Here is a 144,179-nt window from a genome sequence, read left to right as displayed (position 1 = left end):
CAGTGCTTCAAGTGCTGCATAAGGATCCAGACAACTTTGATCAGAATATTGATAGAAGCAAAGATAAATTCATACTTAATGAGCTTGGGCGCCCTGTGGCTGGCAGGAAATTCTGACGAATATTTGCACAGTTGTCAAATGCCAGGTGATCAAATTTCATGTGCTTAAGCATTTTATGAGTGCTATAATGTAAATACCTTGTGATTAAATGTTATAGTGGGATCAATGTTATTCACAATTTACATTCACAATTATGACTGAGGCATGTAAAATCAAAATTGAAGGTATTACCAAACTAGCAGATAAAGTTAACACTAAGAAAGAGTGCAAAACAATACAAATAGATGTTAGAAAACTTGTAGGCAGTTTAGTTGAATGGCAAATTGGAAAAAATGTGATTTCATGCACTTGAAAGACCACTTACATCTTAGAAACATAGTTAGGACTCCTCAGAGTTTGATCCAGAGACTTCAGTATCATTAAACTTACTGCTTGGATGTCTGGTGTCTTTAGTGAAAATTTCATGTCACCCAAACCCAGGCCCACATGTGTTCACTCAAATTGGGCCTTTACCAGTGCAAATGCCTTGCAGAATAGGTGTGGCGTATGTGAATCCATGGAGAGGTGCTTACACCAATTGGGGCTCAAGGCCAAAAAGACCTCAGAATAGTCCCTATATGTACTTACAAAGTAGGCAATGGAATAGGATAGAGGAGCAAAGGTATCCAGGCATAAAAATATGCAAATTATTAAAGGCATTGGCGGTCAGATAAGCAAATAAAAATGCTAACAAAGTGCTTAACTTTATTTCTAAAGGTATTGAATTCAAAAGTAGTAAAAGTTATGCTAATCTTGCATAATTTCTGATATGTTGCACTTGAAAAACTGCATAGTTCTAGTTTCCATAAAGGATACAAAAGTATTAGAGAAGCTATGATATAGAAAATGGAGGTAACTGGAAAAAGATTAAACAGGTTGAAATATTTTTCTTTCGAAAACAGAGGTGATCTAACAGGAGTTTAATACCATGAATGAGTTGGTCCTTATTGATATAGAATGAATGGCTTAGTAATTAATGGCACCTGGAAAGGTGCATTTATTCAGCAATGGGCTAATAAACATTTTGATCAGGGTTCAGAGTTCTGCAGTACATGTTACAGAATAGATCTTATGGGCTCATTCTTTTGCGTCCCATAAGGGTCAGGCTCATGGTCATGTGACCAAGTGGGTGTGTATGATATTGAGGTTCATTACAAGAATCAGGATCCCAAGGGATGAGCATCAAGAGAGGTAAATATTTCCCTTAATGAGTGAAGCAGGGTGGGACACATATTTGAGTTTAAGTTGATTGTAATGCAAAGGAAGTCAATATACTTAAAAAAAACCTGCCTAAAGTGAACAAAGCGGTTATTAGAGCAGTTATGGCAACATTTTTCAATGAAAGCAGGATAATTTTTAGAGAAAAATAGAAATCAGAGGGTAATTAAATATAAATTATGTGTATAAAATCAATTTCCATCACTTACAGCAAGACAGTCACCAGCCTTGAATGATGATCATCTAATCATCCAGTCTGTCATGGAATAGCCTCACCACAAAGCACCTTACTGAACCTACATGATGCAGCATCCCAATGCCAGACTCCATGCTAAGATAGGTCCTCTTTAAGTATTGATAAAACAGCTCTCACGAATGCCACATGTTGATCATGCAGGCAAAATCTTGAAACAGATATCCAGATGTGCATTGTACGCCTTTGGACTTCACTGCATGTGTCCAGGCTACTCTATGTATTAGTGAAGAAGATCCTGAAGAAAAAAAAATAGCATTCTGCCAAATGCATATTATTTTCCTTGTTCTTTTATTGAAGTTGCATCTTATAGCATATGTACATAATGCAATATCTGATACAATTACTAGGCCAATGCTTTTACATAGGATATTTGAAAACCAAAATCCATAAGCAGAAAAAAAACTAATAATTTCAACAGGGAAATAGGAATCATTTCTTTACAAAGAGAGGAGTGGTTAAAATGTTTATTTCACCTTAGCAAATAGGTGAGACAAATAGCTCAGGTAATATCAAAAGACAAGCACTAAAAAGAAAAAGATAATAGAAAGATATTCTGAAAAGTTGACTTGCAATAAATAGAATGGGAGGAAACTTGTCTGGGGCATAAATACCAGCACTGATCAGGGCTTAACAGATTGCTTTCTTTGTTGTACATTTTGTTATTTCAGCATGTGTAAGGCAATCTTGGTCTCTATGATGAAGATTATATTCCTTGCATAGTTCTTCGGCTTCAAATTCCTTCTTTTCCTTCATGGTCAACTTCTTTCAGCAGTATGAAGAATTCTAAAATATTTCATTTTATGTAGAGAGCCCAACATAAATGTTTTCAGTGACAATTTTGTTCTAGATTATAAGGGTGCCAAAATGATAGCCTTCTACTCAAAAGAAAAATGAACTAAGTAATGTTAATCATACAGAAGCTTCCAAATAAAATAAATATTCAAATAGATAGATGAAAATCAATTTACAATAGGGACACTTAATTGAGAAAGGCATGATTAAAGAGGGTTTTTTGAGCAAACAGTGGAGCAGTGGAGTGTATTAATAATGGAAATCTATCTGTGGACTTTGAAACGATGTTTACTAAGCAATCATAAAGGAGGCTTCTGATAAAATGAAGGCATATGCTATTCAAAAGGAAATGGCAATGTAGATAATTGCTGATTGAAAGAGTGGTTAATGGATGGTGTTGCAATTGGAAGGATGAAAATAGTTACATTATGTAGGGCAGACTATAATTATGAAATTAAGAAATGTTCACTTTTGTTGGAATTAATAATGGCACAGAATTTCCCCGATAATTTTTTTGGCATAGAGAATGTAATGGGCTATCACTCATGGCATAACTTTCTGGAAGCACTAATAGTTTGCACTTTATATGCATTTATTGAACTGGAATTTGTCAGATAATCTATTGTCTCAAAAGTACATGGTAGAGTTTTTAATTATTGTGCAGTCATCAGGATGTCATAAAAGAAAAACTATGGAAACAAAGTCAAAATAATGGACATAAATATTAAAAATAAATTAGTATGGAGAAATAGCAGGCTAACAAAAATTACTGAGCACCTCTGTAAAAAGTTGTGCAGGTATGACAGGCCCAGTATTTTTTTGACACCACCTTTTATCCTCAAAGCAACTTAAGCAAATATAACTTAAAGCAGGATTCTGGATTCTACAAATTCAGTTCTTCCACTGCTAATCAGGCTACACACAATTAGAGATCTGACCCATAATTTTCTTAGTCTGCATTTAAATTCTCATCCTTGTTTCCAAATTCCCAATGGGCTTGCTTCTCCCCATCTCCATAGTTTCCTACAGCCCTGCAATTTTAAGGTATTGAGCATTGTAAGACACCTTCCTGAACTGCTGCAGTCCTGCTGTTTAAGTTAGTCCCTGGTTGCTGTTGGATAAGGAGTTCCAGAACATGGACTCAGTGATGAGGAAAGAAAAGTATTTTCAAAGTCAGAATGATATGTGATTTGGATAGGAACAAGAATGTGCCTCCTGCTCTGTCCTTATGGTGACAGAGTTTGTTGCAGTAGCCTAGATGAGTAACTGGTGTGCACTTCGTAGATTGCACACAGTGTCGTAACATTGTGACAGTGGTGGAAAGAATAAATATTTGTGGCGGATGATATGGGGCTAAGTGAGTGGGCTGCTTTGTCCTGGATGGTGTTGGAGTTGCAGTCACCCAGGCAGGTGCAAAATATCCAATTGTACTTCTGATGTGGGGTATCAGGTGAGTTACTTGTCGCAGAATACTCAGCTTCTGACTCTTCTTGTAGCCACATTATTTTTATGTTTCTAATCCAGTTTAGTTCCTTTTCATGGAAAAGGTAGATGGTTGACTTTTATTGGAGATAGCCATTCTTGGAACTATCAGCTCATGTCTGAATGTTGTCTGGGCCTTGCTCACATGGAATTGAACATTGTGCAATCATCACTGAAATCCCCACTTCTGACACCATGTTGGAAAGGTCATCAATGCAACTACTGAACATGCTCAAGCCTAGGACACTGCCCTGAAAAATTCCTGCAGTGATGTCCTGCAGCTAGGATGATTGACCTCCAACAATTACAGCAAATTTACTTGCTGTCTATTGACTTCAGTTTTACCAAGGTTCTCTGACTTAATTGGTCCATATTTGGACAAGGGCTGTATTGAGATCTGGAGCTGAGTGGTTCAGGAAAAATCCAACCTGAATGTCAGTGAGGAAATTAGTGGTGATTAAAAATGAATTGACAGGATTATCAATAACACATTACATTGCTGATGACTGACAGCAAACTGATTGGCTGGTATCAGATAAATGTTATTTGTTCAGATTTTTGTTGACATACCAGAATACTCCATAAACATTTCAGTATGTATTTGTTTTATTACAGTATTAAATTATCAGTTATTTACAAGATTTTTTTCTAGACAACACAACATCCAATTTTTTCAATAATTTAAATAAAGTATTTGACACTCCACTTTCATTATTCCAATAGAATAAAGTATTTTTAGACTGCATCAAGTTTGGCTTGAATAACCAGTAAGTACATAAGATAACATAAACAATGTTGCTAACTTGGTACATTCCGTTTCAAGGGCATTTTTCTGGTAAAATCTTTTCTTTTGTACTCTTAGTAATTATGTTGGAACCTGCCGAAATACTCTGCTGAAATGACTCATTGATAAGATGCACATTCCAAATTATTTCAATGCATCAGAGGCAGTTGCAGCTTGATTTCTAAGAAAGTTCTACTGCAACTTGGCAGCAGCTTTATTAAGTATAGTATATCACTCGTTAAGAGTAGAAAATCTTTGACAAAGACAGTTACAAGGAGGAAGACAATTTACAGAGACATACAGTATACATTTTAATCCCTCCACAGGCATAATGATACGTGAAAATTTATATTTAGAAGGGTATAATAGCTAAACCTGTATTTTCCAAGAGTGCTGTTTTCTGAAATAATTTGTCACCAACAATGTTTTTCTATTTAAGTGAATTTGTGAAAGGCTGCCTCTGGAAATTGACCTCAAAAGTTCTAGTTAAAGATCCAGCACTGAAGTGCACAACTAATTACAAATAAAAGGAAATGAACATTTATAACTTCATTTTTTCCTAGATGTTGCCCAAGGAAGAATCCATTCATGTACATGTACAATGCTTAACATGCACTGAATTGCAAAGAAATGTATTTTTTTTTAACTAACTTTGTTTTCCAAAATAACCAGCAATTTCTTGATTTCATCATAAAACACAAGAACTAAAGCACCACCAGTCCCACGCAGGATATTTGAAAAGGCTCCTCTGAAGAAAGCACCAAATCCCTCATTTTTAAAAATCTTATAGAAGCAATCCAGTGTTCCAGTGTACTGTCTATCTGATTCACCGCTCTGTAGATTAAAAGTTCAAATTCTCAGTATGTCATTAGGTGCCACAATGCTAACTTACCTAATTACTGTGTTAAATTTATTATGAGCACATGTTTCACTGAAATTGTTACTGGTCATGTTGAGAAATATTTAAATGTGAAGGTGTTACTTTCTGATATATAATTGCTACTTTGGAATGGGAATACATTAACTTTTGCAAAAATCTAGGCTCCAAATTCCTACCAATTTGCTTCCCCCCCCCCCCCCCCCCGATGCCATTTTGATTTCTAAATTCAAAATAAATGTTTTAATAGATTTTAGAGATCATACATCATAGTAACATGTTCTTCCACTAAATTATTTTTTGTATTAGTAATAATACAGTGGAGGAAGAATTCTTGAAGTGTATGTGGGATGGCTTTCTGCAACGTACTTTAAATAATGGAGCTAAAGCTAATTCACATGTATCACAGTAACCACTTAATAAATTCCAAGACTTTATTTGCTTTTGTCCCAGCTGTGAACGTTGCTCAAAAAGCCCTTGAGCCATTCAGGAACACCACATTTTTCACCGTACAACAGTATTATTTTCTTCCTGTTTAAGTAACAGTCCCCCTGGATTTTTCTGTCCTTATGTAAAACACTTTGTATTTCCCCAAATTGAATTTAGTTGCCACCTATCAAGTGTATTCAAAACCTTTGATTAGCTTTGGAACTTAGTAAGGGAAAAGTGGAGCACTTTGGGATTTTTAGTTCCACTCACTTACAAAAACATTAAACAAACAGTTCCAAAAGACCCCTGTAGGGCACCATCAGTAAGATTTACCTAGACTAATGGCAATCCCAGTCTTGTTTACATACCATATTTGCGAAACAAATACATCATAATGCACGTTATAACCAAAGGGAATACTAAAAAGACAAGGCTTTGTTTCTTAATGTATGGAACATCTGCAATAAATCAAATTCAAATGTAAATAGATATGATATAATTGGGATTACAGAGTCATGGCTGAAGGGGCACAAAGGATAAGAACTAAACATCCAAGGGTGTTCAATACTTAGGAAGAGCAGACCAAAAGGAAAATAAGATGGTGAAGCTGGTTAAAGATGAGATTAACACAATGGTGAGTAAGGCTATTATCTCACATGATGTGGAATCTGTATGAATAGAGCCAAGAGGTACATAGGAGGAGAAAACATAAGTGGGAGTTGTATAGAGACCCCCAAAATAGTAGTGGTGATGATGGAAATGGAAATTAGAGGCATGTCCAATAAGGGTACAACAGTAATCATGGATGACTTTAACTTACATATAGATTGGGCTAGCCATATTAGTAACAATACTGTTGAGGAAGAATTCTTGGGGAGTGTACATTGATTGGTTTTCTGGTTCAACACATGAAGGAACCAACTTGTTTTCCTACACTATGTATGAGGAAAGATTAAACAACAGTATTACTATGAGAGGCCCATTGTGGAGGAGCAATCATAAAATGACAGAATTCTTCATTAAGACAGAGAGTAAGTTGATTCTGAGACTAGTGTCCTGAATCTAATGATTGGAAGGCAAGTTTTCTGAGTGGAGGTTGAGGAAGAACTATTCCTGCTTCTCCTGGTCCAGAAAGAGAAAATAAATATTTACCTGGTGGATCTGATCATTTTTGCCTCCCATTAAATACAAAGTTGCCTTAGAAATGCTGTTAAAATCCAAGTCATGGAGCCTTATTCGAATATTCTAATTCCTGAACCACTTCAAGAGCAATTCCACCAGACTTCAGAGAAGTCTATTTTAAAAGACCTTAATGCCCCTTTCCTCCCATGTTTTATTGCAGGTGATTTTATCTGAAAATTTTGCACTAATATGGTATAAATCTGAAACATGTACCCAAGCTGCCTTGAACTCAGCCATTTCCAGTTTTAACAGAAGCAAAATGAGCATGTGGAGATAGGCTGGGCAAATGGCAGGCAGTCACTGAAACCTATTGTTCATGGATTTTTAACCAGAGTGAACCTGAGCCACAGGAAATCCAACGGGTACAAGGAGGAAAGAGGAATAGGATCCATGATTGTGAACTATGTTTCCTCCAGGCCTTGTAGGCTGCACTATCAAATTATCTTGCACAATATCAATGATTGACCCTCCAAAGCCTTCTCATGTAGAAAATTTCAAAGACTAACCATCCTTTGAGTAAAGAAATTTCTTCTCATTTAAGTCCTAAAAGGCTTACCCCTTATTGTTAAACTGTCACTCCTATTTCTAGGCTCTTTAGCGAGGAGAAGCATTCTTTGTGCATCTAAGTGGTCGAGCATTCCAAGAATGTTGCATGTTCTGGTAAATATTAGAACATCGAAGAGTATAGCACAGAACAGGCCCTTCAGTCCACAATGTTGTGCCAACATAGCTATTCCCTCCTACCTACAGAATGCTCATATCCTTCTATTTTCCTCTCATTCATGTGTCCATCCAAGCCCCTCTTAAAAGCCCCCAATGAATTTGCCTCCACCATCCTATCAGGCAAAGCATTTCAGGCATCAATCATTCTCACAGTAAAAAACGTACCCCTCACGTCTGTTCGGAACCTATCCCCTCTCACCTTAAATGCATGCCCTCTGGTATTGGATCGCTCAATAATGGGAAAAGATATTGCTTGTCCACCCTATCTATGCCCCTCAATTTTGTACACCTCCAACAGATCACCCCCCCCCCCACCCCAGCTTCTGCCGCTCCAGAAAAAAAAGCCCAAGTTTGTCTAGCCTCTCCTGATAGCACGTGCCCTCTAATCTAGGCAGCATCCTAGTAAACTTCTTCTGCACCCTCTCTAAAGCCTCAACATCCTTCCTATAGTGAGGTGACCAGAATTGCACGCAATACTCTAAATGTGGCCTAACCAGAGCTCTATAGAGATGCATCATAACTTCTTGACTCCTAAACTCAACACCCCGATTAATAAATGCAAGCATTCGATAAGCCTTCTTAACCACTTGGTCTACCTGTGTAGCCACTTTCAATGAGTCATGGACTTGCACCCCAAGGTCTCTCTGCTCTTCAACACTATTAAGGGTATTACCCTTAAGAGTGAACTGCCTCTTGGTCCTACTAAGGTGCAACACCTCACATTTATCCGGGTTAAGCTCCATCTGTCATTTCTCTGCCCACATCTGCAGCCGATCTATATCACGCTGTATCCGTGTATCTGTCGCCAGTCTTCTACACTATTCACAACTCCACCGATCTTGGTATTGTCTGCAAACTTACGAACCCACCCATCAACATTCTCATCCAGGTCATTCATGTACATCACAAACAGAGGTCCCAGCACAGATCCCTGCGGAACACCACTACTCACAGGCCTCCAGCCTGAATAAGTCCCTTTAACCATGACCCTTTGTCTGCTACAGGCAAGCCAGTCCTGGATCCACACAGCCAATTCTCCACTGACCCCATGCATCCGAACTTTCTTGATTAACCAATTATGTAGGACCTTGTCTACAATATTGATTGTAGATTGCATTCTATATTGTGTGCATAAAAATTTCACAATAAAATAATTTAAAATTTAAGTGGAAATTTTCATTTTGATTTGAAGTTAGATGGATGATAGTTCTTGTTGATAAGCTGGAATTTTGATTCAAGCGGTGGAAGGTTAGATCACTATGGGAGAGGAGCAAATCAAAAAATCTGAAATTCCATCTGGGAATTTTCAAATGTATTCTTTGTTTTATCATTGATTTCATCACAAACCATAACTTCTAGCTTTTCCTATTCCTCACTAAAATCTTTGTACCAGTCTGCTACTGCTGGTGTACCTTGCAGGTAACACTCACTACACTTCAACTTCACTTACCCATTCTGCTTGCAGGATAAATCAATGGTTCTTGAAACAAGCAAATTAGGGGCAGAATACTGATTAAGGAGGAACAAAGGAGGAAGTGAAACATACAAAAAACCATGTCACTGAAGCAAAATGCACCTGTAACAGAATGTGAAGTAATTACTCTGAGGATCTCCCACACGGATAGCTCAGTCTGTGAGAGTGCAAAGAAGGATGATAAAGAATAGCACAATCTGAAAACAAACAGGGCTATTTATGAATAAAACACAAAATGCATTTTTGAAATGACAAAGGGTTAAGGGCTTGGAAAATGATAATTATTGTGAAAGATCAAAGAAAAAGGAATGGCCAGAGAGAGGGAGAGACAGACCAGAAGAAAGAGAAGCTTCAGCCAACAGGTCACAGAAGGAAAAGAGACAACACAACAACTTGGAGGATGAACCTCTGAGGAACATGTAGTGACTTTAATCTTTGTTAGATATTACTTCTTTGTATTAAAAGTAAATTCCTTAACTAATATATTATACCTATAACACATATATCCATAGTGGTTTGTTGCACAGGTCACTTTAGTTAGATTAAATTCAAAATTTTTAAAGAAATAAAACCTACAATTGGCAGAAAATGGCAAACCTTACAAGGTGACATAGTGAAGTGAGAGCACACTGCATGCCTTTACACTTAAGAAAGTGTTCAAACTGATATAAAATAAACTGTGGTCCATTAGTAGACACTAAATATTCTACTATGCCATAGGTACTGAATACAAGTTGGAGATTTTACGTGGTTTTCTGTGTTGTTGTGCAGCTTCCCACTAAAAAGAAACCTTTCCTGTCTTTCTGACAATAATCAATGAGCACTTGCTGCAATGGTTTGGTTGGCTATTTTCAGGATTTAACTGGTGTTGTGGGGATACAGGCATCCATTGCTGACAGAATGCAGGTGGCTCCTAATTCTTACCAGAGGGTGAAAAGTTACTGGGGTAGGCAAGAATGCAGAGTTGAGGTTACAGTTAGATTAGCCATGATAGAGCAGGGCTGAGGGGCTGAGTAGCCTACTCCTAATTCTAATTAATTTGTTTATATGAAAGGTATGGATTTAATTTTTAGATGCCATCTTAAATTGTTCTGTTTTACTTCAAGGAGGCTCCTTGGTTCTTTTACAGAAATGATTAGCCCCGTAATTCACAGCAAATTACTCAGTAAGGACAAGAGAACTCACAAATATGTAAAGAAAAGCTCCCCTTTCAGAATTCCAATGAGGTTTAATTGGAATTCTGTGAAACTAGGCTGAGAAAACTCCTAAAGAACTACTCCAGTCTGGAGGAGATATCTAAAATACCAAAGAAATCCTGCCTCTATGTACAGAGCTATACACTGGAACAATCTGACATGCCTATCCCTTCCAATTAAATCTTGTTGTAATTCTGATAAAGCAGCTTTCTTTACAGACTTATGTTGTCATTTTTGTCGTATTTTCTGAGGAATATACTCTGAACTGCAGGCAGCTAATCAAATGCCAGTGAATATTGCCTCTGCACTGGGCGGAGTTCTTGTTCACAACCAGTATGTATTTTACATCAAGCCATGCTGGTGCTCCTTTTAAGATTCACAACAATTTTGATTTGCTGTCACATTTACTTGTGTGTAATGCATTGCTTCCATTGAAAATTTAGTGACATCATACTTGGAACATGAGTGTTTCTGATCACTGTACCTGCATCTATGTGCATTCACAACAGATAGCCATGGTAACTTTGAAGCTTGATCCATTTTAACCACAATAATGAAATTAAATATTGGCTTTTTCTGGCATTGTATTGTTGGAAGCTATTAAGGAAAGTAACTAAACTGCTGTTACTCTCCCTGTATATTCTGTTGCAACAGGGATAGAAAAAAATGATTAATTGCCTTTAGGCTATAATGGATGCTGCAGGAAGATATTCAAAGATACAGATTTCTCTCCAGTGAAATTAAGTCTTTGCCATTTCCTCATACTGTGATGTTTGGAAGCCAAATACCATCATTTAATATTCAACAATCAACGCAAATGGGTTTCTGTTGGTCTTTTGCATAACCCAGAACAATTGCTCTGGAGAATCCAAGAATACACTTCAAAATCCATTACTGACCTGCATCATCAAACGTCTTCTCACGGTATCAAAAGGATAAGACAATATCCCAGAAAATGAGGTAACAGCTTGAGCAATTAAAAATGACAGAAAGACAGGAGTATTCTTTTGGTCTGGTAACACGCCCTGTGGAAAAAAGAAAAAACATTTTAACAAGAAATAATTGAAATATGAATTAATCTTGTTTTTCACTGAAAGGGCATACGCGTAGAGCAGCCTGTTAAACAATTTACTGTTTTTTTTATTCCATTGAAAATTGAGTGAATATTTTAACAGGCTATTTCTCTGAAAATTTACCCTATACATTTACGATTGCTGATGTTTTGATGCAACTGATCATCAAATGCCAGGCTTGTTCAAGGTTTCTCTGATAATGACTGAAGATTAAAGAGAAGACAACCAAAATTAAGGAAGTCCTCATCTAAATAATGATCAAAAATCCAGTCATCTTTGAAACTGGGCTAATACTCTGATAACTTCTGTATTACACTTTCCAATAAAAAGTATAAACGATTGGGCACATCCTAATAGGTCTTGGACGAGCATGCCTGCTTCTGTCTGTAGGGCCTGATTTCCTGTGTGATGTAGTCAACAATGTTAAGTAGTACTTAAGTAATCCTATATGGCAGTGTCAGTGTCAAATATGCAAATGATGCCACACAACATGTTATTTGTTAATGTGCATATTATGCATACATAAGCACACAATCCAGAGATCCATTTTGTGTTATGTGCATTATAAGGGTCTAAATCATGTTTAGGGATTGATATCAGCCTGCACCTAGAAAACATTCACCACTTGACAGAATTGCTAGGCAGTCTTTCAATTGATCAATGTAATTTTCCTTTTGTTTAGATTGTTGAACAATCTAAACAAAAAGAAAGTCACGTGATAAAAATTTATGGCTGAGATAAATTGAAACATGTTCATTGGGCATTTCAAGAACTAACCGAGATATCTTGGGATCCAGGAACCTAGATTAATCTGAAACACGTCAAAAATATCTGTATAAAGCAAACATCACAATTTACTTGGATATCAATACTTGAATGGTGAATAGGTCAAACCCAAAAAGCAAAGACTTTTTAAACGTATTCAGAATAGAAATATTTTTAAAGTCACCTTGATTGTATCATAGCATCCGAAGTAGGAAGCTCGATATACAATGATGCCATTCACTGAAACAGCAAATCCTTGATAAAGACCCCGAGGCCCATCTCGCTTTGCAACTTTCATGATGCAGTCAGCAAGACCTGTAAATTGCCTCTCCTGAGGACCTACAGTGTAAAGGAACACTCCAGTTACAATAAACAAAACAGTTTTGGTACAGAATGCAAAATTAAATGGATTCCAAACTGAATCCCAAATGGGTAATTGTTTAATGAAAATGCCAAACCAACAAATCCTCTGCATATATACAACATAAATAATAATGCAGTAAAACTCCATTAACGTAGCGCAGAGGCGGTGCCAGACTAGCAAATTTTTCAGGCCACTGCATGTTGTTTTATACTCCAACAAACTTTAAATTCACCTCTACCTCCCCATTCCCAATTATTTGAGCAAAGCATCAGGAAATGTTCTTGCTGCAGCACAGACAGCACTTGCTGCTTCCCCTTACAGATTAATGTTATGCAAACTAGCCCTTGTGTTAAATCTGTTATATCACCCTCTACTTGCAACAAATTATTCACTTTTATTGTCATACTTTTTTTTCAAACTTTTGAACAGGATCTTTGCTTTTTCTTGAATAGTCATCAGGCTAATGAGTATTTGGCGTTGATTTTGATCTTCAAGCCAAACAAGCAACAGTTTTTCCCATCGCAATTATCAAATCACTTCATTGCTTTGCAATGATGGTAGCCTGCATTGTGACCAATCTTTTAATATGCTCAAGAATTTGTGTTTTGTCCTTTATGGTACTGCTGAATGGCTGAATCCCAACTCTGCCAATTTTTGATGGCATTGGGATAGTTTTCCCTTTCTTAGATGCACTACCATCACATTAATCTTTTTTGCTTTTGGTAGCCATGGTAATGACAAAATACTGTAAGAATTATACAGTCAGTACAGTTGTAAAGAATCATAAACACTGCTATCCAATATGGCACTCTAATGACGACTGGTGTTTGTGTGGGAGGCTTGAGTTGTGTTGACATCAAAAGTGTTATTTGCCCAGTGTGCACAGGAAATTAGTTCTGCCATTCATAGGAAAGAATGCAATGTATGTACATTGAACTTTTGATTTTATGGGAGCTCATATGTACGGGTTTCCATAAACTGTGTGTTCATAACCTGCGGATAGCCTGGCTGGTATTCTCAATCATTTCTCGACCTCATGCAGATTGAATTGACTTGGTAGAAGATTAGTTTCTGTAGACGTGGGAGCCTTAAAAAGGTATGATCCACTTAGGCCTTCTGGTTGTTTGCAAATGCTTTAACCTTGTCTTTTACATGACTGCTATGCACCAGTCATTGAAGATGATGATATTTCTGGAGTGTCCTCCTCTTAACTGTTAATTATTCACCAACTTTTACAAATGAATGTACTAGACCTCACCCACTGGTGGATTACTTTGCTCTATCATTTCCCTTTGGGTGCAGAAATTTCTTCTCACCTATCATGCATGGCTCACCCCTTAAGACCTCTGGTTCTAGACAGCCCACCTTGAGCTTTTCATTTATCCTGTCAAATTCCCTAAGTATTTTTAAGTATGCATCACAGCTTGGTATGGCAACTGCTCTGCCTGGGACCACAAGAAACTGCAGAGAGTTGTGGCCACAGCTCAGCACATCACGGAAACCACCCTCCCCTTCATGGACTCTGTTTACACTTCTCGCTGCCTTGGAAGAACAACTGGCATAATCAAAGACCCCACCCACTCCAGACATTCTCTTCTCCCCTCTCTCATCAGGCAGAAGATACAAAAGCCTGAAAGCACGTACCACCAGGCTCAAGACAGCTTCTATCCCGCTGTTATAAGACTACTGAACAGTTCCCTAGTACGCTAAAATGGACTCTTGACTTCACAATCTACCTCATTACGACCTTGCACCTTATTGTCTACCTGTACTGCACTTTCTCTGTAGCTGTGGCACTTTGCTCTGCATTCTGTATTGTTTTAACTTGTAATACCTCAATGCACTGTGCATTGAATTTATCTGTATGGACAGTATGCAAGACAAGTTTTCCACTGTAGCTCTGTACAAATGACAATAATAAACCAATTCCAATTTTGCCTGTTTCAATGAGATAACCTCTCATTCTTCTGAACACAAAAGAGTATAGACCCAATCTAGTTAATCCCTCTATATATGACAAACCCACTATCCCAGGGATCAAGCTGGTATACATCTGCTGCACACCTTCTATGTAGGGAGATACAACATCCCAGATACAGACTTATCAAGGCCCTATGTAATTGGAACAATGTCCTTACTCGTACTCCAATCTTCTTTACAATAAAAAAAACTCTTGTTTTCTTGATTTGCTTGCTGTTTCTGCATCTTAACTTTCAGTGATTCATGTCCAAGGACATCCAGGTTCCTCCGAACACCAGCACCTTTCTATCTCTCACCATTCAAAAGATACTCCAGTTTCTACACTTTTTTTTTTACAATTTAACATGATGGTACTGCCACATAACAAGATGGAAGATGTCCTTAGCATGAAGGCAAGAAGCTTCAATGAGGACGAAGTAACAGCAAAGTTAAAATTTACCAATACTGTGACAAGAAATGCATTTGCAAAAAGTAGACTGGTGACAATGAAGTCAACCAGGGTTTATTCCATAAATTGGTTCTAGCCTGACAGCTAGATCCAGCAACCATGTCTAACTGGACCTGGAGGTCCGTCAATGGTAGTGCTGCTGTCCCACTCTTGGATAATGAAATTCCTCACCCACAGCATACTCTATTCTCTGGGTAGAGGCACTGAGTAACAAGTGCCGTGCAATGAGCAGGAGTACAAAATCATCAGTTAAAGGAGGATGTTAGTCATAATCACCAGGTTTTCTTGTTTCTGTTTGACTTAATGGAATGAGACTTCCTGTAGTACAGTTAATTGTCATCAATCGCGTTGCTAACTCAAGTGGGTCTGTCCTGTCAGAAAGACAAGATGTATCCAAGAACTGTGATAGAGAAATCTGAATGATTTGGTGAATCTGCGCAATTCAAGTCATTAAATATATTCAAGGAAGTAGGTATACCTTAATTAATGGATATGGGGAGAAGGCCAGAAGAGGATACTAAAGTGGATGATTAACCATGATCATGTTGAGTTGTAGAACAAGCCTACAGGGCTGGATGGCCGATTCTGGCTGCTATGAGAAATAATATTTTGTTTTGAAGGTATTTCTGAAGCAAGCACCCACCCTCACTATTTGCATTTCCAACTGACCAGAGCTTAACCACAGATCCAGAAAACCATTCCTGGAACTGAGTGGCAACAAGAACTTGGTTGACCTATTCTGTAACATACAAGAGCCAGAACAAGCCTCACACACAAAACTCCTCTGAAAACAGATGCCAACGCATCACTTGCTTTGCTGTCAATCAAAGATATAGGGTTTTTCCAATGCTTTCGACTGTCTCTGACATTCAGAAATATTTGAAAGCTTTTAATAATTTTTCCAAGTATGATATAAAGCACTCAATGTTAATAATTACATTTAAAACATAATGTCCTGTATTCTTACTTCTGTAACCAGCATAATTACAATCATTATTCAAGTGAATGTGCTCCTGAAGGCTTTGCAGATTTAACTTGTCACAGAATTCAACAGGAAATTCTCAAGTGCAAGTACTAGGAAATCTCAGCTAACTCCTGCTCCACTCTATACAGAGCCCAGCATAGCAAAGAGATCACCAGAGAACTTGATCAATAGTTCAGTACTCCTGTATAACTGATCAAGTCCTGAACATATGGGGCCTTACAATTCCATGCAGACCGCCAGAATTTACCTGCATAATCTGGGCCACTGTGCTTAAGTATTTCTACAAATGAGCAGGCAATTATTAGTCAAATTCTTTGTTTTAGGCCTGGAAGACATTAGGTTACCAATTTCCTTCCCCAAAGGACATTGGTGAACTGGACGGACTAGTTAATCAGGTAGCTTCCTGATCACTGTTTAGTTGTTTGCTTACTAAACCATCAGGGAAAGACCAACACTGTCCAGTGATGCAGAGTTAAAAGTAAACTCATAAATCAGACAGGTCAAGAATCTGGGCCTTCATCCAGAAAATGGCTCATTTTATAAAATAAGTTGTGAGCCACTTCCTTTGTGGAACACTTTAATAAAGATGCTGAAATTGTCCACATTGGCTGATAGCTGATTAATAATGTTTTATTATTTTATCAAGGTACAAAGTGTACTAAATGTAATTCTGTTTTAATCTCTGCCTTGACTATGACCCCAAATTCACCATCTCCATTTGTATACACAATTCCCTCCAGACTTATTTCAATCTCTCTATTCCTCTCTGCATAAACCTTGGACTTTTCTCGTCTCTTTCAGTTGTAGTTAATTTGTCATGCCTACTTTTGACTTCTCACCCCTTGGGTATTTCTCAACTGTCCCCATCTCTAACTCATACCTTTGTCTTTCTTTAATCCTCCTGCTATTCTAGGCCTGGATCCCACTCAAATAATCTCACATGGGCACACTGTGCTACTCTTTATTTAATCCTTTTCTCCACCTCCTTGGTCAATAAATTCAAATCAGCTTGATTTTCTGCTCACCCTATGCTCCATTGCCCTCTTTCGAGCATAAAGCTGTTATCTAACACTCTCGCCTCCTCTAATTCATTTTCTACTCCCAAACCCCCACATTTCTCAGTGACGCATCATTCCATATGTCCTCATTCAACCTCTGAAAATGAGACATCTTCTCATTTCACTTTTCCCTTCTAAATTTTGTCATCTTCCCTAAACCTTTTCCTCCAATGTAACTTCCTACTCATGTTCACATCTATCTCTCACAGACTCTTTATTCTTGTAGCCTAAAAAAGGCATCTCTGATCACTTCTTTGCATCTCTCATCATTAATATACCCCAACCACCTTCCAATCTTCCTTCAGCATGACACTGGAAAAGGCCATACTTACTCCATTTTCCACTGTACTGCTTAGACCATGGCCCTTCCTTCATGAAAAATAATTGGAGCTGCTTTGCCTAACTTCCTCCTCGCTTCCACTTTTGATGGTCTTAAGTTCACAAAATAGCTTAGGAGGCAGTCATACTGGCCTCCAAACCTCTGCTGGCTCTTCATAGAGCAATCCTGTTGTTTCCAACCCCTTTTTCCTTACAGCTCTACAAATTGTTTTCCCTCAAGGAGATATCCAATTCCCTTTTGAAAGCCATGAATATTTCAACAAAACCCTCTTTTGCAACCTCATTATGGGCCATTGTCTAAAAGAGAAATTTCATAGGATCTGGCATACAACAAGTTTACTTATCTATCAAAGGCCAGATCTGCCTGGTCCATGAATGTCATCTCATTCTTTGCTGCCTAAACTGCCTACTGCCGTAGGATTATAATTCCTGCTTTAATTTCTCAACCGCCATCATCTTCTTAATGCTTCTTCACTGTCCCCTTTCAAGTGGGATTTATTAACTTCTTTAACACTAAGATCAAGACAATATACTTCTTTCAACCTTTTCCTTCCCAAGTTAGCAGAATGTTGATCCTTGGCCTGAACCTCTATTCTGCAGTTTCACTTTCATCTGCTCCCATGAATCCACTCTTACTACATTGCTGATAAGACATTTTCTCTTCTCAGGTTATGTCAGGTGATATTCTTAACTCTTTGCAAGTACTGTCACTGATACTTTCAAAGCCATCATCATCATCATCCCTCCTCAAAACCTCTCTTACTTTTTGCTTTTGCAAATTAGTACCATATTTTCCTCTCCAGTTACAGACTGTAGCTGATTTCCAAATCTATGCCAATATGATCTGCAACTCCTTGGTTGAATCTCTGCACTCAGATTTCTAGGTCTACCTACACTACAGACACTTGACATGTTTATCTCTTTGCTGTACTGGTTCAGGGGATTCACAAAATAAATATGCAGATAAAGTAAGTGATTAGGAACGCATATGGTATGTTGGCTTTTAACAGCAAAGGATTTGGAGTACAAGTAAGGAAATCCTACTGAGATCGTGTAGCACTTTGGCAAGATTTCATTTGGAGTAATATGTGCAATTTTGGTTTCCATAACAAAAGAAAAATATACTTGCCTTGGAGTCACACAACCCAGATTGACTCCTGGGATGAGGAGGTTGTCTTATGAGGAGAGATGAATAAGACTGGCCTGGTTTGGGTCCTGTGTAACAGTACTCCAAACACGAAGATATATTGTTCAAAGAGGCTACATGAGTGGCACTAGTGCTCTGAACAAAGAATGTACTTTGATGAAATCCTGAATGTATAGACTTGACAACATTATGAATGTAGAGATTGGATGAGGATGGAAAGAAAGCCAAGTATTGTTTTGTATTTCTTGAACATATTTTTATGAATGATTTTTATTTTTGAAATAAAAAAGTTGGGCTATATTCACTAGAATTTAGAAAAAATGTGATTTCATCGAGGTACACAAAATTCTGAGAGATTGACAACGTTAAAAGTGAGAGCCTATCTGCTCTTAATGGTGCACCCAAAACTAGGGGATACATTCTCAGGATAGGGGATCAGTCATTTATGACAGATGAGGAGAAATTTCTTTACTCAGCAATATGCATCTCTGGTATTCTCTACCACAAGAGGGCTGTAGCTGCTCAGTTGTTGAACATATACACAAGATCCTTGGACTGGGAATCAGAAGATATAACGACTGGGCTGAAAAATAGACAACACAAGGCTGCAAAGTGGTGCAACAATTAGTACTGCTGCCTCGTGTGTGAATAAACTTTTGTTCAACCAGACCTGATGGGTGCTGCCTGTGTGAAGATTGCACGCCCTCCCCAACACTATGGATGTGTGCTGGGTGTTCCAGTTTCATTCCGTATCCCAAAACAAGGTTACCTATGTTACGGACTCAGTGAAAGTCCCTTTAAGATAGAGAGTGTGTGTGTATGTGTGTGTGGGGCGTGCTTACGTCAATAGAAGATAAAGGACGTAATGACGTTGTTGAAGAAGTTAGAAGAAGAAGAAAGAGAGAGAGAGAGAGAGAAGGGAGAGAGACACCAGCCTGCTTGTTTTCTCTATCGATGGATGAGAAACAATAACTGTGTTTGCTACTGAAATCCATGTATGGAAGTTGGAAGTAATCCGGTGGAGTTCACTTTGTTGCTGACCTGTAGAAGGAAACAGGTATTTGTGTGTGGACGACCACGATTTGGATGCTTTTCGGGGTGAGGAAGTCACTACCGAGTAAACACTGGAGTGTCGGTTGGGTTCCATCGTGGAACATTTGGATTTCGTATTTACTCTCCCTATGTTCTCTACGTCTACGTCTTATCTTCTGACAATGGTGGTTGTTGAAGAAGCCCTTGCTCATGTTTCACCTTATGACTTGCGGAACTGAACTTTAAGAACCATTCCGGAACTTGGAGTTTGGGACTTTGTCTCACACACACACACACACGAAGAGTTTAGTTTTGGGGTTAACGTTCGAGGTTTAACATTTCTGAATTCTAACATACTAACATTTTTACTTTTATTTTACGTATTATCATAAGTAGTAATCAATAAAATAGTTTTTAAACACTGAATCATGCTCAGTGTGTTTCTTTTGTTGCTGGTTCGTGACACCTAGTTTTGTATATTACCACATAATGTGGGTTAGTATCAAAAGAACAAAAGGAAAGTTTATGTGCATGTAAGAGGTTAAACTGCATGGCTACAGGGATGTAAGGAGAGGGAAATAGGACTTATAGAATTGTTCTGCTGGAAGATGGCATGGACCTGATGGGCTGAATAGACTCCATGTGTCGTAGTAAGTATTGGATCAGTCATCATCTTACTGAATGATGGAAAAAACTTGAGTGACTGTGTAGCATACTCCTGCTTCTCCTTATTTTTTGTTGTAATTAGTTTCTATGACTATGAATGTGATGAATTTCCACTGATTTTCTTCTAACTCTGATATGGTCCAATGATTCTCCTTAGTTATCCAAATCAATGGGACTGCCTTTGTTTAAATCAAAGTGTTGATTCTGTTACTGGCTAAATGTAATCAATATCTCCTGAAATAACTTTTCTTACAACCTCCACATTCTCTCAAGTAAACTAAGTTTTAATTATTCCAATTCCTTCTCAATAGCCTTCTCTTCAACCCAAAGTGCTTAGTTGTCTAACACTAATTTTTGTGGTGTGAGTACTGACAGTACAATCCGAGATAACTTCCTGCATGATACCTTTGCCGATGTCAGCTGCCAAACGTGTTCGCGCAAAATCCAGTGGATATACAAAACACAAGGACGTAGCACCCGCAGCTCCTCCAGATGCTAAGTTTGCCAAGAACCATTTTCCAAACTGAAATGAAAAAAAATCTCATCCTTATATATTTTTAATTCAACATGAACACTTACTTACATTTACACAAAGATTTCATTTCAACTATCAAGGCTTTTAAAGACAATGTTTCTAATTTACACCCATTCAACTTTTGTACAACTTACTTATGCTCACTTGCAAGTTTTACAAAAGCATCTCTTTTCCAGACTCTGTTAAATACAAGGTTGAAAACTTATAGTTATGTATAATTAAATAACTGCTGCATGATTTATCTGCAATCATTGGTGCTAAAAGTACTATGTAGTAACAGTTGCTTATTTAAAAAGACAAAAAATTTTATTCAATTGAAATTGAATTTTCAGGCTTATATCTACTTAAACTAAAATACAAGACAGAAAAAAAACAAGACAAAGATAACAGGTATTCATAATCACTCAGTGACCTAACATTTACCTGTTTAAATGCAACAAATCTGGAACTTGTGCAACCTCTCGCTCAATGTCAGAAAAACTAAAGAGCCGATGTTGACTTCAGGAAGGCAAACATGCACCAGTCTACATTAAGGGATCAGCAGTGGAGAGTCAGCAGCTTTAAAATATCAGATGACATGTCCTGGGCCCAGCACATAGATGCAATCATAAGGAAAGTGCACGAGTGTCCTTACTTTCTTAGGTTACGGAGGTTCAACTTGTCACTGAACACTCTAACAAACTTCTACAGATGTACTGTTGAAAGTATCCTGACTGGTTGCGTCATGGTCTGGTACGGCAATTCGAATGCTCGGGAATGCAAGAAGCTGCAGAGAGTAGTGGGCTCTGCCCAATATATCATCAGCACATTCCTCCCCACCATTGGTAGTACCTACAGGAGAGCACTGCCTCAAGAAGGCAACATCCAAAGATCCCCACCATCTGAGCCATGCTATCTTTTTGTAGCTACCATCAGGCAGGAGGTACAGAAGCTTGGAGTCCCACACCACCAGGTTCAAGAACAGCTACTTCCATTGAACCATTCAGTTCCTGAATCAACCAGCAAAACCCTAATCACCACTACAGTTTAGCAACACTATAACCATTCTGAACACTTTGCACTAAAATGAACTTGTATTTTTTTGTTCTGTGTTTTTTTCTTGTAAAAATTGTGTGTAATTTATGGTTAATTTTCATGTGAATGCTGCTTATATGATGCTATGTGCCTATGATGCTGCTGTGTTAGTTTTTTAATGCACCTGTGCATACATGTACTTGTGCATATGACAATAAACTTGACTTTGATATATACTTAAAAAGAAAGACAAAACTTAGCAGTTGGAGGCACCATCCCAGACGCTCCACTGCTGGACTGTCCATGGTCCAACTGCAGAGTGGAGCTCAGCCTTGTTAAGATTCCTCAGTTTATGCAAAGGGGGGCGGGGGGGGGGGAAGGAATGGGCAAATGGGTGGGGCACAGGAGGGAGGGAGGGAGAGAGGGAGAGAGAGAGAGAGACAGACAGACAGACAGCTAGCTAGCTCTTGGATTCCGTGCCAGGTTAGACATTCCACAAGATCTGTAATGTCATTGATTTAACTATATATGGCTGCAGATAAGAAATTTAAGCTTTTTTTTGCTGTTGTTCAATGTTTCTAATTATTTGGAAGTGATTTTAAGCAAGTTTAGATATTACTATTTTTGGGATGTTTCTGAATGTCACGAGAAATTTAAAAACCTTTCCTGCTCAGAGAACTGACAAAGCTTGGGGCAGGGCTTCATCAAGTCCAGGATGCTTTGGGCCACAAGGCAAGCCGGACTCATACTTAAATCAGGCATCTTGGGCAATGAAGTGACTGTGGAGGTGATTGCAATCAATACACCTATGCCAGCAAGATCTGGTCCATTAAGGTTCATTGGCTATCACAACAGGAGAAAGTGAACATTAATAATGAAAAAAAAATCATTTAGTCATTTATGTCTGCAGTTTTGCTGAAACAAACTGCCAGACACTTTCTTTCTTCAGTATAATTCAGAGCCTTGGTCAAATATGTCACTGCAGTAATGTGTGGTATGTAGCTGGAGTATGCTCCTGAGTCAGATGGTTGTGTACGTTTCCCCAAAACTGGAAAAAACTGCCCTGAAGAAATGACTGGAACAAACTGAGATGCAAGTGGCTAATTTCCATTAGTGACAACTTCAGAGCAAATCTGAAGAAAAAATGAAATGGATATTCATTCCATCAGAATTTTGTTGACATTACTGAAACGCTATTATACTTCTATTGTTATAGTTTTTGCACATAGACTGGAGTGCTGCTAGAAATTCTGCTGTGCGTCTAAGCTATCCAAATAAATCACTTGCTAACTCTAAAAGTGGTCAAATAGTGGATATCATGCTTAAACTGTTCAGAAACACGTATGCATGCAATGTAACAATGCAGAATGCTAGATCACTTCCGGCTGAAGCCAATCCCTATACAACTTTCAACTGGATGTTCCTCCTCTGTGAAGGCACATTATGGAAATGTAATTAACATACAGTGTGGGACACAGACAGGAATCAGGTCAGAGTAACAGAGATACTCATGTAGTACCCTGGGCTTCACATGTGAATTTGGAGCTACTCAGTAATTGAAAGGTCTATCATCTTCTGGGTATTCAGCTGTAGAGACTGTTAGTAGAAATTACTGCAATGTTTCCAGCTCATTCAACTCTCTCATCCCCAGGGGAAGAAACACTTGACTCTTGAGGGTAAAGACTGTAGGATCCTTTCCTCACCCAAATCTGGGCTCACTGCTATGGCAGGAGAAGTCTTGGCTACATTAAAGAATGCTAGGTTATCAACTTTTTGAGCAAATGCAGTCCTTACCAGGGTTTAAAATATTTACTTGCCCTCATGAGGGAAGCCCTACTACAATGAAGATGACGACCCCATTTGGAAAGATGATGGCTGTCAATCTGCCAACATTCTGTGCCACTCAATCACTGCTATTTATAAATGACTCAACAGCTACATTGATTGCCAGTTTATAATTGAATGGCAATAAAATGAAAGTGTCCTTGCCATCACATTTGCTTCTGAGTACAAACACAATCCATCTGTTGACCTCAAGCACTGCAAGGTGCTCCTTTGTAGCCTCATGGGAAAATAGCTACACTTACCTGTATGGCCACAATGCAGTACTGGCAATGAATGAAAACAAGCTTCATCATTGTGCTAAATTAAGGGAGCACTGTGGTCACCAACTGTGTCCATGCTGGCTTGCTCTATTAGTGACCACCGTGCTCCATTCATCATAAATAACAAGAGGAAGAGCAAAGGAATTGATCAATATCAGGACTTTTACGCATGAAATAAAAATGTTTAATATCTTAACTTTAATTCAAAAGCTTAACTATGCTAATGACTATCCAATCATGTGCATTCACTTTGTGCTTCTTAAAAGTAATTTTGTTTATAAAGTCTAAGTTAGCCCTGTGTCAGCAGCTAAGCTGATGGATGATTCCTTCTTTCTAGTGAAGGAAGTAACAGATGGCTGCAAAGGGCAAACCCAAATAGTTCTGGTCATGAATGAAAATCATATTGACAAGAGTGGCTGCAACCTGGACTAGTTGGTTTAGGGGCAATTGTGAGGGCGCTGTTGAAGTGCCAGTGGTTGGAGAAGGAATGTCATTTTCCTGTAAGAGAATAGATTATTATTGTTCCACAAACCCAATGACACTTCCCCAGGCTGGGGCATCAGATGGCTTGGTAATCTGCTGAAGGACAGATTGTATAGCTGGCGTCACAGTCTCAAACCCACTTATCTACCATGGAAACCAGCACCAGGATGGTAACTGTCTGCACCTGGCTGCAACTAAGCATAGCTGACTGATAGTCCATTGAAGGATTGTGGCTATGGGTGGCCTCTGCCAGTTGTGTAATGGCAACTGAGATCTCTGGCAACACCTCCTACACCACAATTGAGCTGGAGGCATTAAGCTGTTTACCACTTCCCTGTTGGAAAGAATGGGTTCTAGGTCCTGCTCAAAAACCTATGAAAGATTAGAACAGGCCTCCCCTATGCTCCTTGACATCTCTTGTTGTCAGTCTAGACAATCCATCAAGCATGCTTGTATTCTAATAGGTTGTGTCTCTATAGCCATCTCACTTGCAGTTCTTTTCAGAGACACCACAGCTGAGTTAGTGTGACCTTGCTGATGCGTGAAGTTGGAACATGAATTATCCTTTCTACATTGGTTATTGCCAGCTGTCTACCATGGTAATGTGTCTTACTATCCTTCATTCTGAGCTGGTGTGTGGGAGTGACAAATGCAATGAGACTACATCTTCTCCATTCAGTAGCTCAACTGGTATCGGTGAGTGTGAATGTTCACAGGCAGAAGATAATGTGCAGTTGGGGGCAGTGGAATGTGAATGGGCTGATTGTAAATATATATGTACATTGGGACAAGAAATAATTTTTGATCCTCTCAAAGTAACTGCTTGTTGAATCAGACCCCATTATGGTTAGCAACCTTTCTTCCAAGTGAATGAGCCTGAGGTAAGAAGAGTCTGTCTTCTGTCTGTTACTGTAGGTATCTGCTGTTTCAAGCAACCTTCACTTACAAGAAAGAGCATTAATGAGTGCATTTCTGTGTGCCTTTATCATCAAATGGAACTTCTGGTTGTCTTTATTAAACTTGTACAGGTCATGGCTAGCTCCTGAAAAGTGCTAACTTACTGCTGTGTTTGACACTTCCAGCACTTTCCCAAGCCAAGGGATGTAACGTCCCACACTGCAGATGGAGCACTTTGCTTCATCAGTCTCTTGGGGCTTGATTTGCTGACTGGCAGCTGTAATGTCAGTCATAGGCAACTAGCTTGATAACTAGTAAGCAAGGAGCAGGATGGCTAAGTCAAGCAATCAGTGGTCGGGTCCCTTTTAAGAACTAGAATCCTAATGTCAGTTAATGCTGGTTGATTTCCACAGGTGTCCAGTGTTCATGAAATTAAACATACTTGTATAGGAAAATTCATGCCACTTTCAATTTCAAGGTGAATAGGCCTTTTTGGAGAAGAAAATCACATGACAAATTGGCACTGGACCCCACAGACTGTTATTTTAGTGCATGTTTTTACAATCTGTACAACGTCTAGTCTGCAGTCTTTAGGTGAAAGTAAGATGGGTACATTTGCAAACCATCTCTCTTCACGTCCTGTCTTTTGGCAGACATATTGTCGTAAGTTTCACCAAGCTTCCCATCACTGTGTGTTCACCACGTTGGGGTGTGGTTCCGTCCCTGCACTCTTTTGCTCACAACAAACAAAGCACAGAGCAATATCCTGTCACCTTATGGTGCAAGGTACATTGCAACAATCTTGTGGTGAATAAAACTCCCTTTAGGATCATGGACACAAAGTATGTTAGATTCTTTCCTTATCTACATATCTAACTGTTATTCTATTATTTCACTGAAGACAGGAGTTAAAACAAAATAATATTCCATTTTTTTGTATTGGTACTGTTATCTATATTATACCTGTTTTTCTTTGTCAATTCCTCCCATAAATAATTGCTTGTATTTGTCCTTGAAGGCAAAATTCAGAGCCTGAGTTGGGAAATATCGAATCACATTCGCTAAGTTGCCACGCCAAAAACTCAGAAATCCTAAAAAGATATAACTTGTATAAGAAGTGTTTTCAAATATTGAAAATAAAACTGCAAAACTGACTTGCAAATAGTAAAATAAAGTAACAAAGACCTGTGGTTCAATTTGTAGGATTCTTTTCTAAGAACAGAGGCCTTATCAAAAACGCTAGGCTGGCATTCTAAGTGCAGTATGTGTGAATTCTGGTCTTGTCTTTTACGTAAAACATCTGCTCTCTTAAGTGGATGTTAAAGTTATCACCCGGGCAAATATTTATCCCTTAATAAAAAATGGTAAAACATTATCTAGTCATTACTGCATTGCTATTTGTGAAAGCTTGCTGTGTACAAGTTCGCTGTATTCCTGCAACACAACTCAAAAGCATTTCATTACTGCAAAATGTTTTGGGGCAATCAGAGACACGCAGGAGGCTTCATATAAATGCAAGTCTGCAGTACCTCTTATTATAAGATTATTAATTGTATTTCAATGGTTAAATGAACTACAAAGTCCTTATATGATGACAACAATAAGCATTCTCACAAACCCATCCGGAAGAAATGAGCTACAGAGTTTTGCATTTCATATTTATTGAGGATGCAAGGCCTTAACAAATAAATGAACTGCTTCATTTAACAGCTTTTATCAATATTATTAATGAGAACATGGTTGAGAGATACCCAGGACCTCTGTGGAATGACTCAACGATCTATAACTGTCAGAGTACGATCAATTTTACCACTGATTGGTCTTAAGTTTTTATGTACAATGGGATGCAAATAATTGTCTAGATTTGTATCATGCTTAGTTTTAGGCCTAGAATACATTTAATACATTTGCTTTAATAAATTTTAATTGTGTTAGAAGTAGTGTGGTTCACCCTATGTTGTGAAAATTCCACAAATATCACAATCTTCAATTGCAAGGCTGACAGAAAAGCATTGTTAGGCTTCTCTGTGCAACATCACAATGTGTCAAGTTCAGAGCCCTTCTATTTCACTAACACATTACATAATCTCGCAGCTCCCAGGTATGTAGCTTACCAACTGTGATTTCAGGTGTAAGGTCTTATAAAGTTCTGCCATGATAGAAGCAACATTTTTTCCATTACAGTGGAGTGTTGCTATTTAAAGAATAAATGCTGGAATAATGAGAGCAGTGTTAGAAAGTGATCCCAAGGGCACGTGTTATAGCAATGAATATCAGTGTCCATAGGAGGCTTGTTCTCTGTAAAAGGGGGCTATAGAGACCCCGAAGGATTGTAGCTAGGTGCTACTTGCATGTTGCTGCTAGAGTTGCTTCTGACAAGTTTTCTATTAAGTGTACATCACTATAGTTCAAATAAGTATGCTTAAGGAACTTAGTCTGTGTATCTGAAGTTTCTTAAACCGGGAAATACATAGAACAGTACAGCACAGGAACAAGCCCTTTGATCCATGGTGTCTGTGCCAACCACGATGCCAAATTAAACCAAACCTATCTGCCTGCACATGATCCATATCCCTCCATTCCCTCATGTTCATGTCTGTCTAAATGCCTCTTAAATGCCACTATCGCGTCTGCTTCCATTACCACAATTACTTATACAAGTCTCCTATAGTTTCCAAAGATGATCATTAACTGTGCATTGTACTAACCAACAACCTGCATTGGAGCAAATTGATATATGGTGAATTATTCTAGTAACATAACTTGACACCATGTTATTTTTAGGTAAAATCTATTTACATTTGTTATGAACCCACAGTGACCTTTGCACAACACTGGAGTCTTTTTCTTTCTCAAACTCTTTCATTATTGTTCCCTGCAAATGACGTGTATTCTACAATGATGCTACCAATTTGTATATTATTTGTTAAATTTGCTTTGTGTCACACACTGGATGCATACTGCAATAGTTTTTACAACAATATCTTCAATAGCCAGGTCCCTAAACTCTTGAATGCCTTCCCTAAAGCCCTCGAACTTCCCTTTCCTCCTTTAGTTATCTGCTCTAATGCTCTGGTAGCTAAAACCTCTGAGGACTTTCATACATTTTCCTACAAAAAAGGCACTATCCAAACTTAAGTTGTTGTTCACCAGCATTACCTCTAGGTTTTGACCATTCCCACGTCCTGCGGGCTGGCTGGCTTCCCATATTCCACCTTTTGAAACCTGAAGCTACCTAAAAGTTGGCTGGTCATATCCTGATCTGTACCAGATCCCATTTATCAATCACTTACTGATTTATTTTAGCTCCCAGTTCAGCCGCATCTTTCCTTTAAAATTCTAATCTTTGTTTTATACCTTTGAAATTCCTGCTAGCCCAACAGCTCTCTAAGATCTCTGCGTGCCTCGAACTCTGAACTATTGCTAGCTCCAATTTCAAATCACTTAGTTGCCTAGACTACAAGCTGTACAATTCCTTCCCTAATCCTTTAAGATATGCCTTAAAAAATACCTCCCTGACTGCTTTGATCATGTGACTATTTCCTTATGCTGCTCAATTTATTTGATATAGATACAATATATACAGATACACCTCATGCAAATCATTGTTGTTATTTGATTACAAGTGTTAACACAATAGAGTGTAAAAACTTTCACACCATCTGCAAATATAATGTCCAGATTCCAAACATCATTTTCAACAACACAATTAAAAAGTACACATTAGCAGATTTAGGAATAATCCACTAGTATGCTGCTATATTGTTAAGTGTTCCTGGTAGACAAGCACTAATGGAATCAGCACTAATATGTAATTATAATTTAGTATTATAAATAGAGATGCATGACTGGCAACACTATTGTGCTGGGGATGTGACATGCATTCCTACTCTCCACATTTTTGCATGTGGCTCCATTGGGAACTTCTTCACCAATGAAATGCTCCCACTGCTCAGTGTGGAGAGGCTGCCTATGAGGGCTGGCGGCGGTGGTTGCAGGGATCACAGTTGATCTCATTACCAAAGAGAAATCTCTGGATTGTGGAGAACTGTGCAGCCAAAGAAAGACACAGGGAGGCAGCAGCTTCCATCACATACAACAAGAAGTCATGAGATAGATTGTATGATGCAAGCAGTCTGCCAGAACCCAACAACAGCCTGCACCTACTGGGTGCAAACCTAAGCTCTACATTTCAAACTGAGCAGCTCTGCTTCTCACTCAGCCCACTGAGACACTTTTCCATATCAAGCTGTGAGGCAATTCATTGTTGGGGGAGAGCCAGAAGAATACAGGGATTTGCTTCAGAATCCCAGCACATTTGCAGATGACAGTGGGAAGGGCAGGAATCTATGCCAGGTTCCCGGCATAGGAGCAAACAGCCTAAGTGGATGTGACTTTAAGGTACAGGAGAGTATGTACCTGTGAGTGTTTAGGACCAAGAGCACTACAATGAATCAGGGTCCATTACCATTTGAAGTAATGTTTTGTGAGATATCTTAAAGGCTTTTTGAGCATTCAGTTCCAAGTGAACATCAAAGATTATCAAATTTGATTAGACTAACCTTTTTCTGGAAGTTGTGTTTATGTAATCCAAATGACACATTCCATTTCTCAGTAATACAACTGGCATTTCTTTTCATCTCTTCAAGCATTCTCCTGATAATGGTTGTCAAGCTGATGCCTGTAGTTTTCTGGCTCTAATGAGTCCCTTTATTTGTAAATTGGAATGCATTTTACACCAGGGGGAAACATTATCTATTCAACTGTGAAGGAAAGCTAAAAGCTCCACCCCTTTAATCAATTCTGGATGAATATAACCCTGAAAAGCAGCCTCATGTTAGAAATGTATACAAGACTTGTTACACCAATCATAAATTGAATACTGTGTATGGCTCTGTTCACCATATTATAGAAGATGCAATTGCACAGGAGAAGATACAGACATTTACCAGGACATTGCTAGGAATGGAAAATTGTAGCCATGGGGGGGGGGGGGGGGGGGGGGAAGAGGAGGTGGGGGCTGAATAAGCTAGGTTTGTTTCCTTTAAGCAAAGGGACTGAGGGGAGATGTAATTAAGTGCATAAGATTATGAGGGATCTGCAGAGACTCAATAGGAAGAACCTATTTCTCTTAACTGAGGCGGGCCAAGTTAAAGTGATTAAGTGGTAGAAAGATTAAAGCGGAGATGAGGAATTTTTTACTTCCACTAAGAGGATGGCAGGGATCTGAAACTCCTTGCCCAACAGGGTGGTAGAGGCAGATAATTAAAAAAGAACTTGGATGTTTATGTGAATAGCTGTAATCTGCCAGAGAACTCTTTTTTCTTTATTATTAGTGCAGCCAATGATAAACTGAATGGGCACTTTGTGTTATATTTTTGCTATGATTCTGATCAATTTTGAGCTTTCCTACTCTACTCAAAACAGTAATCCTATTTTTAATATTGAAAACAGAATTAAGAATAAAGCACTCCACATTTGGAATACAAGACTAGAGTATACTGCTGCAAAATACTCAATTAGCAGTTTTGCCATGAGTTGAGAATTGGTTTAAACTTGGCGCTTATGAAAACATCCTTTAGTACATGATTTTTAATGATTTTCTAACTACTGACACAGTTAAAAAGATGTTGCTGTTTCCATCATTGCTTTCTTTTATAGAAATTTCTTGACCATCTTTATGGCTGTGTTGCATTTCTAATAAGCATCTGATACTTGTTCTTGAACCCATGCAAGATGGATTATTTTAAATGCCTCAAATGTTATATACTTCAGTATAATTTACCACTGAACATTGCTGGTTGAATGTAGTTTTATTTCAATAGTATGCCCTTTTAATTGTTGGTACAAATATGGTTTGATTCTTTTAAGAATGATTTTAAATAGAACATAATTAGTTCAAAATTGCTAATGTAAATCTAAGCATAATTTAATAAAAATTTAATCCTAATTAAAATATGGAGCCATTAGATGATCCCCTAATCAACTAAAAACAAGCAACATATACTGATATAAACAAAACGGAAATAGAATGATATTAATTATAACAAATTACATAAATCTGAAGAATTTTGTAACATAACCATCATTAATTATTACAGACTTTATTTATGTAGAATTTGACAAGACCTCAGGATGTTTTAATAAAAATTTAATTTTAATCCTAATTAAAATATGGAGCCAGTAGATGATCCTCTAATCAACTAAAAACAAGCAACATGACATACTGATATAAACAAAACAGAAACAGAATGATATTAATAACAAATTACATAAATCTGAAGAATTTTGTAACATAACCATCATTAATTATTACAGACTTTATTTATGTAGAATTTGACAAGACCTTGGGATGTCAAGCTGCACTTTATTGATAAAGTTTCTGAGAGACAGTTAATGTTTAGAAAACACAGCAAACTGCTACAACAACAAAGTGACCAACAGGATTGCAGCTCTACAAAACTCTGGTTAGACCACACTAAGAGTACTGTGTCCAGTTCTGGTCGCCTCATTATAGAAAGGATGTGGAAGCGTTGGAAAGGGTGCAGAGGAGATTTACCAGGATGCTGCCTGGTTTAGAGAGTATGCATTATGTGGAGAGACTAAGGGAGCTAGGGCTTTACTCTTTGGAGAGGAGAAGGATGAGAGAAGACATGATAGAGGTATACAAAATATTTAGAGGAATAGATAGACAGCCAGCACCTCTTTCCCAGGGCACCAATGCTCAATTACAAGAGGGCATAGCTTTAAAGTAATGGGTGGGAAGTTCAAGGGATATATATAAGGGAGGTTTTTTTTTACCCAGAGAGTGGTTGGGGCATGGAATGTGCTGCCTGGAGCGGTAGTGGAGGCAGATACATTGGTCAAATTCAAGAGATTGCTAGATAAGCATATGGAGGAATTTAAAATAGAGGGTATGTGGGGGGGGGAGGGGTTATATAGTCTTAGGCGAGGTTTAAAGGTCGGCACAATATTGTGGGCTGAAGGGCCTGTATTGTGCTGTACTTTCTATGATTATCTGTTTGAGTGATTTTTATTGTAAATCTGTGGCAAATATAAATTGGGGGAAGATAGTTAATGCATGAATCACAAAAGGTTAGCAGGCAGATGCAGCAAGTAGTTAAGAAGGCAAATGGCATATAGGTCTTTATTGCAAAAGGGTTAGAGTTAATAAGTAGTCAAGTTTTGTTAGAATTGGACAGGGTCACACTTTGAATACTGTGCATAGTTTTATTCCCCTTACCCAAGAAAGGATATAATAGCATTGGAGATCATCCACAGGAGATTCACCAGGCTAAATGCCTTATCGGACAGGTTGCGTCTGTATTCTTTGGAGTTAAGAGGGGTGATTTTATTGAAACATGTAAGATACTAAGGGGCATGACAGATGTTGAGATGCTTTGAGTAATGGGGAAAGTCTTGAATGAGATACAGGGCCAGTCATTTAAAACAGAGGTGTTCTGAAATTTCTTCTCCCAGAGGGCAGTGAGTCTCTGGAATTCTCTAACCCAGAGAGTGATGCAGGGTAGATCATATAAGTAGATATATTTTTGAAAGAACAGGGCATTGATGGCTATGGGGAACTGACAAAGAAAAGCTGAGGCCTGGTGTAGATTAGCACTGATCATAATGAATAACAGCAAACTTGAGAAACCTGATGGACTTCTCTTTGTCCTATTTTCTTGTGTTCTTGTGAGAAGGACTGCAACAAACTAGAGAATATTAATAAACTTGTAGAACAGGCAAATAAAATACAATATGGATCACTGACTTTGGTTGGAAGAATACAGAAACCACTTTTTACTGGGAAAATACAAGTTTATGTTGGATAGAGGTAAAACAGAATGGCAGAGTACAAAACCACTAATTACTAAAGGTTTCACTACAGGTTAGCAAGGCTATATAAATAATCTTAAACTACTGTTTCTAGAGAGTGGATCTAAAATGAAGATTCACTCCCCCTAGAAATAGTAGTTTGAGGTTATTTCAAACTTAGAAATACATTTTAAAACAGGTATCAAATCTTGATTCAATTTCTGATCATATTTCTGATAGTATTATAAAATGAACATAAAGGCACTAGAGGGGGTGCAAGGAAGAGTTACAAGGATGAGACCAGAAATGTGAGGGTGTACATATTAGGAAAGAAAAAAAACAGGCAGGGTCTTTTACCTATTGGAAAAAGATAAGGGGACCTAACAGAATATTGATATTGGTTTATTATTGTTACTTGTACTGAGGTACAGTGAAAAGGTTGTCTTACAAACAGATTGTACAGGTCAATTCATTACACAGTGCAGTTACATTGAGATAGTACAGAGTGCATTGATGTAGTAAAAAAATAACAGTACACGGAACATAGAGAAACTACAGCACAATTCAGGCCCTTTGGCCCACAAAGCTGTGCCGAACATGCCCCTACCCTATGAGTTACTAGGCTTACCCATAGCCCTTTAGTTTACTCAGCTCCATGTACCTACCTAACAGTTTCTTGAAAGACCCCATCGTATCCACCTCCACCACCGCTTCCAGCAGCCCATTCCACGCACTCACCACTCTGAGTAAAAAAACTTACCCCTGACATCTCCTCTATATCTACTCCCCAGCACCTTAAACCTATGTCCTCTTGTGGCCACCAATTCAGCCCTGGGGAAAAGCCTCTGACTATCTACCCTATCAATACCTCTCATCACCATAAACACCTCTATCAGGTCCCCCCTCATCCTCCGTCTCTCCAAGGAGAAAAGGCCAAGTTCCCTCAACCTGCTTTCATAAGGCATGCTCCGCATTCCAGGCAGCATTCTTGTAAATCTCCTCTGCACCCTCTCTATGGTTTCCACATCTTTCCTGTAGTGAGGCGACCAGAACTGAGCATAATACTCCAAGTGGGGTCTGACCAGGGACCTATATAGCTGCAACAATACCTCACGGCTCCTAAATTCAATTCCCCGATTGATGAAGGACAATACACCATATGCCTTCTTAACAACAGTCAACCTGCGCAGCCGCTTTGAGCGTCCTATGGACTCGGACCCCAAGATCCCTCTGATCCTCCACACTGCCAAGAGTCCTACCATTAATACTATATTCCGCCAACATATTTGACCTACCAAAATGAACCACTTCACACTTATCTGGGTTGAACTGCATTCTGCCACTTCTCAGCTCAACTCTGCATCCTATCTATGTCCCTCTGTATCCTCTGACAGCCCCCCAAACTATCCACAACAGCCCCAACCTTCGTGTCATCCGAAAACTTACTCACCCACCCCTCCACTTCCTCATCCAGGTCATTTATAAAAATCACAAAGAGTAAGGGTCCCAGTACAGATGCCTGAGGTACACCACTGGTCACTGACCTCCACTCAGAATACGACCCTTCAACAACCACTCTTTGTCTTCTGTGGGCCAGCCAGTTCTGGATCGACACTGCAATGTCCCCTTGGATCCCATGTCTCCTCACCTTCTCCATAAGCCTCGCGTGGGGTACCTTATCAAACACCTTGCTGAAATCCATATACACTACATCTACTGCTCTCCCTTCATCGATGTGCTTAGTCACAACCTCAAAAAATTCAATCAGGCTCATAAGACAGGACCTGTCCTTGACAAAGCCATGCTGACTATTCCTAATAATATTATACCTCTCCAAATGTTCATAAATCCTGCCTCTCAGGATCTTCTCCATCAGCTTACCAACCACTGAGGTAAGACTCACCAGTCTATAATTCCCGGTACAGAGTAAAGTGTCACAGCTACAGAGAAAGTGCAGTGCAATAAGGTGCAAGGTCACAACAAGGTAGATCATGAGGTCATTGTCCATCTCATTGTATAAGGGAACCATTCAACAGTCTTATCACAGTGGGGTAGAAACTGTCCTTAAGTCTGGTGGTACATGCCCTCAGGCTCCTGTATCTTCTACCTGATGGAAGAGGAATACTTAAAATTATGAAAATCAAAAAAAACGTAGATGCCAGAAATCTGAAATAAAAACAGTTCTGATGAACCTGATGCATTAATTTTATTTCTCTTTACACAGATGCTGCCTTTTCAATGTTTAAAAATTTAAAGAGTTTTTATAAGAGCAGACACAGAAAGTATTTTCATTTGTGGGGAAAAACTTAACTAGTTACAATCAATCTATATCAATATAAATCTCCTCTATTTCCCACACTTATGCCCTAATCCCATCACCAGCCAGGCAGAACAGGGATAGAGATCCTCTAGTACCTACCACCCCACCAGTTTACACATCCAGCACCTCATTCTTCACAACTTCCGCCACCTACAACTGTATCCCATCACCTACCACATCTTCTCCTCCCCTTTCTCAAGGATCACTCTCTCCATGACTCCCTGGTTCACTCATCCCTCCCCACCCATTAACCCGTCCCTCCCCAGGCACTCTCCCTGTAACGGCAAAAGGTGTACACCTGCCCCTACACCTACTCCCTCACCACCATCCAGGGCCCCAAACAGTCCTTCCAGGTGAGGCAGTCTTTCACATGCATATCTCCCAGCATTATTAAATGCATATGGTGCTCCTGTTGTGGCTTCCTGTCCACCTGCGAGACCGGACACAAACTGGGCCACCACTTCGCCAAACACTTTTGCTCCATCTGCTGTGGCTTTCTGGATTTCCCAGTTACCAGCCACTTAATTCTCCTTCCCATTCTCACATCGACATGGCAGAAGAGGGCAAGGACAGACAAGTTGAGGCTAAACGCAAACCAGAGGAACAGCATCTCATATTCTGTCTGGGCAGCCTACAACCTGGTGGTATGAACACTGAATTCCCCATCTTCTGGTAACTGCTCCTCTTCTGTGCCTGTTCTCTCCCCTCCTGATCTACCTGGCCCCCATCACCACATCTCTTTCCCCTTCTCCACCCTCTCCATCCACCGATCACCCACACACTACTCCCAATGGTTCTCCTCCCCCACTACTCCCCTCTGCCCTGCCTCCTTGCCCCCCCCCCCCCCACATTCCATGTTCCACCTTCTATCCCATTAGATTCCATCAACTTCGGCCCTTTGTCAGTTCTGCCCATCACTTCCCTGCTTCCGGCACCATTCCAACTCTCCCCTCACCTAGATCCACCTATCACTTGCCAGCCCTTACTTCATCCCATCCTTCCACCTTTTTATAATGGCCATGCATTCTTCCCTCTATCTTTCAGTCCAGATAAAGGGTTGCAACCCAAAACGTCGACTGCCGATTGCCTTCCATAGATGCTGCCTGAATCACTGAGCACCTTCAATATAAATCAGTCATCAAGATGCCCAATAAGGAATTCAGAAACTGTCACCCAAAGTGTAGCAGGAATGTAGAACTCACTACTGCAAGGAATGGTTGAAGAAAACAGTACACATGCATTTAAGGAGAGGCTGGGGAAAAATATGAGGGAGAAGGGAATAGACGGTTACACTAGATGAGGAAGAAAAAAGACTCGAGTGGAGCATAAATGCTGGCCTGGACTGATTGAGCCTGAGCTGAAAGGTCTGTGCTCCATTTACTATCCATCTCAGGATAAGTACTAATAGGATATCAGGAACACCCACTATTCTGCAAAATAGAATAATTTGCACTTACCTAAGAGAGCAAATAAAAAGCAAAAGACAGCACATGCAACACTCAAACCTCCAGACCAGGATTTAAATTTGTCACCTGTTAACTCAAGATTGAGAATCACACCCAGAGATTTACCCAGCTATAGTGATTATTAAGAGATTATGGTTAGGAAATAGTAACAAATCCAATGACTGGGGGGGGGGGGGGGAAAATCATAACAACACAGAATGGCATAGGTCAGTTATCCTTTGAAATCTATTCAGCCAATTAAAAAGATTAAATTGCCCATGACCTAAATCAATATATATGCTTTTTCCTTTATTCATTCCTTAACAAAAATGCACCACTTTCAGATTTAAAATGAACTGATTTAGCATCAATTTGTGATTCCAGAAGACTTTCATATTTCAACCATTCTCTGAGCTATTTATTATTGGGAACTGCCCTTGAGAAGGTGGTGGTAAGCCACCTTATTCAACTACTGCAGTCCTTCTGTTAAAGCTACTACTATAGTGCCTTTGGGTAGGGAATTCCAGGATTTAGATCCAATGACAATGAAGGACTGGTGATAAATTTCCAAATCAGGATAGTGAGCAATGTGGAGGGGAAGTGGCAGTGGCTGTGTTCCCAATGGCCTTCTCCTTCCTGGTGGTAGCAGTCACAAGTTTCAGAGGTCCTTCTGGAGTAGTAAGGCGTGTAGCTCCAGTGCATTTTGTAGATGGCACACGCTGTTGCCATCATGCACCCACAAGTTTGCCTACATCAAAATGCATTTCCATAGTTTGCACTATTTCTCATTTTGGGCCATTCAATCTATAAACATCTTCACTATTTAATTTTGCCATCCACACTACTTATAATGTCATCTATCTTTGCACTGTATTTCAGAAGGTTCATCAGGCATGATTTTCCCTTTACAAGACCATCCATGCTCTCCATTATCAACTGAAATCTGTCAAGAATTTCAGTTACTACATTCTTAATTTCTTGATAACAAATGTAAGGGTAACTGGCCCAATTTCCTGAATTCTCTCTTTCATCTTTCTTAAAAAGCAGATCATCATATACAATTTTCCAGTCTCAAGGAACTGTTTCCAAATAGAGAAAATATTGCAGGTGTTTAGTAAGGGTCTGTGCAATATTCTCACCTACTAGTTTTAAAGCTTTCCAGTTACAGGGATTTGTCATTCTTTAGTGCCATATTGTTCTTCAATATTTTTAATTTGGCAAGTCCGTTTCCTTCACTTAATATATATCATTTTCCTGAGGTCTTATTCTTTTCTTTTACTGGAGTTTCTGACAGTGTCCTCAAAATGTCTTTTATTTTCTTATTTTTATCTACAGTATCAATTTCTTTTTAAAGGGCCCAGCTAGCATAATGCCAATGACTTATTCCCATTTAATTGCGAAAAAGTGTTGATTTGGTAACTCCTTGCAAGATTCGTATGGCTCTTATGACCGCCTCCTGTTTTTTTTGTATTTCTCTCCAGTTGCCAGGATCCACTTGTTGCATGCTTTACTTTTGGTTTCACATTATCATTTACCTCCTTAGCCATCTACGGCTGTTTTTTTTCCAGCAACAAGATCTCTTGCAGCTGAAGAGTATAAAATAGTTACATATCACAATAAATTTTTTTTTGCATACCACATATTGCTCTAATGTGGTGTTATCTATCGGCAGATTTGCAGAGTTTACTATGGACAGCTTCATTCATTGCATGCAATTAAGCCTTACCCAAACACAATCTTTTAGTTGATTTACATTGCAGACTTCACTGAACTTAATGATTTGTGAATACTATTACTTAAGTATTATTACTATCCAAAATATACAGTAATAAACTGAATATGGCCTGTTCTCATAGCTTTCTGCAACAATACATTCCTGAGCATCTCAAGAAATTCATTGTCTTTCAGACAGACTCATAACAACCTGCACTAAAGTTAAACATTCTTTAATAAACTACACTGCCTTTTCTCAATGCATATCAAATTTCATTTTTCTACTTCACAGCTGCTCACAGAGGCAGTTGTCTTTTACATTTCTTAATTCTATCCAAAGTCTAAACTACCTGCTTACCTCTCATTATATCTTCATTCATTAAGGATGAAGTCATATCAATAATCACTAAGGCTATTCTTCCTCCATCGTTTTCTCATTCTTTCTTATAATTTATAATTAGTTCCCCATCCTGCTTATTCGGCAGCCATGTTTCAGTAACGTCTACCAATTCCAGTAATGCCACACCTTCAAAGCAAATTTTTTTTCCCCATTTACTGTGATTTTGTATAATTGACATCCATTGGGTCATACAACCTAATCTACCTTTCCACTCTAACCCTTTAGTCTTGCATTTCCTCTGACTTAATCATTCAACACACTTTAGTTTTCACTTGCAGAGCATAACAATTTAATCTATTAGACTGGTTGCTTCCCGCTAATTTATTTTTAGAACTATTGACATCACTCCCTTCCATCTCATCCATTTCTCTCGTGACCAGGCTATTTGGCCATTTTGCCTTTTGGCTAGGGCCTGTTCCCCTGGTCCCAACCTGATTGAGGTGAAGCCTGTCCTAACAGTAGAATTGCTTTCTGTTGTGGAATTGTATTGGCATCCCATGAAATGGAACAACTCCTGCACTAACCTCCTTCAGCCATATGTTTATTTCCCTAATCTTATTCCTACACAAGGTTGCACGTGGCTCATTAAATGCTGCTGTTTCTGCATGACTTCACAATAAAACATCAGAAGAGACAAATATTTAGTAACAGTGGAATATCTGATAGAGACAAAGGACTGAAAAACAGTATAAAATAGCCAAATCTCAATAAAAGCTCAAGTTCAATAGCAGCAAACAAATGATTTTACAACTGTTGCAGATGTGAAATGTTTATTGATCACAAAGAAGAAAAAAATTAAGGAGAAAGGAAGAAATAATGATCCAACAGATATTTAAACTTGCTAAGCTCTAATAAAACAACTCAGACAATATTCAAAATATAATAAAATGAAGGAAATTGCCAAAGAGGGCAATGAAAAATGGACATGAGACTTTCATAAGAGGCAATACTGGATGCAAACTGGTTTAGCATGCCAAGTGCAATTACAAAGAAAGGGAAAGATTGGACAATATTAAAAGCCGACTAGGCCAACTTATTGGCTCTTTATTGTTCCAGACTTGCATTAAGACTCATATTCTAATGAGGCATAATAACACCAAGAACATGACAACAGTACACAAATCCATTATTTCCTTGAATAACTTGCATTTATATTGTGCTTTCCATGCTCTCAAAGTCCCACAGTGATTTGAGAGCATGGTAAGCAAATTACTCCAAATCACTTCAGAATGGAATCACAGTAGAAATATTGGAAGCACAGCAGCTGATGTGCACAGCAACAACCTTACAAACAGCAGTAAGAAAATGACCAGATAAACTATTTATCTTACAGTCAAGAACACTGTCACGAACCAGCAACAAAAGAAACACACTGAGCATGATTTAGTGTTAAAAACTATTTTATTAATCACTACTTATGATAATACGTAAAATAAAAGTAAAAATGTTAGTATGTTAGAATTCAAGAATGTTAAACCTCGAACGTTAACCCCAAAACTAAACTCGTTGTGTGTGTGTGTGACAAAGTCCAAAACTCCCAGTTCCTGAATGGTTCTTAAAGTTCAGTTCCGCAAGCCATAAGGTGAAACATGAGCAAGGGCTTCTTCAACAACCACCGTTGTCTGAAGATAAGATGTAGATGTAGAGAAACATAGAGAGAGTACATACGAAATCCAAATGTTCCACGATGGAACCCAAACGACACTTCAGTGTTTACTCGGTTCTGACTTCCTCACCCCGAAAAGCATCCGAACCGTGGTCGTCCACACACAAATACCTGTTTCCTTCTACAGGTCAGCAACAAAGTGAACTCCACCGGATTTCTTCCAACTTCCATACATGGATTTCAGTGGCAAACACAGTTATTGTTTCTCATCCATCGATAGAGAAAACAAGCAGGCTGGTGTCTCTCTCCCTTCTCTCTCTCTCTCCTTCTTCTTCTTCTAACCTCTTCAACAACGTCATTACGTCCTTTATCTTCTATTGACGTAAGCACGCCCCACACACACATACACACACACTCTCTATCTTAAAGGGACTTTCACTGAGTCCGTAACACCTCCCACCTAAAAAAAAATTTTCCCAAGAAAAATTTTAACCACGCATACAGTTAGTAATGTTAATAATTATCATGCTACACAACTACAGACTATCAGATTAGTACAGATACATGTTTCCCATTTAACATCGAGAAAGACAATCAGCAATCACATTATCTTTGCCTTTAATGTGAGTTATCCTGAGATCAAACTCTTGCAAAATTAAACTCCAGTTTAACAGCCTTCTGTTCTTGTTTTTGACTCGGCTCAGAAACACCAATGGGTTATGATCTGTATACACAGTCAATGGTTTTTGAGCGGTGCAAACATATACACTGAAATGTTGCAAGGCTAAAACAAGCGACAGTAATTCTTTCTCTATGGTGGAATAATTCTTTTGATGCTCATTAAATTTCTTTGAAAAGTAAGCTACAGGATGGTCAATATCATCAAGGTCACCCTTCTGCAACAACACAGCTCCTGCAGCTTCATCACTGGCATCTACTGCTAATGAAAATGGCTTTTCAAAGTCAGGTGTTCTGAGCACAGGATGGTAGCATAAAATGGCTTTCAGCTTCTTAAATGCTTCTTGACAAGAATCTGTCCAAACAAACTTTACTCCCTTCTTCAGAAGATTAGTTAGGGGAAGAGCAATATCAGCAAAATGTTTACAAAATTTTCGGTAATATCCAACCATTCCCAAAAATCTTCTAACAGTCCTCGTACCTGTGGGAATAGGGAACTCAGATATTGCTTGAACTTTTGCCTGAACAGGAGCTTGCTTGCCTTGACCTACAACATAACCAAGATACGTCACAGTGGCATGGCCAAATTCACTTTTAGCCAAGTTAACTGTAGGGTTAGCCTTGGAAAGTCTTTCAAACAACCTTTCTAACGCAGAGATGTGATCTTCCCAAGTATCATTCCCAGTCACTAAGTCGTCAATGTAGGCATCTGTATGTTTTAACCCATGAATCGCTGAATTAATCATTCTTTGAAATGTTGCCGGAGCATTTTTCATTCCAAATGGCAAAACATTGTATTCATACAATCCAGAAGGGGTTACAAAGGCTGAAATCTCCCGTCCTCTATCTGTTAATGGAACACACCAGTACCCTTTTAATAGGTCAATCTTTGTAAGAAATTTTGCCTTTCCCACTCTGTCTATGCAATCATCCACCCTAGGAATAGGGTAAGCATCTGACTTTGTTACAGCATTCACTTTCCTGTAATCTGTGCAAAATCTAACAGTTCCATCAGGTTTAGGTACAATAACACAGGGCGAACTCCAATTTGAAGTAGAATGTCTAATAATATCATTTTCCAACATGTATTTGATTTCCTGATCAACATGTTTACTTTTTTCCACATTCATTCGATATGGGTGTTGCTTGATTGGTTTTGCATCCCCAACATCAACATCAACATCATGGGTAATTATCGATGTTCTGTTTGGAACATCTGGGAACAGATTTTTAAATTTTAAAATTAATTCTCTCATCTGTTGTTTTTGTGAAACTTGTAAATGGTCCAACTTCGTTTCAAGGTTCTCCATGATATTTTGGTTTTTTAGTTTCGATGGAACAATATTTGGTCTAAATTGGCCTTCCTCAACATCAACATCAGGCATTCTAGAAACAACCTTTACACCATCCACCAAGGCCACAACTGAATCCCTCTCATAATAAGGTTTTAGCATGTTTACATGACAGAGTTGTGTTTTCTTGCGTCTATCTGGTGTTTTGATTATATATGTTAGATCAGTCACTCGAGATTCAATAACATAGGGTCCAGAAAAACGAGCTTGCAAGGGATTATTTTGGCTAGGGAAAAATACCAACACCTTTTGCCCCACTGCGAATGTCCTAGGCCGAGCACATCTATCAAAATATGCCTTCATTCTTATCTGGCTTGTTTTCAAATTCTCTCTCGCTAGCTGGCAGACTCTCTCCAACCGAGTTTTAAATTTTTGGACATAGTCCAACAGACTCAAGTGAACTTCCTCATTAACCCATTGCTCTCTTAACAACTCCAAAGGTCCTCTCACCCTATGTCCAAATACAAGCTCAAACGGACTAAATCCTATTGACTCCTGGATTGATTCTCTAACGGCAAACAAAAGTAAATGGATACCTTCGTCCCAATCCTTTGTGTTTTCAAAGCAATAAGTCTTCAGCATATTTTTGAGAGTAGAATGAAATCTCTCCAGAGCTCCTTGAGATTCTGGGTGATATGCAGATGATACAATCTGCTTTGCTCCCAGCTCATAGACTATTTGTTGAAAAATTTTTGACATAAAATTACTACCTTGATCAGATTGGATTTCTTTTGGCAAACCAAACAAGGTAAAAAATTTTACAAGAGCCTTTGACACCGTCTTGGCCTTAATATTTCTAAGGGGTATTGCCTCTGGAAATCTAGAAGTGGCACACATGATGGTTAACAAATACTGATTTCCAGTCTTAGACTTTGGTAAGGGGCCAACACAGTCCACAATCACCTTCGAAAAGGGTTCACCAAAAGCAGGAATTGGTTTCAATGGAGCCACAGGGGGTTTTTGATATGGTTTACCTACCATCTGACATGTGTGGCAGGTTCGACAAAACATCACCACATCTTTTCTCAAACCAGGCCAATAGAATTGTTTCAAGATCTTCCCTACAGTTTTATTCACACCAAAATGACCACCCAAAGGCATACTGTGGGCCAGGTTTAAAATCTCATCCCTATAAACTTTTGGAACAACAACCTGATGAATAACTTCCCATTCCTCATTAACAGGAACATGAGGAGGTCTCCATTTCCTCATTAACACTCCATTTTTGACATAGTATCCAGTTGGCACTTTTTCAATCTCCTCACATGAGAGTGCTTTTTCTTTCAATTCTGTCAACTCAGGGTCCTTTGTCTGTTCCACCATAAAATCCTTCCTCGACAAAGACAAATCTTTAAATTCAGGCTCACTATAAGGATGTTGATCCTCCAGTGAAGACAGAAAAGTCTCAGATAAGGCATCATAATTTTCTTCCTGTTTAGGACTGTCACAAGGAACTACATCAGACTGCACCGGACTGTCTGTCTTGGCTAATTCTCTAGCTCTAGCTCGAGTCACCGCACATGATGGGTAAACATCTGGATCATCCTCAAACTCATCAATCCTTGGTTTGGTTGTTAACCGTACCACAGGAACAATTTCTCCATCTGCAAGGTCATTTCCCAATAACAAAGAAACTCCTTCCACTGGCAAACTAGGTCTTATCCCTATCTCGACTGGTCCTTCTACGAACTTTGACTTTAAAATCACCCTGTGAAAAGGGACAGACATGGTCTCACCTGTAACGCCTCGTACTAGATTTACTTCACCAGTGTCACTTTCTTCACCAAAATTTAAAACACTGTCCAGCAAGAGAGATTGACTAGCCCCAGTATCTCTAAGAATTTTCACTGGCACCTGGGGTGACTCATCATTCAGTGAAACAAAACCCTCTGATACATACGAACGGAATTCCTTTCTCACCTCCTCCAACTTTTCCGCTTTTCCCTCTTGCAAGGACTGATCTTTAACAGCATCTCCTAAACCTTTTTGATTTTTAATTGCCTGAAAGCAAGCATTGGGCCCAGCTTCCTTCTTTTTCTTCAAAAGGGCACAATTAGATATCACGTGGCCAGGTTTCCTACAGTAATAACAAGTACGCTCAACAGGTTTCTCCAGCCCTGGCTTCTTTTCATCTTTTCCTTTTTGATTACCTCCCAATTTAATCTCTGGTTTACCTGGATTGTCTTTGTAACTCCTTTGAAAGGTTTCAGGTTGTCCCCATTTGGATTTATGGGTTAAAGCATAATCATCTGCCAACCTAGCAGTTTCTTGTAAAGTTTCCACTGCCTTTTCATTTAAATATGTTGTTAATTCAGCTGGAACACATCTTTTAAAGTCTTCCACTAGTATCAATTCTGTCAATTTGTCATAATCCCCATCTACATTTTTAGCCAGGCACCATCGTTCAAAACATATTCTCTTTCCATTGGCAAATTCCATATAAGTCTGATCTGCAGATTTCCTCAAGTCTCTGAATTTTTGTCTATAAGCCTCAGGGACCAATTCATAGGCCTTCAAAATAGCTTGTTTTACCTTGGTATAATCAGCTGCATCCTCAACAGACAAAGCAGAATAAGCTTTTTGAGCTTTACCTTTAATCACACTCTGTACCATAAGAGCCCATCCTTTCCTTGGCCAGTTTGAACTCTCAGCAACCTTTTCAAAATGTTGGAAATACTGATCAACCTGATCTTCTTCAAACGGAGGGACTAATCGAACCTCCCTGCTGGCTGAAAAACCATCATCAGAATCAGATTCTGAACTCCTACGCTTCATTTGTAACTCATGCTGCCTCTTTTTCTCCTCGTTATCCAGCTCCATCCTCTTCAATTCCATCTGCTTCATTGCTAGATCAGCCTCTATCTTCATCTGAGTTATCTTTTGTTCAGTCTCTAATTTCTTTTGTTCGGCCTCTATCTTTAACTGGGTCTGTTCTCGTTCAGCCTCTAATCTCTTTTCCTCTTGTTTGGCCTCTAATCTCTTTTGTTCTCGTTCAGCTTCTAATTTATTTTGCTCTCGTTCAGCCTCTATCTTTGCCAGCTGCACCTGTGCCTCAGAAATTGCTATTTCACTGCCAGGAAACTGTTTTAACACTTCCTTCTCAAACACCTTCTTTTCCACATAATGGCCAGCTATCAGTCTCTGAATATCTGCCTTTCTCATAGACTGCTTTACTTCTGTAAGGTTTAGCCTTGTAGCAATCTTTATCAAATCATCCTTTTTCGCCACCTCCAATCCCTTTTGGGTTGGTGACTCCAAAAATGCCTTAATATCCATTGCTGCTGGTTTCCACACACACAAGCCAATTAAAAAGAATTTATCAGACCTCCCTCAAAAATCTTTGGATTGAACCCCGAACAAATCTTGTCAATCTGGGGAACGATCCCAGACGACACTCGTTAATCTTTGGATTGGATCCCGGACGAATCTCGTTAACCTTGGGAACGATCCCGGACGAGCCCCCAATTTTGTCACGAACCAGCAACAAAAGAAACACACTGAGCATGATTTAGTGTTAAAAACTATTTTATTAATCACTACTTATGATAATACGTAAAATAAAAGTAAAAATGTTAGTATGTTAGAATTCAAGAATGTTAAACCTCGAACGTTAACCCCAAAACTAAACTCGTTGTGTGTGTGTGTGACAAAGTCCAAAACTCCCAGTTCCTGAATGGTTCTTAAAGTTCAGTTCCGCAAGCCATAAGGTGAAACATGAGCAAGGGCTTCTTCAACAACCACCGTTGTCTGAAGATAAGATGTAGATGTAGAAAAACATAGAGAGAGTACATACGAAATCCAAATGTTCCACGATGGAACCCAAACGACACTTCAGTGTTTACTCGGTAGTGACTTCCTCACCCCGAAAAGCATCCGAACCGTGGTCGTCCACACACAAATACCTGTTTCCTTCTACAGGTCAGCAACAAAGTGAACTCCACCGGATTTCTTCCAACTTCCATACATGGATTTCAGTGGCAAACACAGTTATTGTTTCTCATCCATCGATAGAGAAAACAAGCAGGCTGGTGTCTCTCTCCCTTCCTTCTCTCTCTCTCTCCTTCTTCTTCTTCTAACCTCTTCAACAACGTCATTACGTCCTTTATCTTCTATTGACGTAAGCACGCCCCACACACACATACACACACACTCTCTATCTTAAAGGGACTTTCACTGAGTCCGTAACAACACTAAAATGTTGAAAATGACAATTGGAATATTTTACATCCACCTGAAGAGGAGGAGCATTCAGGCAATTAGACCCAATGGTTAACAAATGTAGTGAAACAGGAGTGCCTCTGGTTTTGAATCAGTACACAACCTAGTCAAGTACCAAACACAGTGATTAAAATCTAACATGAGATTAAAATCTATAAAGTGATTGAAATCTAAAAACGATGAGGATAAATTATCCTGAACAGCAACATAGTAAATAGTAATCGGGGTACACTATCCCTGCTAGTGAAAGAAAGACGGACATACTTTGACTTAAGTTGCATGTTTCAATTACTCACCACTGCCCGATGGCAAATTGTTTCACATGCAACGAATTACTTACGTCTTTACTTATGTGGCAAATGCAAAAGGGGAACCGTTTGCCTATAGCAAAATAACTCCGCATTAAAGACCAAATATCTTTTCCTAGTGATGCTGAATGTTTATTAAGTATTGCTCAAGACAAAAGGGAACAATTCATTTGGTTATCTTTTAAAACATTTAAGAGAATCTTTGCAGTTTATCGAACGGATCAGCCTAGGCCTCAGTTAAAAGATTTCACTCAAAAACAAAACTATTGCATTTCTAATACGTCTCCCTTTTATTCACGCGAAAACTGCGAATATGGCATAAACTAGATGCCAAATCTGCTAAATACAAGTTCAATTTTTATTTATTGAGAAGTTTATCCATCTCCTGGTCATGTATACCACAGAACTAAATTTAAGAAGTTGGGATTTGCAAATTTGGACTGCTTCGTTTATCTTGATTTAAAATGTGGAACACACGTCAACCTGAAAATAAAACCCGCCTAAATCATTTAAGTAAATTGGCTTTCTTTCTTTTTTAATGCGCATATGTGCAAACGAAATTTCAACTCGGAATACTTGTCCGGCATCTCAAATTCCGGACCTTCAGAAAAACGAAGGGCTTTACTATAAAAGGGGCGGTGGCAGCTGAGGGTGACGGTGTGGACCGAAACTCGGGCCCCAGCCCAGCCCAGCCCGACAGCGGCCACATGGGAGATGGGAGGAGGGAGGTCAGGCCCCCCTCACACAACAGGGATGCCGAGTGGGCTCAGTGCTCCCGAACATCCCTCAGCTCGAACGGAAGGCATATTCCAACACGTTAAACGCGTCAAACAACGGCAGCAGCCGGCGTTTGAACCCAGCCGTCACGTCAACAAAACGCGATCACATTAAAAGCCTCGAAAGGGTGTTGTGTGCACCCCTCAGTTGGCCCCGACTTTCGTGCCATGGTTGTTAGTTGGACCGGTGGATCGCGTTTAAGCTTCCTGCGCCTACCCTGCTCCTTGGGTATCCGGACAACGCAGTCGATGATGCCCTTGTACTGCTTGTCAACGCTGATCTGCTTGCTGGAGCCCTGCACCTGCAGCAGCAACTTCACCCGCTCGATTGGCGCCACCGCCGTCTTGGAGATCGCAGCGGCCACGCCCCCAGCCAGCAGGTCCTTGATAAAGGAGGTAACGTCAAAAATATTCGACCCAGAAGACATGGCTGACGGCGGAGACCGATACTGAAGGGAAGGAGGAGTTGAAGTTGAAGTGCGAAGACGGCGGTTGGAAGCGGCCACGTGACGCGTTGGCGCCTCCGCTTCGTTTGAGAGGGAAGCGTCGACGTGTACGTGCGGAGCGCTTTGTGACGTGAGCATCGGCGTCCTGTGCGTTATGACGTCATCGCCCGGGCACAAATTTTGGCACAGGCGGAAGAATCGTGCCCCAGGATTGTCCAGATGTGGAGCAGATGGGGCAGCGCCTGCGCAGAACGAAGCCGCTGTAATGGTCCAGGTCAAACACAAAGATGCTGGAAGCTCTCAGCACGTCGCAGAGGAGAGAAATCCAGTTAACGTTTCAGGTGAAGGAATCTTTCGTCTTACTGTGACCGGAGAAGTGAGAGCACAAGCCTGTCTTTAAATGGCTCCGAGAGGGAAGGATGGAGAGAACAGAAGGAGTGTCACGGAGCCTGGATTGAAAAAACGAACCAATAATGAAATACCTATATTGGCTGATAAGATCAAAGAAATCGATAAAAATACTCTGATGCTCCTAATTTGGAGCTTTACAAAAAGAGAATTGAAGTTCAGTTACAACACAGTTTATTATTAACATCTCAGATTGAAAATCAATTACTCAGAACTAGGAGTAAGTTTTATATACATGCTGATAAATCCAGTAAATTGTTGGCCAATCAACTGAAAATTGCTTCAACTAAACATCAGATTATTAAAGTTCGTAAACGAGGTGGTAATTACATGGTGGACCATGATCAAATTAATAAATCTTTTCAAGAATTTTATTCTTCTTTATATCAATCAGAACTTCCTGAGGACCCTACATTAAAGCATGAATTTTTAAGGAATTTGAAGACTCCGAAATTATCACTTAATGAACATTCAATATTAGATGCGCCCATTTCGGAGGAAGAAATAAAGGAAGCAATTTATTCAATGAATTTGGGTAAAACACCTGGTCCCGATAGGTATACAGTCGAATTTTTAAAATCCTTTTCTGATCTTCTCTCTCCCTGGTTAGGAAAAATTTTTAAAGATGCCCTGTCAGTAGGTAAATTACCACAATCTTTTTATGAAGCAACTATCTCTTTAATTTTGAAGAAGGATAAAGATCCTACTGAATGTGCATCTTACAGACCTATTTCTTTATTGAATGTGGATTCCGAAATTTTTTCCAAAATATTGGCTTCTAGACTGGAAAAGGTACTCCCACCAATTATTTCTGATGACCAGACAGGATATTAAGAATTGTTATTTGCATTTTAATATTAGGAGGTTAATGAATATTGTATATACCCCTTCATCTACAATCCCAGAATGTGTTATCTCGCTAGATGCCGAGAAGGCGTTTGATACGGTCAAATGGGAATATTTATTTAACACACTTGAGAAATTTAATTTTAGTCCAAATTTTATATCTGCGATTAAATTGATTTATCATATACCTATGGCTTCAATACTTACTAATAATCAGAGATCCCCTTTTTTAGGCTTTTTCAAGGCTCTAGGCAGGGTTGCCCTTTTGAGTTCTTTACTATTTGACATTGCCTTGGAACCCTTGGCAACTGCCCTTCAGGACTCTTCTAACATATTTGGTATTACTCGTGGAAAGGGGATCCATAAGATATCACTATATGCAGATGACCTGTTACTCTATATCTCTAACCTGGAGAAATCTATCCCTGCAGCACTATCATTGCTTGCTCAGTTTAGTGTTTTCTCTGGTTATAGATTAAATCTTAATAAGAGTGAATTTTTCCAATTAAATATGCAAGTCCCAATTTAGAGGCAATTACCATTTAGATTAGTGACTGATTATTTTACATATCTGGGTGTTAAAATTACCAAGAAGCATAAGGACTTATTCAAGGTTAACTTTTTACCTTTAATTGATCATGTTAAACAATTGTTTACTAAATGGTCCCCACTGTTTCCATCATTGATTGGTTGAATTAACGTGATTAAGATGAATATTTTACCAAAATTTTTTATTTATTTCAGGTGGTTCCAACTTTCATTTTGAAATCCTTTTTCGATTCTATTGATTCTAAAATTCTTTCATATATATGGCAGAATAAAAATCCAAGGTTAACTAAGAAATATTTACAAAAATTAAAGAAGGATGGTGGTATGGCTTTGCCTAACTTTAGATATTATTATTGGGCAATTAATATTAGATACTTAATTTTCTGGGCACAAGATTTAGATGTAATTCAATGTTCTCCATGGGTGTATCTTGAGTATGAATCAGTGCAAGGATTTTCATTAGCTTCTATTTTAGGAGCCTCACTCCCTTTTGCACTTACTAAATTGAATAAAAAATCGATTAACCCAATAGTTAAACATACAATATGAATATGGTTTCAATTTCGTAAATTTTTTGGATTGAATAAATTCATTTTATCAAGTCCTATTCAATCTATTTTTTTCTTTCAACCATCTAGAATTGACAGCTTTTTCTTTATGGAAAATGAAAGGAATAACATGTTTTCATGATTTATTCATTGAGAACTGTTTCATGTCTTTTGAACAGTTGTCTAATAAATACAATTTGCGTAGATCACATTTTTTTCAATATTTACAGATTAGAAACTTTTTAAAAGTCACTTTACCTTCTTTTCCGATACTATATAAAACTGAAATTACGGGAAAAAACTTAGGTTTTATTCCTTATCAGAAGGGCAATAATTTACGCTGATTATGAAAATACATCTAGAGACACTTGATATAATTAAGAATGAATAGGAAAGAGAACTCCAGATACTTTTACCTACAGAGACATGGAAGAAAATTCTTCAATTAGTTAATACATCTTCAATGTGTGCTGGACACTCTTTGATACAGTTTAAGATGGTCCACAGGACCCATATCTCAAAAGATGAGTTAGCCCGTTTTTATCACCATATAAACTCTATACGTGACAGATGTAATTTGGAGGTCGCTTCCCTGACACATATGTTTTGATCCTGTCCTCTTTGAAAAATATTGGAAAGACATTTTTAATATTATTTCAATATTGAGTGTTGACTTACAACCCCATCCTATTACTACAATTTTTGGGTTACCAATGATGGATTCTGGCCATTTATCCACTTCTGCTTGTCGTATGATTGCCTTTGCTACATTAATGGCCAAGAGATCCATTCTATTTAAATGGAAGGACCCTATACCCTCTACTACATTTCAATGGTTTTCTCAAACTATAACGTTTAAACTTAGAAAAAATTAGGAGTGGTACTGTTGATCCTTCGCTTAAATTTGAGGAAGTTTGGAATCCATTTATTCAATATTTCCATACGATATGAGCAGACCTTTTCGAATCCCCTTCAATAACCTTTGAATATAGAGGAGCGGAGCTGATGACATAAGAATGTGTTTTTTTTTAATCGAAGAAATATCAGTCCAGTTTTTTTTTCTTTGAAGTTTTTGGTTTGTTTTTGTTTAATATTATATATTTTTTTAATCTGGGGGTTTTCTCTTTATATAATTAAATTTCTTTTCAATTATTTTGTTTCCTATCATGTACACTTAGCAAGAGTGCGGGAGGTCTAGATTACATATTTTACTCCTTGTGAGTATAAATATTAACTGTTATTATTATTCAATAAAAAGATTGAAAAAGAAAGAAAGAATGTCATGGAGCCACACAGCACAGAGTCACCGAGGCCCAGTCAATCACCAAACACCCATCCACACTAACTCTGCTCTAATCCTATTTTCCCCAGTGTCTCCCGTAGGGTGCAGATCAAAGTTGCCAAGGGGGTTATTATATTATAAAAAGCCAGCCGCCGGGGACAGAAAAACATTGAGGCAAATTGAACAGAAGGATGGAACAGCAGCTATAGAGAGAGAGAGAGAGAGAGAGAGAGCCACACATGCAGAAAAGAGAGAGCTGAAGTTATTAAATTGGATTAAGTCCCAAGGGCTGCAATATTCCCAGATGAAAGATGAGGTGCTGTTCCTTGACCTTTAGTTTGGCATTATTGGAGAAATGTAGGAGGCCGACAGCAGAGAGATAAAGGTGGGAGTGGTATAGAGAGTTAAAGTTACAGGAGACAACCAACTCATGATCACCCTTACGAACTGAACGGAGGCGTTCTGCAAAGCATTCACACAATCTGCATTTGGTTTCTCTGATGTAGAGATAAGAACCCAATTACCCAATGCAATACACTAGGACAGCAATACAATTGGAAGTATAATGATTTACTGCTCACCTGGAAGGACTGTTTGAAACCCTGTACAGTGTGAAGGGAAAAGCTGAAACGTTTGAGTGCTGAAAGTGGAGGGGAGTTTGAGCCTGGTGATGGTATCCAGATGGAGGTAGTAGAAATTATAGAGGGTAGTCCATTGAATAAGGTGTAAAGTGAGGAAAGGGGAGCCCTATCTTTGTTCTGACTGGGAGGAGAGGGTCAGAGCTGAAGTGTGGGAAATAGAGGGGAATTGATTGAACACCCTTGTCAACTATGGTGGAGGGAAAGCCACGGTTAAGGAGAAAGGGAGAGGTCTTAAACGAACGTGTGAAAAGCCTTGTCATCAGAGCAGGTCATGATGAAACCAGAGGAAGTGGGAAAATGTAATAGAGTCTTTACAAATTGCAAGGTGGGAGGAGGTGTAGTTGAAATAGCCATGGGAGGTGGTAGGGTTATAATGGATATTGGTAGCCAATCTAGCCTAAGAAAGAAATAGAGATGTCAAGAAAGGAAAGAAACTAGTCAGATTGCACCATATGAACACGGGAACAAGGTGGAAATTGGCAGCAAATATAATGCTATTTTTGGATTATGTATGAGTTCAGGAAGTAGTATCATTAAAGTTACAGGAGACAGCCAGCTCACGGTCACCCTTACGAACTGAACGGAGGCATTCTGCAAAGGGTGACCAAAACTGTACACGGTACTCCAAGTACAGCCTCACCAATGACTTACACAACTGCAACATAATGTCCCAACTCCTGTACTCAGTGCCCTGACTGATGAAGGCCAGCATGCTAAATGCCTTTTCATCACCCTATCTACCTGTGATGCCGCTTTCAATGAGCTATGCACTTGTACTCCTAGGTTCCTCTGTTCCATTACACTCCTTGGTGCTCTACCATTCATAGTATAAGTCCTATGCTGGTTTGGCTTTCCAAAATGCATCACCTCACACTTATCCGCCCACTTCCCTAACTGATCAAGATCCCCATGTAATCTACGGTACTTATTTCAATTTACTGTACTATATTTGGTGCTCATGGTGTGATCTCCTCTACATTGGAGAAACAAAATACAGATTGAATACTTTGCAGAACAACCCTGCTCAATCTACAAGGTGACCTCATCACTTTAATTTGCCATATGACTCTGTGCTGTTTGCCTCTTATGCTGTTCCTCAAGCTTCCTTGGAACAGTGTATCATCTTCTGATGTGGCGTGTTTCATCCCTCAGGACTTGATATTGAATTGAACAATTTCAGATATTCAGCCTTTCCAGTTTATATCAAAAATAGCCATTTCTGATGAAAGATTCAGTCTGAAATGTTAACAGTGTATGTCCTTCTCCACACATGCTTCCTGCTGAGTATTTCCAGCATTCAGTTTTTGTTTCAGATTTCCACCATTTGTAGTATTCTGCTTCTATTGGATTTTGTATTTCAAAGCTCCAGCATTTTTCAAAAAAATATTCCCCATTTTCTTTCTCTCTCCTGTTTTCATTCATCACCTATTTACATTTTCTCCAAACATCATCTACAAATAAAAAAGCCTTCACCACTCTCTCAGCTAACATTAACACTTGTATCGTCAGCTCCTACTGGTCTCCACCCCAAGACAGATGTTCCCCGTTTACTCTTCATCCCTCTCTGTAAAACTGTTCTTGATATCTAACTTTTCTCAGTTCTGATGAAAGATTATTGACATGAAGTGTTAACTCTTGTTTTGCCATAGATTCCTCCCGAACCAACTAAGCATTTCCAGCATTTTCTGATTTGCTGCATTTCCAGCGTCTGCAGTTCTTTGCTTTTCAAGTTAATTTTGATATTGCATGTTGTGTTTTCTTTATTAATTTAGTGCTTGAACGTAAAAATGCATTTTCAGTTACTGTTGGAGATTAGGGGCTCCAATTTTCAGTTTGCGCAGGGTCCCATAAATCTTAATGCATTCCTGCTGCTCCCTGTGTTGCAACATTGTATAGTGTGAATTTTGCCAGAAGCTGTCTGCCTCTGTGGATGAAAACCACACTATGAATTCTGCCTGGACACCAAGCTTCCCTTTTATTTATTTATTCCCAATGACCACAAGGGGACAAAATTGTATCATAATATAAAGTCCTCAAAAGATGCCCAGAAATTCCATTACACTAATGTTGCAACCTGTTTAAAAAAGTTTATCATTACCACTTCTTGAACACAAATCGATTAATGATAATAAGAATGTAGGCAGATAATTGAAACCTCACAGATTTGGAGGACTCACTCATCAAGAATTGGATTAGTTGTGGAATCCCAGGAGATTAGTCCAGGGGAACTACAATGTGAGATAGAGTTAAATCTAGAAAAATGCATATAAGCAAGCAAAGCTGCAAGGCTAGCCAAAGTCAAGCTAAAACTGTTGGATAACTAATGGAAGGTAGCTCCTGCATGAGATGAGAGCCAACATGCAGAAATGCAAAAAATTGGGAATAGGCTGCTGAGATGTTGCATGCATTGTGGACAATTGATTGTTGCAAAACTTAGTTCTGTTTATTGCGTACTCCTCCCGGATTGCAGCTTTAGGAGGCTGGCAACTCATTTTCAGTTATGCCTGGTGCTCCTTTGGCATGCCCTTCTGTACTTATTAAACCAGGGTTGATCCTCTAGCTTGATAGTAATGAAAGAGTGAAGGCTATGCCAAGAGCACATAGTTATAGATTGTGGTAGTGTACATTTCTACTGCTGCCACAACGCTTCATGGATGCCCTGTTTTGACCTGTCAGATCAGTTCTGAGTCTGTCCCATTTAGCATATTAGCATACTACATAACACAATGGAGAACAGTCTTGGTGTGAAAATGAGACTTTGTTTCCATGGGGACTGTGCAGTGATCACTCCTACTATCATGGACAGATGCATCTGCCATGGCTAGATTAGTGAGGAAGTAGGTTTAAACCTTGCATTGGTTAACTCACTACTTGCTGCAGCTGTGTCTGATCAGTGCAAGTGTTTCTAAGCCAATTTTAGTTATCGAATTTAAGTCCCCACATCTCGAATACATCCTATGCTCTTGCTACTTTGAGCTTCTTCAAACTCTTGTTCAACATGGAGGAGCACTAATTCATCAGCCAAGGTACAACAGTGAATGGCAATCAGGAAATTAAAGTATCCTTGTTGTTAATTTTCCATTGTCTTACAACACGAGTACTGTGAACAAAGACAGGTAAGATTTCAGTGATGAAAGGTACATAATAATGCAATGCAAAAGATGGAGGAAAAGGCAACAAGATAGCATCAGAGAAGCAGTAAAATGGCACCGGCAGAATCATTACTACCACACTTTGCAGGAAAATAATGGAAGTATTGATTTTGATCAGAAATTGCTGAATTTGGTGCGAGTTCAGCACTATTACAAACTGCACAATCAAAAAGAAGCTGTGTTACTCTTTAAGCTTGAACAACACTGGAACAAAGCAAGTAATTAAAAAGAGTTTACAGTTTTCAAAAGAAGTCAGTTTGTAAACTAAACTGATAGAAATATTGTAGAATTTGAAAAACAAATGTGGAATATACCCAGCAAATGTTTTCAAATGCTTGAAGAAACAGAAGTCACAAATTAAAAGAAATTTTAAAAAGTGTGTTAAATAAATGGGAAGATAGAATTTGAAGAGAGGGTGTTTGTATTTTTCTTTAAAGTTCTTCCCAATGCAAATGCACAGCTCAAAAACAGCTTTGCATGTATAAAATACAACCTAAATATAGCAAAAAAAAATCCCCCCCCCTCCAAATAATATTCGCATATTACTCTGGGTCCCTCTTTTGTGGTCTTGTTACTACAATTAATAAGGTTATTTGATTTAGCTCTTCAAGATTAAAAACTCTTTCCTCTAAGACAGTCCACTAGCATTAGGCAATGATGTTCTTCATGGTGCATTACGTTCCTTGAAAGTATTCATTTGGAAAAGTCTTACAAATCTAGTTTCTCTTTTATTTTCCTGATGCTGCCAAGCTTCCATATCTTGTTGAAACGATTTGAAGTTCCAGTTTCTGTACATTCACTTGAGAACTCAAATAAGACAATGTTGGCTGACATGGTTAATGTTTTGGCTGTTACATTTATTACCTTTCCCAAAGCAGTCAACTTACAATTAAGGTATGTTATTTTATGCAAAAAGAAAATATCTGTAATTATCTTCAAAGGCACATTTCAAGTAATAGTTCAATTTCATTTTCAATCTATGGCAAACAAAATTCAGTAAGAAATAAAAACATGACAAATTTATATTCTTCCATTTAGATTGCAATTACATTTAAATTATGTATAGCCAAAGATTTATTGTTTCATTGTTTGAATTGGTCACAATATTTTCACTATTGCCTTTAATAAAACAAGAGTGTTGTGTGTTGTCAATTACTGGGTTAAGGGCAACTAGTGTTCTCTGTGGTTGTATTTGTATTTTGAAATGCTTGATTATTTACCGGTTCACCAAAAATAGTCAATGGTATTTTGAATGCAGAATCAAGTTAATGGAATATCCTGAAGAGAATTGTGAGCCTCGTTTTCCATATATTTTGCAACGTGATAATGAAATGCTCTCAGAAAAGGTTTTTGTAAATTAACATACATTATGTAATCAATCCAAATGAGAGTCTGAAAGCAAGCTCTACAGCAACCTCTGTCACAGAATCATGGAAGCACACATAAAATTCTTGAGGATGAAGATCTACAAAAAGTCTTCTGCAATGGAAAAAAGAGAAACAAATTATTACGATTGTGATCAATGACCTGGAAAATCAAAATTTTAGTCTTGTGCATTAAAATTTATGTACTTTAATGTGCCCTCTGTCCTTCAAACACAAAAGAGGAGAACTCTGTTTTTGGTCCCCAGAGCTACATGGGTATAAGGAGATTGACTACAGTTGTAGTCAGCATCAAGACATTTAGTTTCAACAAATGAACCAACTGACAGTAGCCAAGGACTACTAGTATCTTATGTTCTCATACCCATTCTGCATAACCAATTAAACACAAATTTCTCCCCCAGTGTCCTTAAAGCATCTTTGTTTACAAACCCCCATTGAAAAATTACAAATTGTGATATAAATTGCATTAGAATGTAAGTGTATAAGAGCTGTTTTATTGGGCAAAAAGGTTGAGCATTCAATGCTAAGTTGGTAAATATAGGAGCAAGCCCAATTCATGGTAGTGTGGATAAGATACATTTCTAATTAATCCTGTTCTACTCCCTCAAGCCTTACCCTGGTAGTAGTCCAGTAAGTATATCTGCCACTGAAGTTTGTCAGCAGCTACCTGTTACCTTGCCTACAACTAGATAAGAAATTTGGATGCATTTGGTAATATCTTATTATTTGCTCTTACTGGGCAAAAAAAATTATATTAAATAAATCAGATTTTATGGCTACCCGAGTGAAATAATTCACAGGTTAAAGGAAGCAGTATTCATCTGGCAATAACAGCAAGCAGATGCATTTAGTTTTCAAGGCTGAGGCCCATCAGGATTCTCAAAATAAAAACAGAAAAAACTGGAAAGGAAACAGTTAACATTTCAGATTAAAGACTCTTCATCAGAACTGAGAAAGTTAGTCAAGGTAGCAGAGAAGGTGGGTGAGGGCAATAGGTGGAACAAGGGGAATGTATGTAAGCGGATGAAATACTGCAGCCATTAAATGGGCAGTTAAGTTCCCTTGTCTGTGTAATGTCTTGCTAATATGAAGTGTGGGTGGCACGGTAGTGTAGCGGTTAGCGTAATGCTATTACAGCGCCAGCAACCCGGGTTCAATTCCCTCCGCAGTCTGTAAGGAGTTTGTATGTTTTCCCAGTGTGTCTGCGTGGGTTTCCTCTGGGTGCTCTGGTTGCCTCCCACATTCCAAAGACGTCCAGGTTAGGAGTTGTGGGCATGCTATGTCGGAACCGGAAGAGTGGCGACACTTGCAGGCTACCCCCAGCACATTCTCAGTAACGCAAAAAGACGCATTTCACTGTGTTTCAAGGTACATGTGTCTAATAAATAAATATCTTATGTTGTGCAGTGTGACCTACTGGGATGGGCCCAAAGGGCCACAATATACAACTGAAAGGAAAGAGGAAGAGAAGAATGACATGCAAAAAAGCACAGTCCTGATATAAACAGAAAGAAAGAGCAAGTTATATGAAGTTAAAGATTTCAATATTGAGTCCTGCAGATGAAAAATGAGGTGTTGTTCCTCAAACTTATACTGGGCCCCATGGGAACAGTGCAGAAGGCCACAGACAGAGAGGGGATCAGGGTGGGAGTGGGATGGAGAATTCAAGTGGCAAATAACCGGAAGCTCAGGATCACTCCTGTGGAATGAATGCAGGTGCTCCACAAGTGATCACCCATTCTGTGTTTGGTTTCTCCAATGTAGAAGAGACCACATTGTGAAATAATTTGCAAGACTGGAATAGCTATTTCACCTGGAAAGATTGTTTGTTTGGCTTCCTGGATGGTGGGAAGGGAAGGGGGTGAATGGAAAGTTGTTGAAATTCCTGTAGTTGAATGGGAAAGTGCCGTAAGACATGGAATGGTTGATGGGGACTGAAGAGTGGACCAGGGAGTCGCAAAGGGAGTGATCCTTTCTAATGCTGAAAGGGAGGGAAGGGAAGTGTGTGGAATCTTGCTGGCGAAAATTATGAAGAACGATCTGTTGAATGCAGAGGCTGGTGGGATGGAAGGCGAGGACTAGGGGAACTCTATTCTTGTCCTGTCCAGGAAGAGAGGTGATATAAGCAGAGGCCCTTTCACCCCTTTAGCTTTTCTTCCAGGCATATCGACAACTTCCTGCTTCCTGCACTCAAACAGAACTCGAACATTTCATTATTTTTGCTACCAATTTCCCCCCTGCTCTCAATCTTCACGTGGTCCATCTCCGACACTTCCCTCCCCTTTCTGGATCTCTCCATCTCAAAGGAAAGGTAACCACAAACATCCATTTGCCCACACACTCACACAGCTACCTATACTTCTTCTCATCCTGACTCTTGTAAGGACTCCATTCTTTGAGTTCCTCCACTTCTATCACATTTGCTCTGATGATAAATAAAAAAATAATGAACTGCAAAATTTTAACTTCAAACATTACAGCTTTTAATCACATGGACTTACCCAACAACCCAGTAACATGTGCTGGGTGGTGGCTTCTTCTGGTCAGTCCAGTTTTCAGGGCTACATTGGAATAAGACACCATGTTCCTTCACTGGACCAAGTCCTGAGCTATTTTTCCTGAGGCTTACTTGAGTTGAATTGTGGATAATATCTGGACATCTTTCCTATTAAAACATATTGAAAAAAATCCTTGTTATCTACAGATTATACAAATCAAATTACTATTCACATCTTCAGATCCTAGTATTACAATCAATTTATCAAAAGAGCCCAATGCTAAGAATGAAGTGGTGATGATGAACTTATCAAAAGGATGCAGAGATGTTTTAGGTCAGCATACATAATGACGTCTTCTGGATGGATACTTAAAAAAAAAATTGGTGATAAAATAGAGGATATTTGCAAGGTGGTGTAAACTACTTAATGCAATCTGAATTCAAACTAAAACTGAGGAAAGAACTATGTGGTAACCCATTCCACTGCATTACTCATTTCTTGAACTTTTAAATGAGTTTACCCAAGCCCATTCAGTACAAATGCTACAAATATCAATACACTGCATTTTTAAATAATGACTATATATTTTTAAATAACCTCACCCATTTGTCCAAAGTGTTTTGGAAAACCGACCGTATTGATAAGCAACAACGATGGAAGTTTTTGATTAGCTGTGAGTGAATAGAACCATTAAGATGTGCAACTTCTGTATGTGTGGGCGTAATGAATATTCCCTGCACTGTTTCTAAAGAAATATAGTGAAAAAGAGTGTTTTCTGAGCCAGATGTCAATCTGAAAAACAAGAGATAATAGGGTTTCAACAAATGTTGATAACAATTTTCTTAAGTGCTTTCTTACCAAATAAACAATACCATATTTTCATTTGAGAATATACTTAATCTAAAAATTGATATAACTTATATGGCTTTGAGGCCAAACATTCATCACTACCCAAGTCTTTCAGCATACCTTCACATAACTGAAAGAGATACTGGGGCAAATGTACAAATTCATTTCCTTAATCTCTACACCTGATAATTTTGACTTTCCATATTCCACGTTCATCTGCTTCTTGTTTCTCTGCTTTCATTTTTGCACTGAATCTATTGTCTATACATTGCCTAACTTTAATAGATCTACAAGTGTTGACCTGATCCTAGATGGAATGGCAGATCTTCTGTGAGTAATGGTATCACATTCGTGCCGGAGTGAAGGTTAATGCAGAAAGAGGGATGAGTAGAATAAGCCTAGTCCAGGAAAAGTTGAGACAAATGATAATTATCTAAACTAGCTAAATAATCTGTCAAGGACAAAAATTATGAAAAATAAAACATCATTTATTAAAAATTAAGAATTTTATTGATATATCTCATATCCACAAAATATGCTCATTTGAGTTCTTTATTTCAGACAGTAATCAGGTAAGCAAAACAAATGTTTAGGCAAAGAGAAAACAACCAAATCTGGAAACAAAAGAAAATCCAAATCAACTTTTAAATTACAGCAGCTTTAAATAATCTTAAAACCTACTTTTTTATATTGTACATTTCCTCTGTCTCTGTCTCAGGAAGGCTTTTCTTCATACTTCCCAGAAAAAATGGATTTGGAAAACTTTGTTTCTTCTTGTTCTGGAATTGTATTAGATTATTAACTGATTCATTTAAAATAAAACTTTATAGAAATGAACAATAAATTAATTTAGCAGCAAAAGCTATATCTAAGGTGTTAACAAAATATTTAAATGCTCTGCAGTTACTTTTCAATTACCTCAGTACTTTTACTACTGGTGTCAACTATGATGATGATTACTGTCTAGCACAATAGAGCAAGTGCAAACTTTGCCATTAGAAAAAGTACTTAATGGAACTGTCTATTTACATGAGTAAATGTAATTTTTAGTGCTTCAAATCTTGAGAAAAAAATGTTTTAATCTAACTATTTTTCCCTCAATAAGTGTATGGGCAAATTAACAGGAAAACAGATAGAATTTAGTGATTAAGTGTAGTTCATATCTGTAGGACAGGTCACATTCTGATGGTGTAATTGATCAAAGGCCAAAATGCACACCCCTGCAATTGAAAACCATTAGCAAGTCCACCTGAACTCACAACCTTATTATTTAAGCCATAGTAAATCAATGTGCACTGAAAGTCAATCAAATTTGTATCCTGGTGTGCTATGAGGAACCAAGGGGCTTTGCAATGAACTTTTCAAAGCTGTGAGTTGAGAGGAAATCCTGATGTAATTAGGATTTAGCTATGTGTATTCTTCTTTGAACTCATGTTATGTAACTGGTAACAAAGATTTACAAGTCAACAAATAATTAACCGAGATGGTGATGGCATGGCTGATTCTTTTCCTGACAGCCTTGGAGAGTCAGAATCAGAATCATATTTATTATCACTGACTTATATGATGTGAAACTTGTCATCTTGTGTCAGCAGTACAGTGCAAAGACACAAAATTATTATAAATCACAGAAGTAAATAGTGCAAAATAAGGAATAATGACATAGTGTTTATGGGTTCATGGATTGTTCAGAAATCTGATGATGGAGGGGAAGAAGCTGTTTCTGAATCATTGAGTGTGGGTCTTCAGGCTCCTGTACCTCCTCCCTGATGCTAGTAACCAGAAGAGGGCATGTCCCAGATGATGAGTGTCCTTAGTGACGGATGCCACCTTCTTGAGGCACTGCCTCTTGAAAATGTCCTCAATGGTGGGGAGGGGTGTGCCCATGATGGAGCTGGCTGAGTCTACAACCCTCTGCAGCCTCTTGCGATCCTGTGTATTGCAGCTTCCATACCAGGCTGTGATGCAACCAGTCAGAATGCTCTCCACCGTACATCTACAGAATTTTGTAAGATTCTTTGGTGACATACCAAATCTCCTCAAACTTGTAATGAAGTAGAGTTGCTGGTATGCCTTCTTTGTGATTGCATCAATATATTGGGCCCAGGATAAATCCTCCAAGATGTTGATGACCAGGAACTTGAAGCTGCTCACCCTGTCCATTGGTGACCCGTCAATGAGAACTGGTATGTGTTCTCCCGACTTCCCCTTCCTGAAGTCCACAATCAGTTCTTCGGTCTTACTGACGTTGAGTGCAAGATTGTTGTTGTGACACCACTCAACCAGCCAATCTATCTCACTCCTGTACTCCTCCTGGTCGCTATCTGAGATTCTGCCAACAACAGTGGTGTCATCGGTGAATTTATAAATGCGTTTGAGCTGTGCTTAGCTGCATAGTCATGAGCGTAGAGCAGAGCAGTGGGCTAAGCACGCATTCTTGAGGTGCACCTGTGTCGATTGTCAGCAAGGAGGAGTTTATTACTTATCTGCACTGACTGTGGTCTCTTGATAAGGAAGTCGAGGGAGGTACAAAAGCCTAAGTTTTGAAGCTTGGTGATTAGTACTGAGGGGATGATGGTGTTGAATCGATAAACAGTAGCGATAAATCTTCACTAAAGTAAAATCAATACATCAACTTTTCAGAAAGCTGATCTTATACTTTTTTTTCCACATTCCTGTAGTGCCAATCAATATTAAACATTTCTAAATCAGTTCATGGATTTGGAGCAGGCAAGCAGGATTTGGATGGTACAAGCAAAAGGGGGTCCTATCAAATTGTCATGGGTGTGATTTTATTTGTATTCAGAATGAGTTGGAAAGAAGTATATGAGTGGAAGTCATAGTTAACAGTTAAAACTGAGTAAGCTACGTAAGTCATATTAACGTAATAGTTTGTAGTATTTTACATTAAATATTACATAAAACTGCAAATATATATATATATATATATAGATAGATATAGATATATATAGATATATATAATGCATATATTTATATTTTTCATTGTGGTATTTGGTTAGTTTTAAGGCAGCAGGGTGGTGCCTCATAGCCCCAATGACTTGTGTTCTATTCTAATCCTGGGTACTGTCTGTGCAGAATTTGCACATTTTCTCCATGACCATGTAGATTTCTCCCAAATCCCAATAATGAACCAGTAGGTTAATTGGCTGTTGTTAATGAGACTTCAAGTTTCTGTCAACATTTAGTTGTAAAAGATATAAAGTTACCACTGTGCAATTCCACAGAAATAACTCATAGAATACAGAGGGTTAAAGACACTATATCACTCATTGACGTGCGTTCAAGGTTCAGATTAAAGGCTCAAAACTTTAATCTGTTTTGGTCAAGAATTTAATCTGTTTTGGACTGCTGGGAACTAGAGATTTAACCTATCAACCTCAGGAAGTGAACCTCAGCTGAGCTTCCACAGAAGGTAGTTGAAATCCTTGATGGAGATTTTGGCATCAAAAGACAGGAGTACACAATTATTTAGTGATTATGCCAACAGCATCCAGATAGGATAGATAAGACATTTTATCTGTGGCCAGCAACCAAACCAGGAGTGGAGCCCTAAAAGATGGGCAGGGAAAAGATCTCCTCTGGGAGATCTGGACAGTGGCTGGTTTCAAATATATTTTGTTTCATCTTTGGACAAACCAGCGAAGCTAACAGGAGGATACTGATACATGAGATGAGAATTGAAGTGTCTCTTTTTAACTGCCCAGGTACTGAAGTTCTGCATCATGTGAAAAGGACACTTCATACTTGTGGTCTGTTTGGATACAACAGCGGATGGTGACAGTTACAATTTATAAGCTTAACTTAATTGGCCACTGAGGGTCACCTTCAACAGTGGAAGGTCTGACGCTATCAACCACAAAGCTAAGCAGCCCCTAGCCTGTTAGCTGCTGACTCACTGCAGTGTGCACTGGTCATGACAGAATTTTGTACCAGGCAAAATTCTGACATCAGGAACTTTTGAGCTTGGCACTAAGAACATTAGGACTGTATCCCCTGGTCTGCCAGAAGTAAAAAATGGCATCATGGATCTCTATTTCATCATGGTCTTATTTCCTGAACCATTGGAAAAATCAGCATTGAGATTTGTGCAGCTCATGGTTGATCAAAGGCAAGTCCAGAGTGTTGTTAACATATTGTAGTTTGTTCTATATCTGAGGGACTCTGCATCTGTTAGAGATTGGTACAATTTTGAATTGTGCATTTGTTTGCCATTCTTACATTTCTTTACACCATTAGGCTTTTTTTAAAAAAAGATTACTGCTTGCAGAAATTTGCCAGTTTGCACTTTATGGATGGGAGTTTGGTACCTGGGCTGGAACAAGAATAGAAGATTGGATGAGATTATCTGAAAGATGCTGCAAACTGTGAGAGACAGGAAAAGGCTAAACCTCACATTGAGAAAGGGTGCAGCGTTAACATCAGGGGCTAGGAAAAGAGCAGATGTAATGGCTCTGAGAATTTAGAAGTACCTAAAAGGAGCTTCAATCCTTTTTCTCTCTTTCACGGCAATATATTTCCTTCTGCACCTTTTTCAACTCAATCCTGACTATAACAAGTTGTTAACATAGCACTAAAAGTGGATGCAAGGACACTTATACCTAAAAGAATCACTGAACAGATAATACACACAATGCACAAATAGTAATATTGAGATATTTTGGTCCATATTGTTTACACTGGACGCACTATTTATTGGAAAAGTACATGAACACCTCTTGAACAGCTTCAGCTAATGTTTGCATTGCAAGAACAGCAAGCTCAGTGCAGCTTTGCTTCTTCTTGAAGCCTCAGTCCAAATCTGCATACTTGCATGCCACATTGTTAACATATTCAACACTAACTCTAGATTTATTCTTGTAAGACAGTAAACTTAAAGTGAAAGCACAAGGGAGCCCACTTCTCATTAAGAGAAGGTAGGAGAGGTGTGGATAAGGGAAGAAATGAGTGATAGTCATTTCTGAAGGTAGTCATCCAGCTTACATTAGCAGACACCATACATTTTTAGTCAAATGTATTGAACAAAAGATTTTAAATATACTTTCCATACATAAATTTCATGATTTTAGTCTCTTCAAACCTTTGCCTATACCTCAAACATACTTCCACTGACCTCAGATCCACCAGAACCTGGAGTCTCTCTACGCAGATGCTTCTTGATCTTACTGGATGCAAAATATGAATTGAAGTCCATGCTGAAAGAACCAGCATCTCCAAGCTTTTCACCAGCATTATCGGATGTACTATTGCTCCCTGGAGGACTAGATTTCAGCATCCTTAGGTTGGAGTCTCCAAATAATGTCCTTCGGCTTGTTGGAGATTGTGTTGATTTAGATGATCCTTGCAACTTGCTGATGATAGGGGAACTGCTGATACTTTCAAACTTGTCACGAGGAGGGAGGAACCAATCAACACATGATAAGTATGGAGTGGAAGGACTGGCCAGCCTATCTTGTATACTGGCTTCTAGTCCCTCAAGCTGAAATAAGGTTGTTTTAACTTGGTCAACATAAATACTGTCTGGCCCCGGATTTCCAATTGCTTTGGATGCACATCCTCCTGCTTCCAGCACCACACAAAGCATAAAGTGCCTCTGAAGAAATAGAAGCCTTAATTAATCTTTACATTTCAAATATTTATAGACATTACTACTAAATATTCATCAAAACATCCAAATACTTATTAAGACAAATCATTTCTGGGGTTTTGAGCAAAAGGTGCTTGGAGCTATATGGATAATTTTATGTTAATTGTAAAATCCTTCTATGTAGGTGTTAACAATGTCTGTTTTGGCTCTGTATTGTCATCTCTTGCTTTTGCATCAGAGGGTCCAGAGATAACAGCACAAAATCTTGGCAAGCAGCATAGCTTTGAGGAGGTTTGCACCTATGGAGGTGATGTCAACCTAAGGTCATGTCAATTGAATTTAAGATCCTACTGGCATTACTTTGAAGAGCAGTACACTAGATTGTTATTCCGAATTTCATGATTCAATCCGAAAAGAAAGTATTTTCATGTGCCTTTTATTTAATATCCCACAGCATATAATGCAAGTTGAGTCATTCAAATCTCTTTGAAGTTGGTTCAGCCCATTTGTATTTGTTTCGTTAGAGCCTGTGTCGATTTTTTTCATTTTACAGTTAGAAATGGTTCACATGGTTGGGCTCAATTAGTGACTATATGAAATGACCGCTATAATTTTAAGGATCCACAATAAGAATCTATACACTTTAAATACGATGTAAGTAACTTCAACCATCACATAAAGGTCTTTGGTCCAACCATACATCAGCAATAACTTCATTTTGCATGCTTACATTGGAACTGCACTGCAGTATATATTGTTAAACAAATTAATGCATACCAAACCAACAATCAGCAAAAAGTATCTTCCTTTTGGTTCCTGGTAACCCTCAATGATTGGTTCATTACTTGATACAGTGTATCTATATGGAAACACTTCACGCCATATGACCAGCTGACCAATCCGTTTCTCTGCTGCTAGGGGTAGCAAGCAATAATGCTGGCAATAAAGTGCGATGTCAAGGAGGTCATCTTTGGGCAAATGATTGCCAATCAAATAACCCTTAAAAATAGAATGAAAATACACAAAATAAAGTTAGAAAATGATTGCTATAAAAATCAAAGATCATCAACTGCAAGTACTACAATATTATTGAAAAGCATTTCATTATTTTCCACAACACAGCAGATGTATTTCTGCAAGTTGTACAAATTGAAGACTAAACTACCTTTACCAGTTGTATCTATTCTCTAACTGCAAACACTTCCATCTTAAATTTACATAACTGAGACTAACCAACATTTCTCAGGACCATACTTGTGGAGTTAGACTTCAGTCAAAAATTAAATATTATCACCTTAATGGTGTGTACTTTCCATCACAGGTGAGACAATCATTTAACCTTAGATTTCATTGAAACACTTTTAACAGCACCTTCATCTCTGATATGCTGTCATCAACACCTTCAATTAAAACACACTTCTGGAGCCTCCTTCCCCCTTCATGTTGCTGTCCCCATCTCTTTGCTCAATCTTATTCCTTGCCACATATTCACTATCCCTTCTGACCATCCCATCTCTGAACCTGATCAACCACTTGCCTGGATGAGTGCTGCAACAATACTAAACACAGTCAATATTATCCAGGAAACCATTTTCATTATTGGTACTTCTGCTCCAAACTCAAAATCTAACTTTCCATCTCTGACATATTGTGATTACAGACTGTATGCTTTGCATTCTATACTGGAGTAATTTAACAAGTTTATTTCAATAGTCTGTCCCTCAAACACCTACCACTAAGAACAACAAGACAACCAACAAATTGAGAACACCATTATCTCCATGCTGCCCTACTAAACACCATTCCAGGAGCATTACCATGGTGCAGTCCAGAGGGAGGGCTAAACACCACATTTAGAATAAGAAGGGACAGACAACTGAAATGGGCTTACAAGTTGTCTACTTCCAGAGAACAAATATTAAATTATAACTTTGCATAGTTTATTGCTTCCTCATGGCATCTCTTAAATGTCTTAGTTTCTTCTCTGTTTTCAGCTGTGTATTAAACCAGCAAAATGTTTCTTAGTGTTAATGAATGCTATAAATGGAACCATCCTATTCAGTTTTGATGATCAATGCAAAGGAAACAATATTGGTGTCATAAGTTACTATATGTTGTTAAAATACTAACAACAGCCATTACAGGTGTTAATTGTTTGCTCTAAATAGGAAATATTACACTCAGAAATGTGAAAATTATACATGAAGAAATCCATTTTGTTATAATACCCCAGAAATGCTAAAGATAAATTGTATGGCAGCATCATAAGAAAGCTGAAATTGCACAGACTCATAACTTATGAGGATTAATATTATTGTAAATTACAGGTGTATAAATAATAAAGCAGGCCACACAACTTCTATAACATAGAAATAGAAAATGTTGGAAATACCCAGCAGGTCAAGCAGCTAGTGTGCAGAGAGAAAGACAGTTAATGTATCAGATCAATGACATTTTACCAGCTCTGTCCTTATGTTAGATTTCCAGTATTTATAGCATTTTGCTTTTGCACAACTCTTATGTGCATGCTCATCAATAACTATAGCTCAAATAAACTCCTGTATGTTTTCTCATCAACTTTCAGCTGGTGTATCAGGCTGCAAATTAATTGTTTAATCTTATCTATTAATATTTCAAAGAAATGACCTCAACTTCATTTGAAGAAGAAAACATAACCCTGTTCAAAAAGGAGAGGATGCACCTTAACAGGAATGGAACCGATGTCCTAATGGAGAGATTCATTAGTGTGGTTGAGAGGGTTTAAACTAAATTGGTATGAGAATGGGCATTAGCATTTGGTGAAAGAAGAGGAATAAGGTGCACAAAGGAATGAAAATATTACATAGGAATAGAGAAAGTATTCGATATGAGCTGACTAATATGAGTAACAGCAAAATAAGTTCAGAGTGCAAGTACTGTATCTAACCAAAGTATGTTAATTAGGATTAATGAACTGCAAGTACAAATAGCCATATAGAATAATGATGCAAGATGGAAAAATTGCTCAAAAGAGGTCAAAACTAAGAATATTCTAGGATACACAAGAGACTGCAGATGCTGAAATCTGGAGCAACACACAAAGGAGCTGGGGGAACTCAATGGATCAGGCAGTGGAACTCAATGGAGGGAAATCGACAGTCGATGTTTCGGGTTGAGACCCTTCATCAGGACTTGAATATTCTAGGATACGTGGAATTCAGAAACAGTAGTGAAGGAAAAAGGAGATAGGTACTAATTAGAAAATATTAAAATGTGGAGAGAACATGCCCAGAGGTCAGGTATCTATTTGGTCAGAGTCAAGAAACAAAGAAATGATCATGATATTGGTTTTTCCAAAGGCTACCAAGCAGTGAGAGAAATGGAAGAAATCTGCAGGGAAATTACAGCAATGTGCAAGGGGTGTAGAGTGGTGTACTTGGTAATTTTAGATCAGCAAGCAGGAGTGACGTTGCCAAAAAATACAAAGAATTAATTTTGGAACTACATTGTTAATTTGTATTACGGATTTTTGAATTACATTGATTTGGAAAGAAGACTGGATGCCATAAATCTGAAACAAAAGCAGAAAATGCTGGAAATATTCAGCAGGCCGGGAGAGAGAAATAGATTTAAGATTTCAGGTAATGATCTTTCCTCAAAACAGACTCTCTCCTTCTGTGGATCACCAACTGTAGTTATTCAGTTGGACTGAAATTAAGGGTCCCATTTAACAGTCCATATGGTGGCATTTAGCTGCACATCAATATCTTTGTGTGGTGCCACAAGCAGTATTCTGCAGCAGTGTTGATAAAAGACCAGTGTTGATGTGCAGAGTGTTCTGACTGTGTTCTCACGTCAAGAACTGGAAGAAGTGATAAAAATGTCTAAAAATTAAACAGAAAGGAGTGGGCATGCTACCACTTACATCAGGTTGAAAATTAAATTATCTTTATACACTCATCCTTGGAACCAAACTGATAGAAATGAATTGAAATATTAAAACACCGTTCTCTTAAAATGCACACAGATATCGTGCAGCAGATTTTGTTCTATTGTATGCCAAATGCTTAATGCACAAGGATTTCAATATTTTACCTTGGAGCAGAAATAAGTTTAGATTAGTACTTATATTTTAAAAAAATAGTTTTGTTCCACTCTTTAATTCTCATTCTGCTCAACCTCCCCCTTTTTAGTATGTGCACAGGAAGGGACATGTGTGAACATTCTAAATATGAGGGAGCAATGCATGTGCAAGCATCCACAATAACACTTTTGACTTTGAGAGGATGATTATTTGGCAGGAACAGTGCCCCTACTTGTTCTCTCCCTCCCTCACACTTGCCACAGTCCCTGACAACTAACATAATGTCACTTAATTCCTCCTACTTGCTAAATTCATGAATTACTCAATAATGTAATATTGTTGTTAAGACACAGTTTGATACTTCCTGAAGTCTTGTTTTCTGACATCAATAACTTGCCTTACCTTGAAGAACAGACAGGAGCCCAGAATCACATATAATCGTTGCATATCATAATAATCTTCAGACTGAAATTAGAACAACAAGATAATTAGGTTCTTGGTTACCACTGATTTGATAACAAACAGTAGGTTGACAACAGAATAAACTAATACAGGAGCATACAATCACTTGCTTTAAGTATTATTTTAGAGAACAATATTCTAAATTATTAATTTCTGAGCAGCTGCAAGTGAATCATCTTTTGCAAATAAGTAGTAAGGTTTTGAAAATTGTTCTTTTCAATGTGTTTCATAGTCATAGAGCCATACACCATGTAAAGAGGCCCTTCGGCTACGAAGTCTGTACCAACCATCAAGCACGAGGTTACATTAATCCTACACTGATCCCACTTTATTTTCCCTACATTCCTATTGTCTCCCTAGATTCTACCACTCACCTACACGCACAATGGGTAGCTTTTTACAGCTTTTACATGTCACTTTGCTTGTTTTTTCTCTTTCTCCTTGTAACTACCCTCATCAACCTATCACTAGATGGCTTCACCAACAGTTTTTCACAATGACGTTACCCATTGGAGAGATTCCCTATGTCCAATTCATCCCACCCCAATCCTCTCTGCAACTTTATCTTTTTCCCAGTTCTGATAAAGGGTCTTCAACTGAAATGTTAACTCTGTTTTTCTTTCTACAGCCTGCCCTGCTGAGTACTTCCAGCATTTTCTGTTGGAATGTTTTTGTTTATTATGGGGTTGAGGGGGGGGGGAAACGAATAAAAAGGAGTAAGGTTATGCTTCCATTATAAAGAGCACTGCTGAGTCCACAAGGCCACATCTGGAGTACTGTGTTCAGTACTGGTCTCCTTAGTTTAGGATGTTAATGCACTGAAAGAGGTTCAAAGATTTACCAGACGAAAGCCTGAACAGGGTGAGTTATCATACGAGGAGAGTTTGGACAGGCTAGGCTTTTATCTGATAGAGTTTAGAAGAGTAAGAGGTGACTTCATTGAAACATACAAGCTCCTGAAGAGTCTTGATAGGATGGACATGGAGAGGATGTTTCCCCTTGAACTATGGGGTCACTGTTTAAAGTAAATGATCGCCCATTTAAACAAAGATGAATTTTGTTTACTCAAAGGTTCATGCGTCTTTATAACTCTTTTCCTCAAATGGTGGTGGAAGCAGAGATTTTTAAATTTTTCTTTAAAAGGCAGAGGAATACAGATTCTTGATGAGCAAGGTAGTGAAAGATTACAGTGGAGCAGACTTGAGGGACCATGTGGGCTACTTCTGCTACCAAATTCGCATGTGTATCACTCAGATTAAATGCCTCCTTTTTAACTAATTGAGATTCCAGGGAACTGTTTTCAAATCCTGCATTGGCCTCATCCCTCATATTTTTGTTATCTCTTATGGCTCCTTGAGATCTGAACACTTCTCCATTTCTGGTGTCCTGTCCAACTCTGATTTTAATTGCTCCGCCACAGGTAGTTGTCCTTTCAGCTGCCTCTGCCTCAAGCACCTGTAGTCTCTGTAAAATCCTTTACAACTTTCTCCTTCCTTTAAGATATTCCACAGAACTTCTTTGACCAAGGCTTCAGTCACCTGTCCTAATATCTCCATGTGTGATTTGGTATTAACATTTGTTTGCCCATCACTCCTGTCAAATGCTTTAGGATGTTTTACTTTGCTAAAAACAATGTATAAGTAAAGAAATTGATGGGTGATACTGTAAGCCTTAAGGAATTATCACCGAACTGAGAAGCTTGCTAGTCTCTCATTTACTATTTGCTCATCTCTCTTTTCCCACCAGCTATCTTTTCACAAAAAATCAGTAATTTTGCTGCCATTCTTATCCATCTTTACGCTATGTTTCAGTAATGACCACGTTATCATATTCCCATTTCTATCTCTGCTCACAGCTTCATCATCTCCACAGGTGGAATGGCTTGCAGACTTTTTTTTAATGTAACCACATGTTGATGCAAATGTAAGTGTTTTATGAATAAGTCCTGCTATAAAATGCACTTGAAGATCTTCTGTTTTGTTGCACGAAGTCCAGTTTTCAAATGTCATAATTTTCTTCCAGGATATATTTAAATAAATTACTGTTGTTACTTTAATAAAAAAAAACAAAAACTGCTGGAAATACTCCTAAACAGTTCTGATGAAGGATCTTCACCCTGAAACATTAACTTTGTTTCTCTTGCCACAGCTGTAGCTTCACCTGGAATATTTCCAGTAGTTTCTGTTTTCATTTTAGACTTCTAGCATCTGTCCTTTTTTTCATTTACTGTTGTTACTTTGTTATCCAAGCTCTAAAGTTCTGAATGCTGTGCAAATGTTGTATACACTTTTCTGCATAAACACATGAACTTTCATTATATTAACACAAATGTAAAATAAGTTCTGTGTTTTTTATGCTGTTTTGCCACTAACACATCATATTAATCTTCCATCAAATGGCCCATGACCACTTTTGCTAAATTATAAACACAAATATTAGCAATTAGTTTTACTTTAAATACAACCTAGGGTGGACTTGCATGCAATAATGATCTAGTGCTGTGAACTACTGTAGTATTATTACCAATTCTCCAAAGTCTGCTGATTCTAGATCACTTAGTGTGGTATCAATATCCATCTGAAATTAAAATAATTAGAGTAAGCAAAACACAAGTACATATTCTAATTATTTTCTAAAAGGTCAGCTACTTTCCCATCATTACATGATAGACAACTAATGGTTGCTTAACTATAAATTTAAAAGCACAATATAATATTTTAAATGGCTGTATGGAATGGATAATTTTCATTCCAAATTGTTTATGCAGCAGATGATTATTATGCATTGACAAATACATCCATGTCACCCATGCAGCGCCAGATATATAATTAATACAGTTGTAACTAGTTGCTTATTTCATTGAAACCCTATTACATAGGTAAGTATAGATACCCGAGGAGAAAAGGGAACTTAAAATGCAGAATGAAACAAGACAGATAATCAACTACTGTTCAGCTATCTTTACTTCTCCATTATGGAAGAAAAATTCAGTGCAAGGCACAAAGGGCTGCTCTTCTAAATTCCAAAGTGTAATACAGCTTCCATTATCACTATCGTAATTAGATGTTCAATTAATATTTCCTAATAGTGATTTACAAAAGGGCTTGGGACAACAAAGTTCATTTAACAAAAAAATGACTGCATTTTTCTCCTTCTTTCACATAAATTAAGAAAAAACTAAACCAATACAATCTTTATAAATTAATTTGCAAATGTATTATTCACAATGCCCAGAGAACTTCTTACCTCACAAAAAGCTGCATAACACATCTATTGCTCACTTTCTGGACAAGAAAGGCTTTGAATTTTGTGATAGATAATATGTATTTGAAGAGGAAGGTAAAAGTTGTACAATAAAAGGGCTGTAAAAGTTTCACTGCATAGGATACAATTAGTTATCTATGAACATTTTTAATATACCTTAATATCCTGGGGTAATGTAAGCCAGCGAACTCCAGGTAGACTGTCTAAAAACAAAGTTGTCGAACTACTATAAAGCTGGGAACTGGGACTGGTGCTGCAGTTTAACTTTGCCGGCTGAATGGCACGTTGGAAGTACAGATTGAAAAAGTGGTCTAATCGGGGAAAATTCTCCAACTTGCAAAAGGCACTGGAAGAGGACAAAATATTTTGAATTAAAGAAATTGAGTTAGATACCATTATTGTAACTGTTCAAAATTTAAAAAAAACAAAAGAAAAGCATAATAGTTCAACTACAATATTAGAAACTGTTTAGACATCATTTTCAAACTCAATTTAGTATAACTCGAGGAAATAAATATCTATGTCCTGGAGCACAAAATTGTTATAATATCAAAAGCGCATGTATGTCTTTATAATCATGAATTCAACATCAACTTCTTTTTCCAGATACTTGTCATTTTTTAGTCGAGAAATGCTGATATAGTCATCAGAAAGAAAATTAAACAACAGAGAGAAGTTATGGAATTTGAGTCCCCCTGGAAGTCAATGATTATTAAGTTCAAGGGTTCACCAATTATGTTTAATTCATTTTCTCCACACCACACGGTTCTCCAATTCCACTATTTCAGAGATCACATGATGTCATCAGGGCTTTAATGACCATGGAATTCCCTGAGGCATATTAACATTTTTCCGCTATTGTCACAAGCTCAACCAGACTACATGCAACCATGGCATCCTGTTCAAATTTAAATGAAGTTGCTGATCCATGTCTTTATCTCAAAAGAAAAATTACTTCCCTCTCTACAATACTGACTATCTTAGATTTTACATCAGTGTATGCATTGCTTTTGCCATTATGGACGCCTGTGTCATCACCCTGCCTCAGTAAATCCCCTCACTGTTAGCTTGCTTTTCTTTAAACCCAGTTTTCCAAAATTCTTCTGTTCACATTCTTTTCTTTATCAGGTCCATTAATTAATCACCCCAACTTCACTGAACTATATCAGGTCTTGATCCATACAACATTAAAATTCTATAGTTTTGTCATTAAATACTTTTAGTCCTTCTGCTCATTCCCCTAATCTCTTTTAGCTCTTCAACCCCATCAACTTTTCAGCTTCTCCAATTATAATCAATTTACATGGTCCCTTGTTTTGCCCCATCATTGGCTGTTACATAGGTCTCGTACTTTAAAATTTCCTCTAACCCACTTCTGTTTCATGATTTTTTAAAAACTCTTTAACCAAAAAAAGTTTTTATCACTGCTCTAAAACTTTTCCTTTGGTGAATTGTCATTCATTTTTTATGGCTTAAGTGTTTTTTTTAAACTTTCAAAGACTATAAAAGACTATTTCCACACTTGGGAGATTCAATGTGTAAAGGCTTTGAACAAGCTAACTGGAATGGGTGAAAATATCTCCAATCAAGTTGAATGTCTTTTACAGATTCAAAAGGAAGCACCACTTGCATCAAGAGTACTGAAGCTACCCTCACTTACTGGATTAAAATTCAAATTCATATCTATTGTTTGTAAACACTAATTTTTAGTACTTGCCTATCTAGTGAGCTGTACATGTACTGTAAGGTTCTCACAAGATTCTTGATCATGTTTCTTAGCTGTGGAAGAGGAACCCTTTGAAGAAGAAAATAGTTTGTTATTTTAGCATGTTCACTAATAACTTCTTTTCCAAGAATTTTTATGCTATATTAATAACAAAATGCTTTTTGTACCTTTCAGCTGGTAGTCCTATGAGTAGCAGGTTGCTACCTTCTTTCCAATATCCTACATTAATAAGTTTTTCATTCAGCAACAATGAAGTACTAGCCAAGAGAAGCGCAAAGAAATAAATTATTAAAACAAAATTAAGCAAACATCTCATTTATTTGTGGTTTTCTACACTTTGATTTTCTTTGGGCAATACACATGGACAACCTAAACATTCCAAAATAACTCGTCTAATTCATTCTATGTGCCTTTGGTGCCAATACATAATGTTAAGAGACTTCTGACTTACTAGGTTCCCTGTAAGAAAAGTTGATTTATATTTTCCATCAGTTTTCTTCGACATTACTATTTTATGAGCCTTAAGGCAGGGTTTGAAATACACTCATTTGCTTTTTCCTGTTAAGAACATTGAACTGGTTTACCTCTATCATACAACCAATTTTTCACATAATATAGTACATAGCTGAAGAACTCTGCCCAGGAAGACAAAGTTGAAGGAACTGTAAAATGCATTAGTTGAAATCAGTCCATTTCAACTTTTCTGATCTTTCATAAATGGACCACATAAAACTAGTAAGCCAATACTATGCACCATAAAATATATGCACTTGTCATGTCTTATGGATAATAAAATATAAGTAGTTTAGATAACTAAAAATGCAAAGCAATATTAAGTAGAAAATATACAGACTAAAGCAACACAAAAAAAATGCATTGTACGACGCATTTGCACTTTGAACTCAAACTGATTAACTGGAAGACCACTCACTATCAAGAAATTGTTTATTACATATCAAACAGGATGATTGTTATCCTTGATCAAAGAAGCTCAGTGATATTATAGTTCTCACGTTCTATAAACAAAGTAAAATATTTTGGTCACCTGATAATTTGTCCCCCTGTTATATTTTCCAGCATATCACAGAGGGTTATAAATATTCCCCGGACATTTTTCAACTTTTGGGATGCTTCGGACATTGGATAATGGTAAAGGATTTCTTGCTGTAATAAAATAGGAAAACCTCATGTCATTACAGTTATATCAGAACTTCCCAAGCAACTTTCCAATATAATTCCATCTTAGTTATTGAAATTTTACACTGGTGAAAAAGTCACCAAAACAACCAAACAAGCAACACCATAACAGTTATGAAGGAAGATCCCACAAATAGCAATGTGGTGTTAAATATTTGACAAAACATCAAAAGGAACTCTGGGTATTCTTTGAACGGTTCCTTAAGATCATATCCATCTGTGTAAGGTGACTCAGCTTTGGCTTAAAGGTGATACCTCCTATTGTGCAGCACTCCTTTGGTACTGCGCTGGAGCTTCAACCTCATCTTTTGTGCTTAGGATTCTGGTAGGACATGCAAGATTTTAACTTTATACAAAAGAGATCACAGATTATCTAGAGGGAGAAGACATAATAAATAGTTTATTAGTTTATTGGAAAATGATAATTATGTCATGATAGCTCATTTACAGCAGCTGGCTGCATATCTCCCTCTCTCTCTCTCTCTCTCTCTCTCTCTCAGGTAGCCTTTACAGTTTAGTCTTTGTCGTCTTCTTTTGCCTGTGATCCTGAGCTGGTCAAGGTTTCCTCTTGTGTTTTCTCCTCCTCTTCCCCTATTTTTGTACTGGGCTGTCTGCTTTAATGGGTGAATGGGAACATCCTCCAATCAATCACCGGGGCGTTGTATAGCTGTTGCATAACTTCTACTCCAAGGCAAAAAAAATCATTTGATTTAACCTTTTTGATCATATACCCACCTACCTGTGACCTTTTAATGGTCAATATACCTCATCTTGCTTAGGGCCTCTACTGCTTCTAGCTTTTCACCATTTGGGAAGTACTTTTGTTATATTCATTTTAGGTTCATAGTGGATTTGTCTGTGCTGAAACATATTTGCCATTCACACAATTTATTAATATCTCTGTCATTTAATCCTTCATTACAGTGCTTACAATATCTTTATGTCATTCAGATTTGAGTACGTGGCTTTCAATCTCATCACCTCCTATACAAATAGAACAGTTGGTGGCCAGATTCTTGCAGGATAGCATTAGTCAATTCATGCTAATGAGCACCTACTCATTATGCCTGCTTTGTTTCAACTACTGTTCATCCCACTTATCAATATGCATTCTTGCCTCCACCACTTCATTTTCCTCTTCAGAAAAATTCAGATTCATTAGGGTTACACTTTACAAATCAGTGCTGGCTATCTCTAATCAACACAAGTTATCATGGTATTCATCATTGTATCTGTACATGAGGGCATTTGTAATACTCTCACATAATTCTTTTTTCCCAAATGAATGTTTAAAAAAATATTGGAAGTTTATTTTCAAACTCCATTTTTTGTAGCTTTTTACATCTTTCCTAGATGCCAGGATCTGTACCAGTTTGTATGCATTTTTTTTCTTCCATGGCTGTTTTGACAATTGGAGCTCTCTCCCTCTGAGTAAAAACTGGTGTTACATCATACCAAATATTTTTCAGAGACCCCCACTATTCCATTGTGTTTTTTCTCATCAACACATTTACCCACTTTTCCATAGTTAGTCTACCTCCTTGAATGTAAGTTGGTCTCTTGCCTAAATCTAGAATTTCAGAAACTGCTTCATGACTGCTTTGAAGTCAATTATACTGTGATGTTATCAACAAACTGTTTTCGTACTGTTAGGTTAACTAAATCTCTCTCATTTCTCTTTCTGATCAAATTGAATATAAAACTAACCCCATTACTTAAATTTGGCATGAGCACTACAGTTCCTCTTACACCAAATTCCTCATGTGACCTATGAGGTCTAAACAAGTATTTGGCAGAGAGAAGAGAATAAAACCTGATGGCAAATCACTCTAGCTATTCTCATGCTAACTATTAGAAACTGATTTCCTCGCAGAACTGATAGAAGTCTGTAGAATGTTTGTACAAGAGATTATTAACAACCATGAGAATACATGGAACTGAAGTACGTTGTTTTGTTAATTTATTGGGAGGTAGTGGATGGAAGATGGAATAAAGGTAGTGTTCTCTGATTGATGGAATGTGACACATGGCATTTTCCAGGATACTACATTGGGGATAATCTTTTCACAGTTATATTAACAAAGGGGATGTTGGAATTAAGAACAGTACATTCATGCTTGCAGCTAACATAAAGTTAAAGGGTAAAATCAATTGAGTGAATGGGAGTAGAAAGTTACAAAAGATAAGGAGGTAGATAATGCAGATGGGAAAAGTCTTGGCTGATGGGAGTTTAATATGGAAAATGATGAGGTCATTTACTTTGGATCAAAGAGAGATGCATCAGAATACTTTATTAATATTTAGAGACGATGAACAGGGAAGCACAAATGGAATTTAAGTGGACCAAATCACGATAGCGTGGCATCTTTCATGTTATAACCAAAATATCCCAATATATTTTTACAGACAATTAAATATTTTTGAAGTGTAGTCACTGAAATAATGTGAGAAGTGCTGAAGATAATTTGAACATGACAAGCTTCCAGAGACATATTTTGATCAGTATGACATACCTATTTTGTATTGGTAAATGAGGGGATGAATTTCTGCTCTCCACTGGGTATTTCCCCTGCAACAAATCACACACAGCTTGATGTGCAGAGGCTGCCTGTGAGGGCTGGCATTGGGCAGGCCAGGACGAGCAACGTTGTCACTCAGCGATGGGATATGGGGCTCAGGGTGCCCTCCGACTGGCATGGTGAGTGCAAGTCATTGTTGGGGATTGGCAGCAGCTACTGCAGGTGTTTACAGACCACCCGGATCCTACGGTCTGTCTCATCACCATGTTGGATATGATGGCATCTGCTGTCTCTCCCTCTCGGTTAGGCTTATTACTCCTGGGAGATCTCTAGGTTGGGGAGAGATGTGCAGTCAAACAAATAATCCTCACAGGCAGCTGATCCATATTAAACCATGGGTGATTAATTACTGGATTTGTTCTAGGTCCCTGATACAACAGTGGGTATGGCACAGGTGTGCACTAGGTTCCTGATGGAGCAGGAGGGCAGGAATTTGCACCAACTTCCCAGCACAGGAGTAACTCATCTCTCTGTGTACATGCTATAATGACCCTTTTTTAGTGCCGATTTCATTAATGCTCTTATTACCAAGACTGCATTCCCAAGCACTAAGAAGTTACCAGTATACAGGGTTAAATCTAATCTAATTTGAAAAAAAGTGCAGAAATGTAAAGAGTTTGTTTTTACTGCTCAAGAGCATTATTACGACATATTGTTTACCCATCTTTATTAATATAAAGGATTAGTGCTGTTACTCAAGAAGAATTTCTACAGCAAGACAGATCTAATCAGTGGAAGAAAATGCTGTACTCTGTATACATAATCTTAGAATGGCTTTCAACTAGTTGGCATTCTTCAAGAAAAAATCTCAATCAAGCACTGTTATTTTGCATTTTAAAAACTGTTATATCACATTGTGCTGAAACAATATCAATACATTATTTTTCAATAGATCAATAAAGAATTATCCAATACAATCCTTGGTACAACTCATACTTTTCTTGCTCTTCAGAATATATTCTACTGAGAGAACTGAAAAATAAACATTTCATAACCAATGAATGCTTTCTGTTTAACCTTTAACCTCTTTCACCAATTCCCCACCCCAGGTCTGAAGTGGGAAAACATTGTAGCTTTCCAGGTCATGGTGAGGGAAAACTAAAGTCTAAGAAAAGCAAGCAGTTTTCAACAAAACAAATTAGAATATTTGGGGACTTGAATAGCCATACGTGGTTTCTTTCACAGAACTCCCTAACACAAATTTCCATTATGTACCAAGCTGTATTTATCATTACCACGAATGTCTTAATCGTAGGAAAAATAGCTTTTCAATCTGTTGCTGCAAGGGCAGGATTAGAAGGGGTGGAATTTTCCCAGAGGAACTGGAGATGAAATGTGTCGAAGGTCACTCATTCTTTCTTGCTCTTTTCAACATGCAGCAGCAGGATGACAGCATTTATTTTCCCTTAGCTTGCACTTGTAATTTTGCCATAAATAAACAATAAATCTGTGGGGTGCAGTATGCAAATAGGAAAAATACATATGACACTCTTTCCTGAAGAATCTCAAAAGAAAGCTCTGTAGTTAAAGGAGAATTTTGAGACACCTTCAAGTATGTACAGTTCATCTTTCCCTTTTATTATCTTTTCATTTCAGTACAGACTGAATCAAGTCACTGAAATACTTTGTTTAACCACAGCGGGGCTTGACAGTGATTAAAACAAAGATGGGCTTTAGATTTCTACAAGCGTTACACTGAAGGAGAACATTGTTCCTGTTTATATAGAATATGCAGAAAGTTAGCAATGTGAGATGAAAATTTCTCGAGGTCTATTAAAGGTTTTAAAACTATTATTCTCGTGCAAGACTAGTTTCATTGCAGCCCTGTGATGCTGTGCTGGCAAACTGGGGTAGGTTTGTGTCAAATAGGAAAAAATCAGGGAGTTATCCTGACATCCCGGTCCATATTAGTCCCTTTATCAACAATTCTAAAGCATGTTAAATATCATTCCCACAATGGTCTTTGTGAGAAGTTTTCCTGCATTACAACAGTCACCACTTTTCAAAAGTCTTAGATGCAAGGTACATTCTAAAAGAGATGTGCTGTGCAAGTTGCAACAAAAGTGCAAGTCTTTCTTATTCATCTCTGCTTTCCCCTGTTGGCAGCTCGGTGCTGGAATCCTGCAGATCGCTGATTCAGTATAGTACTCTTGGCCTAACGGCACAGTGGTGCTGCTGGACCCTAGTTCAATCCTGACCTCAGGTGCTGTCTGTGTGGAGTCTGCTTTTTTTTTCCTGTGACTATGTGGATTTTTCACATTTTCCTCCCACATCCCCAAGATGCAAAGGTGAGTAGGTTAACTGACCACTAAAAGTTGCCTCTCATGTGTATGTGAGTAGTAGAATCCGGAAGCAATTGATGAGAATATAGGGAGAATGAATATTGGAATTAATGTACGATTGATGTAAATGGATCTTGGTGGTCAGTGCAGGGACTGTTTCCATGCTGTGTTTCTCTATGACTTTATGAATCTGGATACTTATAGGCAGGTATCCTGTGTACCTTCAAAAGGCATCGGTGTAGGCTATACGATGCTGTGCTGGCAAACTGGCACAAACCTCTTACCTCTGCACTGCTATGCTAGGAACCTGGTGTAAATAAGTGCAACTCTCTCATAAGTGGCTCAGTGTGGAGAGGCTGCCTGTGAGGGTTGGTGTTAGGTAGGTTGGGGCAAGCAGTGCAACTATTCATTACTAAGGTGGAGGGCTCAGGTCTGCACCCTGTACATCATTACTGGGGACTAAGGGGTTAATACTAGGTTCCTGGCACAGCAGCATGCAACAGCAGGGAAGACAGGGGTTCCAGGCACTGTAGCACTATCTGTAACTGATGGAGGGAAAGTAATTAGATGTGACAAGAGGGATGTGACAAGAATATGAAATAGCACATCTAAGATCTTTCTACTTAAAACAGACTGGCAAGAGTGAACTTTTCTGAGAAACTGAGATAGGAAAAATTAAAAGTGGGAAAATAAGAAAATCATTGTGCAACACACAATAAGTTGGAGGAACTCAGAGGGTCAGGCAGCATCTATGGAGGAAGATGGACAGTCAACATTTCAGGTCGAGACCCTTCATCTCTCTCTTCAAAACTGTTCCAGTTTGCAGTTCCATTTCATCTTTTGCCTCATCTGGCACTTCAGCAAAGGCTATGGTGGCATGTTTAAAAAAATTTGCTAACATCATTCAGGATATTTATGGACTTTGAAATACTCAGAAGGCTCACGTCATTTCACTGATGCAAAGTCAGACTTTCCTTTACAATCTGATTTAAAAGCTGATTGCAAAACTGCATTAAGTATTCCAGCCATCCAAAGCTGTCCAACTGCAGCAAGACTTTCTTCTTTGAGCACATGTTGAGTTTTATTGACACAGTGTAAGAGGCCAAAGATTGAGTGGGAATTAGAATGGGGATTAAAGCAACAGATCACCAGTAACCTGGGATCATGGTTGCAGACTGCATGGAGGTGTTCTGCAAAACCAAAGTGCATTTAGTTTCCCCAATGTAAAGGAAACCCCAAAATGAGCAGGAAATACAATATTCTGAAAGTAAATCACTGTTTTATGTGGATAGATTATTTGTGGCACAGGACAGTGGGAAGGGAGGAGGTGAACGTTGGTGCCATATTTCCTGCTGATGCAGAGTAAAGTGTTGTGGGAAGGGGAGTAGGTATTGATAAAGATAAAAATGTGCACTGGAGTATTCCAGAGAGAATGATCCCTTTGTAATGCTGGGTGCACATGGTTTTCTGCAGCAATGCTTTTCATTTGGAGATAAGTGGAGTCAAAGAGAAGTTGTTCAATGTGAAGACATTCACCAGACTGAGGGTGGAGGAGATGCAGGGGGACTTGTTAGGGCACTCCAAGGAAGAAATAATGGCCCCTCAGGCATCCTTAATGGCGATATAGGTGTCAATGGATTACATATCCTAACATTTGCAAAAAAAGATTTCATGTTTTGATAATTTCAAGGAAAAAAAACATTGATTCATAAATACTGAAGTAATTGCACCTTCATGACAACTTCAGTATCATCTTCTTGCATTTAAAATCTTTATACTTTTACACCATTTTGATATTTTTCTTACATTAGATCTCTTCACATCCTATACTTTACTGGTCAAGATGACAAGTGAGAGATCTACTCTTATATCTGTGTTTGATAAGACTTTTACAGTGGACTAGATTTTGAATATTCATTCAATACAATAAATACTAATTTGGGAACCATTAATACAAACCTAAATCTATACACTTCATAGCAAATGGTGTACATAAGGATAGTTTTCTTGGCCTTGCCCTGGAAGTGTGTCTAATTACCACATTGCAAAGGTTAGGAATAGCTGGCAGAAAGTCAGATTGCAGAATTTCCTAGAATTTTCCTGGGAGGGCATAAAATTTGACTTTTATCTGAAGTTACTAGCCTTAATATTATTTGCCTTTTGATATGGTTCTTGAGCAACCGGGGCAGGAATACAGAACAGTACAGCAGGGGAACAGGCCCTTTGGTCTATGATGTTGTGTCAAACTAATTAAGTTAATGACACCTAATCTCTTCTGCCTGGACATGGTCCATATCCCTCCATTCATAGTCATGTGCCTATCTAAGAGCCTCATAAATGCCTCTATTGTATCTGCCTCCACTACCATCCCTGGCAGCGCATTCCAGGCACCCACCACTCTCCATGTAAAAAAAAGCTTGCCCTGCACATGTCCTTTGAACTTATCTCGTCTCACCTTAAATGCATGCCCTCTAGTATTGGACATTTCAACCCAGGGAAAACAGATACCGGCTGTCCACTCTATCTATGCCAGATACCGGCTGTCCACTCTATCTATGCCAATATCTGAAGTACATGGTGCCATTGCTTTGGCGTACATTCGGATCTACAAGCTGGAAGGTCAGCAACCAGAGCTCAAGACCCTCACAAACCAGAAGGTCCTGATTTCCAATCAATGGCTTAACGGTAGATAAAGCCCAAGGATAGAATTTATTCCAGGCTGCTAGGGAACCAAGGGAGCAGATTGCTGGGGCTCTGGCTGAGATTTTTAAGTCTTCACTGGACACTAGTGAGGTACCAGATGACTGGGGAACAGCAAACATGGTCCCCCCTTTTCAAGAAGGAGAGCAGGGAAAAGCCTTATGACTTATAAACCTGTGAGCCTAACGTCAGTTGCAGAGAAGATGCTGGAAAAAATTCTGTGGGAGAGGATAGTCACTTAAAAAGGCATAGATCAATCAGACACAACCAATATGGCTTTGTCAAGGGCAGATCATGTATGACCAATTTGACTGAATTCTCTGAAGAAGTAACAAAGTGAAGTGATGAGGGCTGTTGACGTGATTTATATGGAAGACCTGTTTAAAAGGTTAGGACCAATGTGATCCAGGGCAAGTTGGTAAACTGGACCCAAAACCGGCTTAGCAATGGGGTTCAGAGGGTGATGGCAGATGGCTGTTTTTGCGATTGGATACCTGTGACTAGTGGTGTCCCACAAGGATCGATGCTGAGACCCTTGCTGTTTGTAAAATGTATGAATGACTTGGATGTGGATGTGGGAGGCACTTAGTAAGTTCACAGATGACAAAGATTGGCAGACTTGTTGATAGTGTGGAAGATAGTCTGAGCTGCAGAGATATTGATGTGCTGGTGAAATGGGCCGAAAAATAGCCAATATAAATGTGAGGTGATGCATTTTTGGAATATTAATGAGCCTATGACATACACTATGAATAATAGTCTTTAGGGAGCATTGAGGAACAGAGGGACCTTGGAGTACAAATCCGCAGATCCATGAAGGTGGCAACATAGGTAGATAACATGGTTAGGAAGTCATAAGGAAATTGGCCTTCATCAATCAGGGCATCGAATACAGAAGCAGGGAGGTTACACTTCAACTTTATAAAACATTGGTCAGACCTCAGCTGGAGTACTACGTGCAGTTCTGGTCACCATGCTGTGGGGAGGATGTGATAGAGCAGGAGAGAGTGCAGAGGAGATTCATCAGGATGTTCCCTGGGATGAAGCAGTTCAATTATGAGGGAAGACTGGAGAAGCTAGGAAGACTGGAGAAGGTTGAGAGTGGATAAGATGAGGTATATAAAATTATGTGAGATATAGATACAGGTGACCCCAGTGTTATGGTCACTTGGGTTATGGAAATTTGCCCTTACAGAATTCACAAATCACTATTCAAAAGTTTGAGATACAGAATAAAAATTGCTCTCACACAATTTGTGTGAAAATAAATAAACACAATTTTTTTTTCACCTCACATTTCTTGCCACATATGCAGATGACACAGTTTTGTGTTATGGAAGATCGTGATACAGACCGTTTTCTAAGAATTCAACCCCTCGCAACTTGGCAGTTGCCTGTAGGGTAGATTGCATAAAACTTTTCCCCACATCAGAGGTAGACAAAACTAGGGGACAAAGAATTAGGGTAAGGAGGAAGAGATTTAGAAGGGATACAAGGGGGACCTTCTTCACCCTCAGAGTGGCAAGTACCTGTAATGCACTACCTGAGAGAATGGTTGAAGCTGGGTTGCTGACAGTGTTTAAGAAGTGTCTAGATGAGCACTTGAATTTCCTAGGCATAGAAGTCTATAGACCAAGTGCTGGGAGATGGGATTAATACAGAAGGGTGCCAACTATTCAGTGTGGACAAGTTGGGCCGAATAGCCTGTTTCCATGTTGTACAATTCAATGACTCTAAAAACAGAATGCTGATAAAATTCTATCAGAACATTTATTTGAACATTAATGCACTTTACTCTGCTATTTTTCACTCCACAGTGTGTAATTAAGCATTTTTTGCATATTACTAAATTGCTGTTAATTTTGTGCTTTCAAATGATATATTATGTTTAGTTAGACCCTATTTGTAGTAGATATATCTATTTTTATCAATAACTCTGTAGTTCATGGACATTGTGAAATAATTCTACAAAATCACCCTTCCATATATTGGTGTCTTTCAAAAAATATAAGAATTATTGACATACCTCTTCCTTGGAGTCTTCAGATTCCATCTTTAAAGTTAAATACATTGCAATATGAGAAACTTTGCCAATATCCATTTGAAGATCTGCAGTGTCTTGACCCCATAACAGTTTCACCAGATTGGTACCACTGGGAACTGGTTTAGCGTTGTGTTCGAAAGACATGTCAGCTTGTACTTGATCATGGCTTAAAGTTTCAAATGTGAGTTTCACCTGTTATGAGTCATATTAAGTAAATGTTAAAATTGCTCTTGGCAAAGGACATTGGAAGTAAAATTGATGCTGAGGAAAAAGATGCATTTCCATATTCTTTTAATTTTTTACTTAGTTGCAAACAGTATTTCCAATCTGGGATATAAAAATGTAAGTGTAAACTTTGATTTCCTTTTTTCTAAAGAGTGAGTAATAATTAGCCTACTTTCTGCTGACATGAATAGTTTTAATCAAAAATATTACACTGTATAACCATTACCAAGATTCAGACATAAAAGTACGTTGGGTTTTATTGTACACTACTGGTTTCTCCCAAAATCTCAAACTTGGTGTATTTGCATTGAGCTTAAGTCTGTTTAATCCTCTTGTTACGGACTCAGTGAATGTCCCTTTAAGATAGAGAGTGTGTGTGTGTATTTGTGTGTGTGGCGTGCTTACGTCAATAGAAGATAAAGGACGTAATGACGTTGTTGAAGAAGTCAGAAGAAGAAGAAGAGAGAGGAGAGAGAGAGAGAGAGAGAAGGGAGAGAGACACCAGCCTGCTAGTTTTCTCTATCGATGGATGAGAAACTATAACTGTGTCTGCCACTGAAATCCATGTATGGAAGTTGGAAGTAATCCGGTGGAGTTCACTTTGTTGCTGACCTGTAGAAGGAAACAGGTATTTGTGTGTGGACGACCACGATTCGGATGCTTTTCGGGGTGAGGAAGTCACTACCGAGTAAACACAAGTGTCGTTTGGGTTCCATCGTGGAACATTTGGATTTCGTATTTACTCTCTCTATGCTTCTCTCTCTTCTTCTTCTGACTTCTTAAACAACGTCATTACGTCCTTTATCTTCTATTGACATAAGCACGCCACACACACAAATACACACACACACTCTCTATCTTAAAGGGACATTCACTGAGTCCGTAACACTCTTCAGTGTTGACATCCCTTTTTACCTTTTCAAACAACATAAAATTTTGGGCATGAAGTATGAACAAATTCCTTTTTGATAAATATAAAATTCAAACATTAGGAAATATCCAAAGGTTCTCATTTCTTTAGAAATGCACTGCACTTCCTTTATAGCCAAATATTACAAAAGAACTGAAGGAATTGTAAATAGATTTAATTTAAAAATACATTGGTGACATTCCAATTTCCTGGTGTGCTGGAAGCAAGGGAAAGGTGGCAGCATCAGTAAGAGAAAAGAGGCACTGCCAAAGAGCTGGAAATTTCATTTTTTTTTGCAGCACGTTTGTCAAATCCTTCGACCCTGCTACTGCATTAAAATGGTATTGCTCAGCTTCTGGCCAATTAAGCCAAACAGAAATGATAATGGTATATACAGGATTTAATTTTACATCTAATACTTATAAAGACATACTGCAAGCATGAAATTCATTAGATTTTTGAGTTGGCTGCTCACAAAATAAGGTTTGCAGACTCGAAAAGCTACTTCTCACTTCAGTGTCCTGTTTGTGTGGCTGTAGGTTGCCACAGGAGTGAGGAGCATGGATTTAATGCTTCAGGTTTATTGATATTAAATCAGGAAAAGTTGAGGACGGTAGCATTCACCTACATCCTGCTGTGCACATTACTCCACCTCCTTCTTCAATATGCTCTCTAAGTCTACTCCACCACAAAACTCCTCAAATCAACCTACCCTAAAGGTAAATCTGTCCTTTTCAGCAAAGCACTTCCATACATCTCCATATGTTCAATCACCACAGACATTCAATTTGATCTTTATGCAATGTCTTGCCTCTCCCAAAATCACCCTTAACAAAAGCTCTCTATCCATCTTCTCTACACACTTCATGGCTTTCACTTAACTCCTTAGGATTTTTTTTGCCCTTTGTCTCCTCATCTTCTCCTCCATCTTCTTTCATTTCTTCAAAACTTGTTTCTTCAATCAAGCTTTTAGCCACCACCTTCTGATCTTTTACCTCCATTTTCTATATGACAAAGTGGTCACCCAATCTACGCACCCAATCTACACATCCCATTCCCATAATGACATGTCTATCCATGGCCTCTTCTACTGCCGCATTGAGGCCAGGCGCAGTTTGGAGGAACAACAGTTCATATTCCGCCTTGGGAGTCTCCAACCTGATGGCCTTAACATCAATTTCTCTAACCTCCGGTAACCCCACCCCTACTTTTTCTCCCGCTCCCCCCCCCCACTCCTTTGTCTTCCCATATTGGTATGGCTCCCTTCCCCCACTTTGATGACCTGCCCATCTCCCCTCCTCCTCTCCCCCATCCTTTATTCCATGGTCCACTACCCTCTCCTACCAGATTCCTCCTTCTTCCGCCCTCGGCCTCTTCTACCTATCACCTCTCAGCTTATTACATCTTCTCCCCCTCCCACTACCTTCCCCCTCTCACCTGGACTCACCTATCACCTGAACTCACCTATCCCCTGCCTGAGTGTACTCCTCCCCCTCCCCCCATCTTCTTATTCTGGCTTCTATCCTCTTCCTTTCCAGTCCTGATGAAGGGTCTCAGCCCGAAATGTTGACTGTTTATTTCCCTCCATGGATGCTGCCTGACCTGCTAAGCTCCTCCAGCACTTTTTGTGTATTGCTCCAGATTCCAGCATCTGCAGAATTTCTTGTGTGGCCTCTCCTCTAGTCAGCCTGTCCACACTCTGTGTCAGGAATCCTTCCTGGACACACCTAACAAATTCTGCCCCACCTAAACCTTTGCACTAAGGAGGTGCCAATCAATATTAGGGAAGTTGAAGTCTCCCATGACAACAACTCTGCTATTTTTGCACCTGTTATGGACTCAGTGAAAGTCCCTTTAAGATAGAGAGTGTGTGTGTAGGGCGTGCTTACGTCAATAGAAGATAAAGGACGTAATGACGTTGTTGAAGAGGTCAGAAGAAGAAGAAGAGAGAGAGAGAAGGGAGAGAGACACCAGCCTGCTTGTTTTCTCTATCGATGGATGAGAAACAATAACTGTGTTTACCACTGAAATCCATGTATGGAAGTTGGAAGTAATCCGGTGGAGTTCACTTTGTTGCTGACCTGTAGAAGGAAACAGGTATTTGTATGTGGACGACCACGGTTCGGATGCTTTTCGGGGTGAGGAAGTCACTACCGAGTAAACACTGAAGTGTCGTTTGGGTTCCATCGTGGAACATTTGGATTTCGTATGTACTCTCTCTATGTTTTTCTACATCTACATCTTATCTTCAGACAACGGTGGTTGTTGAAGAAGCCCTTGCTCATGTTTCACCTTATGGCTTGCGGAACTGAACTTTAAGAACCATTCAGGAACTGGGAGTTTTGGACTTTGTCACACACACACACGAAGAGTTTAGTTTTGGGGTTAACGTTCGAGGTTTAACATTTTTGAATTCTAACATACTAACATTTTTACTTTTATTTTACGTATTATCATAAGTAGTGATTAATAAAATAGTTTTTAACGCTGAATCATGCTCAGTGTGTTTCTTTTGTTGCTGGTTTGTGACAAAATTGGGGGCTCGTCCGGGATAGTTCCCAAGATTAACGAGTGTCGTCTGGGATCGTTCCCCAGATTGACAAGATTTTTGAGGGAGGTCTGATAAATTCTTTTTAATTGGCTTGTGTGTGTGGAAACCAGCAGCAATGGATATTAAGGCATTTTTGGAGTCACCAACCCAAAAGGGATTGGAGGTGGCGAAAAAGGATGATTTGATAAAGATTGCTACCAGGCTAAACCTTACAGAAGTAAAGCAGTCTATGAGAAAGGCAGATATTCAGAGACTGATAGCTGGCCATTATGTGGAAAAGAAGGTGTTTGAGAAGGAAGTGTTAAAACAGTTTCCTGGCAGTGAAATAGCAATTTCTGAGGCACAGGTGCAGCTGGCAAAGATAGAAGCTGAACGACAGCAAACCCAGTTAAAGATAGAGGCTGAACGAGAGCAAAATAAATTAGAAGCTGAACGAGAGCAAAAGAGATTAGAGGCTGAACGAGAACAAACCCAGTTAAAGATAGAGGCCGAACGAGAGAAATTAGAGGCCGAACAAAAGATAACTCAGATGAAGATAGAGGCTGATCTAGCAATGAAGCAGATGGAGCTGGATAACGAGGAGAAAAAGAGGCAGCATGAGTTACAAATGAAGCGTAGGAGTTCGGAATCTGATTCTGATGATGATTTTTCAGCCAGCAGGGAGGTTCGATTAGTCCCTCCGTTTGAAGAAGATCAGGTTGATCAGTATTTCCAACATTTTGAAAAGGTTGCTGTGAGTTCAAACTGGCCAAGGAAAGGATGGGCTCTTATGGTACAGAGTGTGATTAAAGGTAAAGCTCAAAAAGCTTATTCTGCTTTGTCTGTTGAGGATGCAGCTGATTATACCAAGGTAAAACAAGCTATTTTGAAGGCCTATGAATTGGTCCCTGAGGCTTATAGACAAAAATTCAGAGACTTGAGGAAATCTGCAGATCAGACTTATATGGAATTTGCCAATGGAAAGAGAATATGTTTTGAACGATGGTGCCTGGCTAAAAATGTAGATGGGGATTATGATAAATTGACAGAATTGATACTGGTGGAAGACTTTAAAAGATGTGTTCCAGCTGTATTAACAACATATTTAAATGAAAAGGCAGTGGAAACTTTACAAGAAACTGCTAGGTTGGCAGATGATTATGCTTTAACCCATAAATCCAAATGGGGACAACCTAAAACCTTTCAAAGGAGTTACAAAGACAATCCAGGGAAACCGGAGATTAAATTGGGAGGTAATCAAAAAGGAAAGGATGAAAAGAAGCCAGGGCTGGAGAAACCTGTTGAGCGTACTTGTTATTACTGTAGGAAACCTGGCCATGTGATATCTAATTGTGCCCTTTTGAAGAAAAAGAAGGAAGCTGGGCCCAATGCTTGCTTTCAGGCAATTAAAAATCAAAAAGGTTCAGGAGATGCTGTTAAAGATCAGTCCTTGCAATAGGTAAAAGCGGAAAAGTTGGAGGAGGTGAGAAAAGAATTCCGTTCGTATGTATCAGAGGGTTTTGTTTCACTGAATGATGAGTCACCCCAGGTGCCAGTGAAAATTCTTAGAGATACTGGGGCTAGTCAATCTCTCTTGCTGGACAGTGTTTTAAATTTTGGTGAAGAAAGTGACACTGGTGAGGTAAATCTAATACGAGGCGTTACAGGTGAGACCATGTCTGTCCCTTTTCACAGGGTGATTTTAAAGTCAAAGTTCGTAGAAGGACCAGTCGAGATAGGGATAAGACCTAGTTTGCCAGTGGAAGGAGTTTCTTTGTTATTGGGAAATGACCTTGCAAATGGAGAAAGTGATCCTGTGGTACGGTTAACAACCAAACCAAGGATTGATGAGTCTGAGGATGATCCAGATGTTTACCCATCATGTGCAGTGACTCGAGCTAGAGCTAAAGAATTAGCCAAGACAGACAGTCCGGTGCAGTCTGATGTAGTTCCTTGTGACAGTCCTAAACAGGAAGAAAATTTTGATGCCTTATCTGAGACTTTTCTGTCTTCAGTGGAGGATCAACATCCTTACAGTGAGCCTGAATTTAAAGATTTGTCTTTGTCAAGGAAGGATTTTATGGTGGAACAGACAAAGGACCCTGAGTTGACAGAATTGAAAGAAAAAGCACTCTCATGTGAGGAGATTGAAAAGGTGCCAACTGGATACTATGTCAAAAATGGAGTGTTAATGAGGAAATGGAGACCTCCTCATGTTCCTGTTACTGAGGAATGGGAAGTTATTCATCAGGTTGTTGTTCCAAAAGTTTATAGGGATGAGATTTTAAACTTGGCCCATAGTATGCCTTTGGGTGGTCATTTTGGTGTGAATAAAACTGTAGGGAAGATCTTGAAACAATTCTATTGGCCTGGTTTGAGAAAAGATGTGGTGATGTTTTGTCGAACCTGCCACACATGTCAGATGGTAGGTAAACCAAATCAAAAACCCCCTGTGGCTCCTTTGAAACCAATTCCTGCTTTTGGTGAACCCTTTTCGAAGGTGATTGTGGACTGTGTTGGCCCCTTACCAAAGTCTAAGACTGGAAATCAGTATTTGTTAACCATCATGTGTGCCACTTCTAGATTTCCAGAGGCAATACCCCTTAGAAATATTAAGGCCAAGACGGTGTCAAAGGCTCTTGTAAAATTTTTTACCTTGTTTGCTTTGCCAAAAGAAATCCAATCTGATCAAGGTAGTAATTTTATGTCAAAAATTTTTCAACAAATAGTCTATGAGCTGGGAGCAAAGCAGATTGTATCATCTGCATATCACCCAGAATCTCAAGGAGCTCTGGAGAGATTTCATTCTACTCTCAAAAATATGCTGAAGACTTATTGCTTTGAAAACACCAAGGATTGGGACGAAGGTATCCATTTACTTTTGTTTGCCGTTAGAGAATCGATCCAGGAGTCAATCGGATTTAGTCCGTTTGAGCTTGTGTTTGGACATAGGGTGAGAGGACCTTTGGAGTTGTTAAGAGAGCAATGGGTTAATGAGGAAGTTCACTTGAGTCTGTTGGACTATGTCCAAAAATTTAAAACTCGGTTGGAGAGAGTCTGCCAGCTAGCGAGAGAGAATTTGAAAACAAGCCAGATAAGAATGAAGACATATTTTGATAGACATGCTCGGCCTAGGACATTCGCAGTGGGGCAAAAGGTGTTGGTATTTTTCCCTAGCCAAAATAATCCCTTGCAAGCTCGCTTTTCTGGACCCTATGTTATTGAATCTCGAGTGACTGATGTAACATATATAATCAAAACACCAGATAGACGCAAGAAAACACAACTCTGTCATGTAAACATGCTAAAACCTTATTATGAGAGGGATTCAGTTGTGGCCTTGGTGGATGGTGTAAAGGTTGTTTCTAGAATGCCTGATGTTGATGTTGAGGAAGGCCAATTTAGACCAAATATTGTTCCATCGAAACTAAAAAACCAAAATATCCTGGAGAACCTTGAAACGAAGTTGGACCATTTACAAGTTTCACAAAAACAACAGATGAGAGAATTAATTTTAAAATTTAAAAATCTGTTCCCAGATGTTCCAAACAGAACATCGATAATTACCCATGATGTTGATGTTGGGGATGCAAAACCAATCAAACAACACCCATATCGAATGAATGTGGAAAAAAGTAAACTTGTTGATCAGGAAATAAAATACATGTTGGAAAATGATATTATTAGACATTCTACTTCAAATTGGAGTTCGCCCTGTGTTATTGTACCTAAACCTGATGGAACTGTTAGATTTTGCACAGATTACAGGAAAGTGAATGCTGTAACAAAGTCAGATGCTTACCCTATTCCTAGGGTGGATGATTGCATAGACAGAGTGGGAAAGGCAAAATTTCTTACAAAGATTGACCTATTAAAAGGGTACTGGTGTGTTCCATTAACAGATAGAGGAAGGGAAATTTCAGCCTTTGTAACCCCTTCTGGATTGTATGAATACAATGTTTTGCCATTTGGAATGAAAAATGCTCCGGCAACATTTCAAAGAATGATTAATTCAGTGATTCATGGGTTAAACCATACAGATGCCTACATTGACGACTTAGTGACTGGGAATGATACTTGGGAAGATCACATCTCTGCGTTAGAAATATTGTTTGAAAGACTTTCCAAGGCTAACCTTACAGTTAACTTGGCTAAAAGTGAATTTGGCCATGCCACTGTGACGTATCTTGGTTATGTTGTAGGTCAAGGCAAGCAAGCTCCTGTTCAGGCAAAAGTTCAAGCAATATCTGAGTTCCCTATTCCCACAGGTACGAGGACTGTTAGAAGATTTTTGGGAATGGTTGGATATTATCGAAAATTTTGTAAAAATTTTGCTGATATTGCTCTTCCCCTAACTAATCTTCAGAAGAAGGGAGTAAAGTTTGTTTGGACAGATTCTTGTCAAGAAGCATTTGAGAAGCTGAAAGCCATTTTATGCTACCATCCTGTGCTCAGAAGACCTGACTTTGAAAAGCCATTTTCATTAGCAGTAGATGCCAGTGATGAAGCTGCAGGAGCTGTGTTGTTGCAGAAGGGTGACCTTGATGATATTGACCATCCTGTAGCTTACTTTTCAAAGAAATTTAATGAGCATCAAAAGAATTATTCCACCATACAGAAAGAATTACTGTCGCTTGTTTTAGCCTTGCAACATTTCAGTGTATATGTTTGCACCGCTCAGAAACCATTGACTGTGTATACAGATCATAACCCATTGGTGTTTCTGAGCCGAGTCAAAAACAAGAACAGAAGGCTGTTAAACTGGAGTTTAATTTTGCAAGAGTTTGATCTCATGATAACTCACATTAAAGGCAAAGATAATGTGATTGCTGATTGTCTTTCCCGATGTTAAATGGGAAACATGTATCTATACTAATCTGATAGTCTGTAGTTGTGTAGCATGATAATTATTAACATTACTAACTGTATGCGCGGTTAAAATTTTCTTGGGAACATTTTTTTTTAGGTGGGAGGTGTTATGGACTCAGTGAAAGTCCCTTTAAGATAGAGAGTGTGTGTGTATGTGTGTGTGGGGCGTGCTTACGTCAATAGAAGATAAAGGACGTAATGACGTTGTTGAAGAGGTCAGAAGAAGAAGAAGAGAGAGAGAGAAGGGAGAGAGACACCAGCCTGCTTGTTTTCTCTATCGATGGATGAGAAACAATAACTGTGTTTACCACTGAAATCCATGTATGGAAGTTGGAAGTAATCCGGTGGAGTTCACTTTGTTGCTGACCTGTAGAAGGAAACAGGTATTTGTATGTGGACGACCACGGTTCGGATGCTTTTCGGGGTGAGGAAGTCACTACCGAGTAAACACTGAAGTGTCGTTTGGGTTCCATCGTGGAACATTTGGATTTCGTATGTACTCTCTCTATGTTTTTCTACATCTACATCTTATCTTCAGACAACGGTGGTTGTTGAAGAAGCCCTTGCTCATGTTTCACCTTATGGCTTGCGGAACTGAACTTTAAGAACCATTCAGGAACTGGGAGTTTTGGACTTTGTCACACACACACACGAAGAGTTTAGTTTTGGGGTTAACGTTCGAGGTTTAACATTTTTGAATTCTAACATACTAACATTTTTACTTTTATTTTACGTATTATCATAAGTAGTGATTAATAAAATAGTTTTTAACGCTGAATCATGCTCAGTGTGTTTCTTTTGTTGCTGGTTTGTGACACACCTTTCCAAAACTTGCCTACTTATCTGCTCCTCAGTGTCCTGGTGGCTATTGGGGGGGGGGGGGGGCCTATAGAATACTCCCAATAGAGTGATTGCTCCCTTCCTGATTCTGACTTCCACCCACACTGACTCAGTAGACGATTCCTCCATGACATCCTCCCTTTCTGCAGCTGTGATACTATCCCTGATTAGCAATGCCACTCCCCCACCATTGATTATGTTCATAAGTCCAGCTCTCTCATTATCAAATCACTCAATTTCCCTGACAGCATTACTGATAAACACCAACTTAAATATGACAATCGATTTATCCATGAGAGAGGTTGAATTTTAAATGCTCGTTAAATCATAAATAAATAAATCAAGAGCTGGTTTGTAAAACTTGACTCACCGCCAATGTGATCATATATCATTAATTAATTAATATTCCATCCTTGTTCTATCGAAGAATAGCTTTCATTGCTAAAGCAGGTTAAGATTTCAAAAGGAAAATTAAAATTTAATGAGTTGAATTCCTCTAGCTTCAGTTGTAGACTAATTGAAAAGTTGATCTTCTGTTCCCTATTTGTCTTCTGCTCTCTTTTGTTTTTCATCTACTCTATTTCCCTCATTTGTTTTTGTCTTTGCTTAATGTTAACAATGACAACAGATTTTATATTTTGCATCCTTTTCATTTAAATCACTAAAACTCTCTCTCCCTTCTTTTGTATAACTCCTGCTCTGTTTGCATAGTTCTGAAATACATAACCTTCTCTGCAAATATCAATCTCTCTCTTTTCCCATGGACTTTTATAGCCAGACAGTATGGGTCATTGCAACAATATGACAGTTATAAAGTGAATCAAATCTTTTCCTGAATGTTGAAGGGGGATCAATGATAGGAAAGTTGGGGATGTTGCCAAGGTTTTAAAAAAAAACTTACTTGCCAAAGAGCTGCCATCATCAATTAAATTTGGTCATTTTGGTTGTTAGCACTTATTGTTCTATTGTCCTCTAAGGAATTCCCATTTACGTTTATGAAGCTAAATATAGCCTTGACTTAAGGAGGCGGCAGGTCTGCTTTGTTTCATTTGTGAAAATTATTAATTAGCTGCTGTTTTAGAAAATTCAGGAGTATGGCATTAACTTGAATGTGTTGCAAATGGAATATTGCAACTTTCAGTAGTGCTAAATTTCCACTAAATCTGTAAAATTCACTGGCAGTAACTTTACGATGTACTTATCTTCTGTACATAAATGTCAAATTTAGTAATCGTTGGCTTTCACAGATTCAACAATCAAATTTGTAGGGAGGATTTCAATACTCTTCCTGATATTTAACACTGAAGAGGACAACCAGGCAAGTTCAAACTGCAAACATCTTCACAACGGAAAGATAATGGGCTGGATTACACAATTCTCTACAAAGGGACCGTGGAGAACCATTGACTTGCTGCAGTTCACATGCTAGCATGTTCCAGGCATGCTGGAGGTCTGTCCCTGGGCTCACAATTCAGTCATGGGGCATTCCGAGTTGAAGGCAGGATGCTCATTGTGTCTGGCCACTTTGTTTTATACCTGCCATTGCTGATGCACCTGAGGCAAATGGGCTGCAGACCTTCATTAAAATGGCAAGTAAAAGCAAGTGTTTTATTTCATTTAAATTAATATTTCAATTAAATAGTTTGTCTCAGTAAATTTATTTTACCATTCTATCAATAATAATTTTTAAAATGTTTTTCAAGCATTTTCTAAATATCTCTGATGGTCACAGATACTTGGAAACAAGCTGTCAGGAGGATATCTGGGCAGTCTGTGGACAGACTGCAGTTTCTATTGCCCAAGGCTAATCATCTCATGCGAACTGATCTGCTGCAGTAGCAATAGTTCATGGTCAACAGAAAACATGCAGATGCAAAATGCTAGTACTGCCTTGGGAGAAGCCTGGGGTTGAGTCTTAATGTGCAGGCTGGGTCGTATGAAATCCAGTTCAACAGCTTTTAAGCCTTCTTAAAAAAAGTTAATGATATATGAAGCTAATCGCAGCTGAGATATACAGGTATATGAAAAACAGAATTATTTAAGAAAGGGAGAGAGGAAACAGAGGACTTCTGACCTGTTAGTCTAACTTCAGTGGTGGGAAAAATGCTGGAATCTACAATGAAAGATACAATGATAGAAAATCTTAAAAATAGGATTGAGCAGAGTCAGCATGAACTGATATCATGACTCACTAATTATATGCACTTTTATTCTCTTTACTTAATAAAGGACATTATCGCCATAGGATGTATAGTGAAGCTTCACTAGCCTGGTTCCAGGAATGCTGTGTTTGACGTGAGGAGATAGAGGAGACTACACCTGTATTTTCCAGAGTTTAGAAGAATGAGAGGAGATATTTTTGAAACTTCTTACGGGGCTTTACAGGCTGGCTGCAAGGAGGATGTTTCTCCCCTGTCCGAGGAATCAAGAACCAGTCTCACAATAAGGTGTGGGTTGTTTAAGTCTGAGATGAGGAGAAATTTCCTCACAGAGTGTGATGAATCTTTGGAATTCTCTACTTTATAGGGTTCTGGGAGGCTGAGTCATTTAATTCATCCAAACCAGAGCCAGACAGATTTCTGAACATTAATGGAATAAGGGATAGTGCTGGAAAATATGTTTGATCTTCTATCCCAGCAATGATCTTGAGAAATGATGGAGTAGGCTTAAAGGACCAGATAGCCTACTCTTGTTCATTTTCTTTACATTTTAAGAAAAATGGATGAGCTCAGCATGACTCTAAAATAGAAGGGCAAATAATAGATTAAGAAGCAATGAAAGTACACAATAGGTTGTAGAATCAATCCATTTAAAATGTCATCTATCACATGTACGTGAATGTAAGCAGAAGGCATGAAACACTTAACAATTCAAGATTATCAAACAGCAAGCTAACTGAAATCATTCAAGAACTACCTAACCAAAATGTCCAAAATGGTACATGGTTGAAAAAATCCTGAAGGTTTTGCCAGGAACACAAAATTTATGATGGGTAAAATTGTGTGAGAAGGCCACAAGACAAAGGTATTTTAAAATTGGTATATATAAACCAAAGATAAAATAACACTGGATCTGATAAGAATATAGACACATCAATTAGTATTTTGAAAAGTGAAAGGCGAATTATTAGTCATGTTGGATTTACAAGATGAAAAACAAGGATAACACACTTCAAATTTAAAAAAAACTTTAAAGTAAACCAGTTGAATCTTTATTTATTTTTTAATTTATGAGATGTGGATATTTTTGGGAAGATCAGGATTTACTCCCATCCCTAATTGTTAATGTTCCATCCTAAATTGGTAACAGGTGTGGCTTGGTTGTTGAACCACCTCTTGAGCCATTGCAATACTGAAGAGTAAATATTCCACAGTGCTCCTAAGATCACAATTTTGATCTTGTGATATATTTCTGAGCCTGGACTTGGGAACTGGGAGGTGCTCTCAGAGAAGAACTGATGAAAGGTAATCAAGCAGAAATGTTAACACTGTTTCTCCATCTAAAGATCTGCTGAATATTTCCAGCATTTTCTGTTTATTGTTTCAAAAAGAGAACCAGCTTTGAATCAAACTGGCTTTGAATCAAATTTAGATTTTGAAAAAAAATGTTCACACTTCAATTAGCAAGTTCAAAAAGTTATTAATTTCCTTCACTGAATGCAGAAGTTTTCTATTAATGACAGTGCATTTAAAAAACCCATAACAAATTGTGCATGAAAGTATGCCTAAAATTACATTTCACTGAGGCACAGTTCTCCTACAACACGCAGTTAAGGAAGAGTATTCTAAATGTGGTTTTCCCCACGCAAAGTGTGCAATGACTAAACTTCTGCTTTAGAATGGTAACAGAGAAAACTAATCTGATAACTTCATTGATTGTATTTGAAAACCACTCAGCATTTCATCAGTCTATGCCTCAAAGGCGGCACTTTAGAAATATACAAAAATACAACTACAGCTGAAACAAATAGTATGTTGAATGTCTGGAAAACACAGTTTGAGACATTTCACAGGATTGATTTCACTGCCAGATTTCAAAGAGGAGAATTAAATTTGGTATTTAACAATCAACATAATTAATGGTTTTTAAAGGCTAATGGAAGCATTAAAGACAGTATTAACAGTCTTATTGAAAAGAACTAGTAACTAGCAGCGCTGTTATCAGTTTCCTATTATCTCTTGCAAAGGTCAACAAAAAGCACCAACACATTCTGCATCCAGAATGCAGCTATACAAAATAACCCCCTTAATACCTTGCACAAATGATCCAATATTATACCTTTCATAATAGTGATCCTTAAATAAAAGGACAACGAAACTGAGAATTATAAAATCAAACGATATAAACTTCTGAATTTAATGATACAAATGGTCCCTGGTTAGAACCTTCAATTCTGGTATGTCATTTTGTAAATGCTTTATCTGCAGTTAGCTTCCCAATGACAGCAAGTAATAATAGTGTTATTTATTTCAGGATTTGTTTTAAATTAAAGCCTACCATTATGACTGAATAAAATAAACTATTCAAAAAAGCCAGATGCCAGAGTTTAAAAGAAAAAAAAAATCCAGAGAAATCTGGCAGTTTGAGGGTTAGGGCGGCACAGTGCCGGGGCTAGTGGAGCTGCTGCCTCACAGCTCCAGTGACCGGTTTTTGATTCTGACCTCTGGTGCTGACTGTAGTAGTTGCACTTTCTCTGGGTGCTCAAGTTTCTTCTCACATCCCAAAGACAAGCAGGTTGGTAGGTCAATTGGGCACTGTAAATTACCCGTAGTGTGTAGGTGAGTGGTAGAATCTGGGGGAAGGTGGGGGGGGGGAAGGTGAGGGGAATGTGGGAAAGAATAATGTGGGGAATGGAAATATTGTCAATGGGTGCTTAATAGTTGGAATAAAATCAGAAAATGCTGGAAAAACTCAGTGTCAGGCAGCATCTGTGGAACCCCTTCATTTGAACTTGAAATATTATCTATTTCTCTTTCCACAGATGCTGCCTGACCTGCTGACTTTTTCCAGCTTTTTCTGTTTTACTTCAGGTTTCCAGCATCTGTAGTTTTTTTTTGTATTTTCATTTATGCTTGATGTTTGGTGTGCACTTGGGCCTGTTTCGGTGCGGTATGACTCTATGAGTTCCGATGCATGTGGAGATAATCCCTCTTGACTGGATGAAGGGGTAAGCAAACAAACAATGCAATTACATTAAAAATGCTGAGAAAATTGTATTTTATACTAATCCAGATATTATTTAATAATTTTAGTTTAGTGCCCTTAATAAAATTCTTCCAGATTTAGCATTAAGTAATGGAGGGTGAAAATAAACCATAACAATGGAATTGGGTGAAAAGTGGACCTACCCAAGCAATGTTTTGATTCCTAATTACATTGGAGAATTCCCTACATTTTCTGTTTTATATTAAAAGGTCAGGTTTTAATTTACGTATCCCTTCACTTTTCCTTCTCTTAAATCAATATTTCTACTCTTATGTATTTTGTTTCCTGTACCCAACTGGAAACTTAATTCACCCACTCTAACTAGTGTTTATTTGTCTCTCATTCTTCTGCTTATTTCTCAATTTGATTAAGGAAATATGCAGTTGTTTATCCTGATCAGTTAGGCCCCAAGTGCTGAGCTTCCCTCAGTGCACCATTATCAACTCAAACTTTCAGCAATTGCTACAGAATACTTCCAATCCTAAATATGTGAAAACTAGTATTGTATGATTTACTCTGAAATTTGATATATTTGTGTTCAGGGAGGGATGGCTAATTCTTGATGCACACCAACTCTATTAAATGATCATTGGGACATCAACATGTTTCACAACAAGACAGACATGCCTCAGTGAATGTCCAGCAATACCAATAAATTCAACAGAAACACAATTATGACCATGAAATTCCACACCACAATAAAGGGATGGCATGGACATAAAATAATTAAGTAAAACAATATTCAAATTGTATTATACAAAACTAAAAATTCACTGGATTGAAGTTCTATCTTGACTGTATGGGCTGGAATCCAATTGAATGAACTGTCGTCATGATTTTTCTTGCAATGATTTCAATGGAATGAAACCTGACAGATTCTATAAACTAGTGGATGGACAATCTACTTCAGATTACTGATGATGCCATGCAGACAAATATTCAGCCCACTTTATTGTTGACACCTGGGAATAATGTATAAATGGGTCTATGACAAAGAGCAACATTTTAATCTTTATTTTTTGGCTCAAATATACCTGGATTGGACCTGGAGTACATGATAAGACACGTTCTATGTTCTCAGTGGTTACTTCCACATCATTCACAGCAATTAGAGCATCACCTGATGGAGAGAAGACCAATGTTATTACTTGTATTACATGAACAATTTAAAGAAATTTGTGCTGTCAGATAATCAACTGTTAATTTAATCTTCTACTATTTTCCCCAAATTGGGATCTCAACAGCCTTCTTATTTTGAGGCAATACTCAATATAGTCAATTGTAGATGGTAAAAGAAACTGCATTCTCAATTTGAATTATTTACTGGCAAACTGCTAGGAAACTAGTAAATAATCTAAAAACGATACCACAATAAGTATAACGTCGGCCAAACTATTTCTGAGTGCTTTCACTTAGTTGATTCAAGCATGTCATTAGCAGAATCACAGGATCAGATTATATGATCCTCTTAGCCAGTAACTGATGTACAGACTGAAAATAATGTGGAAGTGCTATGGGTGACAGATTAGCTATAACAAAAGGTAAAGGTAATTATTCTGAATGGAGTAAGGTAGAATGCCTATGCCGAGCCTATTTTGATTCATTAGAGTAAAACTCTGATAATCGTACCTTCAGGACTATGGTAGTACTGGACTGGCAGATTTCCAAACAATTGGAAACATTACTCCTATTATATACTTTTAACTATTTTTTTTAAAAAAAGGAGTTATACAGTTGCAGAGAAAACTTTCCAGTGAACCAGGTGAGTTTAAGGGGAGCACTGGAATGGGTCTCAGCGAGTGTAAAGTGAGTGTGGAAACTGGGCCCCTGTGTGTTTCGAGTGAACGTGGAGACAGGGTCCCAGTGTGTTCAGAGCAAGTGTGGGAAGGAGGCCCCAATTAGGTTAAAGTGAATGTGGGAAGGGGATCCTGGAGACCCTGTTCCCAAACCATCAGGATTTTTGAACAGTAAAATAGCAGATTATTAGAGTTTTAGTGCATAATATACTGAATATATTACTGACTTGGATTTTGGAATAGATAACTATCAACTCTCAAAGATCATGCCAACCCTACATAACATAGAAGCATGCAACAGCATTCAGGATAATATAAAACTTGCAGACTGGGCTGTCCCTTTTTGTATTTCAGCTCATAATCACCTTACATTGCAACTGTTGACTCTTCTTTTGGGAGAAATTACTTCAAATTTAACAAAAAGAACCCATCTCCGTAGCCTGACCTGAAAAATGATCTCTTCCAGCAACTGAATTCCATTCTGTCAGCAAGAAATAAGAAATTTTGCAATCACACAAGACCTGCAAAAATCATTCTTGGTAACGTTGCCAAGGTTAGATTTGCATTAAGTAAACCAGTGATGTGTATTCAGGGTTTGAAAATGTTTTGTCCTTGTTTTCACTTTAGATTGAGGGTATTTTTCTGTTTTAATTTATTAGCATTCAGTAAAAAAAAAACACGTATTTTTGTTTACTAAAAAAACACTTGACAAATGGCATTAATGATCAAAACCTGACTAGATTCACCACTGAGGAAGTAAAGGGCTAAAAACTGTCACCATACCTATAGCTGATAGAAAAAATACCTTGCAAGCAAGAGCACGCAAGCTGCTGACTCAATGGATAAGGTGTTAATTACTTTGTCCGGAACCTTGGTTTCAGTCCCGTTATGCTATACAATAGGAGTACTGGGTGCAATAAACAACGAGTGAGAAGCTTGTCCTAAACAATGAGGGGTGATACCTGCCTTTGAATTTCTTGATTATAACTCAATTATGCTGGACAATAGGTGCGATGTCTGTCTCGGGATCTCTCTAGCTTGACCGAAACTTGCGGCGCCACATGCGTTAAGTGTGCATGACAATATCTGTATAAATTTCTGTCTGCTCCTTTGTACGAGGAGACCTTGGGAAGCAACTCTTAACGAGTGCTGAAGAGACCTCTCCTCAGTGGTGCACTGCTAATAAACGCGTTTTATCGAATCGAACTCGTGGCACTGTGTTACTTTACAGCGGACAGAAGTGAGACCTTAATTCCGAGACGACAATTTGGCGAGCCAGCCAGGAGTCCAAGACGAGGTTTCGGAAGCAGCATGAGCGATCGACGGGGATAACGACTACCTGAGGCGGAAGGGCCCACAAGGTACGATTCACCTTGATCCTTCTCAGGGAGTTGGACACCTGATCGATCCCTTCGCTTGTCGAATATCCTCTGGCGGACTCCTCACGAACCTGTCCGAGTGCCACAGGTAAGAGGGGTTCGAGTCCCCAGTTAAGTTAATTTTGTGTTCAGGGTTCGAGTCCCCAGTTAAGTTAATTTCGTGTTTGGGGTTCGAATCCCCAGTTAAGGTAATTTCAGGTTCGGGGTTTGAGTCCCCAGTTTCATTAGTTTCGCGTTTGGGGTTTGAGTCCCCAGTTTCATTAGTTTCGCGTTTGGGGTTCGAGTCCCCAGTTTTGGGTTTGGGGTTCGAGTCCCCAAGTTCGGGTTTTAAGTTTGTGAATTTCAAGGTTTTGAGCTCTAAGTTTTGAGATCGGTTCTCTGGTACTACCACCCTGCCTCAGACCAGTTCTTAAGAGGGGAAATCCCCCACAGGAAGGTCAGGAACCTGAAGTAGGTGAAGGAAAGAGACCAATCTTATAGATAATCGCAGCGATTTGTACCGTATGATCGGGAAGAAAACAAAATGGGACAAACTCTCGATAAGTCTAGTTCCAATACCCCACTATCTAAGTTACGTAAAGACGATCCAAAGAATGAGAGTAACTTCCGTAAATTATCGGCATGCCTCAATAAAAAATTGGGAAATGAAATATGGCCATTGGGGGGATCTTGGGATGTGGATAAGTGCCTAAAAGCAGAAAGGGCGATTTGGGAGCGCAATACGGCGGAAAAATGGAAAATATTAATGTCTACTTGGAGATAAATGGCCAAAGACCTAACAAATAAATCTAAACAGAATAGTTGGGAACATAATGCGCGCAGAAGGGGAATTAGTGTGTGTGATGAAAAGGGAAATCCTAAGAGTTGGGAAGTCCTGAAGTCTCAGTGCGGAAACCATGATGCTAAGAGGAACAGAAGCGAGAGAGTAAGGAAAAATGTAGGAATAAAAATAAAAGAAATAAGGATAAAGTGGAGGTACCTCCCGACATGTCTGGCATGCCCCTGTTGTTCCAAAGTAATGATACGGACGAAAATGAGGAGGATTGGATGGTCCGACCCACAGCCACTACCCCTCCCCCCCCACCCCCATTTCACTGCCGCCCCTGTATAATGCGACTAGTCTGCAAACCATTCTGCTCTCACCACCAACGACTGCTAGCCAAGTCCCACCCCAAGGACAATTCCATGGCCCTATTGCGTCCCAAACCAGGAATCAGCTTAGACGGAGAGAAAGCCCGCATACAAGCGGCTCTAAGGCCACAGACAAGCGACGGAACTTTTTGGTAAGGGACAGACCTTTAGTAGATTCTCAGACACCGATTCTGACTCTGATTCTACCCCTGATTATGACGACCCTAAACATCCTGGCCCACCACCTATGTTGAATAAGGTAAAGGGAGCCAAGGTTAAAAAACAATTCCCCAACAGGAGTGTTCCTAATCCTGATCCAACCCAAGCGAGCGCTAATCCTACGATCCAAATCTACACCCCTTAGAAGCCTCAGGAGATGTGCCTAATCATGAGTCAGGCGCCCAACCCTAAAACCAACCCGGAGGATTTCATAGATTATATGATTGGAACAATTCAGATGTACCAGGCCACCCCCCAAAGACCTTTTCAGTCTTCGTTGCATGGCCCTTACAACTAATGAGGCGGAAAGGTGGAAAGAACACCTGGGAAACTATGTGGACTGGACAGCCTTTCAGGCAGCCGTCTGGCCTCAGGACCAGGTAACCACCATTAGAACTGCCCTTCGCAAAACCCTCCAACAACCTATTGACATAACTAAGGTTTTAGAATGCCGACCGAAACAGGGTGAGGACGGCCCAGATTTTTGGGACCGTTTCTGTTCACTTTACGGTACCTATGCAGGGGACGATGCCCACAACAGAGGCAATGCCTCCCCCCAGTTTAACGCCCTCCTATTACAATGTATTCCTAAGGGAGTGGCGTCAGCTATCTGCACTAATAACATGAATTGGCCTGACCATACACGACAAGCCATGAGGAGAGCCCTAGTCCACTTCTGGAGTAATGGACGCGATTCAAAAGCCACAAGGGTAAAACAGAAAATGGTCCAGAGACCCGCTCGGCCCCGACCTCCCTACTCCGATAGTACGGGATATCAAATGGAATGGCAGTTTTGTGTTCCAGGAGGGGTTGACCGGCCTGGTAAAGGATATCCACTGTACCCCAACGACGCAAGAGCCCCAGCGTATGGGCCCCCTTGTGAGCCACCACCACCCCCTCGTAACTACCCAGGACCCAGGGGACTCCAACAACCTGCACCGGCGAGCGTCTGCCGATGGCGGTAGTGGGGGCACCTGACCATTGGCAGCGGGACCGCCCCCACTACCGCCATCGGCAGACTAGACTCCCGGTAGACAACAACCTTTTTCAACTAACAACCTGTTTTCTGCCTGACTAGCTGTGGGGAGTAGCCATTCCATGTACCCTACCCTCACTGATAACCCAGATATGAACCCATCGTCAATTTCTTAGTTGAGGGAAAGCCGATCCCCTTTATGATAGACATGGGGGCAAATACCTTGACCCTCGAAGCTCCTTGTATTGCCCAGCATGATTTTAAACTGTCCACTGCCTCAGTTCCATTGAGCGGGCTGGAGGGACAGGAAAGATCCTACCCCTTAACTGAACCTTTACAAGTGAAATTTGGAGATCGGGAATGTCTGATCCAATTCACAGTAACCCCAGACCTAGGGGTTAACTTGGCCGGGAGGGACCTGCTCTGCTCCCTCCGACTCAAAATACAATGCCTGGATGAAGGAATTACCATTACTGGCCCTAAACCCCATAGGATCCTCTGGATTTACCAGCCTCCTCAGTGATGGACGGTGAACTTCACGAACGGAGATTTTGACCCACCCTTGAAAACCCCTGACCCGCATGTGACGCTAGCTTATGACCCCACAGGGGTCCCAAGAGAGCTAGAAGGGTTGTATGCTCCCTTCCTGGATAGCATGGTGACTGTCACTATTTTAGGGGAAGTAGTGGGTAAGGAGGGGGCAGCACTTTTAGTTCCAGTGCCTAATGAATTGTGGAATCAGTCAGGCTTAATGCCCCCTCACATTATGAGGGTCATAAACCGAAGGAGCTGGGATTCCTAACCCACCAGCTTGAGGCACAGGCAGACACTGGCCTTTATGGGATTTCCCAGATACTGCCAGAAGGGACCCTGACTTATTACCTCACCCTTTTCTCTATGACAGGCTGTTTACGCCACCATCAGCCCCACCGACTCCCTTCGGACGAACCAACCCCCAATTTATGGGCCACGTCGAAAGCTGAGGTAGGATTCACCCCAGTGACCCCAGTCCAAATCCATGTAAGACCGGGAGCACAACTGCCTTCCGTCCCACAGTATCCACTTTGGAGAGAGGCAGTTGACAGAATGACCCATTTAATAGATTCATTCTGCAAACAGGGCATTCTGATTCCTTGCCAATCACCTTGCAACACCCCCATTTTACCCGTCCCCAAAACCGGACGGACGGAATGGCACCTTGTACAAGACCTGCATAAGGTCAATGAGATAGTGGAGCCACTACATCCTGTGGTCCCGAACCCAGCCACCATTCTCAGCAGCATCCCTGCCAACTCCTGTATTTTTACTATTATCCCCTTATCTCCCGACTCGCAGTACCTGTTTGCTTTCACCTTCCAAGGTCAGCAATACACCTGGACGTGGCTCCCGCAAGGTTTTATACACTCTCCGACTATTTTCTCCCAAGTTTTGCATAAACAACTCCAAGGGTTGCAACTTTCTGACAAATCCACTGTTGTCCAGTATGTCGATGACCTTTTATTGGCAAGTCCCTCGGAGCCCGCCAACATCGCGGACACCAATAGACTACTTAATGCACCCGACTCTTGGAGATACGTAATACCTCCACAGAAAGTAAAACGAACCCAGCGTCAGGTGAAATTTCTGGGGACCCTCTTAAGTGCTACCGAGCGGCGGCTCGCTCCTGAATGTATTGCGCCCATCATTGCTACCTCACCGCCCGCTACCCTGAAGGGTATGCGCGCCTTCCTAGGTTTAGTAAATTTCTGCAGGCAGTGGCTACCTAACGTAGCCATCTTTACTAAGCACCTCACCCCCCTGGCTTCAAGCCAGTCAGTGGGACCTTCTGAACTTACGGAGGAACAAAAAGAGGCCTTTGATAAGCTCAAGCAGGCCCTTGCCAGTGCCCCGGCCCTGGGACGCCCTCTATATGACCGCCCATTTCAGCTTTTTGTGAATGTTTTGGAGGACTGCACTACAGCTGTCCTTACTCAAACCCACGGGGATAGAAAAAGACCGGTGGCATATTACTCCACTCGGCTGGACCCAGTTGTCAGGGGGCTCCCGCCATGCTCACAGATGCTTCCAGCCATCTATTCCCTAGTAACAGCAGCCTCCAATATAGCTCTGCAACAGTCAGTAGTTGTTTATTCCTCCCATACTGTAATGGCACTCCTAACCTCTCATCAGACGCAACACCTTACCCAGGCCCGCTTAAACAGACGTGAGGTAGCGTTCCTGAATTACCCACTCCTCACTTTTGCCTACTGCACCACCATTAACCCTGCCACCTTTCTAGAGGCCCCACCGGAGGATCTTGCAGAACCACCACATGACTGTTTAATGTGTAACCACTTTTTGACTATACCCCATCCGGACCTTTTGAATAAGGCCTTCCAGTCAGCAGACTTAAACCTGTACGTCAACGGTAGTTCCTCCGTTTTCAAACAGGGAACCCGCCTTTGCGGCTATGCCATAGTAAACAACTCCCATGTTGTGGAGTCTGCATCTTTGCAGCCCCCAGTCTCTACCCAAAAAGCAGAACTCTTTGCCCTGACCAGAGCTTGTATCTTAGCCAAGGACAAAATAGCTAACATCTTCACTGATTCCCACTATGCTTTTGGAGTTGCCCATGATTTTGGCCAACTCTGGGCATACAGGGGATTTTTGACCTCTACAGGTAGCCCCATACAGAATGCGGCTTATGCAAAGAACCTCCTCCAGGCCATCCTCCTAACAAATTGGCCATCATTAAATGCTCGGCTCACCTTTCAGACGCCTCCCTAGTAACACAGGGCAATGACAGGGCAGACGCAGAGGCTAAATTGGCAGCACACCAGGGGTCTAAAATAGTTTCAACTGCCAAAGATAACAATGCAGGGCACCCCAGACATGGTCACTGTGCAGCACTTACAGGGAGACGCCCGACTCAGAGAAACAAATGTGGAAGGCGCACAGGTGTACGCACTCTGCACCACACGGCCTCTGGATTACTCCAGTCGGTCAAGTATGTATACCTGATTCTTTGTCACCGATGCTTATTGACTGCCTACATTCTGACACCAACCTTGGCAAGGAGGGAATGAGTAACATTTTACTACGTACCTGGTGGCACCCCAGATTGGAGAAAGCAGCACAAGGCAAAATACGATCGTGTTTGATATGTCAACAAACCAATGCTGGGAAAGGGGTGAGGTGCACCCCAGGCAAAACCCCTTTGCCAGGTGGTCCTTTTGAATGTATACAACTTGACTTTATTGAATTACCGCGTGTACGTTGTCATAAGTACTGTCTCGTTATCGTTGATGTATTTAGTAGATGGATTGAAGCTTTTCCAACCACCAACAATAAGGCCTCAACAGTGGTGAAGTTATTGCTTACAGAGGTTATACCAAGGTTTGGGGTACCCCGACAGATAAGTTCAGACAATGGTCCCCACTTCATAGGGAAAGTAAATAAGGAATTGTGCGAGGCACTGCATAGCAAACAGCAGTTCCACTGCACCTACCACCCTTAGGCAGTGGGTATATTAGAACAAGCTAACGGCACCCTGAAGAATAAACTAACTAAATTAGTATCAGAGACGGGTCTAAATTGGCTGAAGGTTCTCCCCTTAGCATTATATCTCATGAGAATTACCCCCCACTCGGCCACCGGGGTGTCGGCTGCTAAAATCGTCTATGGACGCCCGGGAAGAACCCCATGGGACACTGACACCCAGCCCCCCACCCAGGTTGACCTTAATATCATGGGGGATGAACTACAAAGGTATTTCAGACAACTTATGTCCTCTCTAAAGTTTCTTCATTCACAGGTGGAGAGTGCCTTTAAACCACTAGAAGGACAGAATGCGGAACTGCCTGACCTGGATATCGGAGATTTGGCACTGATACGAGATTAGGAGCACCCTAAGCTCGGACCTCGGTGGAAGGGCCCCTTCCAGATACTACTACAAACTCCTACAGCCGTGAAAGTACAGGGCCAGGAACGCTGGATTCATCTGAGTGACTGTAAACGATGGCCGCCGGAAGAAAGATGATATTTCTTAGATTCAGACTCCTTACCATTACTAGTACTCTTGTGTGGGCATTAGAGGATAATTTGTTTTACAAAGTACATATGCAGCTACATGGGAATCGCACCATTTGCTACCCCTTGGCAGAATCAGTGGAAGGCCTTTCTGTAGCCACACCAAGCTGGAGCCCCAGGGCCCTCTTAAAGTACGAACACTCAAAAACAAAGTGTATTGGGGAGACGGGAACTTACGGGAGGGTGCTGCCGGGAAAATGCTTGCAAAGAACAGTAACAGGTCCTAGTAGCACAACCAACCACCAGTCCTTCTCCTGCTGCTTCACTGGTAAAGGATGGGGTTATGGGATAGTGATCATACAGCATACGTTATCATGTGCCAACACTACTTGTACAGAGAGAAAATGTGGATTTAAGGGGGGATGGTTTAGGTGTGAGTGCGCTGCCACTAGGTGTGTTATGTTACTTGCAGGGGAGTGATGGGTTTGCGGGGAAGGGAATGGGACCCACGTGAAATTGTCCAATGTCTCTTTAGAATGGCTAACCAGGGAGAATTACCTAAGGGAGCATGGTACAAATGTTGTTAGAATCTCTTGGTATTCTCAGATGCCCAGTTCACAGCAATCGGGTAATGTAACCTGTTACCGGGCTAAGGAAGGGTATGTGTTCCTCTTTAATGGTACTTACACTACCGCCACCCCCACTCTGCCAGCCTGGTTTACAATGGGAACGATCGGGCTGGTCACGGTCCCCTGCCCCCAGAAGTCTCATGTCCGACTAAGACTTGTGGTGCGGTCAGTTAGTGAGGAGTTCTGTGAGGACTGGAGGGATCCTATTACGTTGGGATCTCCCTTATCATCGTTAGGCTATGGGTTTCTGAGTACTCTCTCTCTGGGGAGGGGGGGGGGGGGGGTTCGGCAGGAACTATAGCCGCAAAAAACCGGAACTACCTTATTTGTGGACTGGCCGCGCTGGTAAACAGTACTATGAAGGGCCTGGAGGCAGAGAACCGGGAACTGGCGGAGCTTCAACTTTATGCCCAGCAGACCCAGTATGCTATGGACTACCAGTTGGCTCAGCAAGGAGGAGTATGTGCCATAGTAGGAGACAAATGTGTCACCAATGTGAGAGACAGTCCTACAACATTTCCCATGCCACTCAGGAGCAAGTAGATAGCTTTAGGCAGGGACTTACAGGAGGGTCAAGTTGGTTGGGGTGGCTACTAGGAGGATAGTAGGCATCATACCTGCTGCACGGAGCAGTGGGGCTAATCGTTATTATAATAGTATGCTGTGTGGTGCTGGCCTGTCTAAATACCTGTTGCAAGGTCCTTATTAATAAACTTTTGGCCCCATTCTCGGTGCCACTCTAGGTAATCATGTAATGATAAAGAGGGAATGAGGAAATAAAGGGTTAGAAACTGTCACCATACCCGAAAGCTGATAGAAAAAAATACCTCGCAAGCAAGAGCATGCAAGCTGCTGACTCAATGGATAAGGTGTTAATTACTTTGTCCAGAACCTTGGTTTCAGTCCCGTTATGCTAGATAATAGGAGTACTAGGTGCGATAAACAACGAGCGGGAAGCTTGTCCTAAGCAATGAGGGGTGATATCCGTCTTTGAATTTCTTGATTATAACTCAATTTTGTTGGACAATAGGTGCAATGTCTATCTCGGGATCTCTGTGGCTTGACCGAAACTCACGGCACTGCATGCATTAAGTGTGCGTGACAATATCTGTATAAATTTCTGTCTGCTCCTTTGTATGAGGAGACCTCAGAAAACGACTCTTAACGAGTGCTGAAGAGACCTCTCCTTAGCGGTGCACTGCTAATAAACACGTTTTATCGAATCGACCTCATGGCACTGTGTTACTTTACAGTGGACAGAAATGAGAATTTAATTCTGAGGCGACACCAGCACAAATAATAACATTTATGGGCTAGTTGAGAGTTTACCTTAGAGCTGCTAACAGACTGTAGATAAGCAGATCAAAATGCAAGGCAAAAAATGTCCAGAGGTGGAAGATTTGAAAGCTATGCTTCCAACTCTACACTTACATGTTTTCTCAAATTATTCCTACATTGCATTTCAAAATGTTTGTAAAACATCTAATACTCCATTGATGTGTAGAATAGGTTTGGTCACTTTTAAGTTCATCATCAATATAAGCAAGTGAAACAATTTTTTTTACCTTGAGGGAAAAAAAAATAAATGGCAGGAATAATTAGGGTAACTAAAGGCTTGGCAATAAGGATCAAATAAACGCAAATATTCTGGATATTTAAGAAAACCCAGTTTTCACACAAGGTATTAATGAAACAATGAATTTGAAGTGTTACACAGCAGATTGCTATTTGGTGAATGTCCCTTTAAAATATAGTACACACTACTACTCTACTGTGTGTGGTGTCATCACAACAACATGATAACGTGCGGATGTTTTTTCACTCAGTGAGGGGGAGGAGGGGACTGGGACTGACTGTCTCTGTATCGATGGATGAAAAACAATAACTGTGTCTGTCACTACAATCCACATATGGTTATTGGAGCAATCCAGTGGAGTCCACTTTGTTGTTAACCTGTAGAGGGAAACAGGTATTTGTGTGGACGGCCACATCCCGAATGCCTTTTGGGGTGGCAGATACTTCAGAACAAAGCAATGGAGATCATCAGTGATTGAGGTGTCATATGGGTTCCATCATGGAACATTTGGATTTTGTAATTTCTCTCTATATTCTCTCTACATTTTCTCTTCAGTCAACGGTGGTTTTGCAAAAGCCTTTGCTCACATTTCACCTCATGACTTCCTGAACTGAACTTTGAGACTTATTTCTGGACTTGGAGTTTGGGAATTTGCCCCACACACCGAGTTTAGTTTTGGGGTTAATGTTTAATATCTAACGTTTTTACTTTTCTTATTATTATTATAAGTAGTTATTAATAAAATAGTCTCTAACACTTAACATGACTCAGTGTGTTTCTTTTGTTGCTGGTATGTAACAGAAGAGATAGTTTCAATTTAATATTCTACCTTAAAGCTTTGGAAAAACACTACCTCATTTGCAAATATTAAATTGTTTTGTTTTTTTTAAATATTACAATATTGAACAGAATAGCTGTGTTTCAGATTAAGTTTAATCTTAACTTTCAGGCAGGATGTCAGGATTGTGTCACCATCCAATACACCTTTCCCTCCCATTTCCAAATCCTGAAGGACCATTCCTTTCACAATGCCTGGATACACTCTTCCATCTCCACCAATACCCATTTCTACTTTCTTGGCATCTTCTATGTAATTGCAGGAGAGATAACACCTACCCTTTTACCTCCTTCCTCCCAGTCATTCAGGAACCCAAATACTCCTGAAAAAAAACCAAAATAAAAAACTGCAGACACTGGAAATCTGAAACAAAAACAGAAAATACTAGAAACACACAGCAGGTCAGGCAACATCTGTTGAAAGAGAATTAGATTTAATTCTTCAGGTCAAAGACCTTCCATCAGACCTCTGAGGAAATATCACCAACCTAAAGTTTTAACTAAATCTCCCTCCACAGATTTTGCCCAACTTGTTGAACATTTCCAGGATTGCCTTTCTTAAAAAAAAATCATATTTCTAGCATGTGCAGTTTTTTGCTTTTAGCTCCCTCTGACCAGTCATAGGCATCCTAGTGTAGGATGCTGAGGACAGGTCAGAGTGTAGTTTGACTCGGTACATTTCAGTCTTCCAAAATTGGCACTGATTTCAACACTTTCATACAATCAATCATTGTGGTCTTGTATCTCCCATTTCCAGCTTTTTTTTTTGTCCCCTCTCTTCAGGCATTTCAGATATCATGTTCCACTCCAAGCTGTACCTCCTCCAGATATAGATTTACAAGCTTCTTTCAGCCAGCATCATCATTACTTTCACCATTAAATCTCCTTGCCACCATCTATCCGAAATCTCCTCTGCCTTTCTCCCTCTCTCTGCAATCTAAAACCTGTTTCATTTCTAACCTTCCTCAGTTCTGATGAAAGTCAGAAGAAGAAATCCATCAGGAATATTAAAAGGAAAGGTCTATCAATAAATCTACGATTGTGACACCCAAAGATAGCTCAAAACACCAGTAAGATGGCATTGACTACTGTCATACATGGCAGCTTGTACAATTTGAATCTTCTAATATTTGCAGCAGGCACAGTAGCGTAGTGGTTAGTGTAATGCTATTACAGCACCAGTGACCCGTGTTCAATTCTGCTGCTGTCTATAAGGAGTTTGTACATTCTTTCAGTGTCTGTGTGGGTTTCCTCTGGGTGCTCCGGTTTCCTCCCACATTCTAAAGACGTACAGGTTAGGAAGTTGTGGGTAAGTTATGTTGGTGCCGGAAGCATGGCAACACTTGCGGGCTGCCCCCAGAACACTCTATGCAAAAGGTGCATTTCACAGTGTGTCTTGATGTACATGTGACTAATAAAGATATTAATATTTTTATTTTCCTGGCGAGAGCAGCTCTTTCCTTTTAAAAAAGTGGAAGTTTTTTGGAAGCATGGGCCAATAAAAGTTAATGTAAACCAAAAATAAAGAACATGGAAGAGAGCTGATGCAAGAGCCTTTTAGCAAAGGCTCCTGCAATGTGCTGCCAGAGGTGGTGGAATCAAATACAATTACTATGTGTAGGGAGCACTCAGACAGACACTTAAATGGGCCAAGCACTGATATGGTCCTAATGCAGGAAAATGAGATTAGTGCTAAAGGGCAAAAATGTCAGCATAGATGTGGAGGGCAGGAGGGCCCGTTTCTGTGCTATACAACTCCATGATTCTATGAGAGGATACAAAGCAAAATCATTTTCCTGGAAACTTAAGACAACCTGCGAGTTACTTTCCCTGCAACTCAAATGGTAGGTCTCAAGCAGCTCTCCTGTTGTAATTCATGTTTTCGGCATGTTTCATTCTCTTAAGAGTTACTGTCACAGTTAATATATCTCATTCCTTTGAGATTGAGAGCATGGAGAAACATTTATCTACCAAATTGGTTTTACAAACCAGTAGATCTCATACCTGCTTAACTGAATCAGAAAATGCAGTGCCCCATTAAATGAACAGACTGAGCTTTGACAGCATCCATCTCTTAAATTCTCGATGGAAATTCCAGCCCTATCTTCTCCATTTTTCTCTAACTTAATCCTGAACCTTACACATGATCATTTCCCTTTATATCAGCAGTCACTATAGGCTGCTCCATCCAGAACATTACCCCCACCCCACTTTTTCCAAAGGAAGTCCCCTTTCTCATCTGCTCCCTACCAAAAAGAATGCATCAAGTAGGAGAATCCTTGAAACTCCTGAAAAAGTGACTAAAATCAGTACAGCCAGATACGTCTTAGAGACTATATGTAAACAAAGTGATCAAACTATAAATGTGGAATTTATAAAGACAGCTTATATTTTTCTATGTCTTTCAGTTATCCAAACTAAATAGCTACAGTGATGATTCAATTAATATCCATTGTTACACAGAGACCACTTCCAAACTTAAATTTCATGACCCATTTCCAATGATTATTCCATTGAACATCATGATCTAAATTCATTATGTGCTTCTTGAAGCTCTTAATAGAAAGAGTTTTTCCTCTGGAAGTAGTCATGAAGTTCATTTAATACAAATCTGATAAATTGCATAAATCAAAATATTCGACTGATATATTCCACAGTGATATTAACCTACAGCTCTGACTTTGGATTTATTGCCTTTAACTATTTTTTTTCCCTTAGGTAAATAGCTTCCACATCATCATTGGCTTTAAATGATATTTGAACCCAAATTTGAAGTGCACTCATCCAAGTGCAAGTTCATTGAATGGATTGTAAACGTGCCACCAATGCCCAGAAAACAAAGACAAATGTACAAGAATTTCATATTTCAAAGTCAATCAAATACAAATCTCAGAAGCCAATGGAGCTGATTTTGATTCAGGATGAATACAGAAAGAGGGGACAGAGTGATTAGTTTTTCGGAGCTGACAGTGTCTCAGTCTAAAATGAAATTTAAATGTCTTCTGAATCACAGCCATTTAAATTATTTTGGATACGAGGATCCAACCCAACAGCCAATGTGAGCATTGTTCTTGTTCAGTGTGGAGTGAGTCATATTAATTTCACTGCCTAACACATATCATACAAGTTAGTCCCTTGTATGTATTTAGAAATTGTATATTTACACACAAGATTGGACCATAGTTCTTTATGAACTCCCAACATGCTTCTAAGAATGACAATTTGTTAAGAACATATGGTTATTACAAAATTTGTCCGAATCATTTCACAGAACCAGATGGTTCCTATGGATCAGACCGAAATAAAAAAAAACAAAAAAGAAACCTCCTGCTGTTTGGTAACCATAGCACTGAGGGCCTCCGGCACTGGCATGCCAACCTGCTAACCTTTAGCTCAACCTTTCCCTAGATTAAAATAGTCATTTTGGGAGTATTATTTCTGCCTCAGAATGTATGTGGATTTAAATATGAAGTTTTATTTTAGTTTTTGTGATTAATACCATCACTACCACCTCAAAATTGGTGTCTTAGCAGTAAGGATTTTTTTACATTGCAAATATAGTGAAGAAATTACATATGGAAAGTTCAGTATTCCAGTAAAACCAAATGCTTGGGTTCCATTCAAATGTTATTGAAACCAATAATGTTCCCTCTTCTTACGCGTAACTGCCTGTTGCAAGTAAAAACTGTTTATTGCATTAGACTCACATGTACATAAATTTCATTGTGCATGTGGAAGTGGAAAAGTGAGGTTATGACTCACTATTCAAGTGCTCTTAACCACAGAGGTTGAAATAAAGTCAATGCTGCCATTTGGTCTCATCTAAGTGGCTTTGTTTAATACCCTTAACCCATTTTACTTTGCATTCAATGCATTTCCACCAAATAATCATCCAGATATACAAGGTAGAATAAATGGTGAGCATGGTTAATGTTTAAGGTGGTGCATGGCAGTGCCAATCAAATGAACTACTTTGTTGTGCATTGCAGTAAGCCTTTTGGCTGTGTCTGGAGCTAAATTAATCAAGCTAAACAAAGTGGCTTGCAGATGGTGAAAAAGATTTGGGTTGCTGTAAGATATCCAGCCTACGATCGTTTTTTATAACCGCAACATTTATGTTTCTCATATGGCAATTTTAGGATATTTTTCTGGAGATTCAGAGAGTCAAGGAAAGGTGGCTAGGTTCTCTTGTTGAAGGTGTTCATTTGTCTGGCTCAAATGTTATTTGCAACTGAATGTTTTGCTATCCATGCAATTGAACAAAATTGAACACTGCTATCATTAGCAACCATCCATACTTCAAAGCTTATGATGGACAGAAACTAATGAGAAAGCATTTCATGTCAGTTTGGCCCAAGTCACTGACCCAAGAAACTCCTTTATCAGTGCTATGTGATTTTGACCATTGAGAAAGGAAGGATAACAAATTACCAGATTGAATTTTCCCTGCTTTTTTAAGGGAAAGGTAATTTAATACTTTTGCAGGTAATTTTCCACTTTGTTCGGCAGATGCCCATACCCTAGCTATACACGAATAATTACTCCAGAAGCACTGTTATTTCTGGAACACAAGTCTTCAGCACTACCATGGAACATTGTCAGGGCCTCTAAAAACTTCGTCGAATCCAATGCACTCAGCTCTCCCTTGATGTCACGTGAAATGAATGGTATTAGCTGAAGATAAGCTGATGTGGAGGAGCTTATGAGGAAGCCAAGACAGATGCTTCACTCCAGCTGAAGTTGGTTGCACCTAGCAATCTGAGTGGTAGCTAAAAGGGCATTCAAAATTTAGCCACGTCATTAGGTCCCAAAGTAATAATCCAATGCATTTGATAATTACAACATCAGCAATAAGTTGCCAAATAACCCAAAACATGTGCATTTTAAAACTTTAAAATCTTCAATTCAGCACCATGCACTGTCATTGTAACTTCTAATACCATAATTACTGGCTGTAAGGACAAGAGTGGCAACGTTGGAGCCAGTGATGAAGCGATAGTTACCTAAGTAATGGACAGAGCTGTGCTAGTGTTTACAAAGAGAGGCACACAGGTACCAAGCCCACTGCAAGTCCTGAACCTACTAAATGACACACATCACACCACTCTGTCCCTAGATTCCATTTCAAGTCCATTGGCAAGGACCTATTGGTGTTGGGGTTCTAATGTTCTAGCACTATACTGTGGAATGCATTTCTTGGATCCTACACCAGCTAGATCCAGCTTGAGATTGAGGCAAGATTACTTTTTTTATTTTAATCTTTTTTTAGTTTAATGTTGTTTAATTATTAAAAAAAATAGAATCTATTGTAAAACTTTCACAGCTTTGAAAGAACCCAAAGTTCTGTTCACAGCTTTGCCTCTTGTCAAAGCCTCTCAGACAGTTTCAGGTGTGGTCCTCAGAAGCACATTGCCCAAGGCTAACTCTCTGCTGAAACCTCCTAGGTGTGGAGGGACAGCTTGATCAGATGCAGGTGGGTAGAGACCATGAGAAGCAAGCTGAATCTAGTCTTCTGAATCCAAAAGCAAACCTAGTACTACAGCATCAGCAATAGGTTGCCAAATGTTATTATTACAAATAGAGGATTTTTCTGTAAATGGAACATTTATTGGTTTGTATATCCTATATTCCTGTACAAGTAAATATTTTCACTCTTACCTATAAATATTTGACCACTTTTCATTGCTGCGCTGCCATGAATCAAACTGTGTACAACAATTTTCTCTTCAGCTGTTTTAGCACCTGTGAATTTGTCCAAATGCTTTCCTTCTGCTGGATTTTTCCTTGAAGGCTGATAAACAATCCCCACATACGCCTCCAACAGCCTTGTCCCTTCAACAAGTGATTCATTGTTTATTTTATTTGGATTAACATAAACATACACATTCTTGTATGACAGCTGTACCGATACCCCAATTTTAGGGTTTGGTTGGTGTTTCAATATTGAAACAGGTCTTGGTGGCTGATTATTTCTCTGTTCATTCACTTTGCTGCAAGAATGTCCATGTATTAGGCCTTTCTTTTTTAAAACATTAGCAAGTTTTTTAAGTCTGTGTTCATGTATGCAAGGTTCTTTTGATTTGTGATCAGTAATGATCTCTGCTTCTTTATCACTAAACCGGACATGATTGATCAAAGGTGCTGTTGTTGAATTAGCTTGGATAAGTAAATCCTCTTCATCTTCACTCAGTTCCAGGTAGAACAGCTCTCCATTCTTCTGCACATCATCCAACCATTCTGGTTCAAGATCACTGCAAAAACAAATAGATAACAGAGGTGAATTTGGAGAAAAGTGTGAAGGACACCAAGCAACTACTGCTAGGCAACTGGCTCAGTCTCTAACTACTGCAATGCTTTTGTTCTGGCTGCAAAAGTCATTACATAGCCACGCAAGAGAGAAAACATCAATGGTTCTCTAGATCTGCCTTTTTAGATCTTTTTCAGTGTTGCAAAGACTACATAAAGATCAATGAACAATTAAAATGTCTCCTGCTTCAACTATTTGTTGTCCTTTGTTAACTGCTGACACACTGAAAAAGTGATGTAATCATTTTGCATCTTAACTGGTCCATCCAAAAATATAAAATGCCTTATGTGCTAAAGGAATGAGGTGTGTTTTTCTGTTTCCTTTCTGAAAACTCTCTCAAATTTGTGTGGTGTGGCTACAGGGCAAATTGGGAGTAGGTTAGGGATGCCAAACTTTCACTTGAATCTAAACTAAATGAAGTGGATTGAAGCTCAAAGCAGGCAATCTGTGTTTGCTAATTTTCCTTTGGTGACACCATAAGTATTGTACATATTCACAAAAGCAAATTCTGCTTCACAATCACCTTCAAAAAAAGATCATTCAACCAATGCTTTTCTTTCTCTGGGATTACGCAAGTGATGCCAATGATGCTGTACAAATTGCAATGTTCTTGACAGCTACACTACACAAGGCAAGAAAAAATACTCATTATTTCTTTAGCAATCAATGTATTTAAAGTTTTTAGTTTAAGATTTAAAGTAACTGCATCATTTTTCTTATTTTTCCAATATGACAATTATCAAGGAAGAACAACAGTACTGTGGCAGACTGGCTGAAAAACTAAAAGCAGACATTTTTAATTTCAGACAGAACTTGCAGTTTCTGTAGTCTTGTATATTAAAGCAAGAAATATCCTGAAAGGAACATTGACTAAATGTCATGTCACGAACCAGCAACAAAAGAAACACACTGAGCATGATTTAGTGTTAAAACTATTTTATTAATCACTACTTATGATAATACGTAAAATAAAAGTAAAAATGTTAGTATGTTAGAATTCAAAAATGTTAAACCTCGAACGTTAACCCCAAAACTAAACTCGTCGTGTGTGTGTGTGACAAAGTCCAAAACTCCCAGTTCCTGAATGGTTCTTAAAGTTCAGTTCCACAAGCCATAAGGTGAAACATGAGCAAGGGCTTCTTCAACAACCACCGTTGTCTGAAGATAAGACGTAGACGTAGAGAAACATAGAGAGAGTAAACACGAAATCCAAATGTTCCACGTTGGAACCCAAACGACACTTCAGTGTTTACTCGGTAGTGACTTCCTCACCCCGAAAAGCATCCGAACCGTGGTCGTCCACACATAAATACCTGTTTCCTTCTACAGGTCAGCAACAAAGTGAACTCCACCGGATTACTTCCAACTTCCATACATGGGTTTCAGTGGCAAACAGTTATTGTTTCTCATCCATCGATAGAGAAAACAAGCAGGCTGGTGTCTCTCTCCCTTCTCCTTCTTCTGACTTCTTCAACAACGTCATTATGTCCTTTATCCTCTATTGACGTAAGCACGCCCCACACACACATACACACACACTCTCTATCTTAAAGGGACTTTCACTGAGTCCGTAACAGTCATAAACCACTATGCTGCTGAAGCACATGGCTGCTACTTACAAATAAGTTCTATTATATAATAATAGTACTGAATACATAATATTTTACATGAATACATAATATTTTACATAAATACATGTAAAGACTCTCAACATACCATGATTAATCTTTTTACTATTTGTCCTGCAACAAATTAAATATTTAAAACATTTCTATTTTATAAACACTAATGGTATTATAACTTTGATATGTATAACAATTGTATTGCTTCCACCAATTGCAATTTACTGTTTCACTAAAACAAGTTAAACAATCTATTTGATTCAGTTTAACACTCATCGCAAACACCAGAATCTAAACCATTCTGAATTTAAAAATCTAGCAAAATGGAGAAAATCTCTAAAGTACATTGTCTCACAAGGATTAGACCCCCTTTGAGAATTTTAACAAACACCAAAAAATCCCTCAGTTAAATATATTGAAACACAAAATTAGCCTTCTTCCATAGTACATAAAGCACCACGACTTCAATATAACTATTAACCACATAAAACAAAAAACCCTAACTGACTTGTTTAAACATCATACAATTTAAAGGATTGCAAATTTGAATCCATTATACAAATAGTTACATTGCATAAAATAAGCAAATTGCCACTTTACACAGTTTTACAATGAAGAAAAGGGTCATCCTTGTTCACAAAGTATTTTTTGCAAGTTGCCCAATCAACATATCCTCCTATTCCTTTCTCCTTTGTTCATACACCTTTTCCTGATGGTAACTGGTGCAACCCCCTCATTTGGCATACTCTGACCACATGCTTGAGACTTCTCTTTAATTCCTTATTAGTGACCAATATCCATGGTCTCCAAACACTAAAGCACTTTCATTATAACTACCCACTTCATAATTTTAGCATTATGCTGAGGAATATTCTAAAACAATCCAAAACAATGGAAAAAAAGTGCAAGGTATTGAAACAAAGTTAAAATCCAAAACTCTTAAACATTCTTTCAAAAAAATAAAACATTTAAATAAACTAAAACAAGTCAAAAAATGAAATAAAATTGAACTAGCTTTCTTGCATCTGATCCTTTCCATTCAAATGAATGGAGATACTGCTCTTGTGCCACCTAACCGGGCAGAGTGTGCAGATGAAGTGCCCAGATTAAATACTGGGTACCTATCTCAACTTCAAGTTCTATTGCTGGACTGAGTGAGAGTCCAACATCAGAGCCCATTCAGGAACATGATGCCAGCAAGTTAAGGAACTCTGTGCCCAGTCATGATGCAGTAATCCTCAACTTGGTGACACTTATGGGAAAAATGTTGGGAGTTGTGTGCAGAGCTGCTTGGGTTTCCCTACAAAAATCAAGCCATCATATTTTTGTCTTCTAGATCATTTTCTCTGTATTTTTGAGCAAAGTGGTTAAATTACTCAACAAGTAATACAGAGACCCGAATTAATAAATTTCAAGATCCAAGTTCAAATACTATATCAGCTGCATAAATTTAGTTAAAAATCTTAAATTAAAAGGCAAGTTAATTATTAGTAATGAAGACCACAAAGCTATCAGAATGCCATAAAAAGCCATCTGATCCATTAACATCTTTCAGGGGAGGAAATTTGTTATCTTTAACCAGTCCAGCCGACATGAGACTCCAGTCACTTCATTTTGGTTGACTCCAAAATGATCCAGCAGGCCACAATAAATGTATAAATTGTCCTCCAAAAATAATTATACATAAATATTGACCTTTAGGTGTATATGAGGAAGTAGAAACTGTAAAATCAATCTAGCAAGCACAGGAGTTTGGACCTGTTGAACTTAACAGCAGAATTTTTATTGGGTTTCCTATCTGGCATTCAGCTAAAATGCAAGCCTTGTTAGTAACTGAGAGGATGCACCAGTGGCAGTAGACCAGTGGTGGTGCAGTGCTGAGTTACCAGCAACTATAGAATTTAAATTTAGTTAGTAATCTGTTTTCTTAAACAAAAAAAAACTAGTCATTAGTAACAAGGACTAAAATATACTAAATTGGATTCTTATTAAAAGCCCACCACAGAAGAAAGCCACCATTCTTATCCAGTCTGGTGCACATGGGTCTCCAGACCACCAATGCAGTTGACCATAAAATGGTGAGTCACCCATATCATAAACAGTCTGATGAAATAGAGAGAAAATAAAACTAGAAAGACCACCTGGTATAGCACTAGGCACAAAATTTGGATTGAGCAAAGTTGCACGTAGGCTAGTTGACTTTGCAAACTTCTCAAAAACATCTGGGGTCTGGTGCCTTAATTGGGAGAGCTGCCCCACAAAATGGTCTAGCAACAACCTTACACAATCACACTCAGAATCATACAAACAACAATCAAGGGTCCTCCATGTTAATCTATGGGTATGTTCTGTCACATTGGAAGGATGGATCCATCAGAGTGTGTAGCACAGTAGTATATAGTCAGGAGGCAGTCCTTAAAAATATGACTCCAAACATCAATAAGTTTCATGTTATCAAGTCAAACGTGGACAAGGAAACCTCCTCCTGATTACCACTTAGCATCCTCTCAGCTGATGAATTAGAGCACTAATTTGTCAGCTAAGAGAGGGTGGCAAATGGTAATCAGGAGGAGGTTTCCTTGTCCATGTTTGAGCAAAACTTGGAGAAGCACTAAAAGCAGCAAAGACACAAAATATAAACTAGATGGGGGAATTCTGTGTCCATCACTGAGAGTGACTTGGTGGCACTGCTACTGACCAAGCTGGCAAAGTCCTGAAAGACATAGCTGCCAGATGCAGGGTCTGTGGCAATGAGCGAGTGAGCCAACGCAAGAGATATAGCTACTTCACCTTGCCCTAACCAATCTACAGGCGGCAGATGCATCGGTCCATGATAGCATGGGTAGAAGTGATCAATTGGCATGGTGTTGCCTCCAGTGCAGAGATAGAGGAAAGATAAACCAATAGCTTGGGTAAATTACACATACAAAGAAGAGGAATGTTCACTCCAATCACAGCAGAGCAAGATGAATCTAGGGTTACCCACATTCAGGAAGTAGATACAACTTTCCCTCCATGCTTCTGATGGAACCAAATTATGGAATCATAGCACAGAAACTGACTATTAAGTCCACTAAGTCTATGAAGAAAACATACCCTCTTCCTACATTTAGGAAAAAATAATTCAACGTAATCACCTTTTAACAATTCAATCACTTTCACTTTAGTTGATGGTGTTTGATACTTGGGTGAGTGAAGGGAACTTAGAAGATTAAGGTTAGGAGGCTTTTATAACATCTCTTTGTCGACACACTGCTCCTATCTCCCTCTCACACACGCCACCGCCCCCGCGCGCCCCCCCCCCAACACAATGGTCCAAAACTTCCTGCAGTTAAGGAGCCATGTGGTCAACTTATTCAAAAGACTCCCACTATGCAATGGAAATAATAAAGGGAAGATTTTCTTTGTCTGCTATGCATATGCAACAAATAAAAGTTTCAAGAATTTACCATTTTATCACAAGGAGCAGAGAGAAATTATTCGACTTTCTCTTCCTGACCCCCGATACAATCTTTACATGCATTTTTAAATAAAAAGCCAAACTTGACTGAATTTAGTATTTACTAATATCACTTATTCTCTTACTCTTTTCAATATGGCAGTGTCAATTGATGTCACTGACATCAATTGTAAAATCCTCATTAAAATGACCTCATTAGTTTCCATGTTCCACATTCACTTCATTTGCCAGGCAGGTCCGAATAATCTAAATCTGATCTCCATGATGCGGCTCTCTGATCTGTGTTTTGGAACATAGCCAGGTTGTTTAGTGGCTAGAATAAAATTATGCTTAATTAAATTATCGCTGTCCGTTTAGGGATGCTTCCTGCAGTTATCCAAGTAGGCATATGTGGATATCAATTAGGGGCTCAGGATGTAAATCCTGATCTGTTGACATCACAGAAAAGCTAGGTAATAAAAAGATCAGAAACAAAATTAATAGAAAATGTCTGGGTTTACATTTTGATATGCTGGAGCTTAAGTGTGATGAATGGTAGGTTCATGCTAAAGATATCTGCAGGGAGCCGTGATCAATGGAATAATCTTTTTGAATAATCTTGGTGTTGTGATCTGTAAATTCCCTTTTTCATACTATTTTATGGCAATGCTGTTTTGATTTTAAATTTGGGAAGTGCAGAGAAAGTTTACAAGATTGATTCTAGGATGAAGGAAGGTTGAGCAGAATGACCTACACTAATGAAATTTAGAAGAATGAAATAATCTTACAGAAACATACAGGATTCTGAGGAAAACTGACAAGATGAATATTGAGAGGACATTTTTCCTTGTGATGGGGCATGGTTTAAAAATAAGGCTTTGGGCATTTCAGATGGAAATGTGAGGAATTTCTTCTTTCAGAGGCTCAATCAATCTTTTGAATTCTCTATCCGAGAGAGCTGTGGAAGCAGTCAGAGCATGTTCAAGGTAGAGGTTAAGAAACAATTAATCAAAACACGAGTCAAGAAGAAGTGGCATCAAGGCCAAGATTGAATCAGCATAATCTTACTGAATGGAGTAAGTAGGCTCAAGGTGCCAACCAGCACTCCTGCTCCCATTTCATCACATTCAGCAGATTAGAAAACTATGAATGTAACATTGCTGTTCAAGAAAGGAGGGTGAGAGAAAACAGAACTCTAGACCAGCTTGCGTGATGCCTGACATTGAGAAAATGCTGGTTCATTATTAAGTAGTAGTGGGATACTTAAAAAAACATGAACAGAAAATGCTAGAAATACTCAACAGGTCAGGTGCATCTGTGGGAAGAGAAACAAATTTAAACTTCCAGATAGAAGACCTTTCAACCTGATGAGCCTAAAAAGATATGATTTTTCAGGTTTTATTGAAGTGAAATAGTGTTTGAAAAACTTTATTCTCTGAGGGTTTACAAAAGGAAACTAGTGGATGCAATGCATCCGAATTCCCAAAAGACATTTGATAAAAGGTGCCACATAAAAGATTGCTCCACAGATAAAAAACACATGGTATTAAAGGTCATAGCATGCATACAAGATTGGTTAACAGTCAGAAAACAGAGGTAAATGGGTCAATTTCTGGTTGTCAAGTTGTAACTGGTGGGAGCACACTGGGATCTTTGCTGGGGCTTTAGCTAACATTTTCAGCTACAATTTATATTAATGATTTGGATGAAGGTATTGAGTATATTATAGTCAAATGTGCTGACAATACAAAAATTGGTAGGAAAGCAGGTTGAGTGGAGGACACAAAAAAGTCAAAAGGGATATATTGTATAGCAACACACAAAAAGTTGGAGGAACTCAGCGTGTCACGCAGCATCTATGGAGGAGGGAAATGGGCGGTCGGCATTTTGGGTCAAGGTCCTTCATCTGGACCATAGACAGGTTAAGTGTGTTCAGAGATGCCAAAGAAAATAAAATGTTGAGGGAAATGAGGTTATGTGAGATTACTTTGCTACGAAGAATAGAAAAACACAATATTAGTTAAATGGTGTGGGACTAATGAATCCTGTTCAGAAATATACTAATTAATATCAAGTTTGAAGTCATAGCAAATTGTAAGAATGTAAGATACGAAAGAAGCCGAGACTACTATGTTGAAATGTCAATAGTTATATCATTAAGAGATCCACAGTTGTAAATGCCAAACAAAACCCAATTTGATTAATGATGTTTCATGGATGAATATTTATATGCCAAGTATAACACCTTTTATGAATTAAAAAAATTATGAATTATCATGAATTAAAAAAACAGCACAAAATAGATCCACTAATTCCATAATGAACTTTTGTCCCCCCCCATACATTCCATTAAAAAGAATTCTCATTTATAGGCTTGTCCAGTTACATTCTACCACTTGCTGAACCACCTTTGATAGAACATACAATTGGCTATAATAGAATCTGCACATTATTCTGTTTCCCAGCAACCATCCGGGCAACTTTCCAAAAGACATCCATCACTGCTGTCTCCAAATGCACCCTAATTTTATGCAATCTAGTATGCAACAAGACATCTCTCCTTGCCAAATGTTTTACAGATCTTAAAAAAATGTTCTCTTTTTTTTAAGTTTATGGTCACTTAATTTGGTAGTTTTATCATGCTCATTGTATATTGCAGTCATATGTAAAACAAGAGCAAAAGACTTGTAATGCATTCTTTTTGACAGATGATTAGTAAACGTAATCACATTTAAAAACTGTTTTTCATTATTTGCCAAACACATTCACATGTATATGTAGTAGCCCCATTTTGTTTATTGTTAAATACTCTCAATTACATTCAATTGATTTAAATATTGATGACCTACCACTGACTTCTGTTAATTTGTAACATTTCTAAGACTCAATTTGCTGATTGCTAACTAAATTGCTGTATGTTTTAGTACATTTATTGCACAGATGACTATATAATCGCAAAGATGATTTCTAAAGGCCAGAAAAATATATTAAATGGCAAAAGGAGGTTCATTGCAGAGCAAGCAACTATTGAATTCACAGATATCAAACCAGACACTTGATCGAATAATCTGAACTGACAATTCAATGCAATACTGAGAGAATGCAGCAATCTTGGAGACGCTGTTTTTATTAAGACAGATTTCTCTCTCCTCTGCCTTCTGATGGACAAACTAATTTGAGCTGTCTCTCCATATTTGAACTCACCAATTCTTTTTCCACCTTATTTTCTTCTACCTTTCATTATTATTTTCATTTTACCTTTCTTACACTCCTCTTTTCTATCATTATGCCCTCCTTTCATTCATTCCGCTCCCATGTACTCTGCACCCAAAATCCCTACAGGAGCACAGCTAGACCTTCCTTTTCTATAGCCACCATTTCAAGATAAACTCTTACATAAGAGCTTCTTTCTGCAACTTCTCCGACATCCTCTGAAGAGCTCAGAGGGACTCATTTTCAAATTTTAATGAGTAGCAATCCCAAATGCCCATCTTATTCTTTCATCAAACTTCAGATTCAGCATGCGCACTGGATCTTAACTAGCCAATATACATCCTATCCAACTCTACGTCCTCCAGAATGTTAGCAGTGAACAAGTTCACCCTAGATGTCTGAATGGCCTCAAAGACATGGCTGATGGTTGATTTCATTTACACTACAACCCCTCCTCAACAAATGAAGGTCTAGAATGCTACATTGCCCAACTTGGCCCACCAAGACCATTATGGTGATGAGGTGGCTCTCCACACCAAAATAAACCTTACTGAACCCTGCTATTCCTGTGGCACTTTCTTCTCTGATCATCTCACCTTGTTTTCTCCTGCTCACCCAAATACCAGAAAAAAATTCCTCACACACTTCTCTCAGCCTATGAAGTGATTTTTTTTTAAATTCCTAAGTATCCTCAGCACATATCATGGCCTCTGAGTTCACTAACCTTAAACAATTCCTAATCTCGCCCACATATAAAAGCCAATGTAATGAAACTGTCATGAGTGACACTGTGCGTACCTAATAAAAAGTAATATATTCTGTCGCGTCTTTCTTGACATCACCACCTTGTAACTACATCATTATCCTCCAATGCGACCCCTCCATCATCTTGCTGTATGGGACTACACTAACAAACATACACATTAAAAAGCTGTAGGCCACTCTGCCTCTCAAGCCCTATCTGCCTTTAATAAAATCTTGCCTAATTCCAGTCAGTAAACTGCCTATAAATGACTCCTCTTCCCCATCCTACACCACTGTCACTTGCAGCATTCTATTTCTCTTGTACATGTTACTCCTCAGCAGACATCTGACAACACAGTGACAGCACCCAATGCCACTGCAATCACCACAGCTCTCAATCCCTTCATTTCCTGAATGCCCAAGGGTCAGCCAGGTTGAACAGAAATTCCCTTCAACTTAATACTGAGAAGACTAAAACCACCATCTTTGGTCCCTGCCACAAACTTCATTCCCTAGCCACTAACTCCATCCTTCTCCCTGTCCCCTTACTCACTAACCTCAAATGTCTTTCTAGTTGAACAACTCTTTCTATCTCACCTTTGGTTTCCTGACTTTGTAACTTTTTCCAGCCATACAGTCACAGTCCTTTGAACATGTCTAATTTTATTCAGTTCACTAGTCATGCCTGTAGTTGCCCAAACCAAGTTCTCACATTCACTCCCTAAACAAATCTCCCTCTACTTCAAGAAACAAAGGACTGCAGATGCTGGAATCTAGATGAAAAATACTATGATGCTGGAGGTCCTGAAGGGTCCTGACCCAAAATGTTGACCGCCTGCTTTTCTCCACAGATGCTGCCTGGCCTGCTAAGCTCCTCCAGCATCATAGTGTTTTTCATCTCCCTCTACTTCTCTTTCCAAGTTTTAATGAGCTCCTTAAAACCAACTTTTTTTGACCATCTGTCCCAGTAACATCATGTGGGTCAGTGCCAAACTTTATTTCACATTGCTCTGGTGAAGTACCATTTTAGTACATTAAAAGACAAACTTCTCATCTTGTGAAAGATCCCACAGTATTATTCAAAGGAGTGAATGGCAGCTCTCTTGGCCGCCAAGTATCATTCAACCAACATTTACAATGTGGTCATTTATTTAACTGCTATCTGTGGGACCTTGTGTGCTGAAACTGGTTGCAACTTTCCCTTACAATAATCCATTTCAAAAAATATATTCATTCAAATGCCCCAATACAAGTCACTGTACAATGCAGATTCCTTCTTTACTCATCTGGTTCAGGCCAAGCAGATCCTGAAAGCATGGGTTTACTCTAAGGAGAAAATGTTGCAAACAGCCACAAAAGCAATTTATATCAGAAGGTAAACATGTCAATTAATTGACGTGGAAATTGCTCCCCTTCAACACCACTTCCAAAGCAAAAACTTCAATGACTGCCCCACCAAAAGGGCATCACATTCAATATCCCCAATTCAGCTGCATTATTTTCAAAATGATCGCAGCAATGCTTCATTTGCTGTGACATGTTAAAAATGAAACTTCAATAAAAAGAACACTGATCTTATAGAGAAATGGGTATGCACTACGAGTAACATGATCCATGCATCTTTAATAGGGACGCATCACGAGAATGTTTAGGAGTGGCAGATGGAGAAATGAGTAAACAATACCAGTGTCAAATATTTCAAGCAGATGTTAGAGCTGTGCTTCAACTTTTTACAACTACAGACCACAGCCAAGTCATTTTCAAATGACAGACTATTTAGCATTTACACATGTAAACTGCGGGTTGCCAATGCACGTTTTTGATAGGTTCCGTCCCAGACACGGGTACGTATTCCTGCAGACTGACAGCACGGCCGGCTGTCACCAAGAGGCTGGATGGAGCCCTGGCCCGGGCGAACTTACTCTGAGGAGCACGAGTCCCAGCCCGGACGGGCGGCGGATGACGTCGGCACCGTCTCACTCTCACTTTCCCAACTCCCTTCCTCCAGGGTGTAGGGAGTCTCATAGCTCCGCTCCTGGGAGCCCCCCGTGACCTCATTCATCGCCAGAAGCCGAGAAGCCATCGCCTCATCTTCTGCAAGTACTTTTCACCTCACAAAATTTGCCTCGTTACCAACTGCTGTCTCCTCGCCATATTGCTTGCATCCGGGGCCCGGTCCGTCACGTGGACCGAGTCCGCCCACTGCGATTGGCTGCTGTCCGATAACCATAGAAACGAGGGAAGCTAATAAAATTAAAGGCTGTTTAACTATATTGATAACATTTAGCCATTAATACTCATGGACTTGGCAGCTGTTAGTGACAATATGAAAAAGTTGTTGAGCGAAACCACCTTAAAATGTGAAGCCACTTGTTAGGCATTATATTAGATAATATTTAATTTTAACAAAGTCTAATATTTGGATTACATCAATGTTGGGTTTGTGTACTATAAAAAGCATACAAAACCTGCCTGAAGTTATTCAGAATCAAAAGGTCAAAATTGGATCATGTTACATCTTTAAAATGCATTCATATGGCTGTTTGCAGGTAGATGGTCTTGTACTGAAGTGTCAACGCATAGCATAGATATCAGCAGGTTGCTAGACCCTCTCCGCTCTTTCCATTCACTGTCTCTTACTTAGATCATAGATTGTTTTGGATTTCGGCCTTCAGGTGCTCGTACACGGTTTCTTTTCACTTGCGGCATGGAGAAGTTTCCAATCCAATAACATCGTACGTTTGTGGTTAACTAGCTTTTGGATCTCTTGGTCATTCTCACAAGAGCTAGTCTTCATGTTTTCTGATACAGAAACCAAGAAGCTGCTATATATGCAGGCTTCAGGGCAGCCCAGTTGCCGTAGACATCCTGTGGCTCCATTCAGTTGAAGTTATTCAGGTTTTCTGTGAGGCACTGTCCGAGAAAAGCTATCTTTGCTAGATTCTAGAGACCTACAACGTTAGTATCCTTGAATCAGTGTTTTTATTTGTTCCAACAGTAGCAAGACCGTTAGATCATTAGGGATATAATGTATTTTTGGTCCTGCCTTACGAGCCTGATTGAATTTTTTGAGGATGTGACTAAGCACATCGATGAAGGGAGAGTAGTAGATGTAGTGTATATGGCTTTCAGCAAGGCATTTGATAAGGTACCCCACGCGAGGCTTATGGAGAAGGTGAGGAGACATGGGATCCAAGGGGACACTGCAGTGTGGATCCAGAACTGGCTGGCCCACAGAAGGCAAAGAGTGGTTGTAGAGGGGTTGTATTCTGAGTGGAGGTTGGGTGACCAGTGGTGTACTCAGGGATCTGTACTGGGACCCTTGCTCTTTGTGATTTTTATAAACGACCTGGATGAGGAAGTGGAGGGGTGGGTTAGTAAGTTTGCGGATGACACGAAGGTTGGGGGTGTTGTGGATAGTGTGGAGGGCTGTCAGAGGTTACAGAGGGATTATAGATAGGATGTAGAGTTGGGCTGAGAAGTGGCAGATGCAGTTCAACCCAGATAAGTGTGAAATGGTTCATTTTGGTAGGTCAAATATGTTGGCAGAATATAGTCTTAATGGTAGGACTCTTGGCAGTGTGGAGGATCAGAGGGATCTTGGGGTCTGAGTCCATAGGACACTCAAAGTGGCGGCGCAGGTTGACTCTGTGGTTAAGAAGGCATATGGTGTATTGTCCTTCATCAATCGGGGAATTGAATTTAGGGGCCGGGAGGTATTGTTGCAGCTCTATAGGTCCCTGGTCAGACCCCACGTGGAGTACTGTGCTCAGTTCTGGTCGCCTCACTACAGGAAAGATGTGGAAACCATAGAGAGGGTGCAGAGGAGATTTACACGGATGCTGCCTGGGATGCAGAGCATGCCTTATGAAAGCAGGTTGAGGGAACTCGGCCTTTTCTCCTTGGAGAGACGGAGGATGAGGGGGGACCTGATAGAGGTGTATAAGATGATGAGAGGTATTGATAGGGTAGATAGTCAGAGGCTTTTCCCCAGGGCTGAATTGATGGCCACAAGAAGACATAGGTTTAAAGTGCTGGGGAGTAGATATAGAGGAGATGTCAGGGGTAAGTTTTTTTTACTCAGAGTGGTGAATGCATGGAATGGGCTGCCGGAAATGGTGGTGGAGGTTGATACGATAGGGTCTTTCAAGAGACTGTTAGATCGGTATATGGAGCTGAGTAAAATAGAGGTCTATGGGTAAGCCTAGTAACTTCCAGGGTAGGGACATGTTCAGCACAGCTTTGTGGGCCAAAGGCCTGAATTGTGCTGTAATAGTTCTATGTTCTATGTTCTAATGCTGCAAATTTTCTTAGCTGTCATACATTTTTAAGTACAAGTGGAAAAAATATGGTCATCATTTGGAAAGTAACTTTCATTTATTATTGTCACATGTACTACGGTACAGTCTTGTATACCATTCCTACAGATCAATTCATTACACAGTGCATTGAGGTAGTACAAGGTAAAACAATAACAGAATGTAGAATAAAGTGTAACAGCTACAGAGAAAGTGCAGTGCAGGTAGACAATAAAGTGCAAGGTCATAACGAGGTAGATTATGAGGTCAAGAGTCCATTTTATCGTACTAGGGAACCGTTCAATAGTCTTATAACAGCGCGATAGAAGCTGTCCTTAAGCCTAGTGGTATGTGCTTTCAGGCTTTTATATCTTCTGCCCGATAGGAGAAGAGAGAATGTCCTGGGTAGGTGGGGTCTTTGACTAAGCTTGCTGTTTTACTGAGGCAGCAAGAAGTGTAGACAGAGTCCATGGAGGGGAGGCTGGTTCCCGTGATGTGCTGAACTATGTCCACAACTCTCTGCATTTTTTTGCTGTCACGGGCAGAGCCATGATGCATCCATATAGGATGCTTTCTATGGTGCATTGATAATAATTGGTGAGGGTCAAAGGGGATATGCCAAATTTCTTTAGCCTCCTGAGGAAGTAGAGGTGCTGGTGAACTTTCTTGGCCATGGCGTCCATGTGGTTGGACCAGGACAGGCTCTTGATGATGTTTGTTCCTAGGCTGAAGGTCCCAACCCTCTTGACCTCAGCACCATTGATGTAGACAGGAGCATGTGCACCGCCCCCCCCTTCCTGAGGGTTTCCTTGATGGTTGCTGCCCAGTGCATGTGTGCACTTAAAAATCCTGAAGCAAGCAACTAATCCCCAATGTAAAGAGATGGGATCAGCATGGTTTACTGCCAGAGAGAACCAACTTGCCCTATCCAAGAGATAGAAGGGCCACTCTAAGCAATATTTGAAGTTCTTTATCCTCAGCAACGTGGCTGCTAAGAATTTTTGCAAAGGCATCTCCCTACGCAGGATCCAACAAGCCAACTAAAGTCTCCTATTATTGTAAAGCAAACAATACAGATGCTGGAAATCTGAAATAAAACAGAAGTGCTACAGATATCCAGCAGGTCAGGCAGCATCTATGGTGAGAGAAAGAGTTAACATTTCAGGTAAATGACCTTTCATCAATCTTCTTTTCCTCACTCACCTGCTGATGTGGGATTTCTACAAACTCAAGAAGAATCAAGATGCAAAGACAGGAATAAATGATTCAAAGGTGGAGCAAGCATATACCTCTCCAGTCTGTAAATTCTCAACACCCCCTCCCCTCACATTCACCCTCATCACCAAACCACACTCAAAAATGTCCATTTCTCCACATCAGAAACATAAAGCAACATCTTTGAGACTCCAATGCTACGTTAATCCCACAGTGGAACATTATACTTCAAAGAATCTCATGTAAAGCCAGAAATTTAAAATCATATTTATTGGCTTTTATGAAAAGAATGTTGATTGTTCTGTGCCAAAGAAGAATAATTAAAAATAACTTACAACCTCAGACTATTTCAAAGTTAAATCACTTTTTGAACTCCAGTCTCTATTGCCATATAGAGATGAGGCATTGAGAACGTACACCAATTGGGCCCCATAAAGAGTTAATTATTATTGCTAATTTTTGAGAGGACTGTGGGTCAGAAAGTAACATTTCCTTCTAGAAATAATGCCATCTCATCCATTCTGCATCTGCAAGGGCAAGTAAGACCTCATTTTATTTGAAAAGCAGTTTTTGACATGGCAGCAATTCCTGAATGCAGAAAAGAATGGCCAAGTTAAATTATGTACTTTACTATTTAACCCTGGTATGGCAATGCTGACATCTTACAGACTGGGGCCCAAATTTGGTCCTGTTATAATCATTGCTGAAACAGTCAAGCGAAAGAATATTTCATTTATTAAATTCATTGTCTTCCTGGTTAATCAATGCAAGGGGAATGATTTACTTTGTCCTGAAACACAATGGTCACCAAGCCATCTTTTTAAAAGTAAACATATTGTACTACTTTATTTCTTATCTCTGTCGTTCCATTTGATTTGAACTTAAATGGATACAATGAACTGTAACATCAGCTGATGAAATAATCACCCCCTACAAAAGAATTCTGGTCTTTTAATATTAATAAATATGCAAAGCAGACAGGTGGAAGGAAGCATCAGCATAGTTATGAGTATTGTGAGATGGAAATGTCCGAATTTATCATTATTACTGTTATTTATCCAATCTGTATTTGTATTTATGGGAGAAAAGTTAAACGTGTCATCCCAAGTCAAAGACCCTTTTTAATCAATTTTAACCATGTGGACCTCAGGATAGTCTTTTACTGATGTAGATCAGCTCTACTAGACCCAAGATAAACTCATGGAAAATATATTATCTTGTTTAATTGTTTCCTAACAAACATTATTTTATAGCCTTTGAACATAGTTGTAAAACTTGACAGCTGCACTTGATTCAGATGAGATTACAAGATTAAATATTAATTTAAACAATCCTTCCCCAAATCCGAAGGGAAGCAGAATGAAATTAAACACTTGGTCTAATGAGAATTAGTAGTCAAGCACCAATATTCACAACCCTAAACATCCATGTACCTTCTGGAGTCCGGGTGATTAAATTATACATCTAAATTTGCTAATAGCAAAAGTAAATTTCCTGTTCTAAATTAATCCAAAAAAATTAAACGTTCAAATCCCCTAATTTTGAGATAGGTACATTTGCTTTTACAAGCTATATTTTACATCCAATACTTTCCCTAGTGCTTGGCAACATTGTAAGGTCATATTTAAAGTAATTTGTTAATTAAAGGATTAGACCAGGTTGTCACAAGTAACCGCTTGTTTTTATACTTATTAGGGGGAAATGGGCATCGAAAGTTTCTTTATTCGAATTTTTGAGGGCCCAAATAGCTCTCTATGCCGATTCTAAGGCACAATAATAAGCGGAAAGAATGGGATGCACGGTGTTGCTGTCCGGAACTTCAGAGCGCCCGAAATTCTCATATAGAAATTGTTTAATTAGATGTATTAGAAGGATAAATTGTTCAGACCATTGAAGTCAAAATATCTAAAAAGTCATTTAATAAATAACTCACCGCGTCATTAAAATGCCGAGAACGACATCTACATTTCTCAAAGTAAAATATTTTAATTGGAGTTATGTTGTTCATACCTGAACACAAACCCTTTCCTCTAGTAGTCTGTAGCAGATTATTTTGTGTATCATTTTGTTAACCGTTGTGCCGAGTTTTATATTGATCCCGAAAATATCGTGTGCTATTGAATGGGCTTGATGTAGCAGATTTAGGACTTCAAATCATTGTCTTTGTCCGCATCTGGCTCATTAATATAGTTTTATAATGCTATATATTTTTGTCGTTCCATCCGCGGCTTTATTCTTAGGCATTCTTATGCAGCTAAATGCTGTTAGGTTAACTCCGGAGTTGCGTCGGCAGCAAGAGCTCACTGCAATACGACCTGTTATTTAAAGAAAGCAGGCATGCCCATTCCGCGAATTTTATTTTCATCGTATGATTACTGCAAATAAGCAGTATATTATAATATCAGCACTAAATCAATAAACAGAATTAATCCTATTATAATCCTACTTTGGGAGAGTAGTAATATATTTCGGATTACTGCGGAATTTAAAACATGACCCAAGTTGCAGGCTACCAGTCACATGAAACTCATCAAATAGTGCTAGGAGGATTTTAATGAGTTGTAAGGTTTTACCGTCCACATGTTTCCATGCTTATTTTTTTATTCCAAAAAGTTTTCTGAGCAAGTTCAAACGCACTGAATTCACAAATCAGCTTTTTTTCTGATAATTAAAATCCAACAATATTTCCAAGACCAATGTAACTACAAAAATAATTCTCACCCCACACTTCTCCCTCAGATGACATAGCCTTCGATGGGAAAATCATAGAAGCCGGAACAGGTTTAAAACTGCCGTCACAGTTCATCAGACACTCACCTGTGAACAAGTATACTTTGTAATGAATCCAACTCATCCAGATTTCTTTTTGCGCGTCTTGTGATGCCGTATCTCCCAACATTAAACATTATTCGCTTCAGATCATGTTTCAGTTGGATGCATACATCCCGCGATCATGTCGGACTGTATACTTTTGCATGCAGTGCAAGCGAAATGCCAGATATGCAAATTGCTAGGTTTGTAGCTTTATCTCCGTCTGTCCAAGCCTTTAATGCCTCACGCCTTCCGAGTACTGCAGGACGACTATCCCTCCTTCGAAAGGATGTCAAGGAGCATTTTCATACCGCTTCGCTTATTCAAGCGAATAAAAGCTTGTTCACGTCTGAGTGAGGTCAGAGTTCAGCTGCCAATCATCTAGAGACAATGCTTCCTTCGATCCTCCTCTTTGAAGGTCGAGCTGCCATATAGATCTGATCCCTGAAAATACGAGCTTTAGAAAACACGCCAGACACGGCGGAAAGAACCCCGTAGACTTGTTGCCTCCAGTGGAGCAGGTGGGTTCATCAGCAATTTTTTTTAAACTCGTCAAACCCAGTCCTCACGGGTTTTAACGCCCATCCCTCCCCTAATACGGCGATTTCTCGGGGGTTTGCTGCATGAATTGCAAACGCCCAAAGTGAAGAAGAGGAATGATTCTCGGAATTTTCGCTTTTAAAGTAATGACTCTTTTCCTTGCTCTCTATTGAAAGCCCAAAAGATAGAAAACAGTACACGCAGTTCGAGAGTTAATCTCTTCCTAAAGCATTCTCATCTCTTCTGAAAACCATGGCACCGTTGCAAGGCTGCGAGTCATCTTTATCTAGAATCGTGCTTTTGAGTTTGTTAAGGAGAATACATTTCTGTCGCGTGATGAACATTTCAGATGTAAACATTGTAAAATATATTAAGCCATCATGTTTGAGTTTGCATAATATTGTAAAGGCAACACAAACAAGAAAAATTAAACCTCAATTTAAACAAGCTGAAGTAAACAATTTCTATTTTCATCACCCCAAAAAAAATTGAATTGCAATTTTAAATAATAAAGTTAATCTGCTTAATTTTAAGTGGCAATCTAACAGTTTAGTTTTGGTGTATTTTGTGTCCAATTTGAAATGGGAAATACTTTAAATTCCCAACCTGAATACACTCGGATTAAATTTATCAATATCAGTATTTTAGCATGGCCCTTAGATGGCCGAACCCATGCACCTGTCAATGTATTTCTCAGTGTATCTAACGACAATGGAGCTTATTGAGTAAATACCTTTATTGTACCACTTACCCTAAAAGTTAACAGGGGACATGTTGGAATATTTGATCTCTAAAGACATTACCTGGATTAAAGTAAATGTATTAAAACAAATTCAAGTGGCCTGACTGACTGACTGGGTTCTTAAAACTTCACACTGTACTGAGCTTTTGGTGGAGCCATTCCCAAGTAATACAGCCAATTTGCTAATGTTAGGTGTTACGCCTATTCTCTCATATGCTTCAGTGAATGATGACTTGGAGCCCAGCCTCCAAATATGAGCATACTAATGTACAACTGGATATTGCAGCTTGATTACTGATGTTTGTGGATCTTGGTTCAGGAGTGGAGGTGCTTAAGGCTGAAGAATTTCCCATTTATCCTGCAGGTTAGCTCCACTCCAGTGGGAAACTTTTTGGAGCTGAGGGTAGGAAAGAATGAAGAAGATGTTACATTCTTGACACCAGTCTGCACTGAGATTTGGTCTATTGTGGATCTTTTAGTTAAGAACACAACTTGCATGCCATTATGTAGCAGATGCAACGTGGAGCAAACATCTGTGGGCAGGCAAGTTTGAAAAGGATTCTTCACAGTCCCTCTTGATTAACAAAGTCAAAGGGATTTTCAAGGTCAAAAATTCCATATATAGTTATTAAAGTTGCTTCCAGCATTTTTCTTGGAAGTGATATGTGGTGAAGGTCATGTCCATTGTTTCTCTAGATGGACAGAACCCACTCTGTGATTCCAGGAGAAACTCTTTTGTTGCTGGAGGAGGTAGTTGAGTAGCATCTGGCAATGACTTTCCCTACAAGCGGAAAGTAGGGATATCCCACTGTAATTTGCTGTGGAATGGAATAAAGAGTACTGAAGTCAAGGAGTCAAAGCTGAGGAGTTTTTGTTTGAAGTGTTTCTTTCAGTAGTGGTGACTGTGTCTCTTACTTTGATAAGTTCACCTCTGTTCTTGGCTCGCAGTGAGGTGAGCCTTTGGGCTTTGGACCACAGATAACTTTGTGAGTGCTGAGAAATTCATACATGTCATGGTTATCAGTGAGTTGTTGGACCTCCTTTCCCACCCACCACAGGTTTTTGTTGGATCATAGCCTTCAGGCACCTGTGGAACTCATTCTCTTGACGTAAGTTGGATCCAAGAATGTTTTGCTTTCTCAGTTAATTATCTCCATTCACTACAAAGTCTATTTGAATTAAATAAAGCAGAACTGAACCTCTATCATCTGCAGAAGCTACTCACTATTTCAGGTCATTCTGGGATGCAAAGATCTTTCCTGGGTTCTTTCATCTGCCTCCACCATTTCCAATAACAACTGCAAGGCACTCATGGAAATTTTTTGTCATGAAGATTGAGATCATTCATTCTGCCTCCTCAGCTAGTTCCTTTCATTCTTTTAGTCCACTGAAGCATACTTATAATGTACTCTTCAACCCTTGTTCTAAAGTTGCAGCATTTCTAGTTTCTTCCCTATCTTCAAACCCTCATCAAACTTGCCATATCCATGAATCCCTGGTATTCCTACTAAATGATAATGTACCCAACTTCCTGGCATTAAGGTTAGCTGATATTCTCTCATTTTAGTTTGCTCTCCCTAGCTTCAAATCTTCAGCTGTTTCAGTGATGGCCTTCCTTCTATCATAAGGTCAGAAGCAGGGATGTTTGCTAATGATATTGTACAATGTTGAATTCCATGAACAATTTCTCAGAAAATGAAGTGGTCTGTGCCTTTACACAGGAAGAGCTTGTCAAGTATAAAGTACTGGCTACTATGTGAGCAGTTACATTTATGCTACATATCTCCAGGTAGAGAGAATCTAACTACCTACCCTTGATATTCAATGGCATTACTATCACCTAATCCCCCCTCGAATCTCAACGTCGATGGGAGAATGGGTTCACCGTTAAACAGAACCTTAACAGAATCAGCTACATAAATGTGGTTATCTCAAAGGCAAGTAGGGAGATTAAATACCAAGTTTCAGTGATGCTCATATTCTGTAAATGAATGTGAAAATATGCCAAATTAATCTTATCCTCACAAAACCACTCCTTGACCCTTCTGTCTTTAGAAACTACCACCCTATTTCTAATCTCCCTTCTTTGAACATGTCATAGCCTCCCAAATCCACATGCATCTTAACCACAACTCCTGTCTGCATTCCTCCAGTTGGATATCTGTCCCTTCACAGAGATGAGATAGCTTTCATCAAAGTCTCTAATGACATTCAATATGTTCACAACAAAAATAATTTATCTCTCCTTATCCTTCTTGGACTGTCTGCAGCTGTTGACATGTTGACCACACCATATTCCTCTAATGACTTTCCATCATGGTTCTGCCTGGTTCTGTACATATCTTTCCTGATTTAGCCAGAGACTCATCAGCTATATGTTCTCTGCCTGTGCTCGCACTGTCACCTCTACTGTTCCCCAAGGCTTCATATAGAGTCCCTTCCTATTTAATCTATGTGCTGCCCTTTGGCAGCAAGGAAGACACCAGTTTCATATGTCTGCTGATGAAACCCAGATTTAGCTCACCACCACTCCTTCTGATCCCCACAACTTCTCTAATTTGCTTGTCTAACATCCAGAAATGAAGAGATGGGAATTTTGCCCAACTAGAGAATGTAACACAAAATAAAAAGCTCAATTAGAAATGACTCTTGACCATTTATTTAACATACTGGCAGAGTAACTCAGAGAATACTTTGAAAGGATGTGAGGACTGAAGCATGTTACTGATGATGGAGATGAATGGGAGACCTATAGAATCCATTCCCACCCCAAATAGTAGTTTGTTTTTGTTAATCAAAAATGGAGATGGTGAAATGCCAGCAGCAGCTGAAAGTCTGAGGACTGGCTATGTAAAGATTAAGGCATCCATGGCAGGGACAGTATCTGCAAATAGTTGGACATTCATATAGGGCAAAGGCAGCTTGGGTGACAGGTTTAATTTTCAAAACTGGTGGGTCCCAGATGCAATATCATTAATTTTGCAGTGTAACCTAAAAGAATCCAGTCAGGATTAATAAATAAGTAGGCAAATTTAATTACAATGAAAAAGGCATGTGCAACAGGAAGAAGTAATTGTTACTTGACACACAACACGAGTCTTTAAATATTTTAGATGATCTCCCATGGTGTTGGTTGGTTGGTTGCATAGAAGAGGAAATTGGTACAAAATTGTAAATGAACTAGAAATTGATTCTTGCAGTGCAAACTTTTATTTTGGATGCTGCTCATTCTAATATAGCACACTGGAATCATGGTCATGTTTATAATCAGAAGAGCACTACCTAACATCTTGTGTAAGGAAAGCAAAAGGTACATTTGCACAGGTGTTTTAAGCAGGGATTAGGCATTTTGTATCCGTAATGAAGGGGCCTAGTGTCAAGATCAGTTTGTCCATAAGCAGCCGAAAAATGCTCATGGCCCATTTCCAGACTGTTCTGTCTTGTTGGTTCATCATTATGTGTTCATGGCAAATTGGATATGTATCTGCTAAGGAGAGGAGGATATGTTGTACTGGAGAATGAATTTTTATGATGCCATAATTTGGATGTTTTAGAATAGATGGGAATATCAGGTAATTTGGAAACACAGTGGGAAACAATAGAAGGAATTTAATGGATAGGGTTTACTGCAATGACAAATTCTGTGGCAGCAGCAGCAGTCACAGTTTTATGGATGTCTGTGGTAACACAGCAGTACTAACATATGGGATAAAATGTAGAGAGGAGGAAATACACGTATATGTATGATGGAGACAACAATGGAGAACTGAATGCAGCTGGGAGCCATTGCTGGAAGGGCAATGTGCGGCATTGATGGACAAGAACATAAAACATAAGAAATAGAAGCAGGAGTAGGCCAATTGGTCCCTTTAGCCTGCCTGAGCATTCAAAAGGATCATAATTGATCCAATCTTGGTCCGAACACCACTTTCCCATTCTCTCCCCACACCCCTCGACTCTCTTGCAGTTCAAACATCTGCAATTTCTGCCTTGAATATATTTAATGACTTTACTCCACAGCTCCCTGGGGTGGAGAATTCCAATGAGTCTCAAAACTCTGAGAGAAGAATTTTCTCCTCATCTCCATCTTAAATGGATGACCCTATATTCTTAAAGTATGCCTCCTAGTTCTTGATGCCCCCACAGGCATAATATCCTCTCAGTATCCACCTTGTCAATTGCCCTCAGCATAGGACATGTTTCAATAAGACTACTTCTCAGTCTTTTAAACCCCAATGAATATTGGCCTAACTTGCTTAACTCTCCTTTGTACATCAACCCTCAATCCCTTTGTGGTCTCATTCCACTTAAATAATAACTTGCTTTTTCATTCTTCTTTCCAATTAGGATAATCTCGTATTTTCCCACATCATGTTCCATCTGTCAACTTCTTGTCCACTCATTTAACCTATTTATATCCCTTTACAGGCTCTTTAGATCCTCCTCACAAGTTGTTAACCCACCTTTGTATCCTCAGCAAATTTGGCTATAATAGTGTATACCTGATCTCATCCATCTTGTTAAAATAGATTATAAATAGTTAAAGTCCTAGCATTGATCCTAGTGGGACCCCACCAGTTACTGATTATCAATTTGAAAATAACCAATGTATTCTGACACTCTGTTTTCTTTAGTTAGCCAATTCCCTGTCCATGCCAATATATTACCCACAACCCCATGTATGCTTATCTTGTGCTGTAACATATTTTCATGAGATACCTTGTGAAGTGTCTTCTGGAAATCCAAATACACTACATCTTTCTGGTTTCCATCTTTGCCATCTGTTTGTACAAACCAAAAGTGCGCCAGCAAACTTGTCAAACATGATTTCACTTCAATGAAATCATGTTTAGTCTGCGTGATTGTCTTATTTTCTAAATGTTCTGCTATTACCTTCTTAATAATGGATTCCAGCAATTTCCCAATGGCACATGTTGTTATCGGGTCTATAGTTTTCTGTTTTCTGTCTCCCTTCTTGAATAGTTGTGTTTGCTGGTTTCCATTCCTCTGGGGAATTTGGTAGATTACAACCAGTGCATCCACTATCTCTGCAACCACTTCCTTTAAAACCCTAGAGTGTAGACATTCATGGGCCTTGTTAGCCTTTAGTTCCATTAGTTCCATTAGTTTGCATATTTTTTTCAGTGATAGGGATTGCTTTAAGTTTTTCATTTCCTATAGCCCTTTGATTACCTTTTGTTTTGGGGATATTTTTAGTGCTTCCCACCATGACTGATGCAACATAATTAGAATTTCTGCAATTTTTCTATTCCCATTATTAGTTCCCCTTTCTCATTCTCTAAGGGGCCAATGTTTACTGTAGTTACTCTCTTCATTGTTCTATTCCTCTAGAGGCTCTTATGTTATTTGCTACTTTACTCTCATGTTATATCATCTTTTTAAATTTTTTTATAGCCACGCCTTGCTATGGCCTACCACTAATCATCACAACATTGTATGCCATTTTTTTCAATTTGATAGAATCTTTGTTTCCTTAGTTAGCCACAGATGATGGTTTCTTCTTGGAGAGCCTTTCTTTCTCATGGGAAAATGGTTTT

General features: G+C 39.1%; 2 protein-coding genes across 3 annotated transcripts; both read right to left on the bottom strand.

The window, feature by feature from the left end:
- Nucleotides 1-5,273: 5,273 nt before the first annotated feature.
- LOC127584248 (ADP/ATP translocase 4-like) lies at nucleotides 5,274-48,618 on the bottom strand. The gene is made up of 6 exons (XM_052040894.1): nucleotides 48,252-48,618; nucleotides 26,367-26,494; nucleotides 20,775-20,892; nucleotides 12,535-12,689; nucleotides 11,412-11,537; nucleotides 5,274-5,465 (listed from the first exon to the last, which is right to left on the bottom strand). Exons 1-6 carry the CDS (start codon nucleotides 48,616-48,618, stop codon nucleotides 5,274-5,276), a joined length of 1,086 nt encoding a protein of 361 aa, XP_051896854.1.
- Nucleotides 48,619-56,766: 8,148 nt separating this feature from the next.
- Nucleotides 56,767-137,858, bottom strand: intu (inturned planar cell polarity protein). 2 transcript variants are annotated; one of them, XM_052044608.1, is made up of 16 exons: nucleotides 137,346-137,858; nucleotides 119,349-119,941; nucleotides 102,174-102,259; nucleotides 86,543-86,752; nucleotides 76,804-76,922; nucleotides 75,926-76,015; nucleotides 75,750-75,827; nucleotides 74,189-74,378; nucleotides 73,292-73,345; nucleotides 70,709-70,771; nucleotides 67,021-67,242; nucleotides 65,770-66,249; nucleotides 61,320-61,417; nucleotides 60,392-60,581; nucleotides 59,793-59,956; nucleotides 56,767-57,385 (listed from the first exon to the last, which is right to left on the bottom strand). In XM_052044608.1, exons 1-16 carry the CDS (start codon nucleotides 137,432-137,434, stop codon nucleotides 57,274-57,276), a joined length of 2,838 nt encoding a protein of 945 aa, XP_051900568.1. In that variant the 5' UTR covers nucleotides 137,435-137,858; the 3' UTR covers nucleotides 56,767-57,273. The 2 variants fall into 2 exon arrangements, with proteins under 2 accessions (XP_051900568.1, XP_051900562.1); XM_052044602.1 differs by lacking the exon at nucleotides 137,346-137,858 and adding an exon at nucleotides 130,938-131,178.
- Nucleotides 137,859-144,179: the final 6,321 nt, after the last annotated feature.

Source organism: Pristis pectinata, chromosome 2, assembly GCF_009764475.1.
Source record: "Pristis pectinata isolate sPriPec2 chromosome 2, sPriPec2.1.pri, whole genome shotgun sequence".
In the NCBI taxonomy this organism is placed as follows: domain Eukaryota; kingdom Metazoa; phylum Chordata; class Chondrichthyes; order Rhinopristiformes; family Pristidae; genus Pristis; species Pristis pectinata.
This window is presented reverse-complemented; position numbering and strand designations above follow the sequence as displayed.

Bases quoted from the DNA above. Each gene is read 5' to 3' on its own strand.
- LOC127584248 (XM_052040894.1), bottom strand. From the start codon at position 48,618: ATGCTCACGTCACAAAGCGCTCCGCACGTACACGTCGACGCTTCCCTC. The intron at 12,690-20,774 runs GTATCATGCAGG...TTTACACTGTAG, and splicing joins GGCAGCTGACATCGGCAAAG to GTCCTCAGGAGAGGCAATTT. The intron at 11,538-12,534 runs GTGACTTTAAAA...TTTTTTCCACAG, and splicing joins GATGCTATGATACAATCAAG to GGCGTGTTACCAGACCAAAA.
- intu (XM_052044602.1), bottom strand. From the start codon at position 131,098: ATGGCTTCTCGGCTTCTGGCGATGAATGAGGTCACGGGGGGCTCCCAG. The intron at 119,942-130,937 runs GTAAGTTCGCCC...TTGTTTTTGCAG, and splicing joins TGGGACTCGTGCTCCTCAGA to TGATCTTGAACCAGAATGGT. The intron at 61,418-65,769 runs GTCAGTGGAAGT...ATACAATTCCAG, and splicing joins CAGGTTCTGGTGGATCTGAG to AACAAGAAGAAACAAAGTTT.